This window comes from Epinephelus fuscoguttatus, linkage group LG17 (assembly GCF_011397635.1).
Source record: "Epinephelus fuscoguttatus linkage group LG17, E.fuscoguttatus.final_Chr_v1".
In the NCBI taxonomy this organism is placed as follows: domain Eukaryota; kingdom Metazoa; phylum Chordata; class Actinopteri; order Perciformes; family Serranidae; genus Epinephelus; species Epinephelus fuscoguttatus.
This window is the reverse complement of record NC_064768.1, coordinates 25,295,084-25,413,165: the sequence shown is the minus strand read 5'-3', so window position 1 is coordinate 25,413,165 and position 118,082 is coordinate 25,295,084. Positions and strand designations below refer to the sequence as shown.

Sequence of the window (118,082 nt, the reverse complement as noted above, 5' to 3'; positions counted from 1 at the left end):
AAAATACTATGTAGCCTCAATGTTTTCAGCCTGCGTTCCTTTAATTATTATCTGAACAATCAAAATCAGATATAAAAATTTAGCACGACAGGCCAAATAAATCTCTGCTCACATCCCTGCAGGCATCAGACAGGTGGCAAAATGGCGTTCTGGTACACAGATCCATCTGTTAGGAGTGGCTGATTGTCATACAATGGCATGGAAGGATGGGTGGAGTCTGTTACTACAAGTGGTTCTACCTGTTCCACCTGCTCTCCACTCCCCCCCCAGCCCTCCCTCGGGTGTCAGCTAATGAGGGATCGGCAGGCCACAGGACTCTTTCCTGCCCTTCTGTCCTATGCAGAGCTACCCCTATCCTCAGATCAAGAAGGACAGGGGTGGGAGCAGCTGAACCTGTTCTCTTTTCCACCTTCACTCTCTCTCTCCACACCGGAGATGGAGAAAGAGGAGTGAGGTCGTGTTTTTTTTTTCTTTGGCCTGTTTTTTCTAACTCTTCTCTACTTTGTTGGGGACAAATATTGAAAGTGGCTTCAGGATATTTACCAAGTGAAAGAGGGAAGCCTTCACCACTTATTGCAGCATGGGGTCTGATGAGTCGTACAATTTTGTCTTCAAAGGTGAGTCATGTTTGCTCGAGCTGTGATTGTAACAGAGGAGCTAAAACAGACAGTGTACAGAGTGTGTTACTTGTGTAGACGTTGAAGCTGTCAGGTGGTTGTAGCTGCCTGCTCCAATTTCCGATGAAGTGGGAAAAGGAGGAAGTGATGGCTTTCTTTTTGTTTTTGCTTGTTTTGCTGTAATGTGTTTGACCTTTGACCCATAAAAGAAACCTCCAAGATTCCCTGCTTCACTAAAAGACTGTTATGTGCTTATTGTGATTATTTCCTTGACTGACACACAGTATCCCGCCTATGATTCTTCATTCCATTCATTCCAAAGTAAAGTCAGCCACAAAGTGCCACGTTTATGTGATGTCACAGTGTCAGGTGTCTCCTAGAGGTGACAGAGAGTCTACACGTGTTAGATGAGATAAAGGACGTCTCATTCATCACATAAAGTTATAGATTTACCAATTAACAGTATTATTTTTGGACTTTGTGTGTCATGAAACCAATGTGTTAATCAGTACTCACAACTCATGAATTTCAGCTTCTCCTGTGTGTGCTTGTTCAGTGGTGTTGATAGGGGAGTCTGGCGTCGGAAAGAGCAACCTTCTGTCCCGCTTCACTAAGAATGAGTTCAATCACGACACCCGCACCACCATCGGCGTCGAGTTCAGCACGCGGACTGTTCAGCTGGACAACTACACCATCAAAGCTCAAATCTGGGACACGGCAGGGCTGGAGCGCTACAGGGCCATCACCTCCGCGTGGGTACACACACACACACACACACACACACACACACACACACACACACACACACACACACACACATACATGAGTAATAGAGACATCAACAAAAAGGTGAGAATCGTCACGTCAGCATTGGCTCACACGTGTGTCTGTTTAAGTCACACTGATTTGAGTGATGCAATTAACAGTCACATCTCCTTCAAACATTTTGCAATAACAGCTTCCAGTTTGACTAATAAGATCCAACTCACACGTTTGGTCTCCAGATAAAAGCACAAATACATCACAGAGCATGCTGCTACAAATTACTAACTCTTGCTCTCCAAATGTATCAAAATCAAATAGAAAATATTGGTTTGAGATCCTTTTTTTGAAGATTGATTTGCCTTTAAGCGATAGGACAGAGTAGCATGAAAGGGGGAGAGAGAGAGAGAGTGGGGGGGAGTGACATGCAGCAAAGGGCTGCAGGCTGGAGTTGAACTGGGGCTGCTGCAGCAAGGATGAAGCCTTTCCTACATGGGGCACCTGCTCTAACCACTAAGCCACCGACACCCCTGAGATTCTTTTATTAATTAAAATAAGTATTTTGTAATTTGAAAATACAAGAATACTTTCTGTCCAAACTGATACCACATTCCAGGCAGTGTGTAACTTCGATATATATATATGACCTTAACCCCACCACATTGCCATTCTTATTTTTTATCCTAATCTAAATTCTAATCTCCCACATCATAACTTTGAAGAGGCCGGTTGTGTTATTTTGGAGTTGGGGAGCTGCGAATTCATGCTGGGTGGCTTCTGTCAGTCAAACGCCTCATTTCCTCTGCATGGTTCAGCTTTACTCACGATTGGTACCGAGTCCTTTTCTCTATTTTGTTTTCTAAGGCGGATAATACTCCCTCAACGTAGGTGGGATTCTCAGCTGATCACTATATTGAACCTGGAGGGGTGAATGTGTCTTGTTTTAGAATAAAATTACACATATAAATTTAAGTATTTTGAATACATAAACACAAGCTCTTGTACTATTTTGTTACAAATTGCATCTACTGTTTTTCTGTCCATTAAAAAGAAATTACAAGTTGTAATTGCATACATATTTTAAATGCATTTAATTGACATACAGCCCATCTCTGTTGGACTCTCCCACCTGGTGGTCACAGGTATTACAGGGGAGCAGTTGGAGCACTGCTGGTCTACGACATCAGCAAGCACCTGACCTATGAGAGCGCAGATCGATGGTTGAAAGAGCTGTTCGACCACTCGGACCCTCACATCGTGGTGATGCTGGTGGGAAATAAGAGGGACCTGGAGAACCTCAGGACCGTGCCCACAGAGGAGGCCAGGGACTTTGCAGGTCAGTTAGAAACCAGTTATAACCAGGTATATCTACAGGTTTCATGTGACCAAGGGAGTGAGTTTTGTGGGGCACATATAACACAGGGGGTTAAGGCTCCTCTGACAGAAAATTTTGAGCATCAAACACTTAATTATCTGCATTCTTGGGTATTTTTAAGCATCAATTTATGGTGCAAATGAATTTATTTTGTCAAAATAAAAGTCCTCTGCTCTATCTATGTTTTTATTGGGACAAATGCAAATGTTCTAAATACTGAGGGGGATGTGTCCTCTGCATCCCCCTGCAATCTACACCTGTGCTTCATCTAATGCTCAGCACTGTAAATGATTCTCCTTGAATATTAATTGTGATCTTTCCTTTCCTTGCTCTTGCCCCCTCGGACCACACCACCCCAGAGAAGAGAGGTCTGATGTTCATGGAGACATCAGCGTTGGACTCCACCAATGTCGAACATGCTTTCAATGAAGTCCTCACAGGTATGTTCAGTCAGCATGTCGTCAGTACGCCCTCTTTGAATGACCTACGGTGCAAACTTGGCGTCTTTGTTCCATTATTTCCAGCGATCCATACAAAGGTGACCAGCAGACAGGTGACCCGTGGCTCCATCAGTGCCGTGACCCTGTCCAGCCCCATCGGACCCAACAGCGAGGCACAGGAGGGGCGCGGCAGCTGCTGCAAGAACTCCTAACAGACTGCTGCACTGTAACAATCTGCGCTGCCGACGTTGAACCAGCATCACGCTTGACTGTTGTTCAAGCTAAAGCACGCCATCATTCACACCCAATTTGACGAGAGAGGTACCTGCTCGACTTGCAGTCAGTGTACACACCTCTTTAAACACTAAAGCTGTGCAGTATATAACTCAAAGACAAACAAATATTAAGGAAAATCTATATTTTATTCACTATATTTCTTGTTGTGGCTAATGGGCATGTTTTACTATTAACAGCTGTGCAATTTATCTTCTCATGTTTTTAAAGAGGCACTGTAAAGTTGTATTGCTTTCTGAAGGAATGCACTGGGATTCACTTGGAATAAATTATTTATGTTATTCTGTCTGCATGTAATTACCACACAAAGACATGAATTCATTATCTGCATTAGACGCGTTATCTAAACTAGATGAGGGAATAGGAGAGAGAGCTGATGTGAGATAAAGACAGCTGTGGAAGAAGAACTGTGAACCTTGACTTAAAATAGAGCAGTGATTTCCCACTCCCAACTGGGCTGTTACCAGTAAAGTCCCTGCAAAAGTGTACTTAAGGAAAAGAACATGTGTTTTATTGGCAAAATATAGTCAAAGCATCATCACTCATTATAAGAATGTCCCTATTACACAATTGCATTTATCACCAGAAGGTTATTATGGATGCATTAACATGTAAGCAGTGTTTAATGTTGCGGCTAGTCCAGACGAGGCAGACATCAACTAACTGATATGCTGTTGGGTAGTTGAATGTAAAAAAGGTGCATAATATTTCATTTGTTTATCATAAGTTTTGTATCTAAAATCAGAACCAGTGACTAGAGTGAATAATAATGCTAAAGATAATGATAATAACTGATATACAGTTCAGTCAGTTGTAACTAAAAGCTGTAGATAAATAACTTAGAGTTGAATAAAGGTAACGGTCACACTTCATTTGAGTATTTGTGACATTCCACCAGCTTATTGGTGAGATTCAACAATTCAACTGTTTCGCTTTGTATGTGTTTCTCTGTAGGGTACATGTGACAGTTCACTTTATATTTACTGAATAATTTTGTTGAATTTGAAATGTTTACTCAACCTGTGCTGCATAGGTAAATTGAATAGTTCAACTAAGTCGTTGTGAGTGAGGATGTTCATGACTTGTCACATATGAATCTGCTTTTACGTCTGGAACCTCCCGTCTACAACGGTCCTGAGATGCGCTTTCGTTGAAGACTTGGCTCAGATTCTAGAGTTACTTCTTATCCTGAAGTCTCCTTAAGGAATCTGATCCCGTTTGATTGCGATTGCATGTCTTTGCTGACGTCGACCCCAGCAGGATTCAACCCTGGACCTTCCGCTTGGAGGACAAGTGCTCTAACCACTACACTAGGGAGGCCCCCATGACTTGTCACATATACTCTATAGACAATGTACAATCTACAGACAAAGCGAAACAGTTGAATTGTTGAATCTCAACTAATGAGCTGTTGAAATGTTACAAATATTCCATAAACTGTCTGCAGGTGGACTATCCAAGTAGTTACTCTCCACCCCTGAATAAAATATCAGACCTTCAAAAATTATTGAGATGTAACAGTCTAAGAGGAAGAAACCCTTCTAATTAAATGTCTCACATCTCATATTTAGGGGTTGCACTCAAAAACAAGTGGGAACACTGTTGGGTCGAAGGTGTTGTGTCTCTCCTCAGCCTGTAGATGGCACTGCTGATGTTGCGAGTTCAAGCATCAGCGCTGTGCTGTGCTGTGCAATGCATTTGTCCGCTGGCTCATTTCCTTATTATCTCTAGTGCGACTCATACCATCATCTAATCCCACTGTTCATTCCATTAATGATCACAATATTAAGCTCATGTGGCGCTGCAGTGTTGTCGCCATGGCAGCAACCTCTGATGCCCTCTTGACAAGCTAATCAGTGTGCCCATGAAGTAGAGAATTAATTTACGCCTTTTCCACAAATAGTAAATCCATTCACCAGTGTTGTGGCTTTATTGCAGTGTGTGTGTATGGAGATGATCTTCAGACTATGGATGTAATTGGACAGGCTCATATGGCACGACTGAGAGAATATAAATCTACAGCAGTGGTAGTTAATGACATTCTGGACAGATAGTGCTCTATCTCTGGCTCACAGATGTGCATAAGGAGCCTTCAATGTGGTGTGAGTGTGTGTATGTGTGTGTGGTGTCCCCAAGCAAGACTCCTTTGCTGGAGATCATTTTGCCACAGTGAAATGACCACAAATGCTTTTATTAAGTTTCTCCTCTGAAAATATGATAGGGAAGGCTCTGCACCGGGCAGTAAATGTTTAATTATTTCCTGTGAATGAGGGTATTTTTATGAGCTGAGTAAAAGCATCTGGTGTAATAATCCACGCAGGCTGAGCCGGCTGCACAGGTTGAAAGCCTGGTCATGATATCTGTAAATCTCCCTTTGTCCTGAGGCTGGAGGTAGGGGTCGAGTTTGCAAAGATCATGAAATTAAAAAAAATATTACAAGCTCTTTGTTCTGTGTTAGGATGAGGATAGTAAGATTTTCTTCCGCTGCTTTACAGATTCTCACAAATTCCTCCTGGATCTGTGTGCGGACTGCTTTCTGACCTCGTCTGAAAGCTCTCGCAGTGGTCGGAAAGACTTGGATTTAGCACATACATGTGGTGGCTATTATCCACATGCTACTTGACATGTGTAGCCTGTAAAAAAAACAGTGTGTCTGAAACCAGGACTCATATATGCTAAAGTGATGAGTGGTATGGCACCTCTGACTCCAACATGGAGCTGTTCATTTTTCATTTACGAGACCTCTTCCTGTAGGGCTTTACAGGGAATCTGGTCCTCCTAGAATCTACAGTTGCAGCATCACATCTGTATGGATATTACTGTGACATTTGTGTTCTTACGACCTTTGACCCCCATGAAACACAGATCTTTTCTAAAAACCCACATTTTCCATCCATCATTGCTGTCACCCCGCTGTTTCTCCTCCACTCTCTAATTCTTAGTTTCATAGACTGCTGATTTTTTCCGACTAGGTGCTGGGCTCCACAGAGTTGTTTCCCTGCTGTTTATTTCTGCTTCCTTCATTTGTTTGTTTGTTTACAAGTGTAATTACCAGAGACTGACACAAAATCCCACAAACTTCCGTTCACATTCACACAAGATCTCAAAAAACATCTGTACTCACTTCTCTTTTATTTATGTTTCTCTTTGTCGCTCAGTTGCAGAATATTTCCGACACACACACACACAAAGACATATTTTGTGGTATTTTTGCACATCATTGCTGTCCTGCGATGTATTTCCATAATGTCAACTCGTCATTAGTTAAGAAAAATAGCAGCTCTGTGACAGGGCATTTTTCTGCTAATCTACTGGTTTTAAGTGGCTCATTTATTTTACAATGTGGGATATTTTCGGAACCCTACTCCCTACCACATTTGGAGATTCAGGGTATTCATTGGACAGCAAAGATATCTTATATCAGTACAGACTGGTACACGATTTTAGTTTAGAATAACTTCTGAGTAGAAAACTTCCTCATCATTCATTCATTTCCCCTGTTGGGGTCACAGGGGGGCTGGAGCCTATCCCAGCTGACATTGGGCGAGAGGCGGGGTACACCCTGGACAGGTCACCAGACTATCACAGAGCTGACACACAGAGACAGACAACCATTCACACTCACATTCACACCTACGGACGATTTAGAGTCACCAATTAACCTGCATGTCTTTGGACTGTGGGAGGAAGCTGGAGTACCCGGAGAAAACCCACGCTGACACGGGGAGAACATGCAAACTCCACACAGAAGGGCTCCCCCATCCCGGGGTTCGAACTATGAACCCTCTTGCTGTGGGCGACAGTGCTAACCACTGCACCACAGTGCTAACCACTGCACCACAGTGCTGCCTAAACGGCACTGGGCAAACGCTGCTCATTGCCATCCACCTAAAACATCAATATCAGTTTAAGCATACACAATATTTAGAACATTTTCACCACTTTACTTTGCCAACAGCCCCTTCCAATAGGGAAGTGATCGCGTTAGCTCAAAGTCACCAGACTCATTACCCAGAGTCGTTTTACTTTGCAAAATACTGGAGTCACTGGTCTGCTGCTGCTTCGATCAGTTAGTGTACAAGGTAGAGCAGTGGGAATATTTCATATATATAGTACACTACATTTACAGCGATAATGATTTTTTAGGTGGGTCTTTACAGCAGTTATGGGTAAAAATAGCAACAGAATGGACACAGGGGACACATCCCCCTCAATAATTAAAACCTGTGCATTTGTCCCCCCCAGTGAAAACATGAAAGTAGCAGAGAACTTTTATTTTGACAAAATTAAAGACATTTTCACTGTAAATTGATGCAGGAAATTCATAAATTGGTGCATACAAATTCACCAGAATGCAGGATATAAAGTGTTTGATGCTAAAAAATGTCTGGCCCCCAACCCCCACCCTGTGTTATATGTCCCCCCCCCCAAATGTTCCATCCACACCCTTGTAAAAAGATTTTTTAAAAACACAAAGGTCTTGGACAACAGATTTGTAATTTGTTAGCATAGTGTAATAATGGGTGATGCGCCATGTGTGGGTGGGTGGAAATAATTTTGTATGTGCGTGCCTGCATCTGTGCAGACGAGCACACAAACAAAGCCCAAAGTCCAAACACAAGAGTGTGTGACAGCCCACATTCCTCCATCACCCTGCATCTGTCAGTGCATGTCAGCAGAGAACACAAATTTTTAGATTTCCCCGTCAGCTGACATCATCACATAAATAGAATCAAAGTCAATGCACGCTGATTACCATGGTGATGTTGTTATGGCGACCAATCAAAGGGAGAGGTGAGCTGATGGGTGGCTGTGTGTTCAGACTCTCTACTCCCCGAAATGCGCAGTGGAGAGAGAAAGAGAGAGAGAGAGAGAGAGCGAGCGAGCTGAGAGGTGGATTGTTGCCTGGAGGTGATTGCAGAGAAAATGTTAAGAGTGTGTTTATCACTCCTGCTCGAAGGCTTTAGTCTCAGCTCAGCTTGTTATGAGATTAAAAATGCTAAAGAACAGTTTGCATGAGTGTGTGTGTGTGTGTGTGTATTGTGTGCCCTCTTGTGTTTAGCTGTATCACCTCCCCATACACTCCAGTCAATTAACATCTTTGCAACGCTTCTAATTTAATAACGAAACCTGTTGTGCTTGGCCGTCCTCATTCAAGGCCCAGCCGGGGTCACAAGATTCCTTTCCGGCGTACAATTAAACAGGTTGCCAGCGACAAACAAAGCCGAGAGCCTCAGCATCGGTTCACTTAACATAATATTACATACCTCAGTTGCCATGACAGCTCCAGTGTTTGTGAGTGTGATGCTAAACGGCTGCAGGTGTAAAGTGATGCAGTGAACTATTATTTGAGTGCTGCTTTCAACTGAAACCTGAGAACGGAAAGTGTAAAATAGGCTCGTCATTAACATATTATCTCCCGTGTGACAGGTGAGCTTCTCGCTGAGTGTGGATGTACGTGACGACATCTGCAGAGTAGGAGGCAGATCATGTTTTAGTCTGTGAATGGGCAACTTTTTCAGTCACAAAGTCTCTTATCCAAAGTCGTAACGCTTGACTTTTGCCTGGTTTCGTGGAGCTGCACTGACCACAAATCCACTGACCCAGAAATTTCTGACAGCCGCGCCAACATTTTTACCCACAGACACCTGGCTAAAACTAGACTGTGAAACCCTGAGCTTCCAAACATGTGAGTGTGGGAGAAACTTTTCAGCTGCTCCTTCCAAGGGAGGGGGGAAAAATGGCAATATTACCACCCAGCCCTTAAAAGTGCTCTGTTCTTTCTCAGAGGAACACAAAACGTCTGGCAGTATAGTAAGTGACAAAAGGGGCGTTAAATTGAGTTTATGAGCAGATATTTCCATGTGTGTACTTTTCTCCTCCTTAGCTTTTGTTCCATGTGGCTCGTGGATGGAGGTGCAGTCCAGATGACACGGCTCAGCCAGGAGCATGGAGATACCGTGGTTACTCTTACAGATGCATTTCATATATTATTTTGTTCCAGAGAATGATTCTGACTCGGTTCTTTTTTTTATACCATGCTTTTCACTTCACTTTATTGTTTTGGTTCTTGTAGTGTAGGCTGCACTGTCTAATCAGAAACATGTTCCCAACTTCCCATCGTAGGAACATCGCCATGGGCGGATATTAAGACAGCGGGCCCCTGGGCACAGATATGCAAAAGGCCCCACCGCCTTTACATAGGAGCAAGAAACAGACTTCATGGTGGTTTTGCCTCTTTTTTTATTGTTGTCCTGCATCTCTTTGTAGTTGTGATGCATCTTTTTTTGTTTTTGTTTTGTAAAGCAGCTCCTTTCCCATGGCACCAAAAACCCACCAACATCCGCTGACATCTGGCTTTTGTTATTTAACGGAAACATGTACAATTGGCATTCACTCCCGGGACAAATAACTGCAGCAGTCACAGGTATTTATTGGCTCCAGCTCTGATCGGCTCCTATCGGCAGTGAGGGAAGTACGACATCCAGGTGGATGCACTAATATTAGCCCCTTTGCTGGCATCATGCAATGACAGGCTGACAATGACAATGACAATGACAGACATCCCTCTCCCCACCAACACTTTCCAGCTCTTTCTGGGGGACCCCAAGGCGTTCCCAGGCAAGATGAGATATGTAATCCCTCCAGCGTGTTCTGGGTCTGCCCCAGGCTCTCCTACCAGTGGTACATGCCTGCAACACCTCCAGCAGGAGGCATCCTGATCAGCTTCCTGAACCACCTCAACCAAACCCTTTCGACACGAAGGAGCAGCAGCTCTACTCCACGCTCTCTCCGGTTGTCCAAGCTCCTCACCCTATCTCTAAGGCTGAGCCCAGCCACTGCATGGAGGAAACTCATATCGACCGCTTTTATCCGCGATCTCATTCTTTCAGTCACTACCCAGAGCTCATGACCATAGGTGAGGGTTGGGATGTAGTAAGTAGTCCAGTAGACCAGTAGATCAGTAAATCAAAAGCTGCACTCAAATATTGTTCTAAATTAGTCGGCACCAAGACCAAGAGAGAGACTAAGTAAGAAATGTAAAAAAGAAGTTACCACTGCAACATTTTCACTGGCCTGCATGCTGCTTTCTACTGCTTACTAACCTATTTTCCGACCCATAGGTGATGTTGAATGTGACACACCAGGGAAAAAAAAACACGCAGAGGAATGTGTACTCTTTTTTTTTTTTTAAAGATTATTTTTTGGGCTTTTTTGCCTTTATTGTATAGGACAGAGTGAAAGGGGTGAGAGAGAGAGAGCTGGGGTGACATGCAGAAATGGTCGCAAGCCAGAGTTGAACCTGCAACTGCTGCAGCAATGCATCGCCTCTGTACATGGGGCGCTGGGACTATCCACTACACTACCGATGCCCCGGAATGTGTACTGTTGTACTCGTCTGCTGCAGAGCTGTATGCATCGCTGTTGTCTACTGCCATCGCCTATTTTAGCGGCTTTGCGTTTTAAAATAACCTGCATACACCCACTAATTTGGTGCAAATGGGGTATTTCAGGTAATTCTGCGTCTTTTTTTTTTTTTTTTTGCAGTTTTGTGTCTCTTTGTGGTTGTTTTGCCCACTTTTGTCACAGGTTTGTGTTGCTTTTCAGTTCCTTTGTGCCTTTTGTGTTCATTTTGATTCTGTCTCTTTGAGTGACATTGTGTAGGTGAAGGCCAGGGGGGCCCCGACACTTCAGGTCCCTGGGCCTGTGCCCGGTTGGCCCATTCAGTAATCCATCCATGCACATCCCTAATACATCTTAGTTTTAGCACACAGATGCATTGTGTGTGTGCATTTTCAGAACAGTTGTTGACAGCTTTCCAGAGTTAGTCTCCCTGGAGTTGTAGATTGTGGGAAAGCACATGTTGTTGTCCACTTCACTTACAAGGGGGGGAGAACATGCCTGGGCTTAAGGACAAGAAAGTTGAACCCAGGTCACTGTCAAGAGATACAGTACATCTAAACTCCCTACGGTTGTGGGTGAGTGTGTGTGCAACACAAAAAAGACAGATATGAACATGCTAGAGTCCTTTGCAGTGCAAGTGCATGCATATATGCATAAGCCTGCATGAATGCGTGACAGCCTGTGATGTTTTAGCTGGACCCTGCTGTTATGTGTGTAGTTTCCTCTCTTTGCACTGAAAGCTCCGGCATCTAAAAATATCATGGGCCCGGGAGGAAAACGAGGATGGGAAACCATTTACAGAAGCCTAAGAAGAACACGGGGCTCCTTCCAAGGACAGCAGCCCCGGAGGGAAGCCTGCAGACAGGAGTCACCCTGTGGTCTGCTGGGGAAGGATTTCCCCTCATTCTTTCAAGCATGCAGGTTTGTTAGTGATATTTCCTGACAAACTGAGTTACTTTGTCAAAGACAAGATGCCCTCCTTCTGGTTTATGGTGTTAAATTGAGTTACACACTCTATCAAACCCAAATTCTTGCTCCATGTATGTTGGCAATGAGGGTTGCACTAATCCGGGGTGGTACTGTACTCTCATTAAGGTCATTTCCGTCTGTTTACAGAATTAAAAACAGATCTCTGGGAGATGTAAATACAGGAGCAGACTTGTGCACGAATCGTGAAGAGATGAGGAGGAGGAAGAGGAGGAAGAAGAGGGGGCGGGTAGTTAGGAGGAGGAGGGAATCCAGATGGGAAGGAGCAGCATCGGCGCCGCAGGAAAGAGATATAGAGGGGAGACAGACTGTGGAGGAGAAGACGCAAAGCTTCATCTCTGCCTGGAGATGAAAGATACTTTTATCTTACACTGAGCAGACGGATTTCACTCGGTGCCGCCATGTATTTTGGTACGTAAACGATGCGTTTTGATATCAAGAGTTTCTTGTGTTGTTGATAATAACGCAGCGGAGTCACTTGTTGCTATGTTGAGATGGATGTGTGAAGTCACCTGCACAGTAGGATAGAGGCAGTGCTACTACAGCTTATCATCGCTCACACATCTCTTAGAATTAAAAGCCAACATTATGATCTACGTGTTTGTTTTAGTTTGGAGCATTTCCATTGCGCTTGGCGCTTCAATAATCCTCATGAACAATCAACAACAGCGCACAAGGCGAATTCTTCAACAACAAGAGAGATAACTGTGCATGCCTGTGCTGTTGAAAGCCTTATACAACGAGTTCCATATAGGATCATAAACTAAAGGAAAACACTGCACCTGCAAGGACAAAGGAAAACTAAATACATGCAAGTTCTAGAAATTATATTTAATGATGACATATCACATTCTGCACTACTTAAAGAAGTGACAAGCATTTCAGGTGTTTCTTGAATCATAAATTCTTTAATTTCTGTCATAAAGCTCACGAGCGCAGAAAGGTGGGGGCGATGTGGGGACTGCAGCTCCCACTGCTGGTTAAAGTCAAACAGTGAAAATATAATGTTGGCTTTTGAGACAGTCTGATAAAAAAAAAAAAGATTTGAACAGTTTCTGTTGGGTGGAGAGGAGCAGGAAAGGGTGTGGCGATGCCAAGTCTGACTGTGTTACTGACGGTCTGCCCTCAGATTGAATTTTATGGTGGTGTTTCCAGAAACAATCCTAATTTGTCTGATTATTACCAGTTGAACAGAACACTCAAACTTTTTAAATTATCCCAGAATAAGCATCAACTTGCAAATAAATAAATAAATAAATAAATAAAGTAGACCGAATGTCTAATTTTATTGTCATGTTAGGTCACCGTTACGCACAGAAAACGCGATGACCATGTAGATCATCAACATCTCCAGAAGCAACTTAAAAACACCCATGATTTGCTCTCGGCAGTATATTTGAGCAGAGGAATTCATATGTAAAACTATGAAGGGACCAGACAATCATATATTTTCTTTGAGAAAAAAAAAATCTCCCCACTTTACCCACACTGTTCGAGCACCACGGGGCGCACTCTGAGTTCAAAGGGGGTGAAAGAAGTGAGTGTGATTGGCCATGATTGTCACAGCCTCTATCTAACACAGAAATATACAATAGCCCATATGATGAGGTATTCTGTCTGGTCCCACCCCGCCCGTATCCAGCTGTGCCACAAGTCTGCCAGGCGAGTCTGGCATGAAATTACCTACAGTGCGTTTGGCACGCCCCGGACGCACAGTACTGCGCGCACCTGATATGGCATCTGCGCCGCTTGTGCACACAGAGCAGCAACTTACAGACTATCGACTTGTGGAGGAAGGAGGTAAAAACAAATGGTCTGCGCAGGGCAAGCACTGACAGCTGCTGATCCCGAGGACAGACCCATGAGACAGACAGACAGGAAGGACAGCTACAGTATTTGAAACATGCCGCGTCATCATGTTGACACACACACAACACCACAGAGTTAAAGGTGATCAGAACAACAAGTTTGTTAGAGTTATTGTCTTTTCAGCTTTGCAGTTTCGGCCAGACTTGTTGCAGGTTTACTCCCTCGAGCACATGTGTATCCTGCTGGCTGTAATTTGCGCGCAGTTTCCTTCATAAACTTTACTGTATTACGCATGTGCATGTAAGCTATTCCACCCTTCTGAAAGCAAGTAGCCTAGTCATGTAAGGACAGATACAACGTGACGTGCGCGCGCGCGCGCACGCACACACACACACACACACACACACACACACACACACACTCACATGCCTTGTTAAAGGCAATCAGACTAATAGCAGAGCGGATGGGTGTGTTGTGATTTTGATTATGATGATTACACATGCGGGCTGGTCCTGAATCAAACTGTAATCAAGCTCAGAGGACATTTCAACTAGAGAACAAGCTGCCATAATCAGGACTCAGCAACACAACAAGATGCTTATCACACAGCACTTTAAGTAATGGCGCTATTGAACATGAAATGCGTCTGTGTGACTGAGTTTAATGTTGATATAACAATGTGTTTTGTAATATGTTTGTGTTTGCCTACCAGCTGTCGTTTGGCACCTGTGTAGATGATTCGATTAACCCTCAGGGTCCTGATTCTGCAGCCTGAAGGCCACATACTTAAAGAAAGCTCACAGAATGAAGAATGGCTACTATCAGAGTATCATTACAGACAGTATATTATATATATTTTATTATTATTAATGGTAGATGAGGGTGTAAGCAGCAACAGTGCATCATATTCTGTAAAATAATTGTATGTTTTGTATCTTAAATCTTAATGTGCAAAGAATATGGCACTTTTAAATGTACTGAAACAATGTCTACAATCAATCAATCAATTTTATGTGTCACATGACATCACATGAGGTACAATTCAAGTGACATGTAATCTCATCAGTGCCTCCAATTGGTGCATTTTCAAGAGTTAGGAATAGTAACGTGTACGATTTGGAATGGGAGTCGCAGTCTCAGGTGCTCTATTCAGGTGGTCTCTTTATTGTTGTGTGTCTTCCAACACAGCTGTGGGTCAGTGGGTGTTTCAAATTAACAAGTTAAAGTGATATTTGATCTCATTTCAGTAACTGCCAATATAGGTGAGTGAAACTGAAATAAGACAGGTCCACTCTGATCATTCATCTTTTATATTTTTCCCCATTTAGGAAAAAAAAAAAAAACTCTGGCGTTTGACAATATTAATGTAAATGTGCCTGTGTAAGTTTTCCTGCCACGACTGAAAACTGACAAATGGATAAAAGCACCATATATAGTGAAGCTGAGATGGAAATTAGAGAGGAAAACTGAAGCAAACGCATCACAACACAATTCAATTATACAAGTTTCCCAGCTTTGAACACAGAATGTCTTCATCTCTCTGCTGTGTTCGCTTTCATCATTTATCTTCCTCCATATGTTTATCTGTCTACCCCCCACCCCCCCACCCCCCAACCGTGCTGTCTCCTTCCCAGGTAGTGTGTGTCACAGTACCCTGCCGCCACTGGCCCGCCCCATGCTGGGTAGGACCCCGCCCTCCCCAGATCCAAAGCCCCTCCTCCCCTACCACCTGCTGCCTGGATTCACAGACGTGAGTACTGTCAGTCGTCGTAGCTGCTGTGTCAACCACGCCCTCACCAACTGTGCCTTCTTAAAAAAAAAATAATAATAAAATAAAAAATCAAACCCCATAATTGTTCACTTCATCACGCTGATTTCTGCTGCGTGAAGGAGTTTACTTCACGGAGCAGTATGCCTGCGTGGAGTTATTTTTCAATACACAGATGCATGAGCGAGCTGCCTACACCTTTCCAAATATATCACCTCTGATGCAGAGAGCTGTGACATTTCCACACAACCTGGGGGGTGGAGCTGATTCCTTGATATTCCTCACACAGCTTTTCTTAGAGCTGTCTGCCCCGCTGTTTGTGAAGGGTGAAGGGGGAGAGAAACAAAGCCGGCCAAGTCCAAGCCCCGAAAAGAGTTGATGTGTGTCAGGCAGGGCCGAGGGCTGGCGTTTGGTTTACAGGGGGGACTGTGCCGTATATCTCGGTGTACTCCTGGCTGTGTGATGTATGAAATCATTTTCCTGGCTTGAATCAGTGTAGTATGTAGCTGGACGACAATATATTTACTGACGATTCAAAAAAGATTCTAACACCTCTATTTGTTTCGAGGACATTAAGCCAAGAAGACATGATGTGTTTTCTTGTCCTCACACTTTCGCTATTAACCAAACCTATTACAAAACCTAAACTTGAGATGACTCATAAGCCCATCACTGAGTCTGGCCAGATACCCACTCTGAAGCAAAATTGACAATTTTCCTTTTGTTCCTCCCTCCTCTTTACTGTGGTCTCATCTCCAAGCTATGATTTGCTCTTAGATGTTAAGAAGAGAGATATAGAGAGACAAATTGAGGATTTAAAAGAAAGAGAGGATGGTGTGTATGTGTGTGCTGGACTGCTATAGTGTGCAGTGTGGTAAATTTATTCTCTCTCTCTCTTTCTGTAGCATCTCCCCTTTTTTGTCAAAAAGCCATTCAGCCACCTGAGGAGGTCTTGGCCCCCTCCCCTCCATTTCAGCCTCTCTCTCCTCCTCTCGCCAGCCTTCTCATCCATCTCTTCCACTTTCCTGCGTTGCTCTTGCTCCATCACCCTCTTCACTTCAGCTCTCCTCTCTTGTATTTTCCACTTTGTCTCCTGCTGTCATCCTCCCCATCCCTCACCCTCTCATGCACTCTTTCTTGCTTTCAGAGTTTTCAGCGCCTCATCTCTCCATCACCCTCCCCACCTACTCTCTTCTCTCTCTGTTTTTTCTTCCTCCTTTACCACAAAAAAATTTAAACATCTCAATTTTTTTTATCATTCAAATTTCCCTTTTCTGTTGTGTTTCTCATGGTGGATTACCTTCCCACTCAACAAAAAAGTCGTCTCTCTCTCATAACTTACCACAGGTTGAAAAAATGCCTTTGAAAAACCTCACATGACCCCCTCCCCGCTGAGTCACATCCCCTCTCACCTATTGATAACTCTCCTTTCTTTCATTTTATTCCATTTCCAGCACCTCTCCCACTCTGCAGTTTCAGGAACATTGTCAGCCCTGTAAAAAGTCGACGACCTTTACAATTCTCGGTGTAATTTGGGGGATTTATGGCTTTTAACACAGTTCAGCTGGAAAAGGAGCATTGGCTACATGGCTGAAATAAAGAGCAGCATGCACATGGAGAGCTCCCTTTGCAACCTCTGGAGACGTTAGGGCCGCAACGATTATTTTTTCTATCAATTCATGTGCTGATGGTTTCTTAAATAATTGTTTCATAGAAAAATACTAAAAATGTGTATTGTAAAATACTTCCCACAGCCTAACAAAACATATTCAAAGTCTTGTTTTAGGCTGTAAAATATTCACTTTACTGTTATATAGGACACAGAGAAACAGCAGATGACATGACTGGAGTACTCGACTATCAAAACAGTTTCCGAGTAATTTCATGCTCAAACAAAATAACTGGCGTACTCAACTCAAATGTCTTTAAAGCAGAGGTGTGGACTCGAGTCCCATGACTTGGACTCGAGCTTGGTGACTTTAGACTTGACTTGACAAAAATAAAAAAAAAAGACTTGCAACTCAAGTTGGACTTTAACAACAAAAGGCTCGTGACTTCAGCCCTTTGACTTGAAAAGACTTGACACCTTTCCCCTAACCCAAAGTTTAAAAAGTATGTTATTTAAAAAGTGTTCCACAAATTTACCTGGTAGTGTTGTTTTATTTAATTTTTGTATCATATCATGCTGGAGGAATTATTTATTTATTTATTGTTGGGTTGGGGCAAAGAAGGCGCAAGGTATAATTAATGGTCTAAGTGTCCTTTTAATTAGTTGTGATTGAACTCTGTTTAAAGGTGTTGATACACAGCACACCGATGTTCTTATCTTGGGCCCTATCCTGAGTATATGCATATATGTAACCTTTATTTGATATATTTATTTATTGCATTTTGGTTATTTCACTCTATTCCATGTCATTATGTGAATGGAAAGCAATGTAGCTACATAAGGTTTATGGGACTGCCAAACTGAATAGATGAGCTATGTAAATTCAGCTTCTGTTATGGCACCTTCATATGAATTGTTACCTCTGAGATGAATGAAAAAGAAAAAGATAACAACAAAAACTTGGTCACACAAAAAATAAAAAGTGTACTGCAAATCAGTGTCAGTAATTTCCTGTATTAAACATTAACGTTATTTCCAGCAAGCTGACACTAAAATCTCTAAATCAACTCAGTTAGAGCCAGTCCAACAGCATCCATTCAAGCTGTGCAAGAGAACTATGAAGAATAAATGTAACATTACCAAGCGCCACGTAAAAAATATAATACCAAAGCTAATTTTGTTCACATACAATAGTCAGCAGAAACACAAATTGCAGTGTGCAAAACATGATGGAAAATTTCAGAAGAAGATGCAACAACTTCCAAAAACCTTGTTTCAACAAATAAATATAATTATTTTTAGTAGCATTCATGATTTTTGTAAATTTGATGTATCATTACTCTGGCATTACATTTGGTGAAGAGCACATTATGACTTTTACGACTCATAACTCAAAGTTTAGGACATGGGACTTGGAAGTTTTGACTTGGGACCTGACTAGATTTGCACGTCTTAACTTGGGTTTTGACTTGGGACTTTTTTTTTTTTAATACTTTTTATTGAGTTTAAACAGACAGAACAACACATCCCCCACCCCAGACAGCCGTGCAGCATAAATAAAAAAAATAAAATAAATAAGGACATAAATAAAATAAATCAGACTTGAAGTATTTGAGTAAGATTAGATAATAAGAAAAAACAAAAACAAAAACACATACAATCAGATGAGTTTAATGACTAATCAAATGGAGAAAGACTTGAGACCTAATTGTGAACTGTGAAACAATGACTTGGCCACACTTCTGCTTTAGAGTATAATTTAATGACGCACAGCAGCAACGCTATAGAGAAAGCTGAGGGGCTGATACTCGTCTGTTTCCTTCTGCTGCAGTGCATTATTAAAAGTATCACATACTTTTTTTTGTGAGTGCTGATGACCTCATTTGTGAACTGACTGATTGGCTAATTGTTTCAGCTCCACAGTGTTTATTAGATAACTGACATTTTTAAGGTCATGATACATGTTGCTGAGCTGCTTTATTTTGATTCTACATATTGTTTAGTAGAAATTTATGGTCGCACTTAATATGAGAAACAGAAAACAATATAATGAGGTTTTGTCTCCGGCATATTTTTTCTGCAAACTGGATAACTCAGCATAGTTTAAAAGGAATCTTCTCCCTCCTCTGATGTGAACCTGTGGGCACAGTAAGAGTAATGATATAAGTGTATAAGTGGGCACACAGCTGAACTCTAGCTGCCTGCCTTTTATCCTGCAGTGTGTGTTTTTGTGTGTGGGTTTCTGCCTGTGTGTGTGCATTTTCTTGTGACTGTAGATGCTCTGTGTGTGTCTGTAAAGCGCTGCACAGGAGTTTGTTTGGTGCCCACATGTGGGTTGTCGTGGTTACAGGGTTGCACGCATTTGTGTGTGTGTGTGTGTGTGGATGTTTGTCGTGAGCCAGGGATCCAAACTGGGACTTCACCGGCTCTTTTGGCTTTTAGTTTGATAGAAATGGAAACAAAAAAGTGCTTTTGTTTCCAAGCAAATTTAAATGACAAAAAAAAACCCAAAGCAGCAGCTCATTCATCATCACCAACCCACTTTTTAAGGTGCTTGACGTCATGCGCTCACCCGTAGCTGTCACGCTCGTACACGATGTAAATCCAGGAACATTCATCATTATAAATGTTGAGTCTCTTGACTGAGCTCCAGGTAAAAGTCTGGTTTACTTCACTTGGCCATATGTTTCGGCAATAACTCACTCCGTGAAGCTGAGTCGGGCTGACACGCCATCACAGCTTCGTGTGAGGAACTGAGAGAGAATGTACAGATTAATACTGATGCTATGAGGCGGATGTCTTTATATACTGCAACATCGTCTGAATTTACTTACATTGCTCTTAAAGGGATCATTCAGATTTATTGAGGTGGGTTTGTATGAGGTACTTATCCATATAGTCACTGTATTATATACAGTGCATGCCCCCAGTTTGGAGAAATAGTCGGAAACGGAAGCTACGCAATTTGGTGCTTTGGACGTAGGCAGCACCAAAACATATTTTAGCCACCTTAAGATATATATATATATATATATATATATATATAGAACATTTTCACCAGTTTCACCACTTTCACCACCGTCAGACAGCCCATTCCAACGAGGATGACATTAATGCCTTCAGCTCCTCATCTATCCTCTCGTGACAGCATCCAGACTCAGATGAAAAAAAGGGTCATTTTGGCTCGCTAAACACAGAAACTGCCGGTTTCCCGCTGTCTCAATCAGTTAGCTTGTGTTTTTGTGTGACTTTGGTGAATACAAACTAACAATTTTAAATGCCAAAGTCACACAACACCACCAAACGAACCGATTGAGACGGTGGTAGACCCACAACTCCCGTGTTCTGCGAGGTAAAATTGTTCTTTTTCTCAGTGGAGTCTGGCTTTGCAAAGATGAAAGCCCCTTTTACACTGCCAGATTTTCCGTGAATGTTGGGCCATTTTTCTGGCAAGTTGCGAGAGTTATACACACAGAGGCGGAATGGCGAGTTGATCAAGGCACCCAATTTTCCGCCTCATAGGGTAGTCATATTGGCCGAACTCTTTTAGTTTAAACAGACCGAGGCGGCCTTCCGCAACGGGAGGGGCTGTTGATGACGCCGCACGTGCGAGCCACTGGTGGTGGATGAACAGGAAATAGCTGATAGCAGGAATTAGCGAGCAGCTAGTAGCAAGAGGGAACGCAAACCTGACAGACACTGTAAAGATGAGCAACTGGGGAGACAAGGAAACCCTCCTTGTCCTCGCAAACAAAGAGGCCATTAACCGTCAGATGACGGGGACGGTGAAGAACGGGCCGATTTATGAGAGAATCGCCGCCTGACTAGCTGCAGCTTCCCTCTCACGTCACTGTTTATGTCACACGCTGAGCTACAGGTTTTGTCACTTGCTCACGCCTCCCATTGCCCCGAAAAAGGCACATTCTGTATGGACAAAAGTAGGCAGGCCGCAATTTGCCGCACTCCCCGATTTTGTTTTTATACTGCCAATGCTGAAAGAAGACTGATTGGTCTTTCCTGCAAATTTGCACAATTCATATCTAAAAGGGGCTCAGTATTACAGCTCCTAAAAACCCAGATCAACAGACTAATACAGACAGCCATAAAGATTATGGAAGTCTGTCAACATTCTAGTCTTCAAGACGTGTTTCAACAAACGATAATGAGACAGGCACAATAAATCATCTCAGATCCTGCTCATGTTCTTCACCATGATTATCAGCTGCTCCCCTCAGGCAGACTGTACAGAGTCCCCCTGAGCGACACTCCTGTGTCTGCAGGTCCATTAAAGCCCTCAACACCATCTATTGTGGATTGTGTACACGCCATGGTTGTATTTCTTATTTTGCTGTGCTCAGTATTATTGTAGTGTGTGTGCATTTCTCATGATGATGAAGATAATGGATCTTGGAATTTATTGTTTTTCACTGTTGTATTTTACTGTGTTTGGATGTATTCATTGTTGTTTTTACTGCTTTATACTACAGACACTGTGAAGTCCAAGGCAAATTTCCCTCTTGGGCAATAAAGTCAACCCAATCCTATTGAATCCTTCTGTTCCCCATCTGAAATCGCTGTCTGACGGCAAGGCAAAGCAGTGAAAATATTTTAAATATAGCGTACACTTAACTTCTTTAGATTGCTTTTTTAAGTGGGACTTTTTTAGGTGGCTGAAATATGTTTTGCTGCTGCCCACGTCCACAGCACACAGCAATACATCGCTTATCTTCTGTGTGCGACTCCAGCCTGCTTCTCCAAACCGACAGACATCTACTGTTTGTAGCGCACTGACTATAGATAAGTTCCTCATATAACCCCACTTTGAAAGATCTGACGATCACTTTAATGTCACAATACGCAGGGAGTGTATGAATAGAGGCAGAGGAGGAGGAAGACAGGCAGACTGGATTCAGCGGGTGATGTGGTGTGTGTGCGTGTGTGTGTGTGCGCGCGCAGAAGATAGTAAGAAGAGGCAAGGAGTACGAAGGGCGAAATGACTTTGCCACAGGTGCTAGTTCACCCCAGAGTGTGGAGTGGGAGTGAAGGGTAAGAGAGTGAGTCCACTGGGAGGCAGGAAGGTGACTTTGATCAGACGGAGACGAAAGGGAGAGAGTTCAGAGGGGAGCAGATGGAGGGGTGAAGTGAGGAATGTGTGATGGAAGGTCAGATGGTGATACAGGAGTCTTGGCGGCGGCTGAGGAGGGAAGAAGACGGGCTTTTACTGATGTTAACATGTTCACTCTCAGTCAGAGAAACATAAAACTTTGCTCTCATAAATGTTTAACATTGACACGGCTATGTTGTTATTCATGTGCTACAGTATACACTCGCCATATTACTTTTTTATGTTAGACATCTTTTCAATGATTTCATATATTTTATAATTTCATATTTTGTATTTCAAATATGACACAAATATATTTGCTTTTATATGTGTCAGCCTGAGTTTTACATCGACAAACAGCCGCAGGAAAACAGGGAGCGATAAGAGACTGCAGATATGCATTCGAGTACAGAAGCCGAGAGTGATGATCAAAGAAAATGAGCACACACACACACACACACACACACACACACACACACACACACACACACACTTACAGACAGCTAACATTTGAAGAGCAAAGAATTCATCTTTGGCACTACAGAAACAGGCAAATTCTCCAGTGCAGTGCTACATTGTAGTGTTCTCAGGGCTTACAGCACTAGTTGGCTGACCCACAGTAACATATAAATTTTTACGTCACTGCGAGCCAGATTTCCATAAAGCCTCCCTGGTTGTGGCTGGTGTTATAGCTCCCTACATTTCATCACAGGTAATAGGTTTGTTTTGCTCCACAAAGGCCAGTTGGGTTTTATGCGCTCATTAAACCTACCAGTGGGTAATGTCCAGAGGTGCACAGCGCTGTGTGGTCAGATACTGGTTCAGCTGTGTACACAGATACACACACACACGCAAAATGTGGAGAGGCTTATTACCTGTTTCTCATAAAGAAATCTACTCTGGGGGTGAAAGGTCCATCATTTCCTCACTAGTTAGTTGATTTTCTCTACAACCGTACAATTTTGTCTCTTCTGAATGGTGAAATACAATTTTTTAAAAGTGGGTGCCACCTTGCGAGGAATGTTTTTCAACCCCACCTTCATTTCTAACTGTCTGTGTGGGAAGACCATCAGCAGGATCTGAGGCTTCTTGGAAAAGGACTGGGTGAGGCCTGGCTTTCCGCATTTAGCACTCACCCCCCTGTCGGTTTGAAAGGTGGCTGTAAAATGTTTATAGTTTGCTCCATCATGGAGAGCGGAGGCTGTGGTCAGGTGGGATTCAGGGTGGTCACACTGGACTCACATAGTTACATGTTTCTGTGTGGCACATAACATCATCAGAACATTCACAGGAGCTTTTCAAAGGTATGTTGCTGCGTAAGCTACAACTCCGCTGTTCATCGGTGCTCATGTACTGATAATAGGGTTGTTCCTAAAAACTTGAGCACACTTTAATCTATAAGGTTAAACACTGACTGAAAAAATATTGTGTATATTATAAGAACCATTTTAATTGTTAATGACATTTTTCACTAGCCATAGTATTTTAAATGCAGCTGAAATGTGTGTGTTGTGTGTTATGAAAATTGTACATTATCCAACAAATCATGACAACTTACTAAATAAAGTTAACAAGTAACATTTATTGAAAACAATAATTTTTAGAAAAATAAATCTCGAGGAAACATGCCTGATTGTTACAATGGCATTGTCACTTGGTCAACACAGTCGTATCCACACACCCAATGTAGAAATGATTATGGACGCAACTTCCGGCAAGATAGCGGAAGTAGCAGTAAGCTAGTTGTGGTTAGTCCCAGTGGCTACTCTTGGTTGCTAAACACCAATGCTGGTTCTTTTCGAAAGTAATTTGCCTTCAGTTTTGCAACTACTGATTGATTTTTTTTAACAAATATTTAACCAATGTTAACTTAGCATTTTCTAAAATGTCTTTGCGGAGCTCTGGTACCTGTTGCACTGTCCGTGTCTGTAACGACTAATAATCAGTCTAAGCTAAATTTTTGTCTTCAGCAACTGTGTGTTGAACATGTAACCAGAACAAAAAGGGATTGTTCCTGTTGCCAAAGGAACCATTAATATGAGAAACAAAACCACAAGAATTTCACAAGTCATAGTGAAAAAGTCATACATCAGAATAAGCAGAAGAGAATGACACATAGACTGACAGGTCCGTCACTCAACGTCAGTACATGATATCCCTGTCTTTCCCCGTCTGACTTCATTCTCAACCTACATTAGAAAATGCTCGTTATAAAATAAACTGAGCAACATACCTTGAAATATGTATTTAGTCGTTAGGGCTGAGAATGTGTTACTGATGTACTGTACTTCCTTTATATCGTATAAAAACAAATGTCAAAAGTTATTTCTTTTGCTACTTCTTTGTATTACTAAGTTAAAAAAAATGTGCAAACTGCATCTTTAATGCAGACGAGTGGAGGATTAGCTAGGAAACATCACATTTATTCACTTTACATGGAGCTACAGTTAATACTGAATTATATTAAATGTTCACTGAATGCGTTAGTGTCTCTTAATAAGTCATCAGAAATCAGACAAACAGCTTTTCCCACATTTTTTTTGTGATCAAATGTTTTTTTTTTATAAATTTTCTTTTTATAAGCAGTGGCATCAACAATTATGTCAAACAAACATTATACACATAGTTCCCGCCCCCCACCCTACCCACCCTCGGACCTGAACACTTTGATGACAATATAGATAGCATGAATTGGACAATGATAGCTGAAACAAAATGTATCAATTGAAATTCATCTTTCAAGTCTGGCTTTAATTTGATCTGCTGCCATATGCCAAAATAAAATATTTTGTTGTTTTGCATTAATGGATGGATTCGGGCTGTAGATATTTCTAGATAGATAATATCAAGGAAAGTTAAATACCAGTGGGAGATGTTAAGTGTGTGTGGTGGTTTCCATCTTACTGCAGTTATCTTTTTTGCTGCCGTTAGGCCAGCAAGTAATATTCATTTTTTACATTGTGATGTATTAATTGTGGATAAGTTATTTAAAATAAGTGTTTGAGGGTTAACTGGAATAATTTGTGCTGTTATTGAAGATAGTGCAGCTGCAACCTGCTGCCAGAAGTTGGCAACAGGTTGACATTCCCAGATCATATGCATGAAAGTCCCTGGTTTATTCTGATGGCATAGTGTACATAAAGAATTATCCAGGATCTTCATACGGTAAAGCTTACAGGGTGTTAAATAAACTTTTAATAAGCTTTTCCCATGGTTAAAAAGAAAATCAGCCATCAGAATATGTATTAATATGTGATTTAAATATGTATATGAACAGAATAATTAAAGTATTAGCATTAAGTCTAACCAACTAACATGTCTTGTGCCAACTAGCGAGAGTTTAATGTTTAATCCACTAGTTGACTGATTGTGCACATATCTAACTGCTGCTCAGTTATGCTGCATTTTGTTGATTAAGTACAGCATTAATGTCAAGGCTTTAGCCATGCAGCACTGGAAAACTCATTTCCTATTATATCACATAATGTATCATAAGCAAGTACAGCTACTTTACAAATATGCAATAAATGAAAGCTACTTCTGAGAATATAACTATTCATTGAATTATAATTTCCATAACCCTTAGAAAAACCTTCAGAATCAACAGTGATAAAGCCTAAGTATCACAAATATAAGCCTACATTCTAGTTTTTCTAATTTTTAATACATATGAAAGTAACAGAGACAGAGTATAGCTTAGACGTTGATTGTGCCTACTCCTCCACAATATATATTGTAATTCTAGGTTTGCCTGTTAGTGAGCAATAATAAGTGGTTCTTACAGTGTAAAATCAGGAAGCTGTAACCATCGAACAAACTAATGCTTACAAGCTGAACAGAGAACTGAGATGAATCTCACCATGTTTGTGTACCATGCTGAAAGAGTGGTTTGACAGGTTTATGAAAACACTGATACTTTCTGCCATAAAAACATGTCGCTATTAATAAACTGATGTGCTGTGAATGCGAGCTGACCACAGCTGCTGTTGAGCAAACTACAAGCCTCTGACAGCCACCTTTTAAACATAAACGGGTTGAATGTTTCACAGTCACTTCAAACCTGTCGGGGTTAGTCAAGGTTTAGCCTCAGCGCAGGGCATGCCATTTATACACTCTGCAGTGTTCATGCATGACCGGGTGCCAGACAAGCTACTCCCCCATTCAGCCCCTTCCCACAGCCCCCACCTCTAACCTGAGATATTATAAATCCGTATTGTCTTGAAAGGAGTATGTTAGCTTGCAGACAGCATGTCATTAACACCCCAGGTGATTACTTTCACTACCTGCTCAGTCCTGCCGTTTACACTCCTAAACCAGTCATGACCTCAGTGTCACACTTCTCCTTTGTTGCAGATGGATCACGTTCATAAAGCTCTGATTGGCCCAGGCTTCGGCTTAACATCGCCGCTGAAGAGGAAGCACAGTTCCTGCGGTGTCTGTCGACTGAAGTTCAACTCTGAGGTGGGTGTTGTCTTGTGGGAAACACACACTTTAAACTGTTTTTCTTTCAGGGTGCTTTTGTTTCTCACACACACCCTTAACGTGACAGTTGAACAGATTGGCCCTTGGGTTAGACCTGCCGGATTTCATCATCTGGTGAAATGTGCACACCTTTCATTTTTTTGTGCTAATTACAGAATGATTCATAGACAGGCACCATTATGTGTTGAACTGTTATGCAATCTCACCACTCCTATTGCTACATTACATTTCAAACTTCTATCTCATCTGTCAGTTAATGAGGGGGTAGCAGCCTCTGAAACTTTGTGCAGAAACTGCATTCACATTTCACTCATGTATAGTGGCTTAAAACTAAAACATTGTCAGTTTAACATGACTAAATAATTTTGTGCAATTAGTTCATACCATCTTGTTTGCTGTTGTGCACACAGGTGCAGGCTTCTTCCCATTACTGTGGCACCAAACACGCGAAAAGGCTGAAAGCGATGGACGCCCCCGATTCAAAGATCAGGACCTCTGAACCAGTCGCCAAGGAAACCACATCGCAAATCCTCTCGTCACCCTGCTCACAGCCCTCCAGCTCTGACACAACATCAGGAGGTGTGTGTCTCTGCAGGCACGCATGCTTCCCCTGTGCATCAGCATGTGTGTGTGTATGTATGTGCGCAGACATCAAATGTATGAAAGCGTTAGATGTATGAATATACGGCTCAAACCTTCTTTTCCCAGTCACGACTTTAACTCTTTGATGTGATAAACCTTCTGCTGCTTTGGGTTTCACAGTGAGGAGATTAAAGGTTGAGCATTATCCTCTGCTCCTTCTACATATCTACATTTACTGACCTGAGCAGTGGCCTCCTGAGATCAAAAACACATTGAAAATGCTGCGAATATGATCCATGGATAACTGTGTGTGTGTACGTGTGTGAGTACATGTGTGCCTGGAAATGTGTCAGCATTATATGTGGAGGTGTGTCAAAGCATCGCCTGCTCTCCAACATGCCTATATATGTGTGTGCCAATCCTGATGTGCTACTCTTGCGTGTGTGTGGGCGTTACAGAATGAAAATAATAAATTTCGCTGCAAGCCAGAAAGGAAAAAGACCGAAGAATTGTACTTGACATCACCGATGTGAGAGTGTGTTTGAAGGGTGAGAGAATGAGTGATCATTTCCAGTTTGGAGTTAGTTTCAGGGAAGTGGAGGAGACGGCAGGAGAGCTCTCTGAAGATTACTTCAGCAAACAGCCTCGCCGGCCTCTAAGAGTGGAGAATCAATGGTAACAAACAGACACCCACTCAGCTAGGCAGGGCTAATCATTGTTATTAGCAAAGAGTGAATCCTTAAATCAGCACGCGCTCCTCCAGGGAACCTCTACAAGTCAGTTTCACAAAAGATAATAGAGCCAAATCATCTCTTTACAAAACTGTGAGTTTAAGTGCTGGGAGGCAGATCCTTGGGGAAATCATTGATTATTACTGCGATTAGAGAGGCTGATAGAGCTCATAATCACCTGTAGCCTGGTGAGTTTTTATCTTTGTCTCTGAGCGTGTCATGAAATTAGTGCTTCTTATTGTACTGTAAGCAGCAAGAGTTCAGGAATTTGTGGAGAAATGTTCAAGTTTGTCTCATCGGACTTTCTCAGCCTCCATCCCTCTCACTTGCCTTCTTTTTCTACTCTTTCTCTTAGCATATTTTTGTTTCTCACAAATCACTACTTTAATCATGATACAATATCGATTCTTTGGACAACATTACAATATTTGCTGATTTCACAGAGTCTGCCATGATACCATTTCGCTTTAATATTCAGGGGTCTGCGAACACTTGGAGATGAGATCATATGCCCTTTTAGAAGTTTACAGAAGAAGCATCCACCTGTTTCTTTTTTTATATTTGGCTATAAAAGAAAAAAAACAATAACTGTAATTCTGGTTTGGACGTTAAAGCACAGCAAATTTTCTGTGGAGTTACCTTTCGGCGCTCATGTTAACCCATTGGGTCGTTCACACTAGACGCACCACTGCACAATCTGCAGTGATAGTTTTGGCATCTGGTCGACTTTTTCGGCAAGCAAATCTGTGAAGAACATGCACTGATCATCTATTTTAAATAATATAAATGACATATTAGACAAGATATAAATTAAGTGATTATGATAAATGATAAAAAAAAAACGCATCCCATGCTTACTTATTCCACATATTCGTCAGTGGTGTAAAATCAGAGACAAAGAGAAATGAGCTGACACACACACACACACACACACACACACACACACACTGCTGATTGTTGGCTTAGTGGCTAGCGGACTTTTACTCATAGCTTAACAAATTACGTGTATTATCCATACTTCTTCTTACTCACCGCTGGTTAAAGTCACTGCATCTCCTGACAGGACAGCACGGTTGAATTTCTAGCCTAATATTGTTGAAACAGAGCTGCTAGTGTTGCCTTAATGAGAGCAAGAAGTAAGCAGAGTGAGATGCCTGGCCGGGTTTGTCATGTCTCCTCAGTATTTTATCCCTTAACTGCATTGTTTGCATATAGCGTATGCTTTGTCTGTTGACCCATCCTTTCTCCCAATTCAAAATATTTCATCACTGCTGATTTAATTCTGAGAGGGGAGTAATTATCCTCGTCTTTTTCTTGGCTGCTTGCCATTAATCTGCCTGGCGCTGTTACACAGTGCCACAGATGTGCCATGGGGATATCTTAAAGATGATGATATGGGTTGATCTTTTTACTTTGCATCAATTATATTGGATCGTCAGTCACTAAATCAAATCATTGATCCAGATCAATGGATCATTACAGCACTACTACTTCCACTGTCACACTAATATCTTTCTGTTTCTCTCTGTGTTTATTTCAGAACCCTCAGCCCCAGACCCTACGTCAGAGGTGGCACCAGTGAGCAACGGCCCCACTGAAACTGTGAATGCACCCTCCGACCCCTCCCTGTCACCCAGCCAGAGGACGCCAGAGAAAGAGACACACAGAGACGGAGAGGTGGATGTGGCTCCAGAAGGGGAAACAGAAGAAGAGAAAGCTATACGTCTTCTCTACTGCTCCCTCTGCAAGGTGGCCGTCAACTCTGCCTCCCAGCTGCAGGCCCACAACAGCGGTGAGAAACTGTTGGCGCTGGATGCATCAAGCCTGCTTGTTCTGTGTTTGACGCTCTGTTGACGTGACTTTATGTCCGCACAGGCACTAAGCACAAGACGATGCTGGAGGCAAGGAGCGGCGATGGAGCCATCAAGTCCTTCCCGAGGACGGGGGTCAAAGCCAAGTTGGTCGCACTGTCTGAGTCGTCAACGGGACTCCAGAACAAAACTTTCCACTGTGAGATCTGCGATGTGCACGTCAACTCTGAGACTCAGCTCAAACAGGTCAGTTGCGAAAAATGTCTGGTTACTAAAAAAAGCTCAGAAGCTTAGTTGCTACACTGATTGACACAGAACCACAGTTTATTACAAAGCTAAGTTCAGAGCAGTTTTAGACATCAGTGGAGACAAGTGATGGAAAAATCCAAATGTCAGACATAAATTTTAGATGATCCTGCTTTGGAACAGACCTGTGAATATCTGTGTGAACAGCAGCGTACTACAAAAATCTTTAACTGGGATATTTTGCATGGAAATGCCCGGAAAGCTGTAATTTTATACAATTTATTTCTTTTATATTTTCAAAACTCAGCACAAATTGTTTCTTCCTTGTAAAAGAAAACATGGTCAGTATTCAGTCACACTACCATAAGCCATAGGAACAGACACGTTAATGGTCTCCCTAAAGAGAAAAGCTTTGTTGGTTGTGTAATTTAGGTTCAATTAAAGACAAAGTCAATTTAATGTGTTAATGCTCGTTATATGATGATTTTATTTGTAGAGCTAAGGACAGAAAAACATAATTTTCTTGCATTGCAATGTTGATAAGTTGTGTTCTCATGTGTTTCATTGCTGCAGCAGTTGTGGAGAAAGTATTCAAATCCTGTACTTAAAGTTAAAGTACCGATGCAACAGTTTAAAATACTTCCTTGTAAGCAAAAGTCCTACATTCAATATCCTACTCAAGTAAAAGTATAAAGTACTATCAGAAAAAAGAACACATTTTGATTCAATAATATATGTGACATTATTTGTTGGTTAATACTGATGTATCAAGGTGAAGCTGCTTTTACCTACTTTATGTACTGTCAGGTAGTTTAGTCGCCCTCCGAAGGGTCACAAGATAAATGCACAGATAGACATCTGAAACATGACAAGGGGCCCCAAGCACATACTGCTTTTCGTAAGAGGTCAGAAGTCTAGAAGATCGGGAACCTTGCGTAACCTCAGCAGATTGGCTTGATTTCTTTTTTAAAAACATGGAAAGAAGGCTATTAGCAGCTTAACAAGAAATGGCCCAAAACTTTTCAAGAGATTAGTAAAACGTTACAAGAAAATTACATGAAAATAAATTATTTCTTTGTCACCTTTTACTTATTTCTTGCAATTTCCAGGACATGTCTTGATAAGTTGCACATTTCCCTTTTTCTATGTTTTTGGAAGAAATTAAACCAATTAGCTCAGCTGTCAAAGGGTTAAGTGCTCATGAAAGGCGTCTGAACACAACACAAGGAAACTGATGTTGATCCAGGTTTCCACCAGGGTTAATATGGTTAATCTTTCATAATGTGTTGTTATTTAAAAGCCCATCATACAGTATGTCTGAGTAAAATGTATTACACGGAGTAGTATTACATGGAAAAACTCAAATAGAAATAATCAACTCATCCTTCAGTTCTGGTTCAGTCCCTCAAGCGCTCAAACTGGCTGCTATCACCCTTATCTTTAAAAAACCTGGACTTGATCCTGATAACATGAGTAATTGCCGACCCATCTCAAATCTCCCCTTTCTGTCAAAACTACTGGAATGTGCTGTTGCCTCTCAACGTAACGCCCACCTCTCCTCCAACGACCTGTTTTAACCATTTAAATCTGGCTTCTGCTCACAGCACAGCACAGAAACCACCCTCCTCAAAGTCACCAGCGATCTTCTCCTCGCCTTAGACTCTGGTCACCTCTCAGTTCTTATCTTTCTTGACCTTACAGCAGCCTTTGACACAATCAACCACACAATTCTCATTTCCCGTCTCGAATCTTCCCTCAGCATCACCAGTGCTGCCCTCTCCTGGCTAAGGTCATACCTCACAAAGCGGCACCTGTTTATCAATATTAACAACTGCCCTTCCTCCCTTGCTCCTCTGTTCCAAGGCGACCCCCAGGGTCCGTGCTTGGTCCCCTCGTATTCATCCTTTACATGCTCCCCTTGGCAACACATTCGCAGCCATGGTCTCAGCTTCCACTGCTATGCTGATGACATCCAGCTCTACATCTCCACTACATCCATCACCACTGAAACTCTCTGTGCACTCTGACCACCTGCCTCAACAACATCAAGTCCTGGATGCAGGCCACAATCCTCAAACTGAACTCTGAAAGATCTGACATGATCATCACCGGTCCCAAATCCCTCACCAAAACCTCTCACAACCTCTGCCTCACCACTGACAGTTCAACTCTGCATTCCTCCCCACACATCTGCAACCTCGGAGTCATTTTCTACAACCTCTCTTTCGAAAAACACGTCAATCATATCACCAGTGCTGCCTTCCTCCACCTAAAAAACATAGCTCATCTCCACCCATCTCTCTCCCTCGTTGCTGCTGAAACTCTCACCCATGCCTTCATCACATCCAGAATTGACTTACTGTAACAGCATTATTTATGGTGCACCATCCAAACTCCTGAATAATTCCAGAAGTCTGCTGCCCATCTGCTCACCCATTCCTGATTCCGCGATCACATCACCCCTGTCCCTCAGAACCTCCATTCGCTCCTTGTCCCACAATGCATCCAATTCAAAGTCCTCCTCACTTATGAAGCCCTCCATAACCAGGCCCCCTCCTACCTCACTGACCTGCTCCACTGCCACACTCCTTTTCGCAGCCTCCACTCCTCTGATGCCAACATAACTTGTCAAAGCACATCTTTTCTAAATGGCTTTTAATGTGTGAATGATGTTGTGTGTATTTCATTGTAGTCTATTTTGTGATTGTTTTTAACCAATTTAAAGCATCTTTGATTACCTTTAAAAGTGTTCTATAAATAAAATGTATTATTATTGTTATTATTAGATATGTACGTTTTTTGTCTTAAATGCAAATATACATACACAATAAAGAAGACTAAGTGACTGTAGTTGCGTCATTGCTCGAGCAAGGTGAACACTGGGTGGGTGACACGACACAGTGGCACATCACACTTCTTACTGGTTAGTCCCTCTTCTGAATGTAAAGCTATGAAAAGGTCAGCTGTAACACAGATTTGCCACTTACACAGTGGAGCTGCAAAAACGTACCAACAGATTCCTCATCATCACTTCATGTATTACAGAAAGGCAATTCAGGACCGTGTGTATTCTATTCCAAATCACAGTGTGAACATCTCTCATCTGTTGCTGCAGGTGAGTTAAAATCACAGATCCCTGAAGATAATGAGCACAAAGCAACTGAGACTGTTTCAGGGAGCATCTGAATACGATGTCAGCATCTCTGTTCGTGATATGAATGCACAGCGTTGGTCTGAATGTTTTAAAGTTAACTTTGGCCAGGTGCTCATGAATATTTAGCAGTTCACCGCTGATTGTGTGGCCGTAGCCATCTGTTTGTGCTTGTCAGTCAAATCACAAATATATCCAAACACGCCCCCTCATGAATATTTGGGATCTCAAAGTCGGAGCCAACAAAATATCAACATGCTGCCTGAATTGTCAAAATCAGAGCTGTGATTAGGCTTCCTTTAATTTCCTCTTCTCTGATTATTCAAATTTCCTAAACAAAGGTGACGGTTGCTTTCCTTCTTTGTCCACTCCGTGTTTATGCTACTGCCTAAGTCTGTCTGGGGTTCATCTGTCTATTTCTCTCCTCCACTCCAGCACATCAGCAGTCGGAGACATAAGGATAGAGCGGCAGGTAAACCAGCCAAGCCGAAGTTCAGCCCTTACACTCCCACCCAGCGTCACCAGAGTTTCCAAGCAGTGAGTAGTTTGCTGTTGCTTGATTTACTTTCATCCCTCATCATTTTGTTTATGAAAACAAGTTGACTCTCTTGAGCCTCTTCCAGGAAGCTCCACTCCCTACTTCCAATGAGATGTATCATCAGTGATGTGGGTTGAAGAATCTTATATCTGAAATGTTGTAATCCTATGTGAGAGAGACAGCGGGGCAGATTATGATAGATAGGGGAGCAGATTCATGATAAGATTCTTTGGCAGTTTCTGGGACAACCTGTACTTCTGTCGGCCAAGTAGCTGCTTAGACTTTATCTCCTCGTCCGTCTCTGGTTTCCTACTTAAATTCTCAATTTCTTTTTGAGAGAGAGAAAAAAACCTTGATTGCAGTTTGTTTGTCTGTGTTTTTCCTCCTCAGATTCGTCTCGCTCTACGGAAGAACCAAGACCTGACCAAACCTCTTGCCTCCTGTCTCCTACAGCGCCAGCTCTCTGTTGCTGCTGCTGCTGCCATGGCAACACTGCCCCCCTTCCCTCTACGCCCTGCATCGAACTCGAGCCCCGCCCTGTTTCAGAGTCAGCCCCTCCCTCAGGCCCTGCTGCACCCGGCCCCTGGACACATCTGTTCCACACACACGCCGGTTTTGTTTTCCCCCTACTGACCCCGTCGATGTCTCAATCAGCTCTGAACTACAGTTAAACGCAGACTTGGACGTGATGTGATATAACACAGCGCTTACTAACAACAGATACTGTGGGTGTCATGGACCAGGACTGAAGTTTATTTGTGTGGCCCAAAACCATAAGGCTCATACCACCAATGGGATGGAGGAAGTACAAAACAGCAAATGAGCAAAAGCAGAGTATTTTCTGATGAGAGTGTGTTTGTGTGTGTGTGTGTGTGTGTGTGTGTGTGTGTGTGTGAGTGCATGCGCAGATACAGCCATCATAGAACCTTTCACATTTTGCTGCACTACTGCTTCATTCCTCCACAAATAAACACGTTTTATAGATGCTAATAATCTATATAACAATCAAGAAAATCCTTCTTAAAGGGACAGTTCACCCCAAAATAAAAAACAAAACATATTTTTCCTCTTACCTGTAGTGCTATTTATCAGTCTAGATTGTTTTGGCATGAGTTGCAGAGTTTTGGAGATATCAGCCAAAGAGATGTCTGTCTTTTCTCCAATATAATGGAACTAGATGGCACACGGCTCGTGTTGCTTAAACAGCCAAAAAACAAAAATATGAACAACTCAATAGCAATGTCTGTTTCCAGAAATCATGACTCGGTTACTCAAGATGATCTACAGACCTTGTTGTGAGCAGTTTCATGTAGGAACTATTTTCTGTCTACTGAACAACACCCACCAACCGCGTCACCTACTCATGGATGAGAGGCTCATGCTCGTGATAGAATGAGATGTAAAAATTAATGGCGTCCTCTTCAGCTGACCCATGATGTTAGCTAGCTCAGCAGTAGACGCCCCCTCCGCACGATGATGTGGTTGGTAGGTAAAGGTCAGTCGTAAGAAAATAGTTTCTAGTTTCAAGGTCTGTGGATTATCTTAAGGAAGCGCGTTATGATTTTTGGAAAGAGACAGTTTGTCAGATGTTTTTTATTTTTTATTTTTTATTCCTTCTTTGAGCACCATGAGCTGCATGTAGTTCCATTATATTTGAGAGAAGGCAAACATTTTTATGGCCGATATCCGCAACACTCAGCTACTCACATGAATTAATAGCACTACAGGTAATTCTATAGTTTTGATTTTTGGGTAAACTGTCCCTTTAAACCACTTATTCAGTATAGATATAAACAAGATGCATTATGGTGAACTTCCATGATGACTATAACTGCGTGTGTTTGTGTGTGCAGATATGCATATAAGTATGATTGCCAATCAGAGCATGCTTGACTGAAGATGTTTATTATTTTACAATAAATGATAGCTGTGGATACTCAAGATTGATTCCAGATAATTCTTTATTACCAATTCAGTGCTCCATTTAATTCAATATTGTCCAATGAAATATGGTGTCCATACTGTGATACATCTTTGTTCCAACAGAAGTATTAAATAAGACACATATGCTGAAACAAACATGTATGTTAGTCTTTCCAGCTCCTTGCGTACGTGTTCACCCAAGCACTGCCAGAAACGTAGGCGCGCATCACCTCAGCCCAAACCCATAACTCTGCACTCAGACACTGACCTAAGCCAGCTTCATCCTTCTCTGCTACTTAGCAGCACGCAAAACAGTCCTTTCTTGGTGTGTGCTCAGGTATTTCCCTAAGAAAATAAAAAAAAAGAGAGTGCATCCATAGCCTTTACTTGGCTTTGGAGGACTTAATGAAACATATTTTTCCAACAATTTATTACTTAAGACTACAGATAAACCTTTGCCACCCCCACCTCCCTCACCCCTCCACATCCCCTCCAGCTTCATTCTCCAAAGTAAATCAAGACAGGAATGTTCTGTCTGTCTTTATTGTCTGTCTTTCTGATGATGTTTACTACACTGAAGCCTCAAGCAATGTGTGACCCATTTTGGTAAGCTCGTGTTTCATAGGAAGTTAATTTTGGAAGAGGTATAACAAGAGTGTGTACTGCTGGTGGTTTACTGTGGATATAGGTCAGATTGTCTTGTTTTGCGGCTTGTGCGAAAAGGAAACAACTAAAAACTGTCACAACTGGCTGCATTTGTGTGATCGCTGATGAGATTCAATGTGAATAATGGTTATTTAGCCTTTCTCAGAGGTCAAGGTCTTAATTATTCCATCAGGTCAGAGGCTGTGTGATTGCTGCTTTTTCAACTTTCCACAACCTCGCAGACTATCTTCTTGTTTTGGTTTTTCATCAGCCAACTGACACCAAACTGGATTAATTAGATATCTTTTGCTTTTGCCTCCCACAGTCGCTCCAAAGTAAATAATTCTACAGTCCAATTCAGAGAATTATCTTCCAATCAATCACGGTCTCCCTGATTCTCCCAGTTGTCACAGCAGTCATTATCATTATTATTAATTGTCTGGGGTGGTGATTGTGAACATCTGTGTGTGGAAGGTCCAATTCTCCATGGGCTGTCAGAATCCAGACCTCCTCTGGCCCCTTAACTCCCTGGCTCATTCCCCCGCCAGCCTTCACTGCCTTTTCTCTTTCACTTTTTGTCATCTTTCTTTCGTTATCTCACAATACGTTCACGGCTACTCTCTCCACTGCCTCTCTGTCTCTCAGTCCTCCAGCGAATTCGTGGCAGGGCACGCACACACACATACAAACATATGTCAGCAACACAAAAGCCTGACTTGGCATCCAGGGAATTTTTCATTCTCTGCTACCTGGAGGGAGTACAAAGGTATAAAGCAGGCCTTTGCATGCCATGTGAGGGCAGTTCACATAGAAAAAGACTATAATAAGCTCTTGGCGTGGGGATGCAGCATTTTGATTTTTGCACGTTGCACTTAAAGTCACATCATAAAACAAAGTGATGGATCAGTGTGTGGAAAGCGCAACCAACAGAAATGAGGGATAGAAAAAATATATTTTATAAAACTCAAACCAAAACTGTCTTTCCAAAGTACTTTCAGAAGTCTGCATGCAAATAAGTGCCGTATAAATTCAGTTTACTGAGTCAAATAAAAATAAATACCAAGGGCCATTCTGAAGCTATAAATCATGTCATCTCGTCGGCTGAAATATATCACAAAAATACCATTATTATACTTATAAGATGGGAGAATGGTGACGGTGAGCTGGAGCCAGCAGCTGGTAAGCTTAGCTTAGCATTAAGACTGGACATTTCAGCTTAGGTTGTCACACCTACACCAAACATACTGTAAAAGCTGCCCTTGGGAGCTGTGTCTCTCTGGCTCTAGTGGGTAGACAAAAGATGAGTGGGCAGGGGGGAGCTGTGGCACAAGCACCATCTGTCTGGGTCAACACACTTTAACAGTTGTCCAGAGTTAATTTAAACACTGCCATGGATTCAAGTTCTCTCGCGAGTAGCAATTCTTGCTCTTGCAGCACCAGACAGGATTTATTTAGTCCCTGTAAGGCTTTCCGGTCCTGAGGAGGCTGTGCAGCGGCATGGCATCGAGCAACAGTTCAGTAAACAGAGGAGATGTAGGCTGTGAAGTAAATGGCTCGGCAGGGTGTTCAAGAGCAGGCTGCAAGGCATAATGACCAAGCTGCACCCCACAGAGAGTTGATTGTGTGTCTGGGGCTCAGTGCTGCTGTTGTCTGGTTTCAAAGGGCTGTAGTGGTAAAGCAGTACTCCTCCTGTTTACTGTGTTAGCAGTGCAGTCCATCACTGCTCACATCCAGGGAAAACTGTCATATTAGAGTCCCTCTGCAATATTGAAATGCATTGTGGGATGTTCCAGATATAGTAATTACTGCACCACCGGAGCAGTTATCCCCTCAAAATGTTGTCTCTCTTGTGTGGGTTTGAGAGGGCATTTTTTGGACCACAGACCCTTTAATCTAACACTGACTGCCAACCAGACTAGAGCTACTGTTGTGCCTGCTGTGGTTTAAAGGAATACATCACCCCCCAAATAATCATTTGTGTATCAATTACTCACCCTGCGCTATATTGAATTTTTGAGGAAAATGTTGTTCTTCTTGCACACCTGTGGTGAAAAAAGAATCTTAAAATGGAGACAATTTTTGATGAATTGAAGTAAAGTGGAGTCGCTTTTAACAACAGCAAAACTATATGTGTTTACAAACTCTCTCACAACTCATGCAGTATAATACAAGTCTCATTTATCCAGTCACATGCACAGTATACCTCCCAAACAACGCTTTCCAATGTAGAACTGAACTGAAAGTTATCTTTACACTCTTCAAAGCCAGGCTCCATTTACAAAAACAATCATTTTACCTTGCTGAACACAGGAGCTGCTGGTCATTGTGTGACTTTGGTGAATCAGAACCAGACGTCACACAGTAACAGAAAGTGATTAAGGTAGCAAGGAAGTACTGAGTATACACCTGTATAAACGAGACTCAGATGATACTGCACAAGTTGTGTGAGAGTTCATAAACGCATGTTTTGATGTAGTTTGCTGTTAAATGCAGCCCCACATGATTTTAAGTGTATTTTCTCTGTTTTTGGATTCTTCATTCACTGGAGGCATTGGAGAAAGCAATTTTTTTTCAGGAATTCATCATAACACAGGGTATGTACGTGATATACAAATGATCACCTCTATCGGTTTCTATGGAGCCTGAAAATAGCAATAAGTGACCTTTGCACATTACAATAAGCAACCACCACAATTTTAAAAATACGTTTCTATTAAAGCTCACTAGAAATGTGGGGAAATAATCTCACCATTTTTTTAATATATGTAACTGGTGGACTATAGTGTTGTCTGCGTTGATATGAAGAGGCTGAGACTGTGGATATCTTTGGAGGCAATCTACGTAAAAAGAAAATCCTCCGCCCATTATGACCATACAAACTTGAGCCCCTACACAAATTAAGTGACACATGAATATGTTAACATATTATACAATAAATTTAAGCTGAAACATAAATGTATAAACATAGGGTAACACTTTAATTGAAGGTACATAAGGGTGACATGACACTGTCATATCTATGACAGGACACCGTCATGAACTTGTCATAAACATTTATGACTGCTGTCATTAAGTGTCATTCGGTTTTTGTAATGACAAGTTGACATTGTTTGGGTTGTCTTGATTATGACAACTTGACATTAATCAAAGTGACATTACCAGAAGTTGTCTTTGTCATGACAAGTTGACTTTAAATTTGTTTGGGATGTCCCTATTGTGACAACTTGACATTAACCAGGGTGACATTAACAAGAAATGCACCTCTCATAATAAGGACATCCCAAACAAATTGAATGTCGAGTTGTCATGACAAAGACATCTTCTGGTAATATCACTTTGATTAATGTCAAGTTGTCATAATCAAGACAACTCAAACAATGTCAACTTGTCATTACAATAACTGAATGACACTTAATGACAGCAGTTATAAACGTTTATGACATGTACATAATGTTCATGACAGGTTCATGACCGTGTCAGGTCATAGTTATAACAGTGTCATGTCACTCTTATGTAGATACCTTCAAGTAAAGTGTTACCAAACATAGCTTAACAGCCTTAAAACATGGAAATTACTACCAGAGCAATGTTGCCTACCTCTCCCGTGAAGCACAACAGCAAAAGTGGAGAAGCAAGGCAGCAGACACCACTTTATAGGTGGGGTACACCCAAAGGTGAGCATAGGGGTACAGAAACTGAGTATCAAACATTCCACATATTAACTATGGAGGCCTGAGAGTGTCAGGTAATAACAACTGAAACAAATTTTGTTTAATTACAATACTTTAATTTGATAGGAGGTGATTCTATTGATAATGATATAACGTTTGGTATTACTTGTGTTGTTTTGTTGGTAGCACAATGTCATTTAGTCTCCTGCGTCTTTGCTACCTTGCATCAAGGATCATAATGGAAATAACTGCTTGCCTTGATGTTTTTCATAGAAGCGTGTGACCTATATCAACTAAAAAACAACCAAACAAAGAAAAACAGCTTAAGATGTAGCTGGCTATGTGTCTGACAGTGACCCATTAATCTAAAATCCCTAAAACAAGTCATAATGTGATTTCCCAAGCTGCCTCTGTCTTACAGGTTGCTTTTGGGGTTGATTACACAACCTGTGTTATGATTTCATTACCATAAATTGTGAATATGGCACCATACTCATATTTTCCATATTAAAAAAGTAGGGCTGTGTATTCTTGGCCCCAGCTGAGGCGAGTGCACAGATTAGAGCTAATACCTTTCATCTGGTGGAAGAGCAGATGATCTTTTCATTGGCCAGTCAGACCGTCTGGACGGCGATGAGTGAGCCTGAGATGAGACTGGACAGAGATGAGTTTGTTATCTCTTAATAATGATATCAATGCGTCACGTCGGCAGATAAATAGACTTGCTACTGTTGCACCAAAAAAGGCGATGAATTTATGTGCTGATGCTCATAGTCATCTGTTCTTTGTATCTACGTGTGCTCTAATTTCTCTTGCTGCCACAACGCTGTCTCCATTTTTATTTTAATCAGTCCCTCTTGTTCTGTCCTTTAGCTGTACCTGTGATAATACGTTTCTCTCCAGGCGTCTGACACGTGGATAGTCAGGGGTGGCATGAAATGACTATGTGATGGATTTGTCCATTAAAGCAAGCTGAGCTAAAACCTGTGGAGTCCCTCTGGCTGTCTATCTGCCTGTCTTCAGACGTTTCTCTCCCTCCTTCTTCGTCTCTCTCCTTTTCTTTTTAATACAGACAGACTCACAAAAACACTCTCACACACAAAACACACCACTCACTATTTCCCTGCTGTGAGGCAACAGCTGTAACATTTACTTGCTTTTAGCAAGAATAATACACCTTTTAGGTAAACAGAGGTGATCTTATTATTAAAACAGTGACTCATTACAGGTCTGCATGGGCCACTTAGTAACAGAGCACTACAACACTCACTCAGACCTTTAAGCCATACTAAAAGTGTTACTAAGAAAATGTATGATGTTAGCTGCAGTTTAGGGATTTTGAGTAATAAGGTCGTATTTATTTAGTTTGTAATAAAACTTAAGCGCTACATAACCTTACATACGCAATATGGAAAAACCCCACTGAGAACGTACAAAGTGTCAAATATTTGTGAGAAAAGTCAGCTAAATCTAGAACTGTATGTGTGCTTCTCTCGAGGGTCTTGCCCGAAAGTACAGCCGAGGTGCCCCGCTGAAGTCATTTGTTTTCAGTGGGTGACACTGACAACACCCAAGCTTTACCAAACCCCTCCTGTAGCCTCAATATGCCATTCAGTGGCCTGTCATGGACACTTTCTTGGATCCTCACAGAAAGAAGGTCCAAATGGATGTTGCATTTGCTGCAGTGCCATGCCGGAAAGGTGCAAGTTTCTTCCCTGAAACCTGCCAAGTAAGACATTGACTTTGAGTTGGGAAAGTAAATGAGATCATAGGTATTCAGTGTAATCCAATATTTACAGAACATTTACTGAGAAGAACCTGACAGGGGTTGGAATGAGTTCTTAACAGCATGAAAGCAGGGTGGCTTTAACAAAGCTGTGTGGTGCAAAGTAAATAAATACCAGTGGCGTAAGGTGGGTCCCAGTACACCCCATTATGACGGGCCAGATAGTGTACGCTATTGTGCACATATCATCTCATCACATGATCAGAGCCTGGCCTTGGATAACATTAATCTACAATTTAGCCAGCAATCATCATTGCATGTCTGTATGTCACAAAAAATACCAAAGAAAATGAAAAATTATTCATTCAATTTAATTAACAGTTCTAAAAGTTTATTGTAGGTTTTTAGGAATAAGCATATCATTTTGTAATAGATGCTATTGCCTATTTTACAAAAAAGAAAAGAAACATGATGTAGAGGGCATATATGGCAAAAGAGACTGTAATATAATAAGAGTTCTTCTTTTAAAACAGGCATATTTCCAAAGTGTCAATCACTCAAAAGGGCCCGTTCTCCACCCAACACATTGTTGGAGGGCCCACGCTCTCTATGCTGTACTTAAATACAGTTTTGAGGTATTCATGCTTTACTTGTTTCCATTTGCTGCTACCTTATATTTCCACTCCATTGCATCTCAGAAGGAAATATTATATTTTTACTTCACTAAATGTGTCTGACAGCTTTACTTTACAGATTCTGATTATTAATAGAAAATATAATCAACTAACACATGATGATTTATTGCTACAGGCTTTATCATTAACTACCCAGCATACCTTTAACAGCTGCAACATTAAGTGATGCACTCATTAATAAATCAATATAATCAAATAATAATAGGCCAACATATTATTCTGAAATTGGCCTATTTTGCATAATGAGCACTTTAGCATATTGCTTATACTTTTGTAGTTTTACTCAAGTAAGATTTTGAATGCAGGACTTCTTGAGTATTTCTACGTGTTATTACTACTTCTAGATAAGTAAAAGATTAGAGTACTTCTTTCACCTGCATGAAGGAGTATGTGTGTGTATATAGCCTAGGCCCTGTTTAAAAATAATAATAATAAAATAAAATACAATTGGAGACCGGACACTGGAGCATAGTGTCACAAGACTTACTAGCAGAAATTAAAATGTTCATTCATCCCATAATTGACTTGCTTTCTGAGCTACTGTGCAATCTAATTTTGAAAGAGCCACAAGAGTTTCGGCAAAACCTCAAGGAATATAACTCAAACATTGCCTGCCAGTGGGCTTTTAGATTAACGCAATTATCAGCTCCATCCACACGCAGCAGAGCACTTTACACAGCACCGCTCAAGCTCTTATCTTCAGCAGTCAATTATAAATACCCAATTAGTCATTTTTTATGGGCTGAATGAGCCTGACCCTTGATGAGTAGGTGCTAATCTAATTTCCATTTTTTAAAGAAATTTACTGTACCTCCATTTTCCCAGTGGTGAGTGTTCTCCACTTTGCTTTGTTTGCCTCCCTCAGACAAACAGACAGACAGGAAAAAGGGTGAAAAGATGCTGATTGAAAAGGCAAGAGTTATAATTAGATATTTGGTGTGCTGCGTGGTGGTCTGCTGTTTGGTCTCAAAGGATGCAGACGAATTATGAATACCAAATCAGTTACATCTCCTCAGCGAGGAAACAGACTTTATTTTGCTATACAGTAGCGCCATCTAGCGGACTGTCCCTTTAAGAAAGGAAGTGACGTATATTCAAATCCCTACCAATCAACAGCCGCGGCTCGTAATTCAAACGTTACCATCCGTTTAAACGGATAGGATGTGTGTTACAAGGATTATATCGCTGTCTAACTTCGCTAACGCATTTTATTAATACGTCAATTTACACACCAGATAGTTTGGCGATATACACGTGCACGCGCTGGTAAGTTTTATCTTACGCCGCTTTCAAATACGACGCCATAGCTTGTTAAATTGACTTAACGTTAAATAGCATGCTAACCTAGCTAGCACGTTAGCTTAGTCGTTTGTTTTGCTGAGGGTTTTCAGTTGGCTGCGCTGTTGATAAGTTGGATAACGTAAAGAAAAACTCTGAACTGATTTAAAGGTCCTGAGCCATGGTGAAAGAACGGGCCAAGAAGAAGTCCTACCAGCAGAGTCTGGAGGACATTAAGGAGAGGATGAAGGAGAAGAGGAACAAACGGCTGGCCAGTGCTTCAGCTCCCAGCAGAGGACGGTCCAGAGGGATAAATAAAAGCAATGGTAAGTAAATGAGGCCTGTCTTAATCAGTTTTAATTTAAGTTTCAGACACAATTATGTTGACATATATTTGCCAAAACCATTAGAAGGGCACACGCAGATGTGCAGAAGATGTTGACATACAGATTAAGTTTTGCATTAAAGGAACACTCCACTCACAAAATGACCAGATGTAAATCAGTTCATCATGTCATGTTATCTTGCATTTATGAATTTTTCTTGTAACTGTAATTTTTCTTGTAACCTTCACGGAAAATAGAAAACATATTGATTTATTGATTGACTGGGGGCCACAACAGCAGCAAAACTATATCAAAGGTTTAAACATCTGGTTACAAACTCACACAACTCATGCAGTATAAACCAAGTCTTATTTATCCAGTCATATGCTCAGTACTTTCCTCGCTTTTTTCATAAATCCACGTGTTTCTGAAGCAGTAAGCATAGGACAGGATGCATGAGACTTTGATGATGCTGCACGAGTTGAGTGAGAGTTATTAAAAGGATGCTTTGATATGGTTTTGCTGTTGTGAAATGTCTCCAGTCAATCAGTGAGTCAATAAGTTGACGTTTTGCGTGGAGGCATGTAAGAAAACAACAATTTCTTGAGGAATTCAAGGCAATGTGGCATGACTTTTTGATTTTGAAGTTTCGGCTTTGATTTGCAAGTGGTCATTTTGTACGTGAAGTATTCCTTTCAACAAGCTTATTTTACCTTTACTGTATATTCTGTTTATTATCTTTTTTTGCCACTCTATCTGTGTATATTTGATAGGTAACTTTGATAGGTGATTCTGATTCTGATAACATCCATCCCATGTTTTCTCCCAGTGGCTAACTCCACCCACACCATCCTGAAGGGTGTCCAGCTGAACAACAAGGCGCTGGCTGTAGCCCTGCAATCTGAAAAGGAAAAAACAAGACAGGCCAATGTCGTGATCCTGCAGCTGAAAAGGGAGCAACAGGCCCTGTTCCTTCACCTACTTCTGCTCAAGAAGAAGCTCAAGGAGCAGGAAGCCCTGGCAGCGAGCGCTTCAGAGGTACACCTAGGAGACCTCTGTGGTCTGACCTTTGTTGATTTACTAATCACCAAGTTTAGCGGTAAATAATTTTGAAATGTTGCGTTCCTCTGTAAGGGAAATATTTTTTTTCCCTGTTTTGTTTTAGACTAAACCTTCGAACACAGTTGTTGAGCCCAGCCGCCAGGTGGATTTGGCAAGGTAACTTTTTAAAAACAAAAATTCAGTGCATAAAATTTGATAACATTCTTTTACTTGAGTGTTATGACTAAGACGATCTGTTATCTCTCTCTCCATTGCAGGAGAAAGCAGAGCAGCCAGAACCTTGATGAGCCCTTTGTGTGCAAAGCCTCACCAATTTGTGCAGGTACACACACATACACACAAACCTACTAGTACTTTTACTGCTCTATTGATGATAATGAATAGCCATAATAGTTAACTTATTGTCAGCTGAGTACGTTCATACCATTTTGTAAATAATTTGAATATACAGGCTGTTCTTCAGATTATTGAGTTGACTAATTCTTTAAAGAAATAGGGAAAAAAGTGAAAGAAAAAAATCCAGTACGTCTCAAATTAATGCTGACAACCATGGAAAAAACCCAAGGCACTCCATCTTCAAATGAAATAGTCTAATATATTTATTCTTTTAGCAATAAACTATTGTATGTATCCAGAAAAACTGAACTGTTGTAATGATAACTTTGACTTTATCCTTCTTTGATAGACCCTCAGCCCTCTGAGAAGACTGCACCATCTGACAAGCAGGTTTCCTTGCCATCGACAGTGGGTGTGAGACGTCGCCATGCAGATAGAAGAAGCAGGAGGAGGTCTGAGCGCCTGCAAGAAAATTGGGCGTTAAGTGAGGGGAACCCCACCGCATGCTTGGGTCCTTTAATGGCAAGTCCTATTCACAGTGACAGTGTTATTACTAACCAGCCACAGCAAGGAGCAGAACCAGATTTAGTAGACCCTGCTGACACTGAGGAGATTCAGCATTCTACTCCTGAACCTGCCCCATCCAAAAACAGCAACAGCAACCAGCAGAAGCCCAGCAGGAAAAAAGCCCAGCAGCAGCCCCGTACCAAACCAGAACCTGTGGCACGGAAAGCAGAGAGAGGCCGCAAACCAGAACGTGCCCCATTAAAGAAACCTTGGGAAAATCCCAAACCCAGAGCTCGCTCCAAGAGTCGGGACCGGTCAGCCACACGGGCCAAAACAGCTCCTTCGTCACAGGGGAATAAGCTCAACACATCACTGGGATTTAATGACACGTTTGACTTTGACTGTGAAGAGACGGTTCATGTCACACCGTTCAAAGCCAAGGCAGAGGACAATCAGCCGTCCACGCCCATCAGCGAAGAGACTCCACAAACTGAAGCTGTGGTTTCCAAAAAGACTGACTCAAGCTCGTCATCGTCATCTTCTGAATCGGAGGACAGCCTTTATGTCCCTCAGAAGAGCAGACGGAGACAGGCTTCCCCTGACAAGACCAAAGTGATCACCACACGAAGAGGCCGGCCCTCTAAAGTCGTCCGTCAGAAAGAAAACATCCCTCCAAAACAGGAGATCTCTGGTGAGTTTTTAGGTTTGTCCTTCCTAACTTCAACTTTATATCTAATTCATAGTTTATTAGAGTTTTTATTGTTATAATTAAACAATGTATTTCATTGTCTTGTGTTTTGTAGTCTTTAGAGATCAGGTGTCAAGTCCCAAAGCTGTAGACCCTGAAAAGGAAGAAGCTCATCGCTCCCCTGACTCTAGCTACTCTAACAGCCCTGACCCAGTTATGTTGGCACAGGAAAATCACCAAGGTGAGACACTGTTCAGCAACACATCCGCTTTGTGTCTCTCATAATAGTGTTATGGCACTCAGGTCCTAATGCGTCTGTGGAGACTGAAAAAGCAAACAGACATGGTGCTGATATGCATTTATGTAAGGAAGCGTAATGCATTCATTTAAGAAAAATAAATGTTGCCAGGTTTTTCTGAATTAACAAGATCTCAGATTTCTGAGATATGTTTTCATGGGGGGAAAAAATCTGCTCTTGTTCCTAAATAAACAAGATAATCACGCAAATTGTTGTTTTTTTCCATCATCTAGTTAATTAAGAAAAACAAGCAGAACGTTTTTCCTTTCTCAAGTGAATGAATTACGTTTCCATATTTATGGGCTGTCTTCAGCATGTCTGCCTATTGAGGCCAGAGGCTTTTAAAGTTTTTGTACCTAAGGCACACCAAAGGGCACGTCAAAATCTCAAGGCACACCTGTATTTATAATGTGTGTTATCACTCTTATCATGACATAAGACAATAAAAATAAGAAAAGCAGACAGGTAGCTTTTGTGATACTGTCCACCGACTGTTTTTATTTCTCTCCCTTCTTTCAATGGTAGCCCGTCTTCGCTGGTGCTTTGTTGTATTTGCTCCGTACAATTAAGAGATCCATTGTCCCACTCATGGCTTTCTCCTTTTTAAATGTTATCATTCCTCACACTAGCTGCCAGTCAGGGCTTTTGATGTGACACACTTAATTCCACACACAAATGGCGACAAATAGGTTCACTGTAAAGGTTTTTTTAATGTTAAATTAAACTAGATTTTTAGCTAGAGTTTACCTTTTTATTAAGAAATGGGTGCGCATAACATACTGACACAGTCAAGTAAAACATTCATTCATAACTTCTTGTATAGGACCAGTTGAGTATTGCAATAATAATGTGTGGTTATCATGAAATCCCACGGCACACCTGGATTGGCATCAAGGCACACAACTTGAGAACTACTGGTTTAGGCAATAGTAATAGGCAACAAAAATTTTCCCTTTATTCACAACTTGGTCCATCAATTTTATATATTATTGTCCGTAATGCATTGTCCTTCCTTTAACACTGGATGAGTGCTCAAAGCTACATCATGAAAACAATAATTACTAACCATTATTCTGAAAATGATAAGACGTATGAGGTCATAAAATGAAGTGCTTGCCTTCAGGCAGAGTAATATCAAAAGATACTATTAAGACATCCATCTGTTGGCCAGACGTGTCAAACAAGGAGCTTTTAGTCCGTCGTAATCCTGTTGAATGAATAAAATGTGGTCTGCATCAACAAGTTGCGTCTTACGAAATTAACAATATTAATGGCACATAATCACAACTCTAATTTTGTTCTTCTCCTGCGTAATGTATTTTAACTTAATTGAGGCACCTCTTTGCTCTGCTGATCTTGAGTGCAGCCCAAACAGCTGGCTTAGTGTTATCCCCCTGCTTATGATGACTTTACTCATTTGACATTCTCTGTGACCTATAACAAAAACATCAGGGTGAATTGTTTAGAAAATTGTTGCATGGCTTGTTTTTGCTCGGGTGCGTGTTTTTGCTGATAATAATTTGTGTTTGTTCTGTTTTTTCAGAGCCTGACAGAGGGGTTATTGTGAAGGATTCTCTGCTGCCTGTCAGTCCTCTGGTTGAAGCTGAGATGATGAGAATAGACAGTGTCCTGTCCAATTTTGGAGATTCCTCTGGTGAAGCTCCTCCTCTTTTACCCCATCAAACCCCCCAGAGGGTCAAGACGTGCAAGAAACGTATGTTTAGTCACTTACCAAACTTGCTTTTCGAAATAAAATCTCTCAGTATGACTGCTTAAAGTTGAGCTTCACCACAACATCAGTAGGCACTTGGGAGGCTAGTCCAGGTCATGTTTTCATTGTATTGTCACATCACAATGCATTAGCTTCCTTTACACTCTGACTCCTCACTGCTGTGTGCACATGAACACACAGCTCCTGTTTCTTTTTCTTGCTTTTGGATCACATCTTCCCTCACGTTTCTACAGGTGGGCTTGGTGTAAGGACAGCAGGGCGGGGCATGAGTCTGTGTGATGTGACCAATCTGTCCCCTGCAGCCTATCGCAAGTTCTCCTGTGGTGGTTCACGTCCCTCTGATGCCCGATGTTCCACCCCTGTTGTCGCTCGCAAGCGGCGCTGCACCATGGTGGTGGACTACAAGGAACCCACGCTAAATGCGTAAGTTCACACACCAATGCTGTCCTTACTGTAAATGCTTTGAGATAATTCACGTTTTACTGTATGTGTGCTCAACAATTCAACTGTCATCTTGACAGGAAACTGCGGCGTGGAGACAAGTTCACAGACTTGCAGTTCCTCCGCTCTCCTATTTTCAAGCAGAAGTCCAGCAGGAGGTCTGTGCAGAAATCAAGGAAATCCACGAGCACCCAGCAGCCATATGAGAAATACAATGAGTCATTTGTTGGATGTCGCTGAAGGCAGCTACCTTGTTGACTGTTGGCTGGCATTGTCAGTTTTGTGTGAAGTGATCATTTTCTTTGTCACTCTCACAGTTGTACTTTTGTATGTGATGAAGTACAACTGTGATCAGTTTTTAGATGCTGTTTTGTGACTTTATTCTCTGAAATCTTCTCTTTTGCATTTCTCCTGTTTATCTCAACCCAAATGTATTGATGGCCAGTTGTATATGTCACCATCTTACTTCAGTTCTGGATGTTTTTATTATGAGATTCTGAATGAGTACATATAGTATTATTGTCATCTAATAAAATTTTTATCAGTTTTATCAATCCTGTTTTCTACTGTGATTTAAAAAATGTATGCTTTTTCTTAATTTTCTCTATTGCATTTAACCACAGGTTTATATTAATGGCGGTGATTGAGTGACGATGAAATCAGGGTGTCCGTGAGGTCATCATGTATTTAAAAGTTGACACTATCTAAAAACTACAGAAAACTATCAAGCTATTCTATGACTTTTTAATGACATTTTTCAGGCCGAACAATATTATTAGATTTTTTATTACATATTATGCTATGATATTTTTATGGCATGCTATACTGTACATTTTTAGTGGCACTATAATGTTTCATCACATTTTTACTGGACAGGCCAGCAATGACATTTTCTTGCATACAATACTATGACATTTTTTGCTTGTTACACATGATTTTTATGGCATTTTTATTGTACAAGGTTGTATTATACTATGTTATTTTATCACATTTTTTGGTCATACTATGTCGTCTTTTCAGGTTTTTAGTTTTTTCAGATTTTTAGGTCATACTATACTATGTTGCTTTTTTCAGATTTTTAATTGTTTTTTCAGATTTTTAATTCATACTATACTATGTTGTTTTTCCGGATTGTTAGGTCATACTATACTATGTTGTTTTATGACATTTTCAGGTCATAGTATACTATATTGGTTTTCCAGATTTTTAGTTGTTTGGTTTTTTTAAATTTTTTTTAGGTCTATGCTGGGGTTTTTTTTTTCAGATTTTTAGGTCATGCTATACTATGTCGTTTTATGACATTTTCAGGTCATAGTATACTATGTTGTTTTTTCAGATTTTTAGTTTTTTTTATAATTTGCAGGTCATACTATACTATGTTGTTTTATCAGATTTTTAGGTCATACTATACTATGTCGTTTTTCCAGTTTTTTAGGTCATACTATATTATGTCGTTTTATGAGATTTTTAGATCATACTATACCATGTCGTTTTTTCAGATTTTTAGTAGTTTGTTTTTTCAGATTTTTAGGTCATACTATACTATGTCGTTTTAGGACATTTTCAGGTCATAGTATACTATGTTGTTTTTTCAGATTTTTTGTTTTTTTCCCAGATGTTTAGGTCATACTATACCACGTCGTTTTTTCAGTTTTTTTAGTAGTTTGTTTTTTTCAGATTTTTAGGTCATACTATACTATGCCGTTCTTTAATTTTTTTTTAAGGTGATACTATACTATGACATTTTATCGCATTTTGTGGTCATACTGTACTATGTAGTTTCTTAGATTTTTTTGGTCATACTATGACGTTTTATCGCATTTTAGGTCATACTATACTATGTCATTTTTTTTTCAGATTTTTTTGGTCTTACTATACTATGTCGTTTATCGCATTTTTTGGTCATGTTATACTATGACGTTTTATCGCATTTTAAGGTCATACTATAATACGTAGTTTCTTCAGATTTTTTGGGTCATGCTATACTATGTCATTTTATCGCATTTTTAGGTCATACTATATTATGTATTTTTTTCAGATTTTTTGGGGTCATACTATACTATGTTGTTTTTCAGATTTTTAGGTCATACTATAGTATGACGTTTCATCACATTTTTAGGTCATACTATACAATGACGTTTCATCGCATTTTTAGATCATACTATATTTTGTCGTTTTTTTTAAGATTTTTTTGGTCATACTATACTATGTCGTTTTATTGCATTTTTTAGGTCATACTATACTTTGTCGTTTTATTGCATTTTCAGGTCATACTATACTATGACGTTTTTTCAGATTTTCAGGTCATACTATACTATGACGTTTCATCGCATTTTTAGGTCATACTATACTATGTTGTTTTTTCAGATTCTTAGGTCATACTATACTATGACGTTTCATCGCATTTTTAGGTCATACTATATTTTGTCGTTTTTTTGAAGATTTTTTTTTGGTCATACTATATTATGATGTTTTATCACATTTTTAGGTCATACTATATTTTGTCGTTTTATCACATTTTCAGGTCATACTATACTATGTCATTTTATCACATTTTTAGGTCATACTATACCGTGTCTTTTTTTTCAGATTTTTTTGGTCATACTATACTATGTCGTTTTATCACATTTTCAGGTCATACTATACTATGTCGTTTTATCACATTTTTAGGTCATACTTATGACATTTACAGGTCATACTATACTGTGTTGTTTTTTCAGATTTTTAGGTCATACTATCCTATGACGTTTTGTGGCATTTTTAGGTCATACTATAGTATGACATTTTATCACATTTTCAGGTCATATTATACTATATAGTTTTTTTCAGATTTTTTGGTCATATTATGCTATGTCGTTTTAGCAGATCTTTAGGTCATACTATACTGTGTCGGGTTTTTTTTCCCAGATTTTTAGGTCATACTGTACTATGTCATTGTATTGCATTTTCAGGTCATTTTTCGGGACATACTATACTTCAACATTTTTCATTGCATACTATAGAATGATATTTAATAGTTTTTCAGTGCATACTGTACTATGGCATTTTTCAAGTTTGTGTGTGTTAGGGCGAACACATATACAGCTCTTGTGTCTTACTGATTTCTTTCTTTTTGATCAACCTTGCATTGGGTCAATCACTTCATTTTTTTTCATACTATTTTGTTCCCACCACGTCTCGTTGAATTATTTTGTACTGATGCAGTGGTCTAGGGATTTAAAACAACCTTAGACTGTTAAGTTGTGCTATCTTACATTTTAATTAGATATATGTTGAAGTGTGTCACTGGTGTAACTGGTAAAAACTAGTCGATGGGGTCTAAAAATGGATGGAAAGAGTCTCATAAAAGATTTTAAAGGCATTTAATTTACTTTCAGGGTTTGTGCATATACTCTGTAAAATGATAATTAATAAATAAGAAGAGTTTTATTGGAGGGGAGTTTGATTATCATGACAGGCTAATGTTCAACATATCAACGTTTTGATGGAACTCGGTTTGTTTTAGGGTATATTTGTCAGCCTTCAATAGTTAATTAGTAAGGTTCCCAAAAATTTTTGAATATCGTACCATAATTATAATTATTTTGGTGGTTAAACAGTTTCCATTGTCAAACCTGAAAGGCTAATGAAAAAGCTGTGTCCTGTGTGCAAGTGCAAACAATGTATTGGGTGTAGAAAACCTCTGACGTCCTTGAGTGGAAAAACTACAGACACTAAATTAGCCTCACTTCTGTTTTATTCAGTCTATAAAATAGGCTAATACTATGTCATTAAAACCAGTTGTACAAAGAGCATGAAATAATTTTTCCAGACATATTACAAAATGTATTTTTTTTCCTAAAGTTTGAAAAGTACAAACACCTTTTTACAAAACAGCAAAACTACATAGTATTGCACAATCTTTTCATTTATCTCCAAAGTATAAAGTTATCAATCTCCATCTGCAGGACAAAAATAAGAAAGAATAAATTAAGACCTTGTCTTAAGCATAATTCTTTTAAATTACAGAACATAAATAAGAATAAACTCTAGATAACTGAATTAGTCCTTAATCAACAGCGGTAATTTATATTTAAAACAAATTCTGAAGAAAAGAGGATGGTAATTACGTTAACTAATACTTGGAAAAATAAAAGTGCATTTCGATATTCAAACTGCCCTATGTGGCTTACTGGGGAAAAAGATGTTTTGTTCTGAAACAGAAAATATATGTTATGTACACATTTAAAATATACAGTGGGTACAAGTGCTTTAAAATAATTCAAATCTGTACAAATTTAAAGTATGTATTCCTCTTTTGGCAGGATGAACTCATCACAGACAAACTTTGACCTCATTAACGCTGTGCATGCTCACAGGAACGAAGTTAAATAAACAGGAGAACCTGAACTCTCAGTTACGTCCCTCACAGGTAACACTTGTGTAATGACTTAATACGATGTAGGTGTGGTTTCTGCTCTTGACAACTCTACCTGAGTCAACTGAGAGGATGAGGCAGACACTCAAAAAGGCAGGAGATGAAAGTATGAAAAGAAAGGAGAGAGGGGAGATGGAGAGAGACAAAGTAAGGTGGATGGTGAATCTCCAATCAGCTGTCATTCTGTGTTGCCCTTCAACGTCCAACACAAAAATAATAACGGAAGCTTTCTGCCCTGTTGAATATGTATCACTGTTACATCTTCCACGGTCCTGCGTTTCCATGGGACTCTGGGATACGTGATGAAATATGAAGACACGATGCGTCTTTTGCTCAATGTCAGCAACAGTCTCGCAGGCCTTCAGTGAGGCCTTCCCTTGTGGCCTATCTTTCAGTGTTAATATCAGCCTAAGCTACTGATTCAGGATCTGGGCCGACATTCATCAAACATCAAAAGAGTGATGATCCGAGACCCGTTCGTACCTTTTACATTAAGATATGTGTTTCTGAAACCTAACCACTCCAGAATCAGTAGTCCTATTCTTAACTTCTCCATGCATATAGCTATCTTCTGCATCACCCATGACTGTAGCCATTTATAGTCTCATCTTATGTTAGGGTGAGGAGAAACTACTTCTTCCTCTCTTCTACTTCTCGATGAGGCCTGCTTCTTTGATCTTGGTGTAAAAGAATTTCTCCAGTAGGTTGGCACACTTGTAGTACTCGCTCTCTGGAGGGTTGTATTCACGACAGTTGGTGAAGATGCGCTGCATGTCAGCCATGAACAACTTGCGGGTCGTGTAATACCTGCTCTTCAGACGCTCGCTCATTGTCTTAAGATCTGAAAAGAGAAAAAAGTCTATCATATACTGCTCTTAAATTTTTGACCGTCAAAGGTTGAATATGCACACTACTAAACACAGTTCATTAGACACTTGAGTCGCAATTACAAGTGAAAACCACTGGAATATGTTAAATGTGATCCTCCAAAAGATCTGCGCTCTAACTGCTAAATCTAAAACTTCAGAATACAAGTGCAAATGATCTTTGAGAGGAGCTAAAAATGTGAAGCATGCTCCATGAATGCTGTTTAAAGGTTAAGTACTTCCTCTTGCAGAGACCATCCTTCTGCCAGAGGGGACAGCTTTAATCCCAGCATGCATCTGCACTGTGTCCTTGAACTTCATCTGCAATGAGCTACTCCTAACTTTTCAGGGTAAGTTTTGTCTTTCATCATTGTAAATAGGTAGGTCTAGCAAGCGTGCTCCACTTTAAATCCTCTGCTCCTTTGTCAGATATACACTGTACACGTACCCATGGGGAAGCGAATGACTTGGTAGTACCCAGGCGCCTCTGTTTTCTTCACTGGCTCCATGAAAGGCCAGGCGTTCTGGTGACTCTAAGACATAAACATTACTTGATAAGAATAACGTGTGTATGTGTTAAAGGAACACTGCATATGTGTGTGTTTGGGTGAGTGTGTCCCTCACCTTCACATGTTGGAGGATGGTCTTCAGAGTGCTGTACAATTGATCTGGGTCCTTTAGTTCCTTCCTAAAGTACAATACAGAACAGGAATACATTAGCTAAGTCACTGGGAGAATTTCTAGAAGTTCAAATCTTGTACAGTAGAGTCACACTTACCCTTTGCCCACAGGCTTCCAGCCAGTTTCACCTGTTGATAAAAAAAACCTAAAATTATCCCCATATATCAAACTATAAACATCCATAAAGTTAAAGGAATACTTCACCTGCGAAATGATCACTTGTATATGAAGTACTCACCACGTTACATTGAATTTGTTAAGAAAACTCTGCTTTTCTCACATGCCTCCTTGGAGAACAGAGAATCCAAAAAAGGTGCACATTCTTCATGAATTTAAGTAATCACTGTCTACATTTAACAACAGCAAAACAATACCAAAACATCTGTTTACAAACTTTCCACACAACTAGTGCAGTATAATTCAAATAGCATTTATCCAGTCGCATGCTCAGAACTTCCCAGACACATTCTTTTCTACTAAAACGTTATGATTTAAAACACGTCAGCACAAACGGTCTCATGCACAGACGAGTAGTATGTCTGGACACACGCATGCATTTTAACTCTGCTTAACCCTTTGAAGCCTGAGAAAATTGGCTTGATTTCTTTTAAAAACACGAGAAGAAGGCAGTGAGCAATGAAAGAAAAAAATGGCAAGAAATTAGTAAAAAGAGAAAATTAAAAACAAGAAGATTTGTAAAAATAAATAAATAAATAAATAAAAAATAAAAAAAGAAAGAAAGTGGATATAAAGCAAACAATGAAATGGCCTGGAAAGAGTGCATAAAAATTTAAATAATTCTGTAACATAATTTAAAAATAGGGCGGCACGGTGGTGTGGTGGTTAGCACTCTCGCCTCACAGCAAGAGGGTTGCCGGTTCGATCCCGGGCGTGGGAGCCTTTCTGTGCGGAGTTTGCATGTTCTCCTCGTGTCAGCGTGGGTTCTCTCCGGGTACTCCGGCTTCCTCCCACAGTCCAAAGACATGCAGATTGGGGACTAGGTTAATTGATAACTCTAAATTGTCCGTAGGTGTGAATGTGAGTGTGAATGGTTGTCTGTCTCTATGTGTCAGCCCTGCGATAGTCTGGCGACCTGTCCAGGGTGTACCCTGCCTCTCGCCCGATGTAGCTGGGATAGGCTCCAGCCCCCCTGCGACCCTCAAGAGGATGAAGCGGTTAGATGAATGAATGAATTTAAAAATGTAATAATAATAATAATTATAAATGTTTTTTCCCTAGCTTTTTTTTAAAAAATAATTTTCTAAATCAATTATTTTTATTTGATTTTGTTTGATTTTATTTTATTCTTTTGCAATTTGTGGGACATTTCTAACCAAGCTGCTAATTGCCTTTTTTCCCGTGTTTTTGAAAGAAATTGCACCAATTTGCTCAGGGTTCAAAGGTTTAAATACTTGCGAATACTTGGCTCCAGCTTTCAAAGGGTTAAGCAGAGCTCAAAAGCAACCACACATGGCGCACTACTCGTAAGTGGTGTTTTGGCGAAAATACATGTGTTTGGGGAGTACTGAGCACACGACTGGATAAGCGAGACTTGGATTTTACTGCACAAGTTGTGTAAGAGTTTGTAAAGGATGCTTTGATATAGTATTGCTGTTGTTAAAAGCGAACCCTGATTACTTCATGAACAATGCTTTTTTTGGGTCCTTTGTTCACCGTGGAGGGATATGAGAAAAACACAGTTCACTTCACGAATTCAATATAACATGTGGTGAGTGCTTTATAGACAAATGGTCATTTTGTGGGTAAAGTATTCCTTTAAATACACATGTTAACACTGTAAAGTCAGTATTGTAGGTTACATACGAATGCCAGGAATGCTCTCAATGGGAATCTGCCGAACTCCTTCCTTAAAACAGGAAAGCCCCGGATAGACTTTTCTGATCTGAGCCTGCTTCCTCTCTATCAGCTTCTTGATGATCTGAGGGAGTCAAATGAGATTAAAAGATAGTGAGTGCAGGAATAAAAATAGAAAAGGAGGTATTTAAACGAGGTGTGTTGTACAACGGGCTGTGTGCAATTTGTTGATGGTGGCAGTCTGTGCATTTACTGTATGTCTGCACTATGTTATTTTATATTTTCTCAATCGCAGATCCTGTATGCGTCCAGGACAATGAAGTCTATCTTAGGTTATATGAAACAAACCTCCTTCTGCTTCTTGATAATGACAGAAAACTCTGTGTAGGGAATGCTGGGGTTGAGTTCACAGCCCATGAGTGTGGCTCCTTCATAGTCCTTGATGTAGCCCACATATTTGGCCTTGGGAACCTTGATGTCCTTTGAGAAACCCTGAGAGAGAGGAGATTTCTGTTTTCTTGCAGCTGTATATGCACTGTACAAAAATGAGTTCACTTAGAAAACGTCTGAATGACGTCTTAATAATTGATTCTTTTGTTTTTGCAGGTCATGTAAAGATTTTTAAGCACACACCATGAGAGGTTTAGGCGAGAAGGTGTAGAAAAAATACTGCATCATGTGACCCAAGTAGACACAACATTACAAACATGTACCCACACACTTTAATGGACATAACACGTTACCTGTTTCTTGAAGTAGCCGATGGCGTACTCATCAGCATAAGTTAGGAAGTTGAGGATTTCATGCTTTATGTGATATTCCTTCAGGTGGTTCATTAAGTGGGTCCCATAACCCTACAGCCACACAGCCAAAAAAAAAAGGCAAAGGTCAAAACTGAACAATCGGATAGCATGAATTAACCAAGCTGAGACAGGAAGTGATCTCACCTTGACCTGCTCGTTGGAGGTGACGGCACAAAAGACGATCTCCGTGAAGCCCTGCGACGGAAACATCCGAAAGCAGATCCCTCCGATCACACGGCCATCTTTGATCAGTGACAGCGTCTTGTGCTTCCTGTCCACAAAAAAAACATGAATTCAGTCAGAACGTACCTCCACTACGTCTCTGAATGTGACAAGCGATGACAAAGTATGGTTACACTCACGGATCAAAAACCAGCCGTGTGATGTACTCCTTAGGCATGCGGGGCAGCTGGTGAGAGAACACATTCTGGAGGCCGACGAGCCACATCAAGATCCGCTTATTGGGCTTCTGGTTTAGGGAGTTACCGATTACGTGGAATTCAATCACCCCTCTGCGCTCCTCTAGACGAGCAGCTTCATCGCGTGCAGAGTGAGCTGACAGCAGGCTGGTCTGCACAGGAAGGAAGGAAGGAAATGAAATAATGACCATCACTTGAAATGATCTCGGATCTTACAGTTACATTATTTTCTCCCTTTTATCTGTTACATTTTTCACTAAATGAAGAACATTATCTTCTTTACAAACTTTATATGACATTCACAAACTTACTTACTTTGGGCATACAGAATGATTATTTAAAAGTGGTATTGTCTTTTGCCAATTTTTTAGCCAACAAGTGCCAAATCTTTTGCCAATAACTATCAAACTAGAATTACCACCTCATGGCTATATCCCTCAGCCAACCTTACAAGTTGCCGCTTACAGCCATGTTCGTCCAGACTCATAATGTACTGAAGACTTTGAAGGAATTTAAAAAAGTTATTAAGTGTGCTTTTTGCCAACATCCAAAGTTTAGTGTCACCAATTCAGTATCTTACAACGTCTCCCCCTCTGTTCATGCGATGAATAACGGCCATAAAAGTGTTTCTGTAGAACATTATGATGTCACAGTGAAGTTGACCTTTGACCTTATTGATATAACATGTCATCAGTTCATCATTTTGTTCTATCAAACACTTATGGTAATTTTTTTCATAATTGGTGCATGGATTCTTGAGTTTTGGCCAAAAACATGTTTTTTGAGGTCACAGTGACCTTGACCTTGACCACCAAAATCTTTTTTTAGATATTTTTGGGGCATTTTGCCTTTATTTGATAAGACAGACATAGCGTGAAGAAGGGAGGCATGTAGTGGGGGGCAGTGGGTTGGAGTCGAACCTGCGACCGCTGCTGCAAGGACACAGCCTTTGTACACGGGGCGCTATTCTCTCAAGGTTTCTGAAATATCGTGCTCATGGAAATGGGACAAACAGACAGACGGCCCAAAAATATAATGCTGTCGCCGACACAGAGGCATACAAATCAGTTTAATGTCACTACATTAAATGTCTTCTACACCTGACTCAATCAGTGGGTCAGTGGGAACTGGTTACCTCTGGAATGGCGGCAGGGTCGGTGATGGTTGCCATGACTTCATTGATGAGCTCCATGGGGATGTCACCCACCACCCTGGGTCTCTTGTTTTCCTCATGGGGAAGAGGCTCTGAGGGTTTGCGCTTCTCTCCAACTGTGATAATGCACAGACACAGAGGAAGGTACTCCTCATCATTACACATGTCTTTTACACCTTCTCAGCAGCTGAGTGGTGAATCTACACCCAAACAAGAATTACCCTGCATTTTAAAGTTAGCTTACTATGTGTTCATCTATGTGTGATGGCAAAACTGCCTTACTTTTAATTTGTTAGGAGCAGGTCTCTGGGGTTTTTCACTTCTGTTTCTTGATTCAGCTTTAAAACCAAATTCAAATTTGAGGAAATGTGTTAGTTGCACCTTCGGGACTTTCCATTTTAAAACAGGCTTTCTTTTAAGTGCTGAATACAAGTAGACAGATAGAGACGATGAATCTTTGTTAGCTACGAAGGCTCGGGTGCAAAAACCGCAATAACATGGTTTAACGGTAAAACACATGGCTAACTCTCTCCAGGTGCTCCCTGTTTACTGTCAGGTGTTGTGTAATAACGTGGGATCATTGTAACCTTAGGACAAATTACAGGTTTGACTGTAATACCTGGGTTTGGCTCCAGCACGGAGGCGGTCTTCCTGGCAGGACTGACACTGCCGCAGGTGGATGGGTCCACCGACACAGGACTGGTGCTGTAGTACAGCGGCCTGGCCACAGGAGGCGCACTGATAACTACAGAGAGAGCATTGATACTGTAAGAGCGTGTTTTCATTTCTCACACTGCCTAAAGTCAGCTTGATGGGTGTGTCTGTCAGGGTGTGTGTTTCTGTTGAGACTGTGAGGGTGTGTGTTACCTGTGTGGATAGGTATCTGCCCTCCTGACGCTCCTGCCAAGAAGTCTTGGCTCCAGATCGGAGAGCTATGGCTGTACACCTCCTCCTCCAGCATAGACAGGAATCTGAGCCAAACACAACAAAGCAGCCACAACTTTACTTCTCTATATTAAAAAAGGCAGTCAAGCGCGCATGTGATTTCTGTGTGGTTTCACTCTGAGAATGTGCATGCATGTGTAGTGTGTGATTGAGTGCTTCAGCTGTGTAGCAAATTGTATGTTAGTCTGCATGTATAATTAAGTTTGAAGGATATTCCTTTGCGTGCAGAGTTTCTACATGTTTCTTTTTCTTACTTAGGAAAGTGTGTGAGAATGAGCGTGCGTTTCTCAGGTGGCAGCTTGTCCTTTTCCTGTCTGGCCTGCTCCAGCAGTTGTTTCCTCATCACAGTGAAGACCGAACGCAACAGCGTCCGGCCGAAGATCTGAGTGGTCTCGTACCGGGGTAGACTGTCGCAGAACTGAGGCACATTGCAGTAGCAGAGCCATCTATAACGAGCACACCACAGGAATATTTACGACTGTAAACAGGTGTGCTGCATGTTAACAGGGTGTCTGGCAGGGCTGCTACCTGGTGTAGTTGGCTTTGTATCCAGCTGCATCATCGTTGGGAACCCTCTGGCGTCTCTGGGAGGGCGTCTCCAGCTGCCAGTAGTTGATCTGGTTGAGAAACATCTTGGCCAACTCCATGATGGTTTGACGTTCCTTGGATGGGAGGTGGCTGAATTTGTACTGGACAAAATTGTTCACGCCCTGTTTGGAAAAGAGAAAATAAATAAATGGAAACAAAAAGACACTGAAACAATTTGTGTCGAACAGTGCATTGCAGCTGATGCACATGTAGATGAGATTACCTGCTCAATACTGGGTTTTTCAAAGGGAGGACTCTCCTGTGCTTCTAATGTCGGTTTACCCATCTGTAGGATGGATTTCCTCAGCAGCTGAAAAATAAATAGAAAAGGGGAATACTCACTTGTAAACAATGCCGACTGTAAAATCCTGTGTTGGTATGATTTGATCATAACAGTAGAGACTTACTTTGAAGAGGGAAAAGTAGACCTGTTTAGTGTCAGCATCCTCCTCTTTGTGAACACATGTGTAAAGATACTCCACATCCAGCACTATACCTAGAAGTCTGTTCATTTCCTCCTCGGAAACATTTTCTAGATGGGTCACATGATCACCTAGGGATGAGAGAATAAACCTTGAAATGATTACAGTTCTTCATTCATCAGTATATACCCTATACATGACTATAATGTTGGGGATTTCAGCCCACGGCCCTTTGCTGCATGGATAGTTAGGGTTTAATTGTATTTTATTGACGTCTATTTTACTGTATTAGTTAACATTAATTTAGTGTTGGAACAATCCCCCGCGAACTGTTTTGTTTTACCTGCATTACTGTTGTATAAACTGTCCTATCAAAAAAGGCAAAAAAATAACTTTATAAAAAAAAATAGTAGCCTATAGAAATGTCACTTTAAAAAGGTCATTAAAAAATGTGGTAGTATAATATGTCATAAAAATCAACATTAAAAATCATAATATAGACTGTGTTGGCACGGTTGAAGCAGTATTTAGCATTGTCGCCTCACAGCAAGAGGGTTCTTCGTCCCAGGAGGGAGCCCTTCTGTGCGAAGTTTGCATGTTCTCCTGTGTCAGCGTGAGTTTTCTCCAGGTACTCCGGCTTCCTCCCACAATCCAAAGACATGCAGGTCAAGTTAACTGGTGACTCTAAGGGCGCATTCACACCAGGATGTCCGTGGGACGCGGTTCGATTGGGTGGGGAATGCTGAAAAATTTCACACCTTCATTTGGTTCAGTTCACTTTCGCACTGCACTTTTTAGAGCGGAGCAAATCGCATTGACGTCACGCAGTTACAACAGTTGCTCCTTTGGGGGCGGTACTGCCCGAAACGACCACTGACCAGGAAAAAAAAAAAAGCATGAGGAAGAAGAAAAGCCGGCTCATTGATTGGCCATGACAGAAAACGAAAATACATCCCCTTCAGCCGGCTTGGTCACCCAGTTTTCAAGCGGACCAGGGTTTGCTTGTTTGGTCCACACCAGAGTTCAAATGAGCGTTCACACCACTCCAAACGAACTGAACTATCCATGGAAGTGGACCAGGGTTTGTTTAAAGCGGACCAAATAGCGCCAGTGTGAATGCGTCTTAAAATTAGCCATGAGTGTGAATGGTTGTCTGTCTCTATGTGTCAGCCTTGTGAGAGTCTGGCGACCTGTCCAGGGTGTACTCCACCTCTAGCCCAATGTCAGCTGGGATAGGCTCCACCCCCCCCTTAATTATAGGCTGGCTCCCTAAAATAGCACTCAATTGTCAAAACTTTGAGCACCCCTGATCCATGACTTTTGTTTCCAACTGCTCTAAAATGCTCTGTTTAGCTGTTAAGTTTCTAAAAATTTGTCCTGGAGGAAATTCCCCCCCGACCCCACTAAAGAGGTCATATCGTAAAAAGGTGTAAAGGTGTCGATTTAAGATGGTCCCCCCAGTGCTAAATAGATTACGGCCCTGCCCCATACTCTGTACCATTTGATATTAGCACCAGCTGTGGCTTCCTTCCCAGGCTTGCTGACCTACCCAGGGTGTGAGAGCAGCTCCGGCACGGCTCCTGCAGGTTGACTGCGCTGGACTGCTGGTCAGTTCGTGGCGGTGTAGGAGGGGGGTTCTGACTTTTCCAGCCGTTACACTTGCAGGCTCCCTCAGCCTGGGGAACAACACAGTTTGAATGAGCACAGGCAGGAATACAGATGAGGGTGAAGCCACTATATATTAATTTACTTTTTGAATCTGTGAAACATATGATTCACACTGAGCTGTCATAGTGAGGAGCAATAAACAGATACAGTGATGTTTTCTGAAACTGAAATTACTCGTTGTTTGCAGAGTTAGTTATGGTGCCTTATGACTAACAGGTGGTGCTGCTGTTATCAGCCGCTTGCATATGTTATCAGCTTTTTAATCACACCAGTGTCTAAAAAGGAAACAGTATAATTATGAACACTAATCATTTTCCCAGTGCTGTATAATTTTAACACGCGCTAAAGGGACCATAACAGCGCGCATAGGTGTTAAAACTTGACAGTGGCGCTCAGGTTAATGGAGATTTGTTATGACTGACTTTGTACAGTATCTGGAGGTGGGGTGAGAAGGCCTGTCAGCGTCAGCTGGAGCTGCGCATGCGCACTGCAACAACAACAAACTCCGCCCCCCTAGCAGCTGTCACCCTGTCAAAACAAAGACCCCGTCCCTCTCTGCAGATGATATACTGCATAAAACCAATAAAATCCTCTCTATTTCACACCGTGCGCTGACAGACGGCACAGGGACACTGTTAACATTCCCAGTGAACAGCCTCAGCCCGCGCTGAGCACACACACAGGGCTGCAGCCCCTGTGCTCACAGCCAGCTACTCCCAAGTACCAGCGCCAAGCCAATGTTTACGTTCACCGACCCCCCACCTAGACAGAAACATAGTAACATTGAACATACAGCAGACAGCTTGCAGCTGGAGGGCCTCTACGTGAGAGTCCTGCAGCGTTAATGCTTTTATTAACTGGGTTATTAATATCGCTTTTTCTATTATTGGTTCGTGCATGCAAAATGAAAAAAAATGAAGTGCGGCAATGGCTTCCTTTGCTGCGCTTGCATTTTGTAAACTATTGCAACCAACCGCAGGAAACGCCGTTACTTTAGAATAAATCATTCAACCCGCTGTGTTTAAACACTCAACCGACTGCAAATACAACATACTTTGCAGGATGAATACACTCCGAGTTTTTCCAGTTTCTTCGGCCGAGGTGAAGAGCGGAGTTGCGCCTTCTTCACGGCGATACGTGCGGATCCTCCAGCGGCGCCGGAGCCCTCCGTCCCCCCGGCTCCAGGAGCGGCCGGTACCAGGCCCGCTGCCCCGATGGCCGGAGAACCTTGCTGAATCCCGGCGCTGTCGGCCATGATTCACACGGAACCCCCGACGGGACCCCCGGCCCGGGAAATATTCGCTCTGCTGTCCGCTCTATTCCACAAGCGGAGGATCAGACATGGCGCTCATCCTTATTTTCAATTTCTCACTGTAGGCCCATTTTCCTCCGCTAGGGGACTCAGATGGGATAGGCCAAATCCACCACAATTGAGAGAGGAGAGGTCACAAAATGCAACCATTTGTAGCAAAATTTCAAGGTCATATAATGGAAAAAAATGTGGCTTGCCATGTGGAGCTGCATCTGAGCACACAGGGACGAGTGTGTCATGGTAATAATCTCATGCAACACAGGAATTACTGAACTTATTTTCAATATCCAATATTTATAGACTATATTAAAATAGATACAAATATATAAATAGAATTTTCTTTTTTTCAAGCAAGAGCAGTTTGTTAAATAAAAGGCATCTAATTAAATTAAGACAATTACTGCAGATAAATTGTCAGGTTAAAGGTCAGAGATGACCAAAGAATTAAAAAATCTTATTTCAATTCAATGCCAATTTGAGATGTTGGGGTGGAGAGGAGTAAAACAGCAAGTCTTAACTTATAGCAAAAAAAAAAAAAAATTGAAAAAAATTGAAAAACTATCACTATCTGTGGGAGGTCCACGTACGCGCACACACACACATACACACAGCCTGATTACAATAATAAATGATCAAATTTATTTCAGTATTTATTTGGTCATTACATAACAGTACTGTAAAATGCTTGCATTTAAATGTTTTCGGCTGCAATTAAGTGTTCACGGCAAAAACATACAATTTACATCCTTATTATGTGTTAACTCATTTATTCATGATCACCATCGTGCCAGCTGATAGTTGTTACACTGTTCCTACAATATCGTCACAAGGTTACTGAGATGTTATGGAGGGGGGGGCAGACAATCGGTTATTTGAACTGTTTTGTATTGTTTCAGACTCCTCTGGAGCTTTAAGGTTGGGTCTACTTACAGGGAGGAGTACTGGACGTGTAGCCTGTTACCACTAAAAAAAAAGAATTAGTGAAATGCAAGAAAGAGATAATGTTAAAAAATAGAACCAAAATGTTTGGATATTATTTTTTTCTTTTGAGAGAAAAGGTACGAGACAGACGACTAAATAAATGCAATCTCATTTTCTTGTTAATAACACTACGTACATTTATAAAGAACACCACAGATTATAATTTAACCATTTGTGTGGAAAAAAGGAACAGCAACAAAACTCCAAACCCAGATTGTAGCTGTTTTTTTTCTGCTAACTGTACAGTTTTTTCATGATTATCTAGACAACTCCCTAGCAAGCATTAGTCCTGTCACTGGTAAATCGAAAAAAGGTAGACTACACCGCAACACCCTATTTACAGTATATTATTTATATATTTATATATATATATTTATATCACACTGGCTGTAATTATGACAAGATATATTCATGAGCATCATTAGTGCAAGGCATGAGTAAGACCTGTAAAAAGTTATTGACCACATGTATGTATATGTGTGTGCATGTGTCGCTGTATGTAACAATGTGTGATGGAGGATAGGACGGGAAAAGAAGTGTGTGCTCAACATAGGAGAAGGAGAGGTGTAACAGAATGTGTGTGTGTGTGTGTGTGTGTGTGTGTGTGTGCGCCTATGTACAATCATGTTTAGGTCTGACAGGGTTAGGAGGGAAGAAGTCAATGTAAGGTGTGTGTTTATGTGCAAATGTGTGTTCAAACACACACACATACATACACACACACACACACACACACACACACATAAATGGGCATGTGTGAGTGACTCTATGGGTGAGATCTGTCATCAGCCAGCCCGGGCCCAGTTTGTACACGCTGACACACGACTGTGTCTAAAGCACTTCCTAAACAAGAGAAGATGACAATTATGATTCAAAGGTGATTATGAAGCAGCCTCACATATTGCAACTCCCATCTCACTACCATCACCTTTTGACCGGGCGCACACCCAGCAGCGGTCCAGCAACATTAACACAATGGAAAAGGTAGTCTGCGAAAACTAAATCATCCAAAAGACAGAAACCAAGAGACCCAGGCATAACCATAAAGGGATGGTCTACACAGGATGTATAAAAGGACACTGCTTCAGGAGATGGGAAGGTGGTGACACTGATGTGTACCTCAAAGGCCCCTGCGCCTTGTTGTGGAGAAAGCTGGGTGGAACAGGGGGTTTTGCTGTGCCGCATTGGTCGGTGCAGACACTCAAGTCACAGACTAAATACTGTGAAACATTGCACAATGCCACTAGGGACAGCTAGAAGCAGGCATGGCCCCAGAATGGAGCCTTAGGGTGGTAGAAGAGAATGTACACTAGTGCTACTTTGGGTTTAGTGGGGGAAAGGACATGGATAGCGTGGGCAGGCAGAGGGAATCGGAGAGAGAGGATCTTGGAGGACTACAGTCAACATACGTTTTTACACTTTAAGATAAAAGGGTCCAAGTGACAAGAGCCACCCTCTGCCTTTCCTCCGTCTCAGATTCACAAGAAAACGCTCCTCTTCTCTAACAGACATTTTTTTCTGTGCTACTGCAGACCAAAATGTTTTTGTTTCTCCATTTTAGGCCATGTAAGCATACAGGTTTGTGCATGACAAATAGTCAAAAACAACAAGTAACAAAATTATATATAAAAAAAAAAAAGAACAAAAACAGAAGACTGGTATTAGAAATGCAGTAGTTAAGTCTTAAGCTATCCCAGAAAAGGGAAGTAACCACTTCCTCAAAATGAAGCTCATATCTACACAGTGGAAAGAAGATGATGGAAGGCATGGCGCACTAATGTCTCTAATATCTGCGACCATTAATCTATCAATAATAACTGATAGATGTAACAAGCTGGATGGCAGGTAGAAGGAAAGAATGGTTAGGAGGCTTAACCAGGTAGCAGCAGAACCATGATGGAGGAAAAGAGGCGGAGCCATGTGGAGAGATCAGTGTAATGGCATTGACTTCGCTACTGCAAAAAGAAGGAGGGGGACACAGGGCATCTTTTCTTGTTTCGCAGATCAGAGAATTGGAGATAAGAGTACAACACATTGCATTAGTAACTGCGGTGGCATTCAGGGCATCGGCCGCATTAGTTACTGCTCGACAGGTTGGTTGGAGGGAAAGCGTTCTTCACGTTAGTTACTGCAGCACGGAGCCTTGGCTGGCTGGGCAGCTTCTGTCAGGTCCACTCCTCGGTTCCGCCCGCTGTTGGCTCCTGCAGCCTGTGGCTCGCTCTTCGGCAATCTCTTTGCTGAAGGGAAAAAACAAACCACGTTAAACAACAACAAAAGAAATTGCAACTACTAACTTGCAGGGTGCACAAGTTAAAAATAGTTACTTTATATAAATCATAGCATATACCAGTAGGATTAATCAATGTGGCTCTAATACCTGTCAGTCTTTGTACCACAATACAAATGCACAGGCAAACTCAATGAATAAAGTGTGAAGAATTACCCACCAATAGCCATAAATATCTCATTCACATTCATAGATGTCTTGGCCGACGTCTCCATGAAAAGTAAGCTGTTGTCATCTGCGTAGGACTGGGCATCCTGTCAACACAACGTCAACACCATGAGTTTTCAATATGTTTTCACATGTACATTCAGGGACAGAGATGTGGTACTGAGACAGCAGGTCCTCTTCACTTTGCAAAATAAAAAAGTAATAAATTAACAGACAAATATAAAACTGGAGAATAATAATTATTGTGAAGTGTTTTGGAATTTTGGCATTGTCTCTTTTGTGATATTTCTGCATATTTTATAGGTTTTTTTGTATATTTTTAATCATAACATATCATGCACCTAATGTACATATTTCTTAGTTATTTCTGTTTATGTATATATTTGGTTGTACATTGTAGCATAATACACACATTTTTATATTTTTAAAACTTAACATACTAGTTTTATACACTGTAGTGTAGCATTTTGCACAGATTTTTAAATTTCTTTACGCACTCTGCATACTTAGGATTTCATACATATTTTATATTTTTACATATTCTACATATTAGTGTTAACCGTTACATCATACCTCACATATTTTTATATCTTTGAATACTATTTACTGTCATACTCCTTAGTTCTACTTTCTTATAATTCTTCATGCTTTACATCAGAGCAAGAGTAAGGTCTCACAATTTCCTCCTGGGTATATTAAAGTATTTCTGATTCTGATTCAACCTAGTAGTGAATGAGTAACTTAAAACACTATTCTAAGTAATAAGCTTAAACTTCAGTCTACACCCTTTTTTTTTTTTGGCATTTTCTTGATTAGTTTCCTCTTGTTTCTCTTTTTAATTTAATGCCTTGCTGTTATTTATTCTTAATGACGTGCACTCCTTTTGGAAAATTCTTAACAAGGACTGAAATAAATTACCATTACACTATACTATACTATACTATACTATTTTTTGAATAGATTAACATGAAACAAACCTGAGACAAAACAGAGATATCCATGAGAAGTAGGAGATCAGTATTCCCAAGAAATGCAAAACTAAGACTGACTGTCAACAAGACACAGTTTGTTTGTTTCCTCTGACCTGGAAGTCGACAGCTCTCTTGTTGGCTAGGTCAGCCTTGTTGCCTGACAAAGCGATGACTATATTAGGGCTAGCTTGTCTTTGCAGCTCCTTCACCCAGTTCTTTGCCCGTGCAAAGGACTCCTACAAACAGGAAGAAAAGTGTGATCTGTTAATACCTTCATGTGATCAGTAACTTCAAGAAATATCCTTTCAAAATCAGACATTTTCTTAAAGGCCCCTGTGAAGTAATCTGACTTCATCATGAGGGCATGATTGAGAGTATGACATGTACACCTTTAAGTGAGAGTAAGATGTTGGAAAACTGTATGAAGAACTTAGTCAGGGGTGAGTGAACATGCCTCGTTTGTGATGTCGTAGACCACAATGGCGGCCTGTGCTCCTCTGTAATACATGGGTGCCAAACTGTGGTAACGCTCCTGACCTGCAGTGTCCCAGATTTCAAACTTCACCGTTGTGTCATCTAGACACACTGTCTGAGTGAGAAAGGCAGCTGGAAGGAAATAATAACACAACGGGTGAGTCAGCATTACATAATCAATATTTACACCAAAACAATACTTTCTATAATGATGTGCAAACAATACAGGTCATAAATATATGAAAACAAAGCACTGTGATTAACTCCAGAGGAGTCTGAAACCATTATGTGAGACACAGTTTAGAAGACAGATGACATTTGAGACTCAATTTAAGTGCTACTCTACAAAGCCTGACTACAAAATAAAATGACAAACCTCTCTAAATTCTTTTCATTTTAGAGCTTTGAAAAATATTTTAAGGTGATGTCTTGACTAGGGCTGTGACGATAGCCGCATGACCACAATACTGCAGTCATGTGATGCCGAACGCGGGGTTAAGCTCATTACCATCATCACTGCACTTTTTTCTTTTGATTTTTTGCTGGTGAAAGTTAGACAAGTGCATGTGATGTGTGATATGACATAAAATGAACATAACATTAACTGTTAAGATATCATCACTGACTGTCTTCTATCCTGCAGAATGTTCAAGAGCTTCTGGAGAAAAAAAACATAACTACTTATCTAAATTATCTACAGATAACCTTCAATTAAATAATTGTTACACAGCCATTAAAGACAGAGGCATAAAGTTAACTGCTGGAGTTGGTTTCAATTGCAACTTAGTGTGCTTATAGCAAACACAGTGGTTTAGTGTGAGAAGTTAGCAGTGGACTTGTCTTGAAGCAGTAGACAGTGTAAGAAAATTTCCACACTGTCACAGTCCTTATCATCACAAAAGCAAAGCACCCAATTGGCTGTGAGAAGTGCAACTGTCTTGAATCTCACACAACTGGGTAGCAACCAGCTGGCAGCTCATAAGAAATACCCTGGTTTGTTGATATGAAGCTCACCTCCTATCGTGCTCTCCTGGAATTCGTGGAACTGACCCTTGACGAAGCGGAGCACTAAGCTGGACTTCCCAACGGCTGACTCCCCCAACAGCACCAGCTTAAACTGACAGATCTTGTTCCCTGCGTTGGGTCCATTGGGTCTCGTAGCTCCTCCCCGATTGGCCATGACCTAGTCAGATCCCCGGGTGTCCTGTGGGCCAAACCTCAATATCAGGACTTCTGCTGTAAAAGCAAAAGAAGAAGCAGGTTTACTGACTATCAATGAGTATTGAACATGTGTTGAACTTTGCTCAGAATAAACGTTTCAAAAATATACCTGCTTACACTGAAATATGTCTACAGTTGGCATTTAGTTTTAGAGCTGTCAACAGTGACTCAAATAGGCTGCTTTTTTTCTTTGCTTTGATAAGATGAGGGACTCTACATGGTTAAAAATAGAACAAAATACCTGGTTTCCAACACACTTATGAAAGAAATACAGCATTGCTATGTGCAAAAAGTTGAAAGAAAACAAATCTAATTTTGTGTGAGCTGCTAGTGGTGGTTTTAAGTAATATGCAATACTCAAAGGCAGGATGTAGGAGCTGATCTTGCAAAGGGTGGCATGTATAAAATTTATAAAAAACTGTGGAGAAAAAAAGGTGGCAAGACGTTGAAGTGAGCAGGGTGCAAACTGCAACTCAAACTGTGCAATATACGTCCAGCTGTGACCTTTTCACTGGCTTGTCTAACTGAATGTGTGATATTGGGCATTTCTACAGTTCTGAAGAATACTGGGGGAACAGAATGCAAACATTAACCCGACTGATACAGTTTAACAAGACTAAACAAGAAGAGAATAATAAATTAGTGGACATGTGTAATTTTCTCGAACTCTACAAACAACTGTGTTAAATAAATAAATAAATAAATCATTATGATCATACAGGCTAGAGTTAGACCAATAAATGGGCTAAAAGAACTAATGGAAGTAATTAATATGAAGGCTCTATATTATGCACCTTCATAACATTTCACTGATTACAGGTCAAGTCTATAATTCATATGTATCTTATATATCTATATAGAATATTATAAATATAGTTTTGTCTGGTCCTACCTGTCTTGACTGACAATACCAATCGTGTCCACTCAAAACATTGCCAGTTCAGCAAGTGATGCATTTCACACTCCTACTTTAACATGTCAGATTCAAGCTATAGCCCAGTAGCATCACACCTCTTTGCAGGATGCACATTAGTTTTGCAGAGGCCATCTCAAATAAACAGGCTTCTGCAGAACTTCTATGACAACAGTGCAGTTTTTGTAACATACTAAAGATACCTTTTGCTACTGCGAATGGAGAAAGTGTGTCAAGTTAAGAATTTCACCTTTAAATGCAATAAAGAAGTTTGCAATCAAATAATGCATTGAAAACATTAAAATGTTAACACAATGCACTCACAATCCATGCAGTAATTGTGTTCCTTTTTGCCTTTACGAAAAGGTAAAGGTATTTGAATATTCATTTGTAAAATTACTCTAAAGTAATTTACATACAGCTAATTATGTCTATGTTGAAAGCCATTATTTCAATATAACTGTGTCATCACTGTCACAATTTTTTCACAGTTACAAAAACAGATAGGCATTCCTTGCCTTTTTGAATGCATTTGTGAAAGACGTATAGAAAGCCCACGACAACTGCATACAGTAACATCAAGCAAAGGAGGCCTTGTCAAGAACCACAGTAGTTTCACAAGTTTTACCAGAGTCTAACCCACCCAAATTACTTAAATGTCTTCGAGCTGCAAGGAGAACCTCTATATGGATGCATGCCATGCATTCATGCATTGCTTAGTAACTTATTTAGGACCGAACTGCTGACTATTTTGTGTACAACAGATGGCTGTTGTCAGGAGATAATCGAGGGCTATGTCTGATTTGCAGGGAGGATTTGTCTTGAGTATGATTTGAGGAATCTCATCCCTGACCCTGACCACAACAAAATAACATTATGGCTTTCACCATGCACCCCAGCAACTCCCTTACCCAGGAAACAGATATACTGTAACAATATGGAGCTGTTATTATACTCACACACACTTATATGGCCTCTAATGCAGCAAAGTACAATGTGTCTCCACATAAGCTATCTTTGTAAGGTATATTAATCACATTTTTGAGGTGTTGATGGCCTATATGGCTGAATTTGAGACCTCAGATTAAACTTGTGTGCACAAGACCTTTACTGTTGCAATACCAAAAGCTCTACTGAGTTACTAAAAAATAAGGAAGAAGATGCATTCATACTCCTGTCAAATAACTTTATTAAAATACAAAACATATCCGGGAACGTGGATTCATTTCTGGCAATAACACTGTCCTCTTGAATATAAAGATCGTGCACGAAAACCCATGACACTGACTAGTGAGGTCGTTTCCGAGGTAATTAGCTCAGTCATTTATTCAGTTTATTAATCCAGAAGATTTGACAATACATCTTTTAAACGCAGTCAAGCAAGAGGAAAACAAATATGCACAAGAAGCTGCTTCGTAGAAAAGCAGCAGCTCTGTTTACTCAGCTTCACGACAGTGACTGACAACAAACGCTGCTGCAATGCTCACAAAATGTTTCAACTTGACCACCTTTAGTTGACTGTAAACACACTAGCTAACTCATGTTAGCTGTAGCCATGTATCTGTTTTGATTTTAAAAGGGGACGCCATTTTCCAAATTGTTTTTGTTATCTGGCTAGTTTGCGTACTTGGTGTTAGCCAAACATAGCTTTTTAACTGGCCATTAACATTAGCCTCCCAACCACTTTAAAACACATAAGGCTCAGCTAACTAAGTTATGTGAAACAAATACGGTGACTCAACAAGCTAGTCGTTACATCGCTACATAACGTTATCAAACTGAAATGTGCTGATTGGCTTAAGTTTTTTAATGGGGAGTAACGTTAGCCAAACCCTCAATTAACAAACACTAACGTTAGCTTGCTAGCAGTGTTAGCATTCCACCCACTGACCTGATTCCACCCATTTAGCTGTTAGCTATCACAAAGTCAACTGTTAGCTTGTCATTCCGCTTGGTACACCAGACATTACCTACACCTTGCTAATGGCACCACGTCAACACAGTAGAGGCACGGCTGGACTCGGGAAGACGTGCCAAAGGCCTGTATTTCTGCATTCCCTTAGCTATCTAACATCACCGACGTTAGCTGGAGGCAGCTAGCGACAGCGCTAGCTAACGTTAGTCCCCGCTGAGCGTTAGCCAGTCAGCCAGCTGGAAACCACAACTTGTCGATTCATGTCAAGTACATTACCTGAGAGCCAGACGATGTTTGGAACTTTAAACACCACCGCTGGAGTGTTTACAAACGGAGCCCGGGACACTGTGGTGGGGTGGTGTTGGGGAACCAAGAAAATAATTTCAACAATCCCGTCACGTCTCCTCCTTTCTTTCTTCTCGCAACTTCCCCTTAGAACCAAAACACAAACAAGCTCTTCCGCCCCCCGTGCCACGTCACACAGCACGTCTGCACTCCAGAAATGAGTTTCTCAGCCAATTAGCTCCCAATGAAACCAGCACGTTTTAATGGTTATTTACAGTTAAATGTAATAATACTATTCCATAAAGTGTTGTTCAACAGATTATAGGTTTACTTGGTTTACTTGGTATTCATTCATTATCACTAATATAATATTTGCATCTATGTTTTGCGTATATTTGTATAATATTCCATTGTCTAATAGCCACATTTATTATGTAGGGTGACGTCAGGTGATTTGGGACACTTGATTACCAAGAAAACCAGCTAAAACTCTAAATACTAATTGAAGTGTTACTTTTAGAACTTATGGTAATCGTTATCTGCTTCACCGATCAGCCCAAACATTAAAACCACTGACAGGTGAAGTGAATAACTTTGGTTATTTTGTTCCCACGCATTGTTCTGCTGGGAAACATTTGGTTCTGGCATTCATGTGGATACCACCTGACATGTTCCACCCACTCAAACACTGTTGCAGATCAAGTACCCCCCCCCCCCCCATGGCAACAGTACTCCCCAATGGCAGTGGCCCCCCAGCAGGATAATGCACCATGCCACACTGCAAACATCGCTCAGGAATGGCCCAAGGAATGTGACAAAGACCTCAAAGTGTCAACCTGGCCTCCAAATTCCCCAGATCCCAATCTGAATGAGCATCTGTGGCACGTGTCACTAACCCACCTCACAACCCACTGGACTAAATGGATCTGCCGCTTGGTTGGCAACAGTGTTTGAGTGGGTGGAACATGTCAGGTGGTATCCACATGAATGCCAGAAGCAAAGGTTTCCCAGCAGAACAATGCATTGGAACAAAATAATGTCAAAGTGAGTCACTTCACCTGTCAGTGGGTTTAATGTTTAAGCTGATCGGCGTATTTTAACCATTCGACCCAGTGTTGTGATCACAGCACAGGTTGGGAACCAGTTATTAAAAGTCCATCGGAGGGGAGAGTGATGTGATGTTTGAGCAACTATAGGACACAGAGAAAAGGGGAAGTGAAACAAATATTTTGTAACAGCTGCTCACATAATTTTAAAAATTGAGATTACATGAGCAAAAACCACTCCCTTGTATGGAGAACAAAATGTGCTCTCTCACTGCTGCTTGAAATTTATCACATGGACTCGATAAGCATTTATGCAAATGGAAAGGATGATTTGAATGAGCATCTGCTGTATATTACAGCTGTCTGCTCTGATAGGAGAAATGCAGTGTAGTAACAAGCCAAGAGGTGGCGGTATAGCAGGGTCAGCATCGGAATTTACTTGAGCGAAGAAGAAGAAGCTCCACCTGCTCCTCGTCTCTTCCGGTTAAGGCCATATCAGCACATTTTATTTATTGTAGTGTATAATTTTATCCCAAATCAGCGATGAGGCCTGTTTTATGACAGGGACATTATTACACGGTGTTTATCAGTGTCATATAGATCGCAAAGAGTCCTTCTGAACAAAGTGAACAGCATCCAGTCATGGAGGAGGAGATAGTGGAGACACCAGAGGAGCAGCTGGCAAAGCAGCACCGCAAGGAAAAGAAAGACTTGCAAGGTAGCTGAACCTCTACTGCTTTCACTCGGTGTTTGTAGCTCATATGTAACGTTTGCTGTCTGCTTGTGTTGTTTTATTTCTTGGAATGTAGCACAACATTGCAGCCAAGTAGTAGAAAATGTCACTTCCTAGAAATAATGCAGAGCAAACTTGTAATCCAAACATTAAAATATGCTTTTCATCAACTGTCAAAGGCAAAATACAGGTGGTGGTTAGAAGAAAAATAGGTCTGAAGGTTTATTCATACACTCTTTATGCTATGCAATGTAAAATAAACTATTTTTAACTCCTAGAGAGAGGTACAGCAGCAGTTTCCTGCCACATATAGTTTAAAGGAATATGTTTATTATAACAGTTATCATCCTTTTTTTTTTTACTCATCTAACCAACATGCAGCACCATGTCAGAGCTGTATCCTGTATTTCCTGTGTGCAGGCTTTATTGAAACATTGTTTGGTCAGACAGTCTGTTCCTGTGCTTCATTTTCAGCCAAAATCCAGAGCATGAAAAATGCAATCCCTAAAAATGACAAGAAAAGGAGGAAACAGCTGACAGAGGAGATTGCCAAAATCGAGGCTGACCTCAGCCAGAAACACAAGGAGGAATTGAGGCAACTTAAATCTAACGCCAACACAAAGGTAAATATATCTGAGTTCAGACGATTGACTTGGATTTTCTCAGAAAAATGTACCCTTTTCAACGCAATCCCTGTACAGTTTTTTCTTCACATTTGTATCTCATTATTCATGCTTCATTATTAAAGTGTGTTTATTAGATAATTGTCATAACCAAAGGTCTCCTCGCTCAATCTTACAAGGTGGAGGAAGTGTTGAATGGAGTGGAGACCATGAAGGTGGAGGGTGCAGAAGAAGAAGAAGGAGAGGTCAAACAGCCACGTGTCACCAAGGCCCAGAAGAGGAGGGTGAGATACAGGTTCCACCTCAGATAGGACAGTTTAACCTGCTGTTTGTTATTGCCCACAGCATTTGACTGTCATCTATTGAGACAGCCAGAGTACAATGGAAGAAGCACGCTTCAAGTAGTAATTAAATGCATTTTATTTAAATGCTCCTCTCCAGGACAAGAAGGCTGCCCAAGAGAAGGAGAGGGAGAGCAGGATAGCAGAGGCCGAGGTTCAGAACCTGCAGGGTGTGAGGCACCAGGAGGGTTTGAAGCTGGCTCAGAAACTCGCCCAGCAACAGCTTCAGATCAAGGAGATCTCCTCTGATGGCCACTGCATGTACCGCGCCATTGAAGATCAGCTGGCACAGCTATCACAGGTACATCTTTTTCTGTCTGGTGTGCGTGTATGTTGCCCATTTCTTTTGGGGTAGTGCTACCCAGGAACATATGTGGGGTCTTCAATGTGGTGGTGGAGCCTTGATGGTTCTGCTGACTTCCACTGGTCCCTCCATTTTGCCTTTACCCAGGCAGCCTTGGAGGTATCAGATGGTGTCATACAGAGCAGCTCTTGGGTGTGTGTGGCAAAGGGGGTGGCAGGACTTGAGACACAAGCGCTGTGGTGTCTCCGTAGCGGTCTTGTGGAGGAAGTGGGATTCACTTGCCCGTGCCTTTCCAGCGAGGGTCAGCGTGGCTGCTTCCCATCTGACCTCTACTGGAATGATACCAGCGAGGACAGGCAGTTGGTTTGTTGGCTTGTAGGCATCCGCAGGTAGTCCGTAGGGCGGCGTTGAGTACGGCGTTCAGCTTCTTGACATGGGGGCTATGGCACCAGACTGGAGCATAGAACTCGGCGGTTCATAACACCAAGGCCTCGGTGGAAATGCGCAGTGTCCTCGTTGTGGCTCCCTATGTGGTGGGCTGCGACTGTAGCCTGACACTGTTGATCATGATGTTTAGTTCGCGAGTCACTTCTTTGTTGCTGAGGTGGAACATTAATGTTATGGTCTTGTCAATACTGAGCTTTAGGTGCCAGTTCCTCAGGTATGAAGACAGGATGTTCCTGTCTTCAGAGAGGCCCTCTTCTACTGCTTCGTAGGATTGCTTGCTTAGTAGAAGGGCCCGGTAATCTGCGTAGCCGTACTTCCTTGATTGCATTGTAGGTAGGTCATACATATAGATGTTTAACAGCATAGGTGCCAGCACTGAGCCCAGGTACATGTTGTTACAGGGTGATAAGCAAATGTAAAGTCTGCACTGTTTAGAGTCCCTACAAATGTAAATGGCACAATGCTGCTCTGACAAACTTTGGGGGGGAAAAATTGTGCATGTGTTATTACTGACGTTTAAAGACAGAGTACATTTTCCATTCTGTTTTATTCTAGCCGGGGGTAATCATGAGTGTGAAAGAGCTGCGGTCCCGCACTGCCGAGCACATGCGAAGCCATGCTGATGACTTCCTGCCTTTCCTCACCAACCCCAACACCGGTGACATGTACACAACAGGTAACACCTTGATCTTTGTTGATCTATGTCAAACTAACTATGTGTATGCACAGTATTCATGCAAGTGTTTGCACTGGTTTACAGATGAGTTTGAGAAATACTGCAGTGACGTGGAGCACACAGCAGCTTGGGGTGGACAACTGGAGGTGAGCTGATAAAGTTTTATCACAGATGCACTGTGCTGTTGCTCTTTGTACTTTTAAATAATTTTCCTTTCATGTCTTTTACCCCCAACAGTTACGAGCTTTGACCCAAGTTCTTCGCTTGCCAGTGGAAGTGATCCAGGCTGACTCCCCAACTATAAAAATTGGGGAGGAGTTTGATAGCAAACCCATCACCCTTGTGTACGTTGTGTATATATGTTATGTTTGTCAGGTTACATTAGCAAAACTGTTAAAATATATACAGTTAGTAGTGAAATGTATACTAATATATGAAGCTAGTCGTTGTTCATGAACATAACATGAAGGTTTTGTACCCTTACTTAACTGCATGGAAACAACAAATTCTGATAATGCTTTTCAGAATTCTGAAAGTCTACCTAAGATGTCATGATTTACAGAGTACATTCTCTCCTTGTCTGCAGCTATATGCGTCATGCCTACGGACTGGGAGAGCACTACAACTCTGTGGAGCGGCTAAAGGACCCAGCCAATGCAGAAGACAGCTGAGAGGCAGCTCCGTCTCGGTGTGACATAAACCAGTGTGTGTAACACAGAGAGTGTTCAAACCTCTCATACCAAGGGCCCCTAAATACCAACGTATTTGGAGTGAGATCCCCATGTCATTGAAGACATTGTTAAACTGAGGTTAACAGAGAATGTTGCTGTTTTCAGAATGGGTCAAACACATGGCGGCACTTCTCTATTACAAGTCAAAAGATAGCAGTGGGGAGAGTGAAATCTCCTTCTGAAAACAGTATCATTGTGCTGATGAAATGTAGCATAGAAGGGAAATTTAACGTGTTAATGATTTTACACTGGACACCCTTGCTCTATCCCAATGACCCCCAGCATTCATTTCAGCCCATTAGGGGAAGCAATTGTGTACCAAGTACTTAATCCATAATGGACAGGAGTGGATGTAAGTTGATCAGTCATGTCACTCCAAATGTCAACAGAGTCACTGAGGGGTTAATGAACTTTTGCAGTGGTCTTGGAATGAACTGAATTGTGAACCTTGTAAATCATATCAATGTTACATAAATACATACAATACTAAAATGGTATGTCACTGATTTATTTTCAATGTTCCCGATGAGGAAAATGGTATTGAAGGTCCAGTGTGTAGGACTTACTGGCATCTAGCAGAAGTCCATGATGAGGTTTTTAGGTTTTCATGCAAGCAAAATTACGTATCATGGCTCCCTCTGCTTCACTTGTTCTGGTAAAAAACAAACAAACAAAAAAACAAGTATACATTTATTATTAATTTGCTTGTTTACATATTACTATTTTTATTACTATTAGTAGTAGTAGTAGTAGTAGTAGTATCTGTCCTCAATTTTAATTTTTATTAGGTTGTAAAAATAAATAAATAAATAAAGACCCAGCAAATGAAAATACAATTCAAATAAATAAAACAGATCTAAAATAAACTCCAATAATAATTCTAAGGTGTATATAAAATATTTAAACTAGCTTTGCCTCGACCAGCAACATCAAAACGCTTCTTGCACCTTAATGCATCAGTATGACACATTACTCTGTAAGGAGCCATTCTACACACTTTTAATACTTAAAGTGTGTTTTGTTGATGATACTTAAGTGCTTGTATTTTTAATGGAGTCTTATATTGAGGTATTTCTACTTTTAAATTACATAAAGGATCTAAGTAGTTCCCCCGTCACTGGAAAATACAGCACAGTGACAACTGAAGTACGTGGAAACACCCTGCTATGCTCAGCTGTCATCACTAGAGGTCGCTACTGCCATGGGCACTTGAACCTGAGCACCTTACTTTGGTTATGTCAGGGGTGGTACCTTTTTATGCTAACTTCTCGCTAGCCTAGCTGCTAGCCTCTTTAAAGTTGAATCTGTCTTAAAAGAAACTCAAAGATGTTTTCAGTCTAACAAACCTCGCAGTTCTCCTGTTGAACAACAGCTGCATCACCCCTGTGCCCACAGAGCCATTGAGTCTGTGGTCTTTATACAGTCTGTGGTCTGCACCCAGCTCATCTATTTGTTGGAAAAGTCCCAAGACAACTCTTTTTGATTAAATACTTTTAGTTTCGCAATGCTTGCAAGCTGGCTGTGCTAAATTTGGGAAATGCCTTAAAGAAGGTCCCTGGTGTGTTGTGCTATCTGACGTCCTTGAAGAAACTTTGTCTGCAACCAAATTACAGTCGTGCCACCTGCTACAGGAAGGTTCTCACTGTTCTTCATGATTAGCACGTTGGAGGCTTTGTTAAAAAACAACAAAGCTAAAAATTACTGTCATATTTAAATTTTCACAGGTTTCTTGTGAAGCCTTGTTGTGTTCAATCTGAACCACGACCAGATTCGAGGACTTCCACATACATTTATAACCACAGTCCGCAAAATCTTCATCTCTGCAAGAACAGGTTTTAAATGTTTTAATTTAGTATTTGTACATGTTAGGTAAAATTAACTATATTGTTGACTGATGAAGGTTACAAAGGGGTTAAAGGAACAGTTGACCCCAAAATCAAAAATACAAATTTTTCCTCTTACCTGTAGTGCAGTTGATCAGTCTAGATTGTTTTGGTGTGAGTTGCTGAGTGTTGGAGATATTGGCTGTAGAGATGTCTGCCTTCTCTCAGATATAATGGAACTAGATGGCACTCAGCTTGTCGTGCTCAAAGCGCCAAAAAATACATTTGAAAAACTCAACAGCAATGTCTCTTTCCAGAAATCATGACCTGGTTAATCAAGATAATCCACAGACCTTGATGTGAGAAGTTTAATGTAGGAACTATTTTCTTTCTACTGAACCCACAAACTGTATCACTGCTCAAAAGGAAGTGTGCTACTGCTAGCTCACCTAGCACCATCAAGCAAGCTAACGTTACAGCTTAGCCGGGGATGAGGGCGTTAATGTTTACATCTGGAGCTGTCACAAGCACGAGCCTGATTGTTCATGAGGAGATGTATGTTTCCCTCTGTGTAGTGATTCGGTTTTTCAAATGTATTTTTTGCCATTTGGTTTCATTACATTCGAGAGAAGACAGACATCTCTAAGGTGAATATCTCCAACACTCAGCCACTCATACCAAAATAATATAGAAGGATGTATAGCGCTACAGGTAAGAGGGAAAATGTTTTTGATTTTGGGGTGAACTGTCCCTTTAAGAAAAATGTATTTTTGTGTTAAAAACACAAATGCAAACCTGTCTTTTCATTAGTTTGAGGAGGCTTCAACATCTCAGTATGCTGGACAGTGAGCTGAAGGAGATCCCTGATGAGTTGGGCCACCAGTTGTCTGAGCTAAACTTGAATGACAATAATTTGTCCTGGGTGCTTCAGCAGCTGTACCAGTGTAAAGAACCAACCAAGCTGCATGTAGCCAATAACAAGCTGACCAGCCTACCAGAGGTGGGTATTCACTGAAATGGTTTTTACTTTTTTGCAGTACAATGTGTCAGCTATAACCAAACGCTTATGTCACATTTCACTGAGGGAATCAGGGCACTGACAAAACTCCAAGTTCTAGATGTGGCTGGGAACAAGATGTTCTGAGGTACAGTATACAGTGTTACTAGTTTGCAGCAAACAGCGGTGCCACAATGACATCTACAAAATATGGAATCACAACTTCACTGTATAACTCTGTGTGCAGATTCACCTGCTGCCCCTGAAGGAGCTTTACTGTGACAGCATCAGGGTTGAGCGCTGTGAGCTGCCAAGGAAGGTACTACCGCTGAGGGTAAAGTTTTACTGAAGTACAACAGACAGAACACTTAAAATATTTATCACCCATTGTGTAAGATACACTGATCAGCCAAAACATTAAAACCACTGGCAGGTGAAGTAAATAACATTGATCATCTACATCACTGCAGACTAAGCAAACCCCGCCACACAAACAAAAACTGCTCAGGAATGGCCCAAGGAAGTTGACAAAGACCTTAAGGCCTTGACCTGGCCTCGATGTTCCCCAGATACCAATCTGATCGAGCATCCTGGGGACATACTGGTATGTCATCTCGCAACCCACAGGACTCGAAGGATCTGCCATGAAGACCCTGGTGCCAGACACCATGGGGCATCCCCAGACTTCCCGTGTCCATACCTTGACATGTCAGAGCTATGTCCAATCCGTAGAGGCCCCACCATGGATGGGTCTGGGGTATCGGCACGTCCCAGCTAGGGCTGGGTAATATGGAGAAAATCAAATGTCAGGATATTTTCCGATATTGCAACGATATTATCGGGTTGACTATTGGTGATTTCACAGAATATTCACACAATGAGGTTTTTGATAAATAATTATAAGTAATGAGGATATAATAACTAGGTGAGTAAAGGCAAATAATAGAAAAGCTAGAACAGTCTGGTAAGTTCAGAAACACAGCCTTTAAAACCAGGAAAAGACATCAGATTTTACAATATCCAGAATCTAAGACGATATCTAGTCTCATATCACAATATCAATATAATATCACTATGTTGCCTGGCCCTATTTTGGAAGTCATTATTCTTGTTTCATCTCGTTTTCTCAGGAACTGGCTGCCAGATTTGTCTCACAGAAAGACAGGAACAATTCCTCTCTGGTCCACTTCCCATACCTGACTACCCAGTTGGCCCATTGCAGCTGTTGGATATAGGATGTAGCAGCTCATGTAATTACATGTGCGTTGTCATGTTTATGTATGTTGCAGGAGGAAGACGAGTTTGCAGACTATTCTAGTGCACATCCTTTACAAGTGCCTGTACAGGACATTCCTACTTTGCTTTTGCTTTTTAAACTAAAACAGTGGACACAATATACCTCACCAAGACAGTGCATTTCTGACAGTAAGTAGATGTGCTTAAGTGTTAATATGGTGCTATGAGTTCCAGTACACAAAGTTTTTGTCTTTCAAACATTTTACAGATGCAATTTTAGTCTGTGACCACTAGGTGGCATCCAATGAACATTGAAAATTGTCCGTCTAGTTGGAACTTTGCTTTAATACCTAATGCCAGCTTCAACTGAATGTATGCATTCTATCACTGAAAACTGTATGACAGCTTTGGTTGGCACCATGAGTAAACATTGTTACAGCTGAATATTAGACCTATGTGTGGTGGCTTTGCTTACTACTGTGTATGTTTGTACTAAAAAAAAACCTTTATCAGAAATCAGAAATACTTAGTTGATCCCAAGGGGGAAATTAAACAAATTACAGTTGTGCTTATACTTTATATAGGCAGAGAGAAATGCTAAGAAAATAGAAATAAAAAGGTATGCAAGAAAAAAAGTGCATTATGCTACATTATATAACACAATATAAACATAGATACAAGAAATAAGTAATATATTGTTCAAGAAGTATGTACAAATATGTGCAATATATGTGAATACCTGGATTATGTACTGTTGTTTTTTCCCCCCAATGATTAATATGTTATATATATTCACCATGTTTGTTTGACATGAAGCTGACATGGAGGCTCAAACATTACAGTTAAATTAAATTTTATATGCTGTATTATGTAATGCATTTTAATGACAGTATTTTGTCCACCTCGTTTATATCAAAGAGGCGGACAAAATAATATAAACTCCTCCCTGTAAAATGCAGTTTAACAGCACCACAAACTACTTCCTCCAACATTAGTCTCAATCAGCACCTCACTAATACAGTTTGAACAAAAACCAAACACTATAAACTGCATAAAGACAGGAGTTATTGCAGGACTGTTGTATTAGGTTGCATAAGTTGTAGCTAGGTGTACCTAATAAATTGGCAACTGACTGTACACACCCAGTTATGTCACACATTGCTGAACTGCATTTAAGTGTAGTATCTTCTAGTCATATTGAGTTTATTTAAATGGAGTAAGATCCTGTCTCTGTACTGAGACTCCATAGTTGCCCCATCTCTACCTCCATCTCCAGCCAGTGGCATCTGTTCCAATGTGCCAGACAAGAAAGAGATAGAGCAAGAGGGAGAGGGAGAGAGAGAGAGAGAACTTCATTTCTAGCAAATTAATTTCCCATCCACGCCTCCAGAGCTTGCTAGCTCGTTCGCTGGCTGCTGTGGCCGCTGCTGCGTGTGTCTACTGAGTCGGAGCCTCATGCATAAGGCATCAGGTTTAATTGCAAACCCAGAAACTAATGACTTTGGACTGGTTAACAGCAGGGGAGCCATACATCTCGAGCAAACTGAATGAAAAATCAGCTCAGAGGAGAGAAAAAAAGGAGCCTAGTCTCTAATTGATGAATAATTGAAGCGGCGAGCTACAGGGCATAATTGTGACATTTTGTTTCAATCAATTTCCAAGTGGTGTGGGCGAAAGTGCACTTAAAGGGAAAAGGCAATGACAATGAATGAGACAGAGAGAGAGAGAGAGAGAGAGAGAGAGAGAGATAGAGCGAGCGGCCGGTGATGGAAATGGACATTGGGTCTTCAGTCATTTCAGTGACATTTGCTGGGGCAAAAGCTCGGACTCATTCAAACACAAAATGACTTTTCTCTCTGTCTCTGTCTCACTTTGTATGCTTTCTGTCATACTCCTGTTATGCACCTGTTGGGTCACCTTTTCCACTCACAGACCATGAATCCATATTCTGTCAAAATTATTTCTTTTGTTCATTTCCACTCGCCTTAGTCATTTTTAAAAAGTTCATTTGAAAGCCATACTGTCCATTTACAGCACAGAGGCTGCCATCTGTTTAAGTGGACGTGTTTGTGTTTTCAGCAAAGCCTGAAATCCTTCTCCAGTCAGCTTAGATAGGTTACTGTCAATTAGAGTATAATAGCACTGGGCCAAGTCAGCCAGTGTGGTGGAACTAAACACCACACCAGTCTGTCTTGGCCTTGTTGGCATGGAGTGGACAAACCCTCAGGGTCAGGCTGACAAAGAGAAGCAGTCAGGGCCGGTGGAGCACAGCAACATCTAATCTTATGCATTTGCCCTACATAGTATGGACTTTGGTTTAATTTCCAACAAAGGATCAATAAATTATGATTACACTATGATGTATATTTGCAATACGCAACACTCATCTGAACACACCTAAAGTAATAACTCAACATTTGGCTCTACCATTCTTCACTTTCTTGCGAGTTGGATGAGAATATTGATATCACTTATGTGTGTGTAATAAATATGAAACTAGTGTCAGCAGCCAGTTAGCCTAGCTTAGCACAGACTGGAAATAGGAGGAAAAACTAGTGCTTTAATGTTTACTTAATCTTTGCGTTTTTACAGATTAAGGAAACAAGACTGTTCATTAGTGAGCCTAAGAGGTGGATTTTGTTACCTCCCACAGAGCCAGGCTATCCATTTCCTCCTGTTTCAAGTTTTTATGCTAAGCTAAGATGCTAATTTCATGTTTAAGAACATATCAATGCATTTGAGTGTCACAATACTGAGTAATGTGAAACTATCAATTCTCAAAAACACTGGTTTACAATTTTTTATTTCTTAATTTGTTTACCTAAAGAATCCTGCAAGCACTTTTATTTAGCACTTATTCTAGGCTGACCAAACGTCTTCTTTTGCCTGGACATGTCCACTTTTCATGTCCCGTCCGGGGCATCCGGGGTTTTTTTTTTAAACTGATGATAATGTCCGGTTTTCCGTGTGTTTGTGTGTGTGTGTGTTAGAGTGCAGCACGGGCAGCATATTTTTGTCCGAACCCGAACCGAGCCCGACATTATTTAATGACCAAAGCACTGAGTTTGTGTCACACAGTGGTTACAGGCTATTTAACAGGCCGGGCGTGCAGAGAGGGAAACCTCCGTGTTAGAGACGGGAGCGGGAGGCAGGAGGCGGGAGGTCCAACGCTTCCAGCGAGAGGAGAGGGAGAAATAAAACAAAATAAGATAAAATAGGAAAAACCTGTCTCCATCTTTTATTTTATTTTCAGCGTTTAATCAAGGCGGAGGCGGGTGGCTGGAGGTCCGAGACTTCCAGCGAGGGGAGCGGTAGAAACAAACAGCCAATGTGTGTGTGTGTGTGTGTGTGTTATGTTCAGGTGTTGTCACGTAAATAACAGTGCCCAAGCAATAAACAGGACAGACAATAGGATTTTATTTATTTTTACACTACATTTTCACTGGTAGCTGACCGAATCCGACCCGAGCCCGAATACAATTTATAGCTACATTTTTGACCAAACCTGGCCCGACCCGTCGGGTACGGTCGGGCTCGGATCGCCACACTCTAGTGTGTGTATGTGTCCCCTATTGGGGCCTATCTGAATTTCTGTCTTTGAGAGATATTATTTTGTAATATAACTGAATTTTCTATCCATACATATACATTTTAAATATATTAAAATGACAAGGCATCTTTGAATAAACTGCGAGTATCATTTAAGTAGGCTATGTCGTGGCCGGCCGAGTGTCCTCTTTTTGTAAATCAAAATATGGTCACCCTAACTTATTCCTTCGCTCAGATTGCACAAAACTAGCGCTGCCATGTTGCATGTTACAAGGACTGTGTTAAATAGGAATGCAGATCCCACTGTCCTGGAAAAAAACAACAAAGAGTAAACCTTTTTAATGCATATGATGGTGTGATGTTTGTACTATGGTATAACTCCCATATATGGCAGGATGCAATATGGATTACCCTGCTTACAGTATTGTCATACATAACAATATATTAAATCATAACCCTTGCCAATACGCAGCCCTAACAGATATGATACTGGTATTGATCTTCTCATCTACCTCTTGGCGGCGAATGCATAACTAAGTCCGACACAGGACTTCACAGGAAAACTTTGCTTGGTTACATCACTACAGACTTTACTCGACTGCCTCCGGCACAGGAAGAGAGCTGTATGTTCACACATTTACATTCAAACTTTTTTAAAGACTTAATTCCCATGACTAAGACTACACAGGCACCATTTTGTTCTGGGGGTAAATTTTTAACATAAATGATAATAATTTCACTAAATATTCAGTACATTTACATAATGACCTCACATACTCACAGATTGTTTTTACTGGGTGTATATGAACATGGCTGATAAATAGGTCAGTCTATTCTGCTGGCACCGTACTAATGGGTGAAAGGCCAACAGTGTGCGCCGTCTTGAAGGCAGCAGATGTTGGGTCCTGAAGCAGTATAGCAGCAGCAGCAGCAGCGCCACTAGCTCAGTGGCCTCGGGACTTGTCTGTTAGTCGGTCTGGTGTCTGACGTCTGGTGTCAAGCTTTATGCTTGTATTCACACATACACACAGGCCTCTTAAACACTGAGGAAAGCAAACACAAATCACTCCACCCACTCTGCATTGATGACACATCATCAAGATAATTCTGCCCCCATCGCTTTGTTTTCATCATGTCGCTTCACAAGACACATAGTCGCACCCCCACATGTGCGCAGACACACTTTTTCCATATCACTGAGCTGTCCCTTATGATTGCCACATTCAGAGAGCCCTGTGTTTTTGTACAGAATATTTCTAAAAAACCACGCACGGCTTGATTGACGTCTATGGAAATGAGGAGGTTGCATCCTCAAAGGAGACACCATACGGATGGGAGCAGCACACTGACGAGAGGCATCTACAAAAGGCGCTTGTAAATTCCTGACATGCCTAGCATATGTTAATGAGCTATTCTCTCGCTCTGATATAATTACTGCGAGGGGATATTGCCTTTGGTGGAAATATCTGTCTCGCATGGCATGGCTACCTCATGGGGGTGAAAAAAGTAAAGAATGACAAAGTAGCAGGTGCATAAATTCTCATTTACCATGCTTGGAGGTAAAGAGAGTGATGTTGGCAAATTCACTCAGGATGATATATTGGGGAGAAGGCACCTTGGGTTCATTACATACCTCCTTTGTTAAAGCGCTTTCTGCAGTCTTGTATCGTTTGTTAGAGGGTATTTAGTCTGTCTTGTCATTTGGAGCACTTACTTAAGATGTCTTTAGAGGAGTCTCTGGCTGCTGGGGCTCACATTGCATCTTGTGGCTACAAAGGCAAGTGATATGTTAAAAATAGAACATAGGATGCTGTATGTATGTTTATTTGTAATGGATATGATGAAAATGTATGTGTTTGCTGCTGAAGGTCATATGCAGCCTTTGTTCTGTACTTATGACTGTGTCTTTGATTACGTTCTCCTCCCTGCATCATTAAGACTCACTACAACATGTTATGTTTTGCATCTGTGGTTGAGAATCCACATGAATCCACACTTAAACAAGTGTGTGCAACTGGTTCCAGTAACAAACACTGCCCAGTTTGATCGCCCCACTGCAACACTGTAGCATGATTAGTCATTTTCAGGGATCTGTCAAAGCCAAGATTGCGGTTTTCCCTCAGAAAAATGATTTGACAGCGGCCCACCCTGATTTCTCCTCTTCTCTCCTCGGGGCAGCAGCAGAGGTGCTATTAAAATGAGTAGCATTGATTGCTGAATTAGGGAGCTTGTGACTGGAGAGAGAGAAAAACAGCCATTCGATAGCGAGCGGTAGGCCAGTGTCATAGCTAGAAGTGTGCACCACTCCAATCAGTAGAATCTATTGTCGTGCATCGCTGCCCATGACAGATCTTGGTATCGAGCCACTGGCAGAGTACCAGGGTATTGTCTGGTTGACGGCTGCACAATCAATTCTGTTGTGTTACTAACGACTGTGGGCACTAGGGGGCAGTGTGATTCTCTGCTGGCTCTTCAGCAGATGAGGAGAGAGAGATGCACTGATGCACAGAAAACTGAGACATGCCTGATGAATCTAAGAGATAGAGCAGCTAATAAAAGCAAGAACAATGAGCTGTTATTGGAATTCAAAGCTTAATTGAAATCCAAGCATCAGATCAGAGCACTGTAACTCATGTGTGACTGCTGAATCTAAAAAGTGCAACCAAATGTGAGAGAAGTGGAAAGTTCGTCTGCACTCATTGATGCATATCAATGGAAAAAGAGATGACAAAGACACCAGATGTACAAGACAATAACTGCACTGTCTCTTCATCGAAACCAACACAATTGAACAAAGGAGCATCCTTGATATAGATTAAAAGGTGGGAAAAATAATCTAGATTTGATGTGCGCTTGATGCTGCAAAACAAAGCAACCCAGATGCACCAGTCCAATAACCCAGCATCCTCTGAGTCTCTTTTCTTCTTTTTCCACACCACAATATAATATATAAATAACAGTTGGAATACAAGCAAGTAAACTGTCTGTCCTTTGAGGTCACAAGGAAGCGATGCCATTACTGAGCCATCCCTCATTAGGGGGAGTCTTCAGACAAGAGCCCGGCCGTCAGGCCAGCAACCTCTCTCTCTGGCAGTTCTGGGTCAGCACCAACCATGCTGCGAAAACACCATTACCACGCTGCATTTGGCGAAGAAATAAGACAAAAACAGTGCTGGAACTTCAAAAGAACAAATAAATCTTTAATCTTGAATGTCTTTGAATCTCTTCGAAAGTTTCCTCGGGTTTGGTAATGACAGGGACCGTGGAGAGGGATGAAGAATCTGTGTTTCTGTTTGTTCGGGAAAAAGCGACTGTTTATTTATTAGGGGAACAAAACTGGAGGGAAAATCAGGCTGAAAGAGATAGATGCTGCGTTACATCTTTGATGTTGCTTCTGATAGTTCACTCAGTAGGATGCCATGTGGTATTTTATGATGTGTGTTTTGATGCTTTCATTTTCCCAAAATAATTCTTTAGTGTGTGATATTCATTTCTATTATGCTAAGGTTTGGATAACACTGTAGTTGACTTCTTAATTAGAAAATGCAAATCTTCTGACTCATGCATGTGAGTATTTCTCACTTACTTATACCTTATTTGATTCATTATTCAAAACAACCTGGCACAAGTTCAACTTGTCAGATACACAGTGGCAAACCTGCTGAGTCGACCCTACAAAGTCTTTCAGTTCCAGCTCTGCTCCACTCTATCATCAATATGATTGACGGCACATAATCTCAAAACCCAGTTTGAGGTCAAGTGATGGCCACTGGAGCATGCCCAGTATAGCAGAGCAGCAGGCGGGTGGGACACCAGGTAGCAGCATCTGGTCTCCGGGTTTTTCTAGAACACACACTGCCTGTGGCGCTGCAGGCTTGGCTGGCCGAACATCTGTCTGCGATGTGCAGGCCGGCTGGATGAGCAGACCCACAACCCAGCCAACCAGCCAAACGGATGTCCTGCACAAGCGAACGTCCTTCAGGAATATGTGGGTTAATATCTGTTATCTCAGTCTAACTCTACTCATTCTGCTCAGCTGCTGCCATTGTTTGTTCCTCATTCTGTATCAGCTCCTCCAGATAAAGACCACATCCTTTAAAGCTTCATGTTTATTAATGCTTCGTTTCTTGTGAGGCAAATGTTTCCTTCCAACATCACACAATCCACAAAGTAGCTGTTCCCTCTGGTGACAAAACTGAAACTACAATGATATGTTGTGCATATTTCAACCACATATTTGTCTTTGTTGTTACAGTAGGATGCCGTGCATGTTCTTAAGTTGTGACAGTCAGTGGTGAAATGAGAAAGGTACCTTTGCTCAGCTGTATTTTCTAACCCTCTAGCCAATATGTTTGCTATTTCAAGCACACTTGCTTCTGTAAACAGAGACATGACAAGAATGAATTTCCCCAGTACAATGAATGTGGACAGACACTATGCACGCATACATACTTGAGAATGCATACTCTAACTTTTCATTTGTGGGTATAATTGAACAGCAGTCTACAGCTATGCTAGCAGCTTTGCAAGGCCGTACTTTGGCACATGGGTGCGATAAACTGAAGGCTAACATCAGTAAGCTTACATGCTCACAGTGACAACATGGTATAATGTTAACCAAGCTCACCATCTAAGTTTTTGCATGTAAGCATGCTAATTAGCATTTTACACAAAGTATAGCTGAGGCTGACGGGAACATTGATAGTTTTGCAAGTCTCTGAGAACCAGGGGCGATTGCTCTGAGACGACAAGGGAGGCTGAACTTCCCCTAAAATTTCATAGAAGAAATGGTCATATATGCACTATTGAATTTACATTAAAATAAAAATTTACATTGCATTAAACGTGCGCTAGGATGCAGTTCACATCATGACTATGATGTTCCCTCCCTGTCATACATTCTCGTGTCAGCACGGTGGATGCAGAACCTCCAAGCATTCCCATGAGACAGCGCTGAGCAGGTTTTTTTCATGCCACAAAGTGAGACGGTCATTGGATGAATGTGACAAAATCGTCACTTCCAGGGACGCTTAGCTTCCCTGGGATCTAATGGAGCTGTAGTGGGGAGAGGACGTTCGGTGTATGCATGATGATTGGAGGAATTGTCTAAAAGGCTGAACCCCTTTGTGATTGACAGCGCTTTGGAAATACACACCGGCATTGTCGCATTTCGAGCTCAGTCCCATGCGGATGTTTGCGAGAGGACTCTTCTGACAGAGTGCCATATAACTCATTTTCAAATCCATCTGAAAACCTTTGAGGTGTGTGTTTTGCTGTGGTTCTATGGCATGAGTGTGGTTGAAAACCGGCTTCAATTAAATGTTCCTTTTATAAGTTACTGCCTCGCTACAATATGACAAATTTTATGATGTAAACTTAACGTGAGCTTCCCCTGTTTGAAAGACCAGCAGCCGTCACTGCTGAGAACCTATCTGCCGGAATAAATGTTGGCATTGTACATTTCTGCAAACGTCGGACATGTTACATTTGTACGCTTTCTATTTTAAATTTGCATGTTTCAGGTGTAACAGATATCATGTGTAACACTGCTTTAATTTTAAATGTTCCTTATGTGTCCCACAATGTACTGGTTAGAGCGCTTTCTGTTTTCACGCCCCTAAACTGTGAAATTTATTACCTCTGGATATTAGAATGGCGAATGCTCTCAATATTTTTAAACGTAAATTAAAGACCTACCTTTTTTAATCTGGCATCTAAAGTGGAGTAACATTACAGTCTTGACTTTTAAGTTTTTCACCATCGGTTTTTACCTTCCTTTATCTCTCCTGTTCATTTTAATTCTATTTTTGTTAGTTTGTTCTGTTTTGGTTGGTTTGCTTTTTTAATATTTCATTGTTTTGTGTCTGTGTCATTACAATTTTATGCCATGTGAAGCACTTTGGGCTGCATGTTTGTATGAAAGGAGCTATAGAAATAACAATTACAATTCTTTTATGTTGTGACAAGGCTGTGGTTAATATGTGGTTGAAATTAGGAACAACAACCACTTGGCTAGGGTTGGGAAAACATCGGGTTTTGGTTTAAAATACCCAGTTTTGTCCCAACAAATGCTTCTTGAAATGCCTCAACATCTCATTGAAAAAATGCCAGGCAGAGGTCTTGCCTATGTGTCGAGCCATCCACTATTCCCACCCCATCCTGATAAGAAACTTATCTCATATATATGTTTAAATTCAGAATTACGTCAATTTAGAAATGTTGGCATGAAATGTACAATGTAGCAGAGACTTACAATGCCAACATTTTATTCTGGTGACTGCACTGTATTTGGTCATAAACCAAAGTATCACAGTCAGAGGCACATGAATGCGTATCCCACATTTCATAACTAAATAGCAAGAATGTCAACCTGATGGTGGCGCTATAGGACAGATCAGACATCACTTAACTCAATAAGATTCCTCGTCTGGGGACCACGAATAGCTGTACACAATTTCATAGTGGTTTATCTGATAGCTGCCGAGATATTTCAGCCTGCGGTGAACTAACCGACAGACCGACAAAAACAAAGTGAAAGCTGCCCTCGGCTCGCTCCATGTTTTAAATACCACAATCATTTTTAATGGTTCCAACTCCATGTCCATCTTTTCTATGCAGTCTCAACAGACTTAAAATTCATAGGTTACAGCAGCAAAGGGAGAGAAAAGAGTTTATTATTTCTGTGTTCAGAATGACAAGGACCTGCTGTGAATCAAGAGGCAGCAATCGTAACCTTGCCAGGATAATTGGAGAAACTTTGCAGCCACTGTCATGTCAATCAAGCATTCATGCGCTGTCTCCCTGTGAAGAGGGGTAAACATTTCCAAGATAATTAGGAGAGAGTTCAATTTGACAAAAGGCAACCGTTTGCATGCGGTTTTAATGAATCCAAAACATTCTGTATGGGACGTTGTTTTTGTGTAATTAGAGCATGTTGAATTTGATGGAAAAAAAGGGTGTGAGTGCCCTCAACAGAAGCTATGATTGCTTTTAACATTGCAGCACACTTGCATTTGTAGCTTAATAAATGTAAAATTAAGTTTATCGTTTTCCTGTTGCTGTAACATTTTAGCTGAGTAACGCCAATAGGAGTGAAAACAACAAAAACACAACAGCTCAACACTTCACACAGCTCAGACCAGCAGAAAAGAGCAGCATGATGCATCGTGCGCGCTTGCCCCCCTTCCAGTCCAGCCTTGCCGACACCAGATGGCCGTCTCTCCCACAATGCCGTGCGGTCACAGATGCCAACAGAAGAGGTGACAAACACTCTGCAGGTGTCTGTCCCTCTGCGTCCGCCGTGTGTGCACGCGTTGGTGTGTGTGTGTGTGTGTGTGTGTGTGCGACAGGGGACAAAGAGCATCTTTCTTGCAGGGAGAGGAGAGTGTAATTGATAGCAGAGGACAACCTGCAGGAAGGAAGTGCCATCGTATGCTAAATGGATGGGTTGGCACAGACTGGCACAAACTGTTGGGACAGATGCAGTGGAAGTCAACATTACTCATTATAGAATCTTACATGAGTATGTTGAGAGTCTGGTTTCCTAACAAATGTTGAGTGGAATCTTGTTTCCAAATGCACACAGATCTGTCTGGTGAGATCAACATCTTTGCTCAGTAATACCATTTCCAATGTACCGCCTTAAAAATATCACATTTCTTTGTAACGTCCATAACACTGCAAGCTGCAAATATATCCTGTATCACTGCGTTATTTCATGCTGCAATGTGGGAGTGCTTTTGGCTGCGCTCTGCAATCTGTTCCCTTTCCCTGTGTGTTGGCCAGGCCAGGTGTGGTGGTTGGCAGGGGCTAGCAGAGCCAGGTGAGCAAGCTGCTGGCCAGGTGCCCTCCAGAGGCTCACTAGACTGACCAGATACCAGATGGCTGTGGAGCACCAGCAGGCAGGCAAGTACACCAACACACACACACACACGAGAGCACACAGTTACTCATGCAAGTGGACTGTCTCGCACATACTTTATCTACGTGTGCACACATGCACACACTCTGCTGCGTGCCATAAAAAGGAGAGCATTAGGAAACATAGCAGCCCTCCAGTGAGTTTGAAGGGAAATGCTTAATGTGTTTTTACTGTACTTCTCTCCCAGTGGCTGAGGCAAAAGTCATGCACAACACAGCGATATACAACTCGCTCCATCTCAGAGCTCACATAAATGTCACTCATAAAGTCTAAAGCTCGGCGAGATCAGGATGAATTTTCAAGAGTTCACAGGACTCCAGTTTTGCTGCTTGAATAAATACTTTGGCATGTGAGTTCAGCTACTAATGGAAACTTTGGCCTACAGTTTGAAGAGATATTATAAACAAAGAAATTGCACTTTTCTGAAAATATGAGTCTGCTAACAGTTGAGCTGTAAGTGTTAATTGAGGTTTCCTTCATTTTTTATTTGCTGTACCTAAAGCAGTCTTTGTAAACCCAGTCTCCACAGGCTACATGAGCATTATCTTTTACAGTGTGTATTCACTCACCTGCTTCCAAAAAGTCACTGAGTAAAAGGGAGTCTAGCTAGAAGTCATGTTTTCTTCATTATATGAAAGTTCTCCAGGCGCAGTACTTGTACACCAGTAGTTCATCACAACTAGCCTTCCAGCTCCTCTGTTTCCATACAGCCGCCCACGCCAGTAATACACTGCTTTGGATCTAGGGGTTGCTAATCTAGAGCTTTGAATCTCAGCCCAAACCCGATTAGCCTGACTCTCTGTGTCTGGCTTGATTTAAGATCTAATTCCCTCTGGCTCAAATTAGGTCAGGTTTAATTTTATTCATCATTTGCCCCCATAAATTGGAATGCTATTTATCTCTCTGCATTTATTTTAAATTAATCAAAGGTTATTTTGAATTAATTTAAAGAATTCTTTATCTGATGTTAATATTTTTGATGTTATAATTTGTTAATAACGAACTGTTGGCTGTCATCAGCTTATTGTGGAACATCTACAGTTAAAGAGACAGTGATTAAAGAAATGGAAAATACATATTTATCCTCTTACCTATAGTGCTGTTTATAAATCTAGACTGTTTTGCGGTGAGCTGCTGAGTGTTGCAGATATCAGCCATAGCGATGTCTGCCTTCTCTTGAATGTAATGGAACTAGATGACACTCAGCTTGTGGTGCTCAAAGCACCAAAAAACACATTTGAAAAACTCCACAGCAATGTCTCTTTCCAGAAATCATGACCCAGTTACTCAAGATAATCCACAGACCTTGTTGTGAGCAGTTTCATGTAGGAACTATTTTCTTTCTACTGAACTACATCCATGAACTAATAATGTTTACATCTCAAACTGTCACAAGCATGAGCTTCTCATCCATGAGTAGATGCATCCTTCCTTCTGCGTGGTGAGATGAATGGCAGGTGTAATTCGGTAGAAAGAAAATAGTTTCTGCATGAAACTGCTCACAACAAGGTCTGTGGATTACCTTGAGTAACCAGGTCATGATTTGTGGAAAGAGACATTGCTGTTGAGTTTTTCAAATATGTTTTTTGGCGCTGTGAGCACCACAAGCTGAGTGCCATCTAGTTCCATTATATTGGAGAGAAGGCAGACATCTCTACAGCTGATATCTCCAACACTCTGCAACTTACACCAAAACAATCTCGACTGATAAACAGCACTACAGGTAAGAGGAAACATACATATTTTTTATTTTGGGGTGAACTGTCCCTTTAACAAATGTCTCTTACTGAACAGGGTCATTTTAGAATTTTCTTTCACAATTTAAATAGCGAGGCAGGGATAAAGTGACACTTTAGATATGACAGTAGTGAAGTTCAGTTCAGGGAAGGTAAAACACAATTCACACCAGGTCAAGTAGGGTTGTTTCAGGGCAGAGATTTAAAACTTTAATTTATTCCATTTACTCCTCTACCCTTGCCGGTATCATATCTGACAAGACCTGACAGCTTTTGAAGCTAATACCACGGCTATACCTTTACACGCTAATACAGTCTCAAGAACCTGTTTGAACTCTGAACAAATCCCATCTAGGCTCACAGTAGAAGCCAATTGCATGCATTAACGCAGCAGCGTCTGAGACCTGAAGCACAGTATAGCTGCTTGTAATACATACATGCGGTGTATAATATCCAGCCTCCATACAGAAACAATGACAGCCGTTTCTTCTGCATTAACTGACGCTTCATAAATCACATTTGTGGGCCTGGCTGGGAGAAGACGGATCGGCCATCTGTAAATATTTATTCAGCATCTCTATAATTAAACAGAGACAATGCATCATGTCAGGCATACATGTCTGATGACGGCAGCTCACACACAGCGCTGAATAATACAGTGTGGAACAGCTTGGTCAAACATTTGTTGTAGATCTGAAGGGGAGAGACAGCGAGACATAGACAGAGAGAAAGAGAGAGAGCGATGAACTGACAAAGGAGAGATTAGTCCGACATGTTAGAATAGTAAAGGATGGACTCCTAAATGCAAGATGTCATTTGACAAAGAGTGATAGCAGAGGAGAGATCAACAGATGAAATGATAAATACAAGATGATGCAGGAGAGAGAAGAACGGGAGAGAAAGATGAGCGGCGAGGAAAAGATGAATCCAAGATGTCAGAGGAAAGAAACAGAGCCAGGAAGAGAGACAGTGGGAAGGATCGAGGAAATAGTTTCACGATGGTCTCTGGGTAGCTATTTGACCTAATTTAGCTCAGTCCTACATCGACATAAAGGAGATGACTCGGAGGATTTGCTGGAATCTAATCTACCTCATTCTTTGGATATTACCGACTGGAGGAAAGTTAAAGTTGTACACTGAAGTTAGCTTAAATGATGATAAAACCATGACAGCAGTATACTGTGTGGGTGTGTGGAGGAGGCAGCAGAGGGAAAGTTCTCTGGCTTGGCAGGGACATTTTGTGAGTCTGATTAAAAGAAACTTGCGGGCTAACAAAGTTTAGCAATTCTTAGCTGGCCCAGTGGTACAAAGAGTAAGGAGAAGCTGTGGAGTTTTAAAGTAGAGTTGGACTGACTAATTGGGCTGATATTAATCCTGCTCTTTGGTTGCTAATAAGAGAGATGTCCCCTTGCATAATGTAGCCCCCTTTACAGATGACAAAATATAACTCTAGTTTTCCCTTTGGTTTTATCTTTATGTCAGATTGAGCCGCCTGTGTAAGCTAAGCTAAGTCACAAGTTGCAACAGAATAAGGGTGTGACGGCACACAAAAGTCATTGTTTGGTAAGGAGTCATAGTTCAAATATGTTTCTTTTCATTTATTTCTAGTAGTCCATCCATCCATTTTCATCCGCTTATCCTGGGCTGGGTTGCGGGGGCAGCAGGTCAAGCAAAGCATTCCAGACGTCCCTCTCCCCAGCAACGCTTTCCAGCTCCTCCTGGGGGACCCCAAGGCGTTCCCAGGCCACGAGATATGTAATCCCTCCAGCATGTTCTGGGTCTGCCCCAGGGTCTCCTACCAGTGGGACATGCCTGAAACACCTCCAGCGGGAGGCACCCAGGAGGCATCCTAGTCAGATGCCCAAACCACCTCACCTCTTTCGACACGAAGGAGCAACAGCTCTACTCTGAGCTCCCTCTGGATGTCTGACCTCCTTACCCTATCTCTAAGGCTGAGCCCAGCCACCCCACCCCACTGAAGAAACTCATTTCCACTGCTTGCATCCGTGATCTCATTCTTTCGGTCATTAACCAGAGTTCACGACCATAGGTGAGGGTTGGGACGTAGACGGACCAGTAAATGGAAAGCTTTGCTTTCCGGCTCAGCTTCCTCTTTACCACGATGGACCGGCACAATGCCCGCATCACTGCTGAAGCCGCACCAACCTGCCGATCCATCTCACGCTCCATTCTACCCTCACTCATGAACAAGACCCCAAGATACTTGAACTCCCTCACTTGAGGCAGTGACTCTCCCCCAGCTATTTCTAGTAGTGCAAGTGTCAAAGAAAGACACAATCTGCCTGCCGGTGACTGAGCTGACATTTTGTCCACTGGCATCTATGGTTACTATTTTCATTAAAAAAAACTAGAAAAGCACTCGGAGAGTGCAGACCTCCACCAAGCAGCTCGGATTTCCCACCATTTTATCATTTTATCCACCTTGCTTCAACCGATCACCACCAACATTTTATTATCTGTTCCTTGTCCCATTATCAACCTTTCCTGAAAATTTCATCAAAATCCGTTCAGAACTTTTTGAGTTATTTTGCAGACAAACAAACAGACAAACAGACCAACGCTGGCGAAAACATAACCTCCTTGGCGGAGGTAATAAGAAACATTTCAAACACTTCTGTATTAAACTGTACAAACAATGAACAAACACTTTCCCAAAAGGCAAAAGGTCACAGCAGGCTGTAAAACTGAAAAACATCTCATAAGATATTGAACTTAAAATACCTAAATAGACATAGTAATAAAAAATAAACCTTTTAATAGAGAGGAGTATTTCATTTAGTTCAACCCTGGCTTTATTTAAAAATTCAAAGCACCCAAATTCCTGGCAAGGGGTACATCTGAATGATGCCGTCGAATGTGCGCTAGGATGTTGGCCGTGTTTTCATTAACAGAGCCTACAACAGTGGAGCAACACTGACACGCCGTCCTCGTCCTTTACACAACTTTCTCCATGTTGTAGCCGACTGTGGTTGCGAGACCCCTGTGCTGTGCCCTCCAACAGTATATCAAAAAGTTATTTAGGTCACTTATCATGTATTAAGATTGACCAGGTCTCCCAGGTTTATCGAAAAACTGTGGAGTTAAGGTAGCTTGTCCCACTAAAGCTAATGGTTCTGTTCAAAACTCTGTAGATATGTTACAAGGTCAAAGTCAAATGTAAATTTGTAATATTAGGTTTTATAATTACACAAAAAAAAATCAGTTGTTATTACCTGGCACGCTTAGGCCTCCATTGTCAATATGTGAAACGTTTGATACTCAGTTTCTGTACCTCTATGTTCACCTTTGGGAGTGCCCCACCTATAAAGGGGTGTCTCCTGCCTTAGACCTACCTCTCCCCTTGTACTGTTGTACTTTATGGGAGAGGTAAGCGACATTGTTCTCGTAGTAATTTCCATGTTTTAGCGCTGTTAAGATGTTTACAAGTTCATTTTTCAGCTGAAACTTATTGTATAATATGCTTATGTATTACTGTGCCACTTAGTTTGTGTAGGGGCTCCAGTTATATGGTCGTAATTGACGGAGGATTTTCTTTTTACCTCTTGCTGTCAGGTATGTTTTCTGTGTTTTATCGTACTGAATTGAATGTAACATGGCCGCCCTTTTGCTGTTGTACTCCATGTGGGAGGGGGTCAAGTTTTTTTTTTTGCTTTTACCTCTTGCTGTCAGAGTTGTAAGGAATAAACGGAGATCACCTCCAAACATATCCACGCTCGGGGCCTCTTCACATCAACCCAACACAGACAACACTAGAGTCCACCAGTCACAGATAGACCCACTAATGTAACGACTGCTGCATTAAGTGATTTTGATCAATGCGGGGTGAAGCATAAACCCTAAAAAAACAAACTCAGCAACAAGCCCTGATGTATTAGCTACATGCAGACATTAATTGATTCATTTAATTTATTAGTCTCCACTGACAAATTTGTCTTGGGCCTTGGAGAGTGCTGTCATTTCTTTTCACAGCATGACTCAAACAGTTCACATCCCCCACAGAAATCATCTCATGTTCATGAACTGTAGCTCGCCATGACCTGATTCCCCATTACGCTGCAGTACTCTGTATAAAAACACTTACTACATTAAGTTGCAATCATGCTTAACGTTACTGTTGCAGAGTATCTAAGTTCTGACCTACTTTATTCTTAACCCTGGTTTGTTTCTGTTGAATGTCTGCTACATGCACACATCTTCGTCTGTGTCTGTGTGCTGTTTGCTTATTAGTATGCGGATTGTGTCTGGATCTGAATCCATATGGGAGCTGCCATTTCCGATCTGAGACATTTCACACAGATATAGAACAACGTTGCAACCTCCCCCTGGTCTCCAGACAACCAGCCGCGGACAATCTTCATCCATCTTCTTTCCGCCTCCCACCAATCAAATTAGTGTGCCAAGGGACAGCAAAGAAGTCCCATGTATATTGCAGCAAAATATCTCATCCAATCTGCATTGCAGAACTCAGAGAAATGTGACATTTAGAATGAAAAATTGATTTCACAAACAAACCATTCACCAGTAAAATAAGTTTTAATCAAGATGATGGCTTGATGTGCTCGTGGTGCTTCTATCACATTTTTAATGTTTTTATTAATACATAGCATTGGAATACATTTTATATTGTCCACAGGGACGACCTCATGAAGTGATAAATATTCCATTGGTCCTGTCATGCTTTCTTCAACTTTCATCAACTCATTAATATGCAAACTGTATTTTTGACAACCAGGACAAACACAAGTTAAATAGCACACTGGGGAAATATTCAGACCTCGGTAATGTAGGGAACTAATAAGGCAAACTTAAAAAAAAAAACTACAGACACTCTTTTATATATAATTTTAATTAAGGTTGTGTGGGTTTAAACAGTGCTACAGTATAAGTTTATTTATGAGCAACAGAACTCTTGAAGGCCCAGCACTCATTTTGGGCTAAATCTGTTCAATCCTAATATAAATGTGCTTAAAAACGTCTTAATTATATCCGTGTTTTACATCAGCAAACACCACGTGAACATTGTGTTTTAATCAGTGGTGTCTGAGATGTTAGCAGGCACAATAAGTTACAAATATTCAATCATGTTTCCTGTCCTGGTTAAGCCCAAGTGACAACTTACGAGGCTAAAATAAATAAGGCCAGCTGCAGTTCCTCTCATGACCACTTGAGGCTGGCTCCAGAAGCGAGACAATCTCCGTAGTCCCCACTGTTAAAAATGGTCAACTTTACAGCGCAAATAAACATGATTACAACCTGGTACAAAAACAGTGTTGGTCTCTTGAGCTAATTTCAACATTCATGACAATTTCCAGGGGGGTGAATTGTTATTTAACTCACCGGCTTATATTTTATTAATGCTTAAAGTTATGCATATTTAAGGGCAGGGCTGTCACCTCAGTCTACGAGTCAGATCCAAATATCCAAATATGGTTACTTCTGGTAAAAAAAACAAAAATGGTGACAGCAAAAATGCCAATCTTGAAGCTTCAAAATGGAAGTCTATAAACAAATGTGCGAAACCACTGTGGCTACGTCAACTATTTCACAATCTCTGGTCAAGCCTTACAGACTTCAAGGCTTATTTAGGACTCCATAAGTCACTCAACCATCTCACAGATTTTGGTTCAGTCATCCCTGCCCCGCCTTCACCTGCGTGCATTAATTAGCATGTTCTGATTTAGCACACCCTTAATATTTATGATGTCTTTCACTCAATTATTATAAATCACAATTATTTTTGGTTAAAGACCACCATGAAATACAGGGCTGTGTAGCACCACCAACCCAAGGCTATATCATTTAGTTTTATCCACAACCCAACCGTTTCCACGTCTCTTTGCTTCCTGAAAACTCCAGCAACCCCCAACTGCACACACACACACACACACACACACACACACACACACACTCACGCACATATCTCACATGCCTCCTCAGAGAGACGGATGGCATGCATTCCCATCCCTCTCCCAGGCCAGCATCCAGGTGCACAACAGCTGGGGAAGCTAGGGGGAGGGTGCTGGGTAAGGAGTGATGGGGGAGACAGAGGACCAGGGATGGGTGGATGGAAGAGGGGCCAGGGGGTGTAAAGGATGCTCAGGAATAAGCTATAAATTTCCTCAGGAGCGCTGCGGGTGCTTATGGCGTCTCCTTGTCTGTCCGGACAGCAGTACTAATCTATGTTGTTGCTGCAGTGGTGAGCCCAGTTTCACCAAACACATGTGGTCACAGCTCCTTTTTTTTGTTTTTTAAAGCATAAACTTTAATTTGTGCTCCCTACTGTCCTTTGATAAACAGGAGTAGATCTATCTGAGTGTGTAAGGAGAGAGCAGTGTTGTAAATGGAAGAAAGAGGAGGAGAGAAGAGTGATGAGTGACCTGCGGATTTACAACCCTGCTTTGGTGCTTCATCCAGGATTGTGAAAGATATATCACAGGCAGTCCCATATTCTCTAAATGTTCAATGTGGCCAACAATCAGTCACTTTCCCCTCTGATACATGGCTCAAATGCATGATTTAGCCCTACCTATGTTACTAATGTTGAATAATGAACTCTATGTGCCTCCAGAATGAGTTATTTCAGGGAAACACGCTGTCACTCTTTGCGCATCATGTTAATGGACAGGTTTATTTATTACTGCTCAAAATGCAGACAGAAAGACTTTTACTGATTATTTTCTAGAGGCCACTCATTTATATTTAAGTAATTAACATTTTAACAAATTCACATCAGGTTTTTTTTGCTATCCCTTGAGAAAAAAATAATTTGATTCCCACAATTTATGAACTTTTTATGCAAAGTTACACTGTGTCATAATCATGTGAGATAAACTGCACCAACATATATTTTTAAGTAGGTTTATAACTTTTAGAGCTGAAACAATTACTCAAATAAGAGATTAGTCCATCGGCAGAAAATTAATCTGCAACAATAATGATAATTGATTATTTAAATAAATTGCCACTGAAAAGCATTCTTCTTTTCTCTGCTTTATATAAAGGGAAAATTGAATATCTTTGTGTTTTGGACTGTTGGTCAGATGAAATAAGACTTTTGAAGATGTGACTTTGGACTCTGGGGAGTTTGATGTTCACTATTTTCTGACCTTTGATAGATTACACTAATAACTGATTAATCAAAAAACACAATGATTACAATAATCTGTAGTTTAGCCCTTAATCACTTGTATGTTTCAAGTCTCTATCTGTTTTCTTGCATGCACAAACATCACAGTCAAGGTTAGGCTCCAATGTGCGGCCCAATTTATCACTGATCAAACTAACCTGGATGATAAAACACAGTTTCCCAACTATCCATATGTTGCGGGGTTTATACGAGGCTTCCTGCAGGGTCTATAGGAGAAGGCTGCGTGGTATTTGAATGGTATGGGATGGATCCACTGAGCAGGGAACAGTGGGGATCGAGATGACTGATGGAGTGTGATGTCCCACTGTGTGTCATGGTAAACTGTTTTTGGATGTGATTTGGCTCAGTGGGTTTAGAGTGGAACAGAATGGCTTGTGAGAGAAAATACAACATGAGATAACTGCTTCCAAAGTTACTGTAAGGAGGGTTGTGATAAATGGAAATCAGCTAATGTTGGTGGTTTGCACAGTCAGAGTAAAGTGAATTGTGTGGTACTAGGGCTGCACAGTGTATCGTTTTGGTAAAATCATGATCACAATGTCAACTTTCACATTTAGCCCGTCCTAAAAGACTATGATATTGGACTTGGGGATTTTTTTAGTTAGTTGAGAAGGAGTATTAGTAGAAAACTACACTTTAAAATGTAACTTGTTCTTTCTTTTATCGTCTGTTCAATGTTTGCCTGATATCAGACACAACTGTCAACTCCTTAAACTTCGTTTCCATCTTCAGTCTGACATTGCATCCACAATACCAGTATCTGTGGGGTAGGGGGATTCAGTTTTCAGTGATTGGTTTTCACTAACCAATCACTAAAATCCTCCTGAAATTCAGTCAGGAATATTTTAGTCAAATAAAACCATTTGCAGTATTCCATTTGATGGTATGGCTTTGTTCTGGGGCCCCTCTGCCTTTCCTCAGGCCTACACAGAAAGCTATGTGCCTACATGGAAAGCCTAAGGCAGAGAGAGCACACCTCCCTGCCCTTCCATGCGCCTACATGGAAAGCCTAAGGCAGAAAGAGCAGCAGCAAAGACCCCCTTGGGAAAAGAACAGAGCAGCATCAATGACAAACAGAGATGACACTGATAAGTCACACAGCATGAAAAGGAGGAGCTGGGGTGAAGGCAGGTTGCAAAGTGGCTTGCAGAGGAAGCAGCAACAGTAGGCAGGCCAGAGCAGTTTAAATAGGGCACCCTGAATGAGATTTGCCAATAGTTGCATAGAAAGGAATCACTTGCTCTATCAGCTGACCCCTCCTCAATTTAGAACAGCCTCGATGGCAGCATCCATCTTGTCTACAGTGTTCACCATTGTTGCTATTACTCCTGTTATTGGTTCTGATGAACCACTTGACAACACCACGGATATATAAAGAGAAATGGATCCAGCATTAGAGGCAGGACCCTGTTATTCCTATAAAAGTTGCTCAGTGGCGCATGGAGGCAAAAAGTTTAACTGACGTATATGAAAATTATCCAGATGATCAGCCCTGCTTCTGGATAATTATGCTCATAGAGCAAGTGCACTAGAGACTCCCGCCGGCCAAGCTGGGTATTCCAGCTGTCTACTAACTTGAATGGGGATAAAATGAATCAAGTGTGTGGCTCCTCTACACTTTTCAAATGTTATCATTTCAAATGTCATCAGACTGAATGGATTAAATACTTACAGTAAAACAACTCATTTCATGGGGTTGTCACACTCAAAAAAATGCATCCATTGATTTACAGACATCTTTCATAATGTAAATCTATGGGAAAAAGTCTTTTTAGACTCAATGGCATCACGAGACGGACTTGGAAGTTGTAATTCCACTGTTTGGCCACTACAAAAAGTGGCTTTCAAGCCTGGTGCATTTCCTGGGGTCTGGACATGGCTTGACAAAAGCTTGATAATGGCGCTAGTCCAGTCCGTGGCACTGAGAAACTGCTCTTTCGTGTCACAAAGCCAGAGTAATCAGCCTGGTGCAGTAGGCAGATTCCCAGGTCTGGACCCAGGCAAACTTAATGCTCAATTTGTTCAACAGAATAATGTTGGAAATAAGCAACAAGCAATTTGTTCATTACTGTAATATTCAACGTTAAAGCATGTTTTCCACATATCATGCAGCTCCACCTGGTACAAGACGGACAGTCACTTGAATACAAACAGTATAAATCAATCACACAAATACAAAAAATGTTAATAAACCTTTTCATATCAACATGCAAGTCTTGCATTCCACACTATCATACAGACCACATACACTTTGAGCAGTATCATGTGTATGTGTGGGCCCTGTATCTCAGCGTGCCATCCATCATGCGGTAAAGCCACAGTAGGCAGTATACAGTGTGTTTGGCCTCGGCTCCTCATTCAGCCCTCATTAGCCATCAATCACCTCCTCTCTACTGGCTGCCTGCATGGGAAGAGACCTCCTGACTTCACGTCGTAGCAAGATGTTCACTTTGGCACTTAAACACCCCCCCCCACACACACACATGCACGCGCACACACAAGCAAGCACAGGAGTGGAAACATATACTTCCTCAGCCTCTGAAGCCAATGTCAAATATTAAGAGCTTAGTCGCTGTGAGAATGCAGTGCTGGTTATTTGTGATTTGATGGGCTGCCAGATCTTGGCGTTAAATAGCTTGTTTGTCCTGAACAGTTGATGAGAATTTAAGAATGTCAAAGGGAGTCCTTAGTGGCCGCTATCAGCGCTGTAAAAGGCAGCATTTCCCTTTTTAAATGAACTCAAAGCTATTTTTAATGATCAAATCTATGGATCGCCATCTTACATCTTACCAGTGCAAGATTTATTGTGTGCTTTGTCTGGGAGATTCTCTGATACTGTATCACACAAAGTTTCCCATTGAAAATGTTAGACGTTATAAAAGACTGGGATCAGAGTGGTTCCATTAAACAGCATGTTTAACATCCACACGTACACGTGGCGCTGCTTTGAACGTTAACTTCATTTCCAAGCTTTTTTTCTCCTCCACATTGAACAAGTATGTGTGTCTGTGACTGTGTTTACTTGAATGTGCATTTCCATTTGTGTGAAACAACTGTGGCTGTTTCGACTAGAACAACTGCACGGTGGATTACAGGATGCTGCCGTGGCTAAGGGTGAGATTGAAGAAGGTGGGAGGGAGGGAGTGTAAAGAAGAAGAAGAGATTTTTTTTTTTCCTGTTGAATCCTCTCGGTGAGTTTTCACTATCCCCCAGGGGCGTAAGGAAGCATAGTGTATTTTTCTCTCCACTCACCTGCTGGGCAGTGTATGAAGGCCATTACTTGACATTGATAGCTGCATGGGCTTTTGTCCTTGGCCTGTATATGCCACAGCTGAATACACTGCGCTGTGCTGCTGAGGAGACGTAAGGTTAGGGCGTTCCTCGCACAGCAAGCTACAGAGTGCTCGTGGTGTAATTGCAAGTTTGCGTCTGACTTTTGTCTGTTACTGCATGGTCACCCCTTCATCCCATTCTGTTGATCCGCTCCTCATTCAACCCGGATGCATGACCTTCCTCAAAGTGGTTTAGTGGGTTACAGCTCCCTACATACATGTGTTTTGTCACACACTTTCACTGAGTCATAAATCATTTTGAACTTTGATATTTGCAGGGCATTTTTAAACAAATGCCACTGATAAAAAAGAAAGCATTTCAGCCTCGTATCCTTTACCCCTGACTTCCTCGCGCTTCCCCTCATTCTCTACGTCTCTCTCTCAGTCTGGTTCCTCCGCTCCTATCTCTTCCTCCAGCTCTCCTCATCCATCTGTGCCCCCACTCACCCCCCCCAGTCTGTCTCTTTTGCTATTTTTCTTTTCCTCTACTGTTCCCTGTGTGTGTCTGAGAGAGAGGGAGAGAGACGGATAGAAAGAGAGACAGAGAGAGGCCTGACACATGGGCCTAGTTCCTTAATAATGTCATTCGGTGTGAACGCTATTAGCAGATTACCCTTGGCCCAGGGCAGCCTAGCCATGTGCAGGAACTAGATAACCTTGTGTTCGGTAATTTAATATCAACACTTCCCCTCTTTTCTTACCACGCTTTACAACACACAAATACCCTGCTTGTCCCCTCCGGTCCTATTTCTTGAAGAGAGAGGGAGAGAGAGAGAGAGAGAGAGAGAGAGAGAGAGAGAGAGAGGATTACAAGATAGTGACTTCTTGAAGATGCCTTTCCTCCGCTGAGAAGTGTGGCAAATCGCCCCTTGTCCATGGATGTGAGAAAATACATAAACAGGCTTATAGTGAAAATTCCATCAGATTTAAAGCAGTGAATTTAGCTCAGCGCAACATCAAAGGAGCCGCCCATCTTTTTAAAGGCCCTAGATGGGGTAATGTCACCCCCCCCCCCCCACCCCCACCCTTCCCTTCCTCGCAGGCTATCATAGACCTAACATTTACCACATATCAGGCCAATATGAAAAGTGCAGAGGAAATTTCCTGTCACACAGTTTGATTTTGTAAGAGTGTGTGAGAGAGGCAGGGGCAGACTGGAAGGGAGAGAGAGAGAGAGATCTCCCACTTAAAGGAGCAAGCCGTTATGGAATCAAATCCCACGCTCTATCCCCCCACAAGCTGAATCACAATCCTGCATTAGCTGCTATATCACACTTCGTCCTGCTGCTGCTCTTTTTCCCGTAGCCCGTGAGCCAAAGCGGGAGCGCGAGGGGCCAGCCGGCACGGCCCTATCACTCACCGGCACTCTCTCACGCCGGCATTACCACGCCTTTATCTCATCTCCTGCAGCCCGGCACGGCCGGCCGCCTCTCGGTCCTCCAGGCTACTTTACTAATAACCTATTCCTTATCAGTCACCGTGCACCTCTGCCTGTGATCAAAGAGCCAATTAATGGAGCGGGGAAAGGTGAAGCATTCAAATAATGGAGACAGCTGTTTTTCTCTGTTTGAGAAAATCCATTTTGTATTGTTATCGGCTCCAAGCAGCTCCCCCCCGACCAGCGCTTAATTCAAGTCGCTGTCTGCTTCTGCCTGGCTTGATAAGAGAGAGTGAGAAAAGACAGGGGGGGGGAGAGAGAAGGGAAGATGAGGGGAAGAAGAAAAGAGCCCTGGTCACAATGAACTTTATGTAGAAGAATGTGGCAGGAATATCACAGCAGTCCAACTCATCCCTGGGCTTTATCAACTCCAAAGTGGTTCAACACAGAGATAAAGATGGAAGGGGGTAGGGGTCATAAAAAGGAAGAGCTTCCAGAGCTCACGAGCTGCTTTATGACTTCAGTGTCATTCATTTCGGAATCAAGCAGCTGATCCCAGCTCTTTGAGGTCCAACACAATCTTGTCAGGCAAAAACGTTAGTTAGGAGGTTAATTGTACTGGTGACAGAGCAGTGTATAAATAGCTCCATCAACGGCGCCCATCTTAACAGCTTTGTTGGAATGTATATCACTCTGCTAACAGTTCCTTCAGCCCTGTCACTGTATGCTTGGAGACATTTTAAGGCGTAGGATATGACTGTTGCACTTAGTATGTTTACATGACATCATCCGACTAAAACTGGACTTTTAAAATGACTTACTCTTGCATGTATACAGTCAATTGGACCCAAACTGTCCTGGGCGCTCTGGGCATGCTCTAGTTTCTGCACCGGGCTTTGACCCAGAAGTCAAATAGCAGAACAGAAGAAGAAGCTGGAAACAACATGGCAAAATCTACATTCAGAGCTGTGCGTGTTTGGACTGATGAGGAGACACAGTTCACGCTGAGTCAGCTGAAAGAGTTAAATATTTCAAAGCACATGGATGGCAGGAAAACATGGAATGGCAGCTTGGACGAGGCTTGACTGTTTGGTCTGTGACATAACTGGTTAACCAAAAACAAGGTCCAATACAAACAAGCTGAAAGGGGGGATATTGCCACCTATTGTAGTGGAGTGGGCCATACTATAACAAAGGCCATGGGCGTCAGCCCAATTAAATGACCTACGGTATTACATGATCGAGAATTAAATGAATTAAATGATCAAGCTATGGTTATAGCTCGACTTAACTGTGCACTTAAACATAATGACTGACTGATCAGTGTTTTAAAAGTCCAGTGTGTAGGATTTAGAGGAATATAATTTCATATGTATGTTTTCTCTTGTGTATAATCACCTAAAAATAAAAACCATAACCACCTTATAGGGAGCAAGTCCACATCCACGGAGTCCACCATGTTGTTTTTACAGTAGCCCACAATGAACAAACTAAACACTGGCTCTATAGGGTCATTCATGTTTTCGTGTTGGCCCCCGCAGTTAGCTGCCCCTTCGCAACAAGCCGAACAGCATGGGAAAAATGGTAATTTTTAACATGAAACTGCTTTATCCGGTGTTTTTACTGGTTTTAATCACCTGATCTGTTTGATTCGAAGAGGAGGAGATCTCTGCGGAAAATTCGGCTTTTGGTAAAAACCTCCTGAACATCTGGGTCTTGAGTCATTAGAGAAAAAAGGTGAGCAGTTATCAGAGAAATCAGAATCAGAGCACACATAAGCAGGTGCAGCCCGTCTGCAACAACAATTTGTATTGTGAAAATGCTTTATAAAGTATTTTTACTGGTTTATTTTGGAGAGAAAGAGACCTCTACGGATAATTCAGCTCCCGGTACAAAACCTGAACAATGAAAGTAGTAACCAGGAGTTCATGCTTGGCACATGGGAAAAGTTTCAGCTGGTTGCGATCTGCAATCCTGACTGGTAGATGCTACGAAATCCTACACACTGCTCAAAGATGCAGCTGGGTATGTCTCTCACAGAGACAGTGTACCGATTTGGCTCTCATTAGCAGGTTATTAGTCATACATCTCAAGAAAACATAAAAGGAAAAGATAATAACTAACAGTTCACAAAGGCTCTAGCTATTATTATGTTTTGTCTTCCCTGTAAGCCCCAGCCACCTGATACTGTCATGCATCTCCGGCTGGTGGCTGATCTTTGTTCTCTCAAGAGCCCACTTGCAGATGATATTTTAAGATTTGTACATATAACTTGAAATGGGCAATAAAAAAGTTTATAGCCAGTGAGACAGGACCATGAAATCTGAGGACAGCCTTACATATGTGACTGTCTTATTGCGTATTCAGTTACTGTACAAGCCGACCAATTCACATCAACATCCAAGTCAACTGGGAAAATCAGATTTCTCGGACAGCCCCAATAAATCCAACTTGTCGCTTAATAATACAGAAATGCTGAAAAAGCATTTTTCGTATTCCGTGTTTGCTGAAAATGCAAAAAATATGAAGCCTCAAGTCAGTTAAAGTCCATCATTTAAAATAAATAAGCCCACATCTCATGGATACAGTGCTGTGTTGTCAGCGCGCAGTATTTTTATCCTCACTCTCTCACCAACTCTGCAATCACACAACAGTATTGAGTCTTGTGATGACCTGAACTCTCAAATGCTGGAAACATGGTCATCTTTTTCCATCGCTATCTTCCATCCCACATGACGTCAACATACAATTATAACTAGTTAAAGTATTAAAAAGGAAATAGAGAAAGATATGATAATTGTAAGTTCTTCTCTCTTTCTACATCCGTTTATCAATGTTACTGACATTTTCCAAACTAGACCTTATCTTTTAGATACAGTGTGGTGTAATGCCTTTGTGGGTTTCAGCTCAAACTTTATCACTGTGGGCAATGTGAGAGGATGAGAGAAACAGACACACAGTCACAGGAATTTAAGGAGTCATGGGAAAGACAGGGAAGAAGTGGGCTACATTTCAAGTCCACAATTAATCTGTTACAGTATCACTGATTACTGTAACAGCTTTTGAGTGAAGTCTGGATGTTTCTCATCAATGTATTCCAAGTATTTGAATACTACTTTAGGTTTGTGTGTTGTAAAAATGATTCCAAACTTGAACTGTATCTCTAGCTGAGTGATGAAAAAGCGATTATAAAATGAAAAAGACACTGCATTAGAAGAGCTCCTTAACAAAGACAGTGAGGTCCAAGGTCAGGAAATCAGGAAAAGTAGCCAGCAATGTGGAAAAATACAGAAGCTGTGTTTGTACTTAGCAATCATACTTTGGATTTAGGCTGTAAAGCCTTCATGACTGTCACAGATTTTCCACTTCTTACTGTCTGGATGTTCAGTCTGCAGCACACCCAGCTGAGTAAAGTAACTAACAGTACTGTTACTTTAACAGGGAACGACCCCCATTTTCAAAATTCATACATGTTATTCCTATGGTCTGAGAGAGGGCTAAAAGTCAAATCTGTGATGTCAACAAGTATAAAGTCTGGAGCTGCTCCACAGACAATGAATTAGGAAAGATGTAAATGATGACGCTGAGAGCACCCAGGAGAAGTATATTGGTACATTTTCTGAAAACACTACAATAGGATAAAACTCATTTGGGTATACTTTATACTTGATGACATCACAGTTTTGAGACTTACTTCTCTGGTTTCTGGCTTTGACAGAGAGCAGTTCATGTTCACAAATATTGATTGGACTTCCCCAGGCCATGGAAATAACATACTGGTATTCTTAATTTAGGTGGTGTTCCCCTAAAGAAATTCTCCTCAAATGAAGGTACATGTGTCAAAATTTACCTGAAGTAGTTTACATTAAGAACATCTTTAGGATAATAAGTAAACGGATGCATGATGAAATCAGTATGTCATCGGTATCTGCCAATATAAATATATATATATTTATTTAAAGTAGTGTTTTTCCTTATCTTGCACAATGAATTACTACGCATATTGCATTCACTTGACAAATTAAAAAAAAATCTGTTTTATTGAGTATTTTTTTCTGTTTTTCTGTGTAATTTTTTTTTCTGTTTTTTGCAGTAATTTTGTTTCTGTTTTTCGTGGGGGGTTTTTTTTCAGGGTAATTTTTTCTGTTTTTCTGAGTTAAGAGAGCAGGGGGAAAAAACAGGGCTTTTTTTATTTGTCAAGTGAATGCAATACACTTGCGTAACTATAACATACATTGAAAAGCACAGTATTTTATGTCTCCATCTGCTTGTGGGCCATCAGGATAAGAGTATGCATGTACAATATGATGTTAATTCCACTACAGAAAGGACTTGATGATCACTAACATTAGGGGATATATCGATATCGGTTATTTGTCATCAGTCATAGTTGTTATGTATTGGAACACCATCATCAACACAGCCCTCATGTCCAAACCAACAATAACTTCCATTTCTATAGACAGCACTGTGCAGCCTGTTCACACATTGGAGCCTCACAAGAATTAACCAGAAAAGAGACAAAACTCAGACACAAATGAACCGTGATAAATAAAAAGTAGCCTGATATTAAGCAACAGTCTATTGAGCTACATGAATTAACAAACCAAACAAAAAAGAGAGCTGCGCGCTCGATGCTATGTTGCTAGGCAACGCTGTGGTTGTTTACATTGTTGTCTGCAGAATGAGTCTAGTATGGTTGTTGTTGTTGTACTCACCTGTCTGAACGCTTCCTGTGAGTCTCGCGCGCCGCGTTTGCTGCGGTTCAACTTTTCTGCTCGGTCATCCTCACAGCATAGGCTAGGCCTGTCAGTCTCTGTCTCCAACTGCGCTCGAGGCTCGGGGATAATTATAACAAGCAGCAGACAATCCTCACATCTCAGGCTGCTCCATCATATCGAGATCCAGAATGCACCTGTTGATGACGCATCGTGGGTGTGTTTGATTTGCGTCACTTGGCGCGCTCCCCGGGTGGAGTTAAATCGCTGCTTAATTAAAGCAGATGCAAGTTTTTCTTAACTACGCCGAAGTGCAGTAACAGTAACCACACCTTATAAGGACGTGATCCTTAATTTGATTGCGTTGTTACGCTTATACCGTTCACTAATCCCTGCTCGGTGCGCAACAGCTGTTGAACACCCCTTGCACCCACCTTACAGTCGTCCAATCATTTCCAGAGAATCAGCTGAGTGCAGAGAGTCAGCTGTGTGAAGCTCTGCCCTCCTGTGGCCGCAGACACACCAGCACCATCTCCTGCTTTTGTTCCATCCTCACACAGTTTATCAGAACTTTTTCAGTTAGTTTTCTTTTTACTCTATAGGGAAATGACTTCAAATGTTGCTCAGTAGCCTACTGTGCTTGAGTTAAAAGTAGCTAAGCAAAAGCCAAATTATTCACCCATTCATTCATTTTCCATAACTGCTTATCCCGTTGGGGGTCACGGGCGGGGGGCCCGGAGCCTATCCCAGCAAACATTGGGCGAGAGGCAGGGTACACCCTGGCGCGTAGAGACAGACAACCATTCGCACTCACATTCACACCTACGGACAATTTAGAGTCACCATTTAACCTGCATGTCTTTGGACTGTGGGAGGAAGCCAGAGTACCTGGAGAAAACCCACGCTGACACGGGGAGAACATGCAAACTCTGCACAGAAGGGCTCCCCCACTGTGGGATTCGGATCGCCCACCCTAGGTTCGACCCAGGAACCTTTTTGCTGTGAAGCGACAGTGCCAACCACTGCCCCACCATGCAGCCCAAAAGTAAAATTGTATTTTCAGGAGAACTATTTTGAACATTTATATTGTTAATTTTTTATAATTGATTTGATTTGGTCAGTGGCAAATGTTATAAGACATTCCTGCTCTTAATGTGCTTAAAAATCTTGTTTGATTAGAAAAATGGGCAGATATTCAATCAAATCTTCATGTTTTCTGGTTCTTGTTTAAATTAATTGTGTTGCTTATTATTATTATTATTATTATTATTATTATTATTATTTTTAACTATAGCATTTTAACATCATGCCAACCAACCCGATAACGTGTGCCAACCAACCCCCTGATGGGCCTTTTTGGCAAAACTGCACACCATGACTTAAATCACAAATCAGCTAATTTTAGAAAACTTGTGTGTTCATTAAAGCATATTTATTTATGGCTGAGATTGTGACGGTTCATTTGCAGTCAGTTAGAATATTGTAACGTAAATTATGCCAAAGAAATACAACAGAGAGTTAAACTGTGCCAACCAACTCCTTCCATGAGTTCGGAGAGCTCATGAGAGACAGATATTCTCACCTTTTTTTCTTGTATGGGTCAAGCTCCAAAAATGCTGGATCCTGCATTTCTCATAATGCAACTGATGACGTGTAAACTGTGAAAAATCTGTGGAGTGACCCTTTAGTTTGGGATATATGGGGTGCCATTTGTAAAGTGTCTCATGCTGAAAATAACATCAACATTTTGCCACATTTAGCTTCAAACAATGTTTAAAAAGTGTTGTGAATTTTTTAACGTCACCTTTTACCACATTTACAGCAATATTTGTTAACTTAGAAATATATTAAATAGTTAAATCTAAATATTAAATGTGGCACCTAAATGTTAAATGTTAAATCTAAATATTAAATATAAATGTTAAATCTAAATGCTAAATCTAAATGTTAAATCTAAATGCTAAATATAAATCTAAATGTTAAATGTTAAATCTAAATGTTCTGGGTGAAACTAAATATTTAGCTAATATGCAAATTCACACTGCTGGTCACCGGAAGTACCAAAATAAAAGCTCGAGATGGTCAGACAGAAACGTGTTTGGAGAAATTTTATTTGACGTGTACTTTGAGTTGTTAGTGTCCCTTCTGAGGGAATCACCTTGTTGTTTACAAATACTTCCAGGTAGAAAACCAGCTGAGTTTAGCTACATATATATATGCATATCTCACATTTTTCACGTCACTATATCACCGTTTAGACTAATCTGGTGTTTGTAAAGTCTATAAACACAATGATTGAACAAACATTACTATCACGTTCTGAAATTAATAACATGGTTATCGTAGATTAGCTGGGCTAACCGTTAGCTGTTAGCCCCGTTAGCGGTGTCTGTAATGACTCATTAACTCTAAACGGTCTGTGAAAAAAAATATTTTTTTCCAGCGGATGTCTTAGTTACAACATGATTGAGCTAACTGGAGTAGTTTCATGTCGTATCCGACAATGGGAGGCTTTTAACAGATGACGTCCTGATGTTAGCTTTGCTGCTGCTGCAGCCACTGATGCTTTCTAGACATCGTGATTTCCCAAAACTGAATAAATACCACACATCGCAAGACAAAACTGCTTTGCTAGCTCAATCATGTTGTAACTAAGACATCCGTTGGAAAAAAATATTTTTTTCACGGACCGCTTAAGAGTTAATGAGTCATTACAGACACTGCTAACGGGGCTCAGAGCTAACGGTTGTTAGCTTAGCTTAGGTTGTTAATCCCTCTGAAGGGACACTAACAACTCAAAGTACACATCAAATAAAATTTCTCCAAATATCCAGAACATTTAGATTTAACATTTAACATTTAGATTTATATTTAGCATTTAGATTTAACATTTAGATTTAGATTTAACATTTATATTTATATTTAATATTTAGATTTAACATTTAGATTTAGATTTAGTATTTAGATTTAGATTTAGATTTAGCATTTAGATTTAACATTTAGATTTAGATTTAGTATTTAGATTTAGATTTAGATTTAGCATTTAGATTTAGATTTAATATTTAGATTTAACATTTAGGTGCCACATTTAATATTTAGATTTAACTATTTAATATATTTCTAAGTTAACAAATATTGCTGTAAATTTGGTAAAAGGTGACGTTAAAAAATTCACAACACTTTTTTAAACATTGTTTGAAGCTAAATGTGGCAAAATGTTGATGTTATTTTCAGCGTGAGACACTTTACAAACGGCACCCCATAGGGATATACTGGTGTTTGTCTAAATGGTGCTGCTGAGCTTAGTTACTGCTGCTGTAATGAAAGAACACGAGTCAAAGTCTCCAAGGCAGGTATTAACATATTTATTACACCGTTAAGAGAACAACAATACCAGAATTATACTGCAAAGTTTCACAGACTGACAGACCATAGTTTACAGCCCAAAGAATAAAAAAGAAACAAAAAGAAAAAAAATCAACAAGAAACCACAGTTCTGACATAGTAGACTGGAAAGCTCTCTAGAGGACACTGACTCTAGGCGATGGAGAGACCGCCCAGTGTCAGCCTACCACTAACCTGTGGTTTTCATGTCTCAATTAAGTATTGCACAACAACTTCAAATCATTTGAGCTCTTTTTTTTCCACAATAAATTTTCTCAAGAGAACAAAAAAAAAAAAAGAAAAAAGAAAAAACCCTCCCACCCCTGAAGTTTAACTCACTCCCTAGATTAATGCTACGGCCTTCGCTGTTCACTGTCGGCCCCACACATTCCCCCAATGTTTCTTGATAAGTAGGAAATTTAAATAACATTTCCCCCTATTGTGAAAAACAGGCATGCCTAAATTCATAGCCTTATTTTTTTCATTTGAGTTCGGTTTTTTTTACAAGCTCTTGCCTTTTGTGTATCGCCTCTTTTGAATTCACCCCCGCTGACAAGTCGACAAGCGCTTTAGCGTGTCTTCACAACAGAGAAGAGAAGAGGAGAGAAAGGGTTGGGGGGGGGGGGGGCAGGAGAGAAAAAAGAGCGAGAGAGAAACAACATTTCTTATCTGTGACAGTAGCTTGTATCATCGAAATAGGAATCGACGACACGTTTCTTTAAAATTAGCACAATTTTCTTTTTTAAATCTGTTTCAAACAATTCAAACTCTTGATGTACTCTAAAAACGCCACAGGCATAAAGGAACATAACAAAAGTTTTTTTTTTTTTCAGGTTTTTTTTTCTCATTTCTATTCATTTATGTTTCATTTATTTATGAGGTCTGCATTGTTACCAAGTAGTGATATGGTTTTGCAGCTGTATGAGCTTCGACTTTGGGTTTTTTATTTTCCTGTTCTCTTGTGCCCATTTGGTTTAGACTAGACCAGTATCAGCGCCGCGACTGATGCTCTTATCGTGCTGTAAGAGGTAGAGTGAGACTTGTTTGCCACCGAGGAATTTGTAGCAAAACACACATAGAGGAGGGAAGAAAGAAAAAAATAGAGCTTCTCAAAGAATCATCAATAATGTTTGTCCTTTTTTTTTTTAAACGTTTTTTTCTTTTTTAAACCCAGGTTTTGCCCTGATAGTGATGAACACACACGTTATTTGTTGTATACTTTCAAATACACTAGTGTTAAAACAGCTTGGCTGTTTCTTCACAGCTTCTGAGGAGTCGCTAGTAGTGGTGTCAGACACCTTTTTGGATTGTTTAACCCTTTAGAGTCAAGAATGCAGGTGTGTATTTTATTTAGACAAGTAAGGGAGAGATGAGGAAGTACAGAGGGAGCAAACAGCCCAGAACCTTCGTGGGCCTCCACTTGTTCCTTGAGGTCAGAATTTGTAACGCGCTTCTGTGTAGCACCAAGGTGTTTGGGGTGAAGAGCCTTTGTGTGCGTCAGGATAAGTGCTCTCTTACTGTGAATGAGAGGTTTGTTTGATTTACATTGAAGGTTTACAACAAAGCTGCGACTGATTAACTATCCCAACAGCAAAAAATGACATACTTTGATATGAATAAATAGAAAAACAACTGCAAATGGCATTGGTGCGAAAGCCCAGTCTCACATTCACCTCTTTGAGAATAAAGAACTTAACTGCTTAAAGCTGAAATGGGCACTTAATCTGACACTTGTGTAATGAGAAAATGTACAAACAAGATCAAAATATATGTAAAATTTTTTTCTTCAAAAATGCTCACAAAAGTCATCAGTGTTCGTTAGTTATTATTGCTCCAGTTAAAATGTAACACTGCTGTGAAAATGTCCTTTATGTTTAATTCACACCTTCTCATTTCACAATGTAAGATGAGCGCCGTCGGTTTCCAGAAATAATTAAAAATAAAAGACTTTTTATGACACTGACGTTGGTTCTGTTCCATGAATGTGTGAACAAAAACCTGCAGAACTAAATAACCAAATATATGTGTGAACAAACCTCTTTTGAAAAATTGTTTAAATCAGGATTTTGGTCCTTGGTGTCAGTCTTTGGCTGTTTTTGGTGTTTTTTTTTTTTTTTTGTTTATCTCTTGTGTTAATACTGTGTGTTACCTGGTGCTTTGCAGTGTTAAAGCTGTCAATCGGAGTCTACACCTCTGCATTTGGAAAGTTAGTTTGTTAGAATATTTTTTGTATTTTTTTTTGTATTTTTTTGGTCGTTTTTTAAGTTTTTCTAAAAAATAACAAATATTTAACAAACGTTCAGTAATGTGCATGCACTGTCTGTAACTATTAAAAAAAAAAATACGTTATGGCCGCTTTCCTTGCCATGTTGAGAAGAGAGAAAAAAAAAGTGGGTTTGGTGATTTTACATTTTTCCAACTTCCCCCATCCCAAAAAATGTGAAAACAGATAATGCTATCACTACATATGAAATGGCTGATGGGTTATGGCTCTATACCGACAACACAAGTATGCTGAAAAGAAGCATGCCGAAATAACCTCTGTGACAGTGCAAATACATTTATGTATGTCCCTTGTACAAAACATTTAAGTTAGC

At 41.0% G+C, this 118,082-nt stretch overlaps 7 protein-coding genes across 11 annotated transcripts; 5 read left to right on the top strand and 2 right to left on the bottom strand.

Annotated features, from left to right (window-relative positions):
* Positions 1–338: 338 nt before the first annotated feature.
* Positions 339–3,769, top strand: LOC125904646 (ras-related protein Rab-25-like). The gene is made up of 5 exons (XM_049602208.1): positions 339–617; positions 1,174–1,369; positions 2,522–2,715; positions 3,114–3,194; positions 3,279–3,769. Exons 1-5 carry the CDS (start codon positions 581–583, stop codon positions 3,404–3,406), a joined length of 636 nt encoding a protein of 211 aa, XP_049458165.1. The 5' UTR covers positions 339–580; the 3' UTR covers positions 3,407–3,769.
* An 8,340-nt stretch (positions 3,770–12,109) lies between these two features.
* Positions 12,110–34,599, top strand: LOC125904776 (zinc finger protein 385D-like). 3 transcript variants are annotated; one of them, XM_049602398.1, is made up of 8 exons: positions 12,110–12,290; positions 15,327–15,438; positions 26,523–26,630; positions 27,062–27,230; positions 29,505–29,756; positions 29,840–30,021; positions 33,608–33,709; positions 34,101–34,599. In XM_049602398.1, the coding sequence occupies exons 2-8, from the start codon at positions 15,364–15,366 to the stop codon at positions 34,341–34,343; spliced, it is 1,131 nt and encodes a 376-aa protein (XP_049458355.1). In that variant the 5' UTR covers positions 12,110–12,290; positions 15,327–15,363; the 3' UTR covers positions 34,344–34,599. The 3 variants fall into 3 exon arrangements, with proteins under 3 accessions (XP_049458355.1, XP_049458354.1, XP_049458356.1); XM_049602397.1 differs by having other exon boundaries at positions 15,323–15,438; XM_049602399.1 differs by lacking the exon at positions 15,327–15,438 and having other exon boundaries at positions 12,112–12,290.
* An 8,901-nt stretch (positions 34,600–43,500) lies between these two features.
* On the top strand, positions 43,501–49,592 carry sgo1 (shugoshin 1). The gene is made up of 10 exons (XM_049602297.1): positions 43,501–43,636; positions 43,820–43,974; positions 44,804–45,012; positions 45,140–45,192; positions 45,294–45,358; positions 45,722–46,570; positions 46,683–46,808; positions 48,409–48,579; positions 48,831–49,020; positions 49,119–49,592. The coding sequence occupies exons 2-10, from the start codon at positions 43,830–43,832 to the stop codon at positions 49,276–49,278; spliced, it is 1,968 nt and encodes a 655-aa protein (XP_049458254.1). The 5' UTR covers positions 43,501–43,636; positions 43,820–43,829; the 3' UTR covers positions 49,279–49,592.
* A 3,170-nt stretch (positions 49,593–52,762) lies between these two features.
* kat2b (K(lysine) acetyltransferase 2B) lies at positions 52,763–64,200 on the bottom strand. The gene is made up of 18 exons (XM_049602896.1): positions 63,870–64,200; positions 62,697–62,823; positions 61,133–61,278; positions 60,949–61,035; positions 60,666–60,847; positions 60,392–60,583; positions 60,060–60,163; positions 59,812–59,937; positions 59,175–59,308; positions 57,983–58,191; positions 57,765–57,891; positions 57,561–57,671; positions 57,166–57,309; positions 56,827–56,941; positions 55,100–55,130; positions 54,946–55,009; positions 54,770–54,854; positions 52,763–54,296 (listed from the first exon to the last, which is right to left on the bottom strand). The coding sequence occupies exons 1-18, from the start codon at positions 64,068–64,070 to the stop codon at positions 54,103–54,105; spliced, it is 2,379 nt and encodes a 792-aa protein (XP_049458853.1). The 5' UTR covers positions 64,071–64,200; the 3' UTR covers positions 52,763–54,102.
* Positions 64,201–64,743: 543 nt separating this feature from the next.
* Positions 64,744–73,516, bottom strand: LOC125904696 (ras-related protein Rab-5A). 3 transcript variants are annotated; one of them, XM_049602286.1, is made up of 6 exons: positions 73,334–73,516; positions 70,023–70,212; positions 68,989–69,140; positions 68,648–68,770; positions 67,556–67,649; positions 64,744–67,345 (listed from the first exon to the last, which is right to left on the bottom strand). In XM_049602286.1, exons 2-6 carry the CDS (start codon positions 70,186–70,188, stop codon positions 67,230–67,232), a joined length of 651 nt encoding a protein of 216 aa, XP_049458243.1. In that variant the 5' UTR covers positions 70,189–70,212; positions 73,334–73,516; the 3' UTR covers positions 64,744–67,229. The 3 variants fall into 3 exon arrangements, with proteins under 3 accessions (XP_049458243.1, XP_049458241.1, XP_049458242.1); XM_049602284.1 differs by having other exon boundaries at positions 70,023–70,244; positions 73,334–73,515; XM_049602285.1 differs by having other exon boundaries at positions 70,023–70,241; positions 73,334–73,515.
* A 1,325-nt stretch (positions 73,517–74,841) lies between these two features.
* otud6b (OTU deubiquitinase 6B) lies at positions 74,842–78,737 on the top strand. Its single transcript, XM_049603163.1, has 8 exons — positions 74,842–75,106; positions 75,596–75,744; positions 75,924–76,028; positions 76,186–76,386; positions 77,392–77,512; positions 77,597–77,658; positions 77,750–77,856; positions 78,099–78,737. The coding sequence occupies exons 1-8, from the start codon at positions 75,031–75,033 to the stop codon at positions 78,181–78,183; spliced, it is 906 nt and encodes a 301-aa protein (XP_049459120.1). The 5' UTR covers positions 74,842–75,030; the 3' UTR covers positions 78,184–78,737.
* A 134-nt stretch (positions 78,738–78,871) lies between these two features.
* lrrc69 (leucine rich repeat containing 69) lies at positions 78,872–81,210 on the top strand. Its single transcript, XM_049601734.1, is given in 7 exon segments — positions 78,872–78,898; positions 79,560–79,666; positions 79,767–79,841; positions 79,843–79,887; positions 79,981–80,027; positions 80,849–81,066; positions 81,151–81,210. Coding segments are annotated over 7 exon segments (579 nt in total).
* Positions 81,211–118,082: the final 36,872 nt, after the last annotated feature.

What these genes read in the sequence shown, in the direction of transcription:
- LOC125904646 (XM_049602208.1), top strand. Translation starts at nt 581, where the DNA reads ATGGGGTCTGATGAGTCGTACAATTTTGTCTTCAAAG. An exon ending in GGAGGCCAGGGACTTTGCAG is followed by an intron (nt 2,716 to 3,113) that starts GTCAGTTAGAAA and finishes ACACCACCCCAG; the next exon opens with AGAAGAGAGGTCTGATGTTC. An exon ending in TTTCAATGAAGTCCTCACAG is followed by an intron (nt 3,195 to 3,278) that starts GTATGTTCAGTC and finishes CATTATTTCCAG; the next exon opens with CGATCCATACAAAGGTGACC.
- LOC125904776 (XM_049602397.1), top strand. An exon ending in CTCTGACACAACATCAGGAG is followed by an intron (nt 27,231 to 29,504) that starts GTGTGTGTCTCT and finishes TGTTTATTTCAG; the next exon opens with AACCCTCAGCCCCAGACCCT. An exon ending in GTCACCAGAGTTTCCAAGCA is followed by an intron (nt 33,710 to 34,100) that starts GTGAGTAGTTTG and finishes TTTCCTCCTCAG; the next exon opens with ATTCGTCTCGCTCTACGGAA.
- sgo1 (XM_049602297.1), top strand. Translation starts at nt 43,830, where the DNA reads ATGGTGAAAGAACGGGCCAAGAAGAAGTCCTACCAGCAGAGTCTGGAG. An exon ending in GGTCAAGACGTGCAAGAAAC is followed by an intron (nt 48,580 to 48,830) that starts GTATGTTTAGTC and finishes ACGTTTCTACAG; the next exon opens with GTGGGCTTGGTGTAAGGACA. An exon ending in AAGGAACCCACGCTAAATGC is followed by an intron (nt 49,021 to 49,118) that starts GTAAGTTCACAC and finishes TCATCTTGACAG; the next exon opens with GAAACTGCGGCGTGGAGACA.
- kat2b (XM_049602896.1), bottom strand. Translation starts at nt 64,070, where the DNA reads ATGGCCGACAGCGCCGGGATTCAGCAAGGTTCTCCGGCCATCGGGGCA. An exon ending in ATTCTCACACACTTTCCTAA is followed by an intron (nt 60,164 to 60,391) that starts GTAAGAAAAAGA and finishes TGTTTGGCTCAG; the next exon opens with ATTCCTGTCTATGCTGGAGG. An exon ending in CCATCCTCCAACATGTGAAG is followed by an intron (nt 54,855 to 54,945) that starts GTGAGGGACACA and finishes TTTATGTCTTAG; the next exon opens with AGTCACCAGAACGCCTGGCC.
- LOC125904696 (XM_049602286.1), bottom strand. Translation starts at nt 70,188, where the DNA reads ATGGCCAATCGGGGAGGAGCTACGAGACCCAATGGACCCAACGCAGGG. An exon ending in CCAGGAGAGCACGATAGGAG is followed by an intron (nt 69,141 to 70,022) that starts GTGAGCTTCATA and finishes ATTTCCTTCCAG; the next exon opens with CTGCCTTTCTCACTCAGACA. An exon ending in TGAGATATTTATGGCTATTG is followed by an intron (nt 67,346 to 67,555) that starts GTGGGTAATTCT and finishes TTTTCCCTTCAG; the next exon opens with CAAAGAGATTGCCGAAGAGC.
- otud6b (XM_049603163.1), top strand. Translation starts at nt 75,031, where the DNA reads ATGGAGGAGGAGATAGTGGAGACACCAGAGGAGCAGCTGGCAAAGCAG. An exon ending in GGAAAAGAAAGACTTGCAAG is followed by an intron (nt 75,107 to 75,595) that starts GTAGCTGAACCT and finishes CTTCATTTTCAG; the next exon opens with CCAAAATCCAGAGCATGAAA. An exon ending in AGCAAACCCATCACCCTTGT is followed by an intron (nt 77,857 to 78,098) that starts GTACGTTGTGTA and finishes CCTTGTCTGCAG; the next exon opens with CTATATGCGTCATGCCTACG.